General features: G+C 41.4%; 1 protein-coding gene across 5 annotated transcripts; it reads right to left on the bottom strand.

The window, feature by feature from the left end:
• Positions 1-73460: 73460 nt before the first annotated feature.
• MKX (mohawk homeobox) lies at positions 73461-142943 on the bottom strand. Of its 5 annotated transcripts, none has more exons than XM_086714678.1 (7): positions 142661-142915; positions 140192-140458; positions 138245-138404; positions 129011-129164; positions 128251-128586; positions 76109-76142; positions 73461-76003 (listed from the first exon to the last, which is right to left on the bottom strand). In XM_086714678.1, the coding sequence occupies exons 2-7, from the start codon at positions 140377-140379 to the stop codon at positions 75817-75819; spliced, it is 1059 nt and encodes a 352-aa protein (XP_086570804.1). In that variant the 5' UTR covers positions 140380-140458; positions 142661-142915; the 3' UTR covers positions 73461-75816. The 5 variants fall into 5 exon arrangements, with proteins under 5 accessions (XP_086570804.1, XP_086570805.1, XP_086570806.1 ...); XM_086714679.1 differs by lacking the exon at positions 142661-142915 and adding an exon at positions 141438-141585; XM_086714680.1 differs by lacking the exon at positions 142661-142915 and adding an exon at positions 140715-140800.
• Between the last annotated feature and the right edge of the window lie 1236 nt (positions 142944-144179).

Here is a 144179-nt window from a genome sequence, read left to right as displayed (position 1 = left end):
GAAAACGACATTCTGGCGGTGGGGTGTGGACAACACTGTAAAGACCAGGTCTGATGGCACCAGTGGGTCCGGAGTGCCAGTCACGTTGTGGTCTCACCTCCCTGTGGCAGATCATGGAGAAGGTAAGAGTCTATAAATGATGCTGATGGCAAGGAAGCAAGTGGTTCTACTATTTTCTTATTATCTGGTGGCTTCTTCAAAGGATGCAGGCTCCTTAGTACTCAGGGATGTCCCCAATATTCAGGGGCTGAGTTCTCAAGATAGAAAAGTAGACCAGAGAAGAAACAGTCAAATTTACTTGGGGTTTATTTTCATATAAATATATATGAAACTTGGGGTTTTATTTCTCTTTGGGCCAAGAGTAGTGAAGGAAAGAGAAGGAAGAAGGCTATGAATACCCTCCTCAAACAGAAAGTTGAAAACTCACTACAGGGTTTTTTTTTTCTTTTTTTTTTTTAATCATTAAAGTCTTTGGAAATATGGTGGGTTAACACCATTGCAGAGAAACAAAATGAAGTCACAGCCTTGGCAATCACTGCATACTCTTGGAGGCTATTTTGTCACCAGGAAGGTGGTTACAAGAAACCAAACAAATGAAAAACAAACAATAACATCAACACCTGAAAACTATTGTATGCCAACTATACTACAATAACAAACAAACAAATCATAACATCAAGAAGAGAAATAGAGTTGCCAGGAGCTTTTCCTGTGCTGGTTTTGCCCATGAGACCCACATTCCTCCTGTACACTTCAGCTGGTCCATGGGTAACAGCATAAATCTGTTTTTCTTTTTTTTAAATTTTTTTTTCAACGTTTATTTATTTTTTTTTGGGACAGAGAGAGACAGAGCATGAACGGGGGAGGGGCAGAGAGAGAGGGAGACACAGAATCGGAAACAGGCTCCAGGCTCTGAGCCATCAGCCCAGAGCCTGACGCGGGGCTGGAACTCACGGACCGCGAGATCGTGACCTGAGCTGAAGTCGGACGCTTAACCGACTGCGCCACCCAGGCGCCCCATAAATCTGTTTTTCTAAACAAAAGAAAGGTGGTGTTGCTATGTTCATAGCAGATACAAAATATATATATTTTAAAGTTTGTTTATTCATTTTGAGAGACACAGAGACAGTGGGGGGGGGGGGGCGGGGGGCGGAGGGTCAGAGAGAGAGGGAGACAGAGAATCCCAAACAGGCTCCACACTGTCAGCAGGATGGAGCCTAGAGCTTCCCATGAAAATTCAAGTTGGCCATCATCTTGACTTCAGCCTTGTGATAACCGTAGCAGAAAACCCCGTCCAACCATGCTAGACTTCCGGCACAGAGCTCTGAGCTAATGCACGGGTGTTATGTAAGCAGCTAGGTTTGTGGTACTGTGTTACAGAGTGATAGGGAACTCATACACATGGGTGTTTACATTGTTGTAGTTGTACCTTTTACACACGCTATAAATATTGTTTACTCTGATTTCATTATTCGATACGATTTTTTTTCCTGGGTTGTAGAATATTTTTTGAAATTTATTTTTCACTGAGATGTAATTGACAGACAACATTGTGTAAGTCAAGGTGTAAGATGTGTTGACTGGATACATTTATATATTGAAGAGAAAGTCAGCAATGAGTTCTCTTGACTTCAGTGTGCCTTCTAGACAATGCAGATGTGAGGAGTGGGGGGCAGGGGTGGTGGGTAAAAATAAAGACACGCAATATCTTGCAACAATGGCAATATGTCTTAAAGATAAATCGTGGGTTCTGGGCTCTTTTTTATGACAAGTCTTTTAGTAGACTGCATAAAGTTACCAAGCAAAGATTACAACACTGGGCCAAGAATGCAGACTGCTATTTATGGAGGCCCAGAATTTGGGAAATGATTCAGACCTGTTTATTCTATGTAATGATGTTATTGTTGCACTAAATGTAGGGGTTGTAAAGCGATTCTGTATGTTAGTTTAAATGTGTAAATATTTCTGTTATGGCATCCTTATGTACACTGACCAGGAATATTTTATTTTATGGTGTGCTTGAATTAAATCCATTACAATCAAAGAAGGCATTTCAACTTGGAGTGAAGCTGGCATGGCTGCTAGGATCCTGGACCCAGCAGGCATGAAGTTTGTACTTCGTACAAGGAAAGAAGGGCATAAAACCGTGGAGCCTTAAGAAGGCAGCTCTATCGATTCTAAAAAGAAAAACACTTTAACAGGTTTTAACAGATGTGAGAAGGATGGCACCAAAGGAATGAAACGTAACATGAATAATCAGCCACAAGATGGCATTTGAATACTGATGTATTTAAAGTTCCGGGCAGTATCTGGACTTAAATGCATGCCCATCTCAATTTCTTCCCTTCCCTGCGTACTTTCTCTCATACCACCCTGTGATAAGACCATCAAGTTTATGTTCTCTGTAGCCTAACACTCATAAAATATCTTATTTTTTCAGCTTTTTTTTTTTTTAATCTCTAATGAGGGTTAATTTTATGTGTCAATCTCCCTGAGCCATGAGGTGCCTGGGTATTTGGTCAGACATGATTGGGGGTGTCTCTGTGAGGATATTTTTGGATGAGATTAACATTTAAATTGGTAGACTGAGTAAAGAAGATTGTTCTGTATAATGTGGGTGGGCCCAGTCCAATCAGTTGAAGGCCTGAATAAGGTTGAACCTTCCCCAACCTTCTTCCTGACAGCCTTCAAACTGGAACATTGGCTCTTCCTGGTTCTATGGTAGCCTACCAGTCTTCAGACTCAAGCTAGGACATTGGCTTTGCGGAGTTTGGACTTGCTATCTTCCATAATTACGTGAGTCAATTACTTATAATGTCTATCTATCTATCTAATCTAATCTATCTATCTATCTGTCATCTATATCTATCCTACCGGTTCCATTTCTCTGGAGAATCCTGACTACTATACCTCTTAATTTATTGTTGACAAACTCCCCACTATTATAAAAGTTCCATAAAGGCAAGGACTTTGTCTCGTTTGCTATTATATCCCCAGTGGCCAGACTGACACTCAAAAATCATGCAAATAATATTTTCTGAATTAAAGTATCTTGCTGGGGATGCTGTGATGCACTTAGATGTTACAAGGCAGCACCGAAGGGAACAAATATGTCAGCCTGGGAAAACAGCGACTACCCGGGTGAATCGTGGAATGCCTCATGTTGTTGTGAAAAGTAAAACGGAAGAGATTTTTTTAAGAAAGTCAAAACATATTATTACTAGAAGGAGAAGTTTATATAAATTCTGCTAAAAGGCAGGGATAATTTACTTGTGAGTTTTACATATTGTTTGTAGATATTTGGAAATTATATGTTGATAGCACGGGAATCTGTAATCATACGGCTCTGCTGCCCTTGACCATGTCATTCAGCTGAAAGTAAACTACAAAGAAATCAGTGTCATTCATGCTTACAGATCTCAGGGGCCTCTATTAGGAAGAGATGCACGGTATGGAGACAAATCCTGATGGCTGGGGGGGGGGGGAGGGGGGCGGGGGTGGGGCGACTACTAATGTGAGCAGAGGGGCTCTTGCGTCATGTTTGTGACCTGCAGATTCTATTACAAATCACCATGTCTCACTGCCTCATGTTGCTAGGATAAAGCAGGTGGTCCTCCATTGTGAGCAGTCTTAAAAGTTAAAAAAAAAACATCAGGTGAGAAATAGATCGCGCACTTATTTAGTGGGCTGAACAGAATCAGGGTACAATCGGGAGATGCGCTATTTTTCTCTCCCTGGTGCCTTTAGACAAGCTCTTTCTGGTGTCCCTTTCCCTGTTCGCTGCTGGCAACAGGCAGATCGACTTTCGGCGGTGAGAGCTGTCACATTTTCAGATGTTTCAGGTCCAGCGCAGTAGGTAACACAAGACTGCAGCCTCGGCTCCAATTCCAGCTTCTCCTCTCCTTCCTCTTCCCCTGGAAGGTGTGGTTTAGGAATCTGCCACGGGGTCAAGTTAGTTTGCAATCCCTGTGGGACCTTCCTGGGTGTAATCTGAAACTGGCCCCAGTACACGCAAGGCAGGGAAGGCAGGGAGGGACCGGAGACAGAGGGAAGCCACTCCATGTTAATAAGCAAGGGAACTTAGGAGGCTTGTCTTGGGCGGCCGCAAGAGGAGGAGATCTCCACTCTGCCTGCCAGCATCTTAAGTTCATGTAGAGCCCGTAACTGGGTTCGCTCAGGTATCCAGTTCAGACAGCCTCAACACCACGTGTCTGTCTCATCACTGTATCCTTGGAGCAGCTCTGGGAACATTCCAAGGGGACGGGAGGAGCTGGGGAGCCTCTGGTTACCTGGGTCCAGATCCAGCCATTGGCATCACATCTTTTTTTGGGAGGGGGCGTATTACAGAACATTTTATTCTTTTTTTAAACTTATTGAGATATGATTGACATACGATTATTACATTAGTTTTAGGTGTACAACATAATGATTTTTTTTAAAAGTTTATTTATTTTGAGAGAAAGAGAGCGCGTGGGGTAGGGGCAGAAAGAGAGGGAGAGAGAGAATCCCAAGCAGGCTCTGCGTTGTCAGCGAAGAGCCTGACCCGGGCTTGAACCCATGAGATTGTGACCTGAGCCGAACCAAATCAAGAGTCCAACACTTAACCAATGGAGACACCTAGGCACTCCTACAACATAGTGATTTGACATTTGTATACATTGTAAAGTGGTCATAGCAATGTTTGTCACATAACAAAGTTAATACAATGTTACCGACTATATTCCCCAGGGTGTATGTACCTCGTCTTGATGACGTCCTCCAACAGTTCTATGCTTTCATTAATGCTCCACCTTGATCTCCCGCTTCTCTTCCATTAACCATTGTTTTCCTAGGTGGAGGTAGGACAAGGAATGGGAAGAAGGGAAGAGAGGAAAGGGACAGAGTTCTCTTCACATGGAGGGTGCTGTTTGTAGTAACACTGTTCTGCAGTGTCACATTGGCCTCTGCCCTGTGGACCTCCAAACACTGGCTCTTTTTTTTTTTTTTTTTTTCAACGTTTATTTGTTTTTGGGACAGAGAGAGACAGAGCATGAACGGGGGAGGGTCAGAGAGAGAGGGAGACACAGAATCGGAAACAGGCTCCAGGCTCTGAGCCATCAGCCCAGAGCCTGACGCGGGGCTGGAACTCACGGACCGCGAGATCGTGACCTGGCTGAAGTCGGACGCTTAACCGACTGCGCCACCCAGGCGCCCCAGCGCTGGCTCTTTTGGAGGCATATTAGTGGATCCTTCAGAGAAGCCCAGTGTGGACCTCTGCCCCACAATCTCCTGACCCCTCCCACCTTCGCCCTACTTCCTGCTGGCCCGCCATGACAGCTCCCCACCTCTTTCGTCAAGGTCTCTTCATCCTGATTGGGAGCCCCCTTGGTGGTGGGGGTGGCAGGGGGGGGGGTCCTTTGAAGCTCGCTGGTGCCCGGCTGCCTGCCACGGCATCCCTTGGCCCACAGAACTTGTACTTATTTGCCTCCTGGTCCCCAAATGGTGCAAGTGCAGACGGCTGGACTGCTGCCCTCTGCAGCCTCTGGCCTCTAGTGCCACGTAGGCTGTCCAGAACACCTCCTGCCTTCAGAAACTTCCAGCTGGGAAACAGATGCTCCGATCTAGTCTCCGTGCAGCCCCCTTCACCTGATTTGGTGACATCACTGACCGCCAAGCCTAGCAGGGCTGCACTTGGAAGATGGACCCTAAGACGGGGCTCCACCCCCACCCACTTTCCCCTTTGACTAAGCACCAACCATGCCCTACTGAGCTTAGGCTCTGGGCCTCTCACTACCTCATTTGCTTCTAGGCCTGGGGAGATGCCCTAGCAATGGGTTTGCATGATCATCTGATTTTCAAGTAATAGATTTTAATATATTTTTATTTAAAAAATTGTTTTTTAATGTTTATTTATTTTTGAGAGAGACAGAGAGAGAGAGAGAAAGTGTGAGCGGGAAAGGGAGAGAGAGGGAGGCACAGAATCCAAAACAGGCTCCAGGTTTGGAGCTGTCAGCAAAGAGCCCGACATGGGGCTCGAACTCACCAATCACGAGATCATGACCTGAGCTAAAGTTGTTCGCTTAACCAACTCAGCCATCCAGATGCCTCCATTTTTTTGGTTATTAAAAGGAGCCCTCAAATTGTATAGATTTAAGCACCATAAAACGTGGTTACCCCATCTCCTGAGGGAGACTGCTCTGACTCAGAGTGAACTGTCCTCTCTGATGATTCAAGGAAGACCGAAGGTCTTCCCCCATGACCCCCCCCACCCCGCCCCCAGTTTGTCTTATTTTATTATTAAGAAACTGGCTTTCAGGGCTCCAAGTGATTGGGACATGTATTAGGTTAAAATCTGGGAAGAGTGTTTTGCCCTCATCACTCTAGATAACTCCACAGCCGACTGGAACACACATATCTGTCAATCCACCTAGCCTATCAATGCAGGTACTTTAACAAATGAAATGGGAGTATACACACAATTCTGCCAATTTTTTAACATATTACAGACCCTTCCTTGTCTCTTTGTATAAATCCATCTCGTTCTACTTATCATAAGAGTGTATGAAATTATCAGTCCCTACTAGTTGACATTTAGATTATTCTAATTTTTGTATATTACAAGCAGGCTTCTTTTATGTAATTCTACTGTCTAACAGGTCGTAAAAATTTATGCTCATTGAGACTGTATGACGATAGCCATTTTCTTGCACCCTTGATAATACTAGGTGCTGGAAATCTTTTTAGTTTTTTGCCAAATATATAGGCTCCTTCCTTTAGTTTGAAAAAATATATTATAAATGAAATTGAGCATTTTTACCTATGTGCATTCACCTTTTTATTTCTTCTATAGCAAATTTATACTTTATATTCTCCTGTCTTTTAGTTCTGACTCTGGATACCCATTAGGTCATTGTTAATACAAACTGCATAGGATGTTTACAGCTCAAGTCTTTCAGAGTCTATCATGTAGCATTACCTCGTGACAGGTTACTGCACTTAGAATGATGTCATCCATTGACAAGGAACACTTTTCCTATAGGTGAGCAATTTCACAATATCTGTTGGGGCTGAGATTATCTAGTGCAATCAGTATGTGGCCAATGGGCCTGACCCAGACAGCAGATGTCCAGGCTGCAGTGAGGGGAAGGGTTCAAGACTAAGTTCGTTGCTGCATGACCTTGATTCTTACTGGAACCAGAGTCTTCAGGAAAGACTGGGGTGGGATTAGACCTCTTCATGCATTGGTGATTGAAACAGTGTTTATTGCTTTTGAACTGTAAGGAAGTTGAGTTCTGCCTACTTAACAGAGCACTAGGAAGGCTCTAGGTTAAGGTGGCTGCCACACCTAGCTAGGCGGTCTCAGATTGGTTGGCTCCAAATGTCATTTTCCATTCAGGGCGAAGGAAGGAAGTGTGCAGGGGCCAATCCTGAATCTAAGTGGCTGCCCTCAGGCTGAAGAGTCACCCCCATCATGTTAGTTCCAGAGTAGGATTGCCAGACTGGGTGAATACATGTAGAGGGTGCCCAACTGAATTTGAATTTCAGATAAACAAAACTAGTACTGAAGTATATTCTGTGCAATATTTGGGATATACTAAAAAGTATTTGTTGTTCATCTGCAGTTCATATTTCATTGAGTATGCTTAGTCTTATCTGCCTACCCTTTACTAGATTGAGGAGTTACAAATGTCTTTCACACAGCTTTAGGTGCTCATGATCCAAATGGTACAGCGTATTGTATTAAGGAGCAGCCCGTGGTAGAAGAATCATTTTCACAAGGACTCTAGGAGCCCAAACGTCATAATTATCAACAGCAGGTTTGATCTTCCAGCTGAAACACACTTGGGGAATGAAAGAGAATGCGTCCCTGAAAGTTAAATTTCACAGATTCAGTAGAGAAGCCAGTGTAGCACAGCATTGAAAACGCCTGTTCGCAAAAGAAAGCTACGTATGTCCCTGGTCAGAGCCACACTCCCCATCACATCGGGTTGCCAGAAGCACAGGACCCAAAGGAAAACTGAGCAATTAAGATGATTGAATAAGGTGGAGGGGAAACGAGATGTTCTCAAATACAAACTTCATGCCTGGAACTGTATCACTGCAGAAATATTAGTAAGAATATACCATTTTCAAGAAGGCCCCTTCCTGAAGGGGATACAGTTCATACAGGTAGCTTTCTCCCCTGTGTATTAATGCACAGTGCCAAATTCAGCCTCTTGGTGGAAGATTTCTTCCAATGGAGTTTAAATTCCCAGGTTGTGGGCTCTGGACAACTGATGGGGACTAACGTATCCTGATGAATTTAATCAAGATTTTCTCCATTCTCTCCTGCTGACACCAATGAGTTTTTGCTTTGCACTTTGGCAACTGTAAGCACTACGTTCTGAGAACATAATTTTATCTGGGATAATTGCAGATAGGGTCTGCAAATTGACTTGCTTCCTAAATTTGGTAGCGGTAAAGCCAATGGTACAATATTCTCACCTTTCTTTGAACACGTTGGACTTTTTTTTAAAGGCAGCATGTAAAAAAGGCAGCCTTTTTTAAAGGCTAGTTCAACTTCTCTGGTCCAGAATGAATTGCACCTTTCCAGAGATCAGTCTAATCTACCGCTGCTGAATAACACTTACTCCACCCAAGCATCGAGGGACGTCTAGAGATACCGAGCAAAATCAGACATTGCAGGTGAGGAGGAATATTAAACCTAGATTTCTTTGGATTTTTACCTCACCAGGGCAAAAACTTTTGGATATTATATCTTTTGGACTGTAGCTTAAGAATTTTGGATTTTGATCTCTTGAGGATATAATCTTCAAATTTTAATTTCCCAGGAGGAAATTCATAATGGGAGAGCGTTTACATTCAAATGTGAGGCAACTTTATGTTATTGGAATTTTTAAAATTAATTTAAGTAATAAAGGATTTAATATAAACAGTTATCAGGTTATCTCAATATCATGAAGAACCTCTCACAATACGTCTGAATGTAACTGGGTTGGAAAATAGAATAGGGAGTGTTTAGCCTTGATTACAGATTGGCCCAAAGAAAGAAATTAATGTACTTACACCATTCCAGACCATATTAAAGAACACAAAGCCTGCTAGTTAATTTTAGGAAGCTAGCATAATTTTCATATCAAAATCTGAATAAAGATAGCAGATAAAGATATACAGTAGTCCTTCTTTATCCAAGGGACCCTACTTTATAAAGGGGACCCTCCTTTATTCCAAAACCCCCAGTGGATGCCTGAAATTGTGGATAGTACCTAACTTTATAGATACTGTGTTTTTTCCTATAGGTACATAACTGTGATAAAGTTTAATTTATAAATTAGGAACAGTCAGAGAGTAACAACAATAACTAAAAAGAAAAGAGAGCAATTATAACAATGTTCTGTAATAAAAGTTATGTGAATGTGGTCTCTCTCTCCCAAAATATCTTAATTCCACTGTCCTTACCCTTCCATTTGTGATGACGTGAAGTGATAAGCTATCTACATGATGTGGTAAAGTGAGGTGAATAATGTGGGTGTTGTGACGTGGTGTTAAGCTGCTATCAATCTTCTGACAACATGTCAGAAGGAAGGTCATCTGCTTCTGGACCACGGTTGACAACAGGCAAATAAAATTGTGGAAAGTGAAACCATGATGCGGGGGACTATTGTACAGCTGATTCTGGTTATTTGTGGTAGTTTCATCCCATAAAGCTGCCACAAACACCAAATATTGACCCATTGCTCCTAGGGGAAATACACGGGTAGGTTCCTGCAAGCCTCTGGTCATTCCATTCTCATCAACCACTCAGTGCATAACCTTGTTTTATGTGTGTTTCTGTTTAGAGACACCTTGTTTACTATATGTTGTTATTTATTAACATTGAACTCATGGCCAACTTTTGCCTGTAAGTCATGCCTGCTTGACTATAAGTCAATACACCTATTTTCTCCTGAAGACATATCACAGTCTTTTTACACCCAGGCATACTGGACAGTACTTCAACACTATGCTTATGGATCATTTTAAGCATAGCGATTACCAACAAAAAACACAAAAATGTAAAAAACATAGTACTAAATATACTATGAGCAAGACACTTATTTACAGTCTGAAAACTAAAACAAAAAGGCAGAGAATTGCCTTGCTCAACTTCAGCTGGGGGTGACTATGTTTCTGGATGGGAAGACTTAATCATATAGATGTAATCAGAATTCCATTGGGTAGTATTTTTTTAAGATAATTTTTAAAAATGTTTTTAAATGTTTAATTTTGAGAGAGAGAGGGAGAGAGACAGCACAAGCAGAGGAGGGGCAGAGAGAGAGGGAGACACAGAATCTGAAGCAGGCTCCAGGCTCTGAGCTGTCGGCACAGAGTCCAACATGGGGCTCAAACCCACGAACCCCAAGATAATGACCTGAGCCGAAGGCGGATGCTTATCTGACCTATCTGAGCCACCCAGGTGCCCCACAAAAATGCATTTAAAATGGATGAGTTAAAGTTCTTGGTCTTTTCAACTATAGATATTTTTAAAGACAATTTAAGATGTGGGTTTTATAACCCCGGGTGACATGAGACTTTAGGAAACTTGAATTTATAAAGAGTTAACTACCTAAAAATTAAAAATCTCCATGTGTCGCGGGACAAGATTAAGAGAAAAGCTAAAAGACAAACAAGTCTGGGAAAAAACATTAACACATGCCAAAGACAAAGTGTTAATGTAATTCAGCTTCTACAAATTCATGACAAAGGGTGTGAAGAGGCACACTCTCAGGAGAGAAAAGACGCAGGAAGTGACCAGTGAACATATACAGATATGCTCAACCTGAAACACAGAGGTGCAAATAGGAATAACAATAAGATGATTTTATGCCCATAGAGTGGGGGGGCATAGTGGGAGAAACTTGTGCTCCCAAGGAGTGTGGGAAAACAGGCACTTGTATCTACTTCTTGTTAGTATAATTTTTGTACTAAGTATTAAGCACTAACACTTGTTAGTATCATTTTTGAAAATAAGATGGCAATATTTATTAAATGTCCAATGTCCATGCCTGTAAATACTCTTAAACCACCAACAGTATGTGTAGGAATCCATCCTCCAGAAATCAAAACACCATTTTAAAATATATTCACATATATTTATCGATAGCAACTTTGTTTACAACAGAAAAATAAAAAGGAGACATTCTGAGTTTTTACTAATAACGAGTGTAGCCATATCATGGAATAGTCTGCACCTCTGAAAAAGAATGTCATAGACTTTTTCTTTTAGTGTGTGGCTTCTTCCCAAGACTATACCTCTTTTTATTTGAGGGAGAGAGAGAGAGAGAGAGAGAGAGAGAGAGAGAGAGAGAGACAGAGACAGAGAGAATCTTAAGCAGGCTTCATGCTCAGTGTAGAGCCCAACACAGGGCTCGATACCATGACCCTGGGATCATGACCAGAGCTGAAATCAAGAGTCAGATGCTCAACCAAATGAGCCACCCAGGTGCCCTCCCAAGACTATATCTTTAAGACCCTGTGAGATCTTGTTCTAAAGTTCTCTAGAAATTCTCTAGGCTTTGCAGTGCTGGCTGAGCTTCAGGTCAGATAGTGTTACGGAAAAATTGTGTTTGTGATCTTGCATTTAGTAGCAAAACAGGTGTCCCTCTCTGGGGCCACCCACACGATCCTGCTTATGTGCTTAACAGGTTCACAGCTTTCTCCCTTCCCCCCCCCTGAGAGGCAGAGGAAATAGCATCATCCTTCTACCAAACCGTTTTGGGTTTCACGGGCCCGATGTGCATTGCCCCAGACCCTTAGAAATATGACCCCTTGGGTGGAACCACATTAAAAAGTTTTTTTTTTTTTAAATGATTTCAGAAAACTCTGGAGAAGGGGGTAGGTGGGGATAAAAAACACAATATGGGTTTCTCAATAACATCTTGAACTTATAACTCTGTGAAATATTGTCTTTGAGCCATTAATGAAACCCACATTGCACCAGTGGCCTTGATGTTGCACACGGAGGGGGCGGGCCATTGCATTTACTGTCCCTTTGGCTTTGTGCTCCTCATTATGTTCTTGTTCCTTTTTGTACTTGATGATAACTTCTGGAGTATCCATAGCTTATGTGACGTTTCTCTTGGGAAGAACTGGTTTAGAAATTCCAATAATGCTTGACTGTATGTTCTGTGCCTGACATTGCCACCTGCGTAGCTTGAATTACTTTTGGGGGCCCCTGACTCTGGCCTGCTCTCCTCAGTTTGGGTTTCTGAGAATTCCCCCCAGAGTCTAAACCTTTAAAATCAGCCCAGTGGAACAGCAGTCCTACAAATTAGTAGAGGTCCACAGGCCCTGAAGGAAATTGGAAATCATAGAAATTACATTATTTCTAGGCTGGAAGAAACTTTAGAGAGGTGTGCGTGTGCGCGTGTGTGTGTGTGTGTGTTTAAATCCGCCCCCACATACAAACTGAAAGGAAATATGAATTCAGGAAAGGAAGGCTTATTTAAGCTTCAGATAGTTGCTCTAGACCTAGGTGTCTCTCAGCCAGTGCTTCTTGGAGGGTGGTCTATGGGCAAGTGACTCCAAATCACCCAGCAGTTTGTTAAAAATGAAGATTTCACAGAGATTCCAATTTAATAGGTCTGGACTGGGACAAAGAAATCTGGATTTTAAAGTCTTCCCGGCGATTCGTACATTTTCTATGGTATAAGAACCAGTGTGCAAGGCTAATCTACCTACCTGGAAACACTCCCTCTCTCTGTTGATAAGGCTGGCTGGTGGGTGCGTCCAAAATGGTTAGGCAGCTAAGGTTCAGAAATAGAGCTCATAAGCCGCTCAAGACAAGCTCACTGAAAAACAGAGTTGTGCTTTTTGATCATTGAAAGGATGATGACTTCCAGTACTGCTCATATAAATTATAAAATTATATTATAATTATAAATATAATACCGCTAATACAAATTATAAAATTATATTCTAAATTATGACATTATAACTTCTAGCACAGCTGATCAAGGCTGACACTTTGTCTTGTTTCTGTGCTGACATAAGCAAATCAGTGATTCTGGCCACCTGGAGAGTTAGCAGTCCTCCTCTGGCTGAGGCAATTTCATCCTTCATACTTATGTGCTTCCTTCTGCCTGTAGAAGGTGCAAGACGTTGGCACCCGGCAAAGGTGGGAAAGAACAGGCAAGAATGGCTGATGTTCTTTGGGCAGAGCAGTAGACCTTATCTTCTGAATCCAATGCAAAGCTGTGAACCTTCTTCACAGAAACACTCACGTGCACAAGCTTTTGCATAAACTTCTGAAAATACATGGACTCCCTGAACTCAAATTTAAGAGCACCCATAGAGAGAGAGAAAATTATTTCTACTTTAATTGACTCCAAGAACTCACCACAGATGTATTCTAGGGGATCTGGAATTTAAATATCTGATTTTTCAGGGTGCCTGCAATGGCTCAGTTGGTTGAGTGTCTGACTTCGGCTCAAGTCATGATGTCATGGTTCATGGGTTTGAGCCCCGTGTCGGACCCTGTGCTGACAGCTCGGAGCCTGGAGCCTGCTTCGGATTCTGTGTCTCCCTCTCTCTCTGCCCCTCCCCCGCTCATGCTCTCTCTGTGTCTTTCAAAAATAAACATTGAAAAAAATTTTTTTAAATATCTGATTTTTCAAGAAAATTGGTGGAAAGCAGCAAATTTTGTAATATGCTGATATTTGTTGAAACTGGGTGATGGTTGTAGCGGGACTCATTAATACACTTTCTTTTGGGGATGAACATTTCTGCAGTAAAAATGGGAAAAACGTGAATATCGAATTTTCTTCTGTTCATTTAAATTTGGTGTCCCAGTTATCAGGGGGATCTGGAATGCCAGCTGAGGACCAATGAAGTCACACTGATAAAAAAAACAATTCCCGGGGGGTGGGAGGGAGGTGAGGGTGGGAACGGGCATTGAGGAGGGTACCTGCTGGGAGGAGCACTGGGTGTTGTATGGAAACCAATTTGACAATAAATTTCATATTAAAAAAAAACAATTCCCAAATTTTGCAACTGTGAAAAATCCTGTAGTACACACTATAGGCTGTCCTGCTTCGCGTGTAATTTATCATCTGTTCTACTTTCCACGGGGACTCATAACAGTCAGCTCTTGCCACAAACTGCTACATAACCCACCACCCCAGGACGTGGTGGCCTAAAAACAATAAACTTTTATTTGGGATCACACGTCTGCTGGTCAGCTGGGGCGGACTGGCTCTAAACTGCAGGCAGACTGGGGCAGCTCTGATGGTTTCAGCAGTTCAAGCATGATCTAGGTGCTTCTCATTTTCGTGGAAGTGTTGAGCTCCCCAGAGCATGTTCTTCTCGTGATAGAAGCTCAAAAGGGTGCGACTCTGCTCACGTCACGTTGCTAATATCCTGTTGGACAGAGCGAGTTACCTAGAAAAGCCCACAGTCGAGGGGAAGAGAAGAACATTGCACCAGGAGGAGGAATTACAAAGTCACACGGCAGAGGGACTGGATATGGAGGGGTCAATAATCTCTTTACCATAGGGCTAGTCCATTGGTTTTTCTACATCCCACAGAAAGAAAGGTTACTTCCCCTGGGTATCTCAAGTAACCCAGGCCTCTGTTATAGGCTGCTGTCCCTGCAGAGGGGCCCATGGGAAGCTATCTCCCCAATCCAAATTTCCCTTGGCTTTGGCAGAACTGTGTCCAACCCTGGTTCTCAAATCTCCTAAAATTATTATGTCAGTGACTAGATGGTTATACTATATAAAATCCCAAAGGCTGTCAAATTGAATCCAGACATCTAAGGGGTAAATAAGCATACTGATAGGAAGGATATATATATATATATATATATATATATATATATATATATATATGTGTGTGTGTGTGTGTGTGTGTATACACACACACACACACACATATATATATACACACACACACACATCCTATCATATATATAATATATATGTATTATATATATATCCATCCTATCATATATATATATATATGTGTGTGTGTGTGTGTGTGTGTGTGTGTGTGTGTATAAAATCCCTCCAGTCCTTTCAGGAAGCTGTATGAAGTTGGAACCAACCAGCTTATATGTACCAAAAAGCTCGAAAGCTTACCTTTTGCTAACAGGCATTGTGAGACATCCACTCTCCTCTGGTAATGTTGCTTTTCTGTAAGGCCAGAGAGGAAAAGTCCCCAAACTTTAAACCTGAAGTAAAGGTGAATTCTTCTACAATCTGTTCCGGTTAATGACAAGATTTTTAGTCACCAGGAAGCTAAACCCTCCTCAGAGAAAAATAAATCCTCCTCAGAAAAAAAAAAAAAAAAAAAAATTAAAAAAAGAGCAATTTTCCTTAGGGTCCTTGCTGTTCAAGGCTTCCAAACCTGATGAATTCTTATCTTAGAGTAAAGACAGGAAAACATCTGGGCTAATGTGTGGAAACAGCTGGCATTCTCTTCTAAAGGAACATAAGGCTGGGTGTGTCCCATCTCTTTAGGGAAACGCTGTGGTAGGCTGATGATAAAAATGGTCCCAATTCTCCCGCTCCCCCACGATCCACACCCTTTGTAGTGTGACTTAGAAGAATTTCCTCCCACCAAGATGTGGATCCTCTTTCTCCACCTCTCCAATCTGGGCCAACCATGTGATTTTTTTTGGCCAACAGAATGCTCCGGGAGAATACTGTATCATTTATGAATCTAAACCTAATGCGGCTTTGAGTGCTTCTGCTCTCGGTCAGAAGAGTGCCCAGCGGCACATGAGTGAGCCAAGCCCACCTGCTGGAGGGGACAGAGCTCCCAGCTGCCCTGCCAGCTGACCCCAAGAGCCTGGCTGAAATCAGCGGAGCCTGCCCAAGTCAGCAAAATCCACCCAGTGGACCCATAGAACTCGGAGCAAAATGCTTATTATTCTATGCTGTTGTGGTTTCCTGTAATGATTAAGGGATATGGGAGGGGGCTGGGGGAGCTCCATAAGAAAAGAACCTGCAGAACAGAGAGGATCATCTGTGTTTCCTGGTGGGATTAGGTGACAGTGGGGACAAGCCTAAAAAGGAGGACATCAGCAGAAAGGAAATGAATTTGTTAATCATATCATGCCCTTGGACTGGTTATAATTATACACTGCTGGAATAGCAGATTATTTATTCCACGGTCTTTTACAAATTCTCTTATGTAAACAAAACATAACCAGGGGTGCCTGGGTGGCTCAGTCAGTTGAGCTTCTGACTCTTGATTTTGCTTTAGGTCATGATCTCATGAGGTCAAGCCTCCTGTCAGGCTCTGTGCTGACAGTGAGGAGCCTGCTTGGGATTCTCTCTCCCTCTCCCTCTCTCTACCCCTCCCTCCCCACTCTCTCTCAAAATAAATAAATAAACATTAAAAAAAAAGGAAATAAAACTCTAGCAGATGGAAGCTAGTTTGCTGGTTTCAGGAAGGCTGTGTGGGGGAGGGGTGGTGACATGGAGGAGGACTGGCTAAAACCTGAGCCCTAGAGTCCCTGTTCCATCTCCAACAGGTGGGCCCGAAGAGTCCAAGATGGCTCTTCCAACTGAATCTTGGTGCTTGGGAGACTGTTCTTGGATGCCACAACTGAGCATGATCGTGGAATGTTACAAGTACTTTGTGGGCCCCAGCCTCAGCTAAGGTAATGGGATTGGTCTTCTGAAATGATGGAAAGTCCAACAAAAAAATCAGGTATGTTCTTTTCCAAAGAAGAATTCCAAAGGCTAGTCAACTTCTCTAGCTCTTCTCGACGATGGAAGACACATGGGTCTGAAAACTGAGGTTGCAATTCTAGCGAGTCAGGTTTTTTCTGAGTGTCCACAGGGAAGAGGAAGGATGCTACTGGGCGAGCCCACTGATAACGCCCAGGGCTCCAGTCCCGCCAGACCAGTTGGCCACGTGCAAGTGCAGAACAGGGTCCCTGGCTCCTTTCTTCACATGCCACCTTCCATCCCCTCCTGGCCTTCAGGAGAAACCAAAAAAGCCTAACCCTGTGCCCTCCGCTCTCTACTCTCTGCTTGGGCTGCCTAACATTGTCTGGGAACAAGACATTTCTTATATTCTTAAGGTACTTCATGCTTTACATGTGCTTTAATACCTTAACTCCTTTTATCTTAAACATCAAAACGACTTGCTACGAAAGAAAGGTGTTTTCCTACTTTATAGACACGGGAAACTGAGACACAAAAGCTCAGTGGTGGCCCCAGGAGTCTGGTGACTAACCCCCCAGCCCTATTCCTGAATGACCAAAGACAGACAGCTTGTACGTGCGACTTTGACTCAGATCATAAACTTCTTAACATTGCTCTCCCATCAAGAGATTGCGGCGTTGACATCCTCTCAGAGCACCAGAATCCCCCCGGAGTGGCTCTTTTACTTTGCTAATTTGGGGCTTTCGGTTCGGATGCCTTAAAGTGGGTGACAGCAGAAAGAGAGGGGAAGAGTTGATTTTCATGCTGCCGAGTCTAATGACGAGTAATCAGTTCCACAGGTACTGTTTTCATTGACCTTTTTTCCACATGGCGCTCTCAGGAAATTCCATTACTATTGATCCCCTCCAATTTTAATGCTATAATGATGTTGTTTGCATTCACAAGGGAAATGATTATGTACACCCTGAGGTGTGTGAACACATATGTACATATTTATGTACTTATCTCTGTTGCCCTAGCAAAGTTCTCAAGACAGTTAAAATGGTTTGTGGATGCCTTTCCTAACCCCCCACAAGATGTATCAAGCAGCAAACTGTAAGTCAGACTTTCCTTTTGTTTGTTGGTATTTGGTTTTACCGTGCCAAGCATTGTGGATTATACAAAAGAGATGACCATAGAAGAGGTTTGTTCTTCTCTTTTCTACCCCGCCCCCCAACACCACCACAGAAAACCCCTTTTCAATGTAAGAGGTCAAAAGCTTCCTGTGTTATTCTTTGGATTTCTCCCTACACCATTCAAACTTTTGTCTGGGCCAGAAGAAGAGTCGAGGAGGCTCCCTCCTGACTGGCAGCCAGCTTTCAAAGTATCCCCTTTCCAAGCAGAGAAATAAATGCAAGGTGACGCTTGGAGCGTGTGTCCGCCCGCTGCCTTTAGGTTTGTGCTCGCGTGAGCTTGTTTATTTTTGCTCCGTTGCAAAAAGATTTATGACCCCTAATTATGAATTCTGACACTCTTGTGCTACGTGGATGCACTTAGGTTGCTTTCCACTTTCTGATGGCTTTGAAAAGCTTTCCTTTTCAATTCTAAACCCTCAAGGGCAACAAGGGTCCCTTTGGAAAGAGGGTCTGGCCAGTGCCCCTGCCTACAAAGGCTGTGTTTGCATGGCTCGGGCTTAATCAGGGCTCTGGGATCGATGGATGGGTAGGAACCTCGGCCGCTGCTTTATTTACTCTTTCTTGGCCCTTTTCTCTCCTAGAGAATTGAAGTGAATGTACAAAAAATGTGTTTCTCAACAAAAGCCGGCAAGCAGAGTGTCAGCCCGGAAATAACCTTTTCAAGACGTTTCAGAAAAACAACCACACTTCATTATTTGAAGGTTTTATTCGAAAAAGATAACAGTTGATGGCTGATTTGGCTGGGGCGGTGGTGCTGGCGAGTGCCAAACTGCATCGATTTTGCAAAACAGCCAAACTGACATGAACTTCACGGTCAAGTCCTCCAAACTGACGTAGGATGGCGTGGGAGGACCCTTTGGTTTCTTCTGCTAATGCACAGCTCATGACATTTCTTCAAAACAAACAAGAAGAGAGGTCAGTCTGATAGGTGGAGGAGTAGTTATGAAACTTGGAATCAGCCCAGACCCTAAGTGTCCTGCAGGAAGTACAGGGGTTCGCCTCGGAGAGAGGGGTTTCATGAAGAGCTTGAACACCGTCTGAAAATCCGGGCATATTCTGGAACCTGGATTCTTAGCTCTTCCTTTTCTGCCTCCCTCCCTGAGGCCCAGACTCCATCTACTATTTCTCCGGTGTGTGGACCTGACTCTTGGGGTGTGGGGTGGTGGTGGCAGTGATGGTGGTGATGGACCTAGAACCTCACCTCTCACAGTGGAGACTGGGCTCCCAAGGGGATGGGCGCAGTGAGTCAGGTCACCCAAGACCTCCTGAAGGGCTGGACTTTTTTCCTGATTTTCCAGAAAATTGTGAGGGAAAAGCCAAATAACTTAGTTGATAAAGTATTTTAAAGTTATCATTTCTAAACTTGAAAACAAACCCAGGTATACGATGGAATGGTAAATTTAATCGACATACCCCTTGACAGTCTTAGCCTCCAATGAAGACGCTGCTTTCCCATGAGTCTCCTTCACTCACCCCTTGGAATTAGAGTACTTTGGGGGTAACTTTGAGAAGAAATGGTCTATAACACTTACTATGGCTGCTCTCTCTACCCTGCTAGGTGAACAGGGTTGAAATAAATTTCCTTGCTGAAGAAAATAACTAACTTTTGTTGATAAATTCAGCCTTGCCAGAAGGGAGCATATCATGCAACCCCAATGAAAGAAGCCACCTTCTTCCTCCTCCTTCTCTCCTCACATTTTCTGTCCTAAGTTACCATAAAGCCACACTGGGGATACTTTCAAATGCCTGGGCCCGTGTCATTAAGTCTGGGCTCCAGGCTTCCTCAAGAATCGCTCTGACCACCAGGATTACTTTCTTCTTCTTCCTCTTCTTCTTCTTCCTCTTCCTCTTCTTCTTCCTCTTCCTCTTCTTCCTCCTCCTCCTCCTCTTCTTCTTCTTCCTCTTCTTCCTTTTCTTCTTCTTCTTCTTCTTCTTCTTCTTCTTCTTCTTCTTCCTCTTCTTCCTTTTCTTCTTCTTCTTCTTCTTCTTCTTCTTCCTCTTCTTCCTTTTCTTCTTCTTCTTCTTCTTCCTTTTCTTCTTCTTCTTCTTCTTCTTCTATCTTCTTATTTTTTAATGTTTATTTATTTTTGAGAGAGAGAGAGCTCGATCAAGGAAGGGGCAGAGAGAGAGGGAGACACAGAATCCAAAGCCGGCTCCAGGTTCTGAGATGTCAGCACAGGGTCTGACGCGGGGCTTGAACCCACGAATCATGAGATAATGAGCCCAAGTTGGAGGCTTGACCAAATGAGTCACCCAGGTGCCCCTGACCACCAGGATTTCTGCCCAACTTGCTCCTAAGATCCCCCCATATGAAGCAGTCGCCACGAAGAGCTGTTTTGAAGACCCTCTACTAGCCACAGCAGGGAGCTTGCTGCTGTGATTTTTCCATCCGAGGACTAGGATGTCCCTTGTTTTCATTACACAGTTCCATAAAACTCTGTATGCCAGGGTCAGTGATTTTTTTCCAAGTGCCAGTGAAATCAAGCCAATGTCTTGCTCTCCAGTGATTTCCCATGAGCTCAGAACAAAACGCAAACTCCTCCTGCCTGTCTCCTCAGACCCTACCATGCTCCCCATCATGGTGGTTTTCTTTCTCTTCCTTGATGTGCCCAGCTTACTGTTATCTGAGGGAGCAGGCGCTGTGTGAAGTGTTGTATCACCGAGATCTTTGCATAACTTGCCACTTTCTATCACTTCTGTCTCTGCTCAAACATCACCCCTCTGAAGCTTCTCGGTCAACTAACTCCATCAACTGGCCTCCCCCCTCCCCCCCACCAGGTCTGCGTTCAGAAACATAGCACCTTCCTTTCTTCACGGAATTTACCAGTATCTGAAACTGTGTTTTATCCACTGAATTGGTTACTTCTACACTGGTTACTTCTATCCCTTCTCTGTCCCCAGCCCCCAGCCCTGAATTTCAGCACTGTGAGAACAGAGGAGCCTTTTTCTCTCCCCACACTACACAGTATCCCCAGTGCCTGGCACAGATCCTGTTACATAGAAGAAGCGCAGTGATCATTTGTTGAATGAATGAATGAATGAATGAAAGTGTCAGACACTGTGCTGGTGGCTGTGGATCAGCAGTGAGTGAGACCTGACCCCCCACCCCCATGTGGTTTGCAGGCCAGTGGAGGAGACAGGAAATTGAATGGTCACCCCACACGCTGTCCTGCAGTAAATGCTGTGAGGGGAAAATGTCGGGGTGGAGGACAGGCTTGAACGGGACACTGGTCTAATGGAGGGATCCAGGGGGCTTCCCTGGGGAAGTGATATAATCTGAAGCATGAGAAGATCTTTCCACTTGATCATTTGGTGCTAATTTGGTAATTAGCCTGGCTCTAAGAAGATAACAGAGTGGAAGGGAGTGAGTGGCTCCCCGGAGTAGCCTCTCCAAGCCCAGTGGACTTTAGTTCACAGGTCTTTTTACACCTGAATCCACCGACCCGTCCCTTGTCTTTTCTTCTTTCTCTTTCTCTCCTTTTTGTTTTTTGAAAAGTATTAAACTCTCCTCATGAAAGACACTGATTTTTTTTTCAAACTGTATTTGCTTCCCCTTAACCTCCCCCCGCCCCCCCAGTTGTTTATGTTTCCAACACAGGTGCTTTAAAAATGTCTTTTCTTACGCATTTTGATCTTTTCTGCTTGTCAGTCACGGTCTCCTGCGTGTGTGATTGGAGTGGAGCTGTTCCACCTCCTTCCCAAGTCGGCTCAGCACCGCGCGTCCCTGTCACACACTAGCAGCCTCCGGAGTGCTGGAGCCACTGGCTTTTCAGAAGGATAACAAACTGGAACCCAGCCAGACTCTGCCAGGCACCTTTTTGTTTCTCCTTAAATTCTGTGTGCGCTTCAAAGGAAATGTCTTCTGCAGGTTTCCCCTTTTAGATCAGCTCCTGCAAATGGTGGTTGTTAGAGCTATCTGAAGCTCAGCCAAGTTTCTCTGCACCTTTCTACCTTCCCCCGGGGCAGGCAGACCAGGAGCCTAGAGATTTAGGAGATAAGAGGTGTCAAAACAAACAAACAAACCAAAGGGCTGCAAGAGGTTTCACGTGCTCAAACCTGGGAAAATGAGCCGTCCCTTCTCCATTCTCTGGGCTACTGCCGGTGAATCTTCCTTTCAGCTGTCTCAACCTCAAAGTGAGGGAAGCACTGAGGTGACCCAGTCCTGCCCTCTGTGCATTGATGACCTACATGTGTAGGTCAAGGAAAGGACTTCATGTCCTCAGTCAGAGAGGTTTCAGTTACGGCCAGTAAGAAAATGCTACTTCCCCAGGCCAGTAGTTCAAGTTCCAGCTGCTAGACTGATGCATCCGTTCCTGGTTAGCCCACTGCACCCTCCAGGTGGGTGGAGCCCTGCAGCCTGCATCTGTGGAAGGTTCTGGGTGCCATGCACCAGATGGTCCCAGGCTCTTGGGACACCGAGTTCCCCATGTGCCTCTTAAACACAAAGAAAAAATGTCCCTTTTAGAGGTTTTCTGGGGATGCATGCTGGGCGCTTACCCCTCCACAGCAGCAATGGAAGGATGATGATTGTTTAAAGCTTTTGAACTTTGAACAATTAATTGAATGTAAAGTGGACGTTTACAATGATCTGAGAAACACACATTTTCAGGTAAAAGGGTCAGATCTTTGTAGGCAGCGATTATTACAAACAACAAAAAAAAATCCCGCTTTATGGGTAAAGGTGTTTGGAAATCAAGGAGTGAAGATATGCTGGAATGAAAACTTTTCCTGAGATATTCTTGTGAAGAAAGATTGGTCTCGCTTTAGGTGGAAGTTGAGATGGAAAGAAAAACACATCCAGGGAAACAAAAAGCTTACAACAGGGTTTTGGAAATGAGGTCTTTTTAGACAGATGGATGTCGTTTTGGAACTGTTTTTTTGCAAATTGTTTTTTAACTCTCTGACCTGAAATCGTGCTTGGAATTTTGCAGAGCGAGGAATCCTTTGTGGTGTTGGTTTTATCACGTCCTGTTAAGAATTTAGTATCTATTTTATCAAGAGATCTATTTGATCTAAGAAGATCAGAAGATTTTCTTTCTCTTCCAGTTTCTTCAGATTGAGAGAACAAGAATTCAGTCTAAACGAAAGAAAACTATGATGTTCATCCCTCAGGGAAGAGCGGCCTTCTTTAACGATGCTGGTGGCTTCTCCCGCTTGGGGAAAAGGGCGCATTAGGCCGCTTTGCTTTTCTGGAGGACCTACATCAGTATCTGTTTTTGCTAACCGATAGAAATCTGAAGAGGGTTTTTGCTTTTATGGAAAAAGATGAAAAGCCCAAATGGCTTTCAGTGTTTGTTTGACGGTGAGCCATTACAGAGGCAGCAGCGGCCCCACTGATTTCCCTCCCTGGAACCTCTCTGTGCGTCTCAGCACCAAGCCACGTCTGCGAGCATGCGTGCTTTACCTCGATTTATTCGGTATATCTGTTAGCAAGATGTGTCCTGAGGTATTAGGAAAACCTAAGAGAACTTATTTTTTGGATCTTGGACAAAAACTCGTCCATGTAAATTCCTGGTAATTGCTTCTTCACTCTACGCCATTTCAACTCATGAAGCATTTCCTAGGAACTCTCTGTCTTCATGGGGTGGGGGAAACCTGTGATCTCAAGAACCAGAGCACGGGTAAATAGGAGGAAGAGGAAGAGGTTCTTGAAACCCCTGGTTCAAGATGAAGTTATATTCACAGCACCAGGAATAAGTCCTTCATTCTTTGCTTCAGAAAATTTCACAGGTATTTCTGAAGTTCAGTTCCCGTATTTAACGGATTTAAAAAAGTGTGCTGGAGTTCTCCCACATGCTAGATTCTTCCATACATGTTTTTTCTTAGATGGACCCAGTGTGTTTTAGCTTTTGCTTGTTAAAGTTATTTACATGGCCTAAGGTCAAATGGTGTTGTTTCACGTCTTGCTTGATGGAAACGTCACTGGACTCCATTGTTTTTATAGGAAAAGATCAGTTTCAATGAGGTGGTAGAGAACTTCACTTCTAATGTATCTGTTTAGCAATACATTCACCAGGCATTCAAATCTTCTGGAGAAGACCTAAAACAATGAGGTCGGTATCTGGAGTTTCAGTGTGGTGGTTCCTGATCTGAGCGGGGCTGGTTCACACGTTGTCGTGCTCACATACCAGCAAGGGAGAAGGTCAAGCGTAACATTCTTTCCAACAGAGGCAATGGAGCGGTGGCTCTGCTTGCTCGAGAATTATGTAAGAAATTGAGATGTCTGGAGGTCATCGATGGTAACCGGAGGAGAAAATTGAACTGAACAGGCTGCTTCCACTTAGCGAGGCTCCTCTAGGAGATTATTTACAAGTCTCAGAGTCCAGCTCTGGTAGAGCTCAGTTTCACAGAGTCAGAGAAAAGCTGTAAAATAAGCTTGAATCAGCCCATCCAACATTTGAAAAGGGCAAGGGACGGGGGAGGGGGTAAAGGAACAAAGGGGGAGGGAAGAAAGAGGCCTCATTCCAAAATCCTCTTAATTTATTCCTTCCCTCTTGTCTTTGTCTCCTTGGCTCTCATCTCTTTCACCACCAAGTCTGCAAGTAGAGCAAAGGGGGGTGAATAGCCAAAATGGTAGCCATCTCTGCTGTTCTGGTAGCAAAGCCTCTGGACTTAGGCGGCCATTTTCCCTTGGATCATGGATGTCCAAAGTCACATTCTATTAGCTCAGCAGCACATGCAAAATAATAACCATAAACCCAGAAATGTGCTGTGGAATTTTCTCCAGCTCTCTTAACGAGCTTTGCAAAGCTCCTCTGTCAAGGAGAGTGGGGAATGTGTAATTTCAAACACATTTTTAATAGTTTCTCTTGGCTCTCTCCGAAGAAGAGGGAGGCATGCTGACGCGGCTGTAGGAGAGGCAGCAACTTTACAAGAGTAATGTTAAACAAATCACCCAGGTGCTAGTAGCACTTGGAAAGCGTGGGGAGCTGCCTGGGAAGCTGGGGCTCATCAGGCGGAGAACAGCACTGGAATTTGATGTGTGGCTCTAGAAGTCAAACCATTACGGCATATGGCAGGTACAGATGAAGACAGGCACCTTCAAGCTCTCTGTCCAAATCCTTCTCAGGTGCTTCCACTTTCCAAAGTCCATTTTCTTTCCTCTTACCCCCAAGCAAGATTTTGTAAAACAGAGGAAAGGGGTAGAAGGAGTGGAAAATGGGAGCAGGTGCCAGACCACCAAGGAGAATCAGCTAGGATGCCCAGAGCTCTTGGTCCTTGGCTCTAGCAGCAGATAACTTCATGGTGTAACTCAATGTCTTAGACACGTTGCTGAGAATTGAGAACTCCTAGAGATGGGGTGAAGGAAGTATTGGACTCTTGGGCTTCTCTTACTCTAGAGCCACCCCCCCCGACCCCGCCACCGAAAATGTATCAGAAAGATGTGAAGAACTGACAAAAAACCATCATGCCGAGGATAAAAGCAGTCGTAGGAAGAATTCCACGACCTCCTGCCGGTCTCCATTTTCCCAGCAATATTTACACCTGACCATAGTTTCCTAACTGAAAACCAGAACTCGTGGTAAGATAGCAGGTCAGAATATTTGAAATCAAGATGATTTTGAAAAATCTGTGACTATGGTTATATGGTTATGTAAATTTCATTCAATGAAGCTACTGAAGTCATTATGGTTTTCAAAATTTTAGGAAACGCTAACTTGAAAAAAACCTTTCCTATTTTTTATCCAATAATCGGTAATGGCAAAGTTACTTCCTCATGATCAATTTCAATGTGCGTCTGTTTTTAAGGGAGAGAGGGAATAGAGATTTATTGAATCAGGGGGCTAAAAAAGATGCTGGGGTCATCTATTCCAAACCCCTCGTTTTACAGACTGAGGCTCAAGGAGATGACAAAATCAGTGGCTGAGAAACCCAGGGCCCCTGTTTCCAACCTCGGTGTTATTTCTACCACCTCCTGCAGCCCATTGTGCGTCTACTTTATCGGAGCCAGTTCTGCCTCAAGGGGTTGTGCTCCCGGCCATCCATCCTCCCCCGTTTCTGTCTGCAGTGGAAGACAGTGAGCTTTGTCCTTGACTCCCAGACCTTTAGCAGCATCGTGGCTCACGTGGGATCCCCAGGAAGGAAGAAGCTGAGTGGGGTCTGGCGTTCTGACAAGTAGGCTAATCGTGGTGAGTGGCTGGTAGGAGCTGCGAGGAAGACACGAGCTCTCTGCAGCACCGTTTTCCCCCCAGCCCTGAGTTTACCCTCCCTGTCTCTAGGTCATCCATTTCTTCCCTGACAAAAACATCTGGTTGTTTCCAAACTGAAATTTTTATGCATTTCAGCTCATGTAGGAATGTCGAAAAGCTGTTCTGAAAAACATAGCTCCTCCCTGTGCCAAACCAGTTGGGCTGGAATGAACAACTGTTGTTATAAATCTCTACTCTGCCTCTTCAACGGCCCCAGAAGGTACAAAATAGAATGTTTCATGAGACCGGCCAGACGGATTGAGTAAGACCTGCCCAGAGGAGCCCTGTGCCTAAAGAGTATGGAAATACCCCTTCCTCCCCACTCCTCTCCTCCGCCCTCTGACTCGCTCTTTCAGACAATTTCTGGTACCACTGGCAAGATGACAGCATGTCTCTGTGTTCACAACAAATTCTTTTGTGTCAAGTGGAAAAAGATTTTATGACACGGCACAGCAACTGCTTGTTCTATGAGTGATTCACAAAGAAAACTCAGCGACCTAATGATGTGTGTCCTCGCCAAGACCCAGACAGGGAAAGGGAAAGAAAAAAAAAAAAAAAAAAGTGGCCCAGAATCAAAAGGCTGAGAGGGACTTTGGAAGTCATTGAGGATGCTCGGCCACCTTTCCGCTTAGAAGTTCCCACTGTGGACTGTGGGATTGCCTCACTGGCTGCCTGTTATTTTGAACCCACTCCAGAGGTATCCTTGTCCATGGGGTGAAACACCTGCGTGTGAATTCCACGCACAAAATCTCCAGTCCCCTGGGGCCTTGTTCTCCTGAATTACTCACTGTTTCCTAGCGGTGTGCATTCTCATCAAGTTGGTCTGTTGCAGCTCTTGGTGTTCGATATAATTAAGTGCTAGAAATAAAGGCTCCTTGACTTCTTCCTGCAAAACGTCTGTCTGCCGATGACTTTGACCAGGTCTTGCCCCCACGGGGAGCTCGCTACTGCAACAAGACAGCCCATGCCGTTGTTAAATGGCTGTCATTGCTAGGAAATGCTTCCTTCTCTTGCTGAACAAGTCTGTCCCCCTGTCACTCGGACTGCCTTCTGCAACACCTCCTCCTTCTTTTTGACAAACGGCCCTATCAGTATTTGAAGAGAGCACTCACATTTCCCCAGCTTTCTTTTCCAAGCAACACATCCTCTATTTTTTTCAGCCACTTCTCATGTTCTTCAGAACTCTACCCATTCAGTCTTCCACCTCTCCTCACCTTCTAGTTATTCTTAATCCCTCTGATCTCTTTCCTATGAATTCATGCCAGCCTGAGTCTCCTCCATTCTGTTCTTCAGTGATTTCGTTTTGGAGACTAAGTGTAAGACTTTACCCTTTTCTTCTTTTTTCTTTTTTTCTGTGTTAAGGGTTCATGCCGCCAGTTTCAGCCAAAATTTGAGCCTGTTGACGGCGTGTTGAATCCCGAGTCTGTCGTCTACGGCACTGGCGCTCTCTTGATTTGTTTTCACTTGCAACATTGATACTGTCTTTCTTCCTAAAAGTCACTGAGGAGGGGCACCTGGGTGGCGCAGTCGGTTAAGCATCGGACTTCGGCTCAGGTCATGATTTCGCGGTCTGTGAGTTCGAGCCCCGTGTCGGGCTCTGTGCTGACAGCTCAGAGCCTGGAGCCTGTTTCAGATTCTGTGTCTCCCTCTCTCTGTCCCTCCCCCATTCGTGCTCTGTCTCTCTCTCTGTCTCAAAAATAAATAAACGTTAAAAAATTTTTTTTTCTAAAAGTCACTGAGGAAGAAGTTAAAGTTCAGACACAACTCTCTAGATGTTAGCAGGCCATGACTCATTCTTCAGATTCAATTGTTCACCGATCTCAAATGCAGCCGATCTTGTTCACATCCAGCCTGTATTTCACCCTATTTTCTACACAAATCTGAATGGGTGTTTTTCATCACGTGTTTTGCTGAAATCGTTGCATAACGTGTCCACCGCGGCTTCTTCCTCTGTCAGCCTGGAGATGCTGTCAAAAACGGAACTAAATGGAGTAGAGGGACCTATATTATTGGCAGTGTGGCGGCAGCTTTCTAAACACCTTTCTCCTGAACCTGTTTGGTTAGCTAGCTTTGCTGCTGGTATCCTCCTTGATTTCCCTGGGGGGAGACCCTTTTCTTCTGCATTCAGAGCACCAAGATGCCTTCTGTGGACCGTCCAAGCATTTATCCGCCCCATCCCCTAAACCCACGCCAGGCTGCCTTCCAAGGTCACGTCTGCATTCCAGTGGCAGCCCTCTGTGCCTCATCCAAAAAGAGTGAAAGGAAAATTTGCGGCGACCCCAGTGACTGGTGTGACCACAGCTGGAGTCTGCTGGTTCTGTAAAGCCAGACTTCTCATCACAATCTCCTTCTTTGTGCATCTGGCAACTCTCCCCAGGCAACCAGACCTGTCCCCCCAACAAGGCCGACAGGCACTCCTGTCACACAGCGGGGATCTTTGAGGAGGCTCAGGCCTTGCCTCTTTTAACCAGTATCGAAAATGGCCTCAAGGGATTTTTTTTCCTTGGAGGTTCTTTCCTATATCATGCTAAGCCAAGTTAGGCCAGGTGGGGTTTTAAAAACCTCCACCTCTTGTGTTTTTGTTTTTCCTTATTTCTTGACTCGACACCCTTCATCCTTAGCAGCAAGCAGAGGGCTCATATTCATTCATTCATTCATTCATTCATTCATCAAAGAGTTGTTAAGCACCTACTGTGTGTCAGTCTGAATCCCTGGGGATTCAGTGGGGAGCCACGCCCACAGAACCTTGGTGGCAGGGAGCTGCCAGTCTAACTTAGGAAGCCAGGTTTTAAATGAAAAAACAACAGTGTGAGATGAGGGTTATGGGAAGAATATGGGGCACATCTCAGTCTAGAGGTCAGGGCAAAGGTATGTGTGGGAGATTACCTGAGCGCACCTGAAAACCTAAGAGAAGACAGGGGTCCCTGGGAACCCTGCCGGGAGTTAGGTTCCCCCCAGACACCTTCGAATTCCCCCAAAGTTGAGGGTCCTGTCTATATTGTGGGAAAGGTATCTAATCGGATCTTCTTTCATAGCCCATCTCAATTTAAACTCTGGGGCTTTCGAAGCCTCTGTTTATCCACAGAATATTTTTTTTTTATTGTTTATTTTTGTGAGGGGGGGGGGGCAAATGGGGAGGGGCAGAGAGAGAGAGAGAGAGAGAGAGAGAGAATCCCAAGCAGGCTCCAGGTCTGATGTCAGCACAGAGAACGACGTGGGGCTTGAACCTATGAACCATGAGATCATGACCTGAGCCAAAGTCGGATACTTAACCGACTGAGCCACCCAGGCGCGCCCGGTAAGTGTGTTTTTGACAACTGTCAGCAAGACTCTGTCTAGGGCTCAGCAAGGTCACTGGAGGGTCCTTGCTGACCCTGTTTTCTGGGGGTCAACACAGGCGGACCTTGGCGCCTACTGAGTCTGCGCAGGAAGGCGAAAAGCAGTATCACGAGAAGCGTTTTCTCAGCCTCGTGTGTCTCGGGAAGGGGTGACTCCACTGGTGAGGGCCGGCCTCCGCCTCAGTCCCGTGCTCCTGCGGGACAAGCTGCTCCACAGCCCCTTCCTTCGCCTTCCCGCCAGGTGTCTCCTGCTTCCCACCGTCCCGGGCCGCGCCAGGGCTCGCTCCTTCCAGAAGCACCTGGACCGGGAGGCTTTGAGCGGAGACCCGGCCCCTGGCCGCCGCGGCAAACGTGGAAAATTGCCCCGTTGCCTTCTCCCTGCACATTTGACAAGAATTAAAGCTTCCCCCCAGGGGACCCAATTTCACATCTTGAAACCAAACTGTTTTTCCTTCTTCGAGTCTCTCTCCTCTCGGCCGCGGATTGAAAAGGAGCAGTTGCCTCTGCGAGCCTGCGGCCTGCGCTGCGGGTGCGGCGGGAGACGGCGCCCGCCCGGGGGCGCCCGGTTTAAATTAGGCCGCCGCGGCCGGCCGTTCGCGCTCACGGCTCTGAACGTGTTTCAGGGCTGTCACTACTCATATCCTACCGGGGCAAAACCTTGTTTTTCCCTGGAAAAATAATAAAATGCGGAGCCGGTGCCTTTTAAAATGGCTTCTGTTTCACAATTCGAGTTTTCTGTCAGGAAATGATTAGCCATTAGGCCTTTTAAGGTGGAGGAAGGGGGAGGTGAGGCGGGGTGGGGGGAGGGGGGATGCAGAGAAGGAGGAATTTCGGGGGGGTCTGCTCCGTCGTCTGCCCTGAGTCAGCCTGGCTTGGGCCGAACTGGGTGGGCAGGCCCTCGGCCTGTTCCTCAAAGTCTGACGGCATGGAATAATCCAGGCATGGCGGGGCCCACGCTCATGACCAAGCAGCGGCTATTCTATCACTCTTCTGTCTGTGGTGGGGTCACTTATGCAGCTCTGGGCAGGGCCCCATTCACAACGGACAGGGTCCAGCATAGCTGGACGGAATATACATCTGTAATGAAGCCAGGCAGCCACTGGATGTCAGCAGCCGGTGTCATTTCAGGACCACGGGGATGGGCCAGTGAAAAATCCCAGGCGGCCCTCTACAGGCCAGCCGCCAGGAAAACAAAAGTGGAGATGGTACGGGGCTGGGGAGAGGGGAGCGCGGGCAGACTGGGGAGGGAGCACAGCCATCAGTGTGCACGCCTGGGCGGCGAGTATTGCAAATTGAACGCTAACGCACACCTACGTAGGGCATCGTGGAGCGCGTTGGTGAACATCCCCCAAAGGGCGGAGAGCTCAAATACACATTTGGAATTTTCATTGGAAACACATGCACAATTAAACAAAAATGAAAGCGTATCTTAGAAAAAGTGAACTTGCACCTAGGCAATTAGCAAGCTGGTTCGTTTTGATTTGCTCCGTTGTGGGGCTCAAATCACCAACTCTTGATGCTGTGGCAGAAGTGGAAGTCTAGAAGGTTTTCAGATACGTTTAGTCCTATAGAAGCCTTTCCAGATTCAGGCTATGGCTGGAGGGCAGGATGGAGGCTGGGCTTTTTATATTTAACACCTGTGATTCCCAAGTTATTCAGTTTGGAAAAGGGCTTTAGAGAGAAAGTATTCATCATATTTTTAAGCTTTTATTAATGCACAGAGAAGTGTGTCTCCTCAGCTCGGTGAGTTTTCTCAAACCAAACACATCTGTGTGGTCAGCATCTAGCTCACAGGAAAGAGCACCAGCAGCCCCCCAGGAGCCCCACTCAGCTCCCTTCCTGGCACTGCTGTTTCCCCCTTGGTCATTATAGCTTAAATGACACTTTCCTTGTCAGCCACCAAGGTGATGATCGTTTATCTTGTGCCTAAACTTGAGGGCAGAGCAAGCCCAGGTCACAGGCATGCTGTGTACCCCAGAGCCCTCCACAGGCTCCCCTGGCTGTGCCTCTACTTCCCTCACACTTTCCGGTATTACCCAGAGTCTGGCTCAAATATCGCCTCCCTAAAAACTCTCCAGATTTCTACCGCCTGGATTGCAAGTGGCCCTTGGAGTCTGTAAACTCCGTCATCTTATCTTACATATTGTCTTAGTCTGTTGGGGTTTCTGCATGGACACCTGGCTTGTAAACAACAGAAATTTATTTCTCACAGTTCTGGAGGCTGAGAGGTCTGGGATCAACGTGCCAACAGATCTGGTGTCTGGTGAGGACCTGACTCCTGGCTCATAGATGGTTGTCTTCTCCCTGTTTCCTGAAATGGTGGAAGGAATGAACGAGGTCTCTATTACAAGGGTACCAATCCCATTCATAGGACCTGTTAGGTCCCACTCTCATGACCCAATCACCTCCCAAAGGCCCCATCTCCAAATACCATTCACCTTGGGGGTTAGAATTTTAATATATGAATTTTGGGAGGATTCAAACATTCAGTCCTATCCCAAACATATTGAGAGCCAACTATTACCAGGCTGTCTGCTCTTGAGAAGCTTAGGGACCTGTGGGGGGAGAAAAACAAGTAAACAACAGGGTGTGGTCACTGCTAAGGCCATAGTCTGCACAGGGGGAGGAAGAGAACCCAAAAAGGGAACATGCAGTTTGGTCTTAAGAGGTCAAGAAAGGCTTCCTAGAAGAAGGGAAGCCTAAACAGGGACCCGGAGGACCAACTCAGAGCCATCCAGGTAAAGGGGAAATGGAGTTCAAAGTAAGGAGAATGGTAAGGAGAATGGAGTTCAAAGCACTGACAACAGCATGTAAAAAAATGGGAGAAAGGTGAGAGGTGAGGTGGCAGAGATTGGCTGGGATCAGCTCATGAAAGTCCTCTATGCTCTGGGTGACCTGATGTCCCAGTTTGCCCTCGTATAGTCTCTACTCACTTCTCTTGTCCCAGCATAAAAGCCACCCCTGCCTCTCCTTCACTTTCAGTAGTGATTGGTTTGGCCCACGAAGTGATATGGTCGCACTTTCAAGCCATACCAAAGAATTTGAATTCGATCCTGGGGACCCAAGGAGCTGGTGAAGGCCTTTGAGGAAGAGAGACACACGATCACATTTGCAGTTTAAAGACACTACTTTGGTGGCAATAGAAGAATGTTTTGAGGAAACGAATACTGGAGGGAAGAGGTGTTTCGGATTATTGCTTAAATCCAAGGTAGAGATGATGGTGGCCAGGGTGAAGAGATTGAAAGTGATGGTGGATGAATCCAAGATATATGAGAAATATGGAGAAGGAGGAGTCACAAAGTCTCTGTCATTTGGCTTACTCTGTGTTCATTAGTCATTTATATGCTGCCTTCTGAGATTTAAAACTGGATTCTGCTGGCAGCCTAGTGCTCGGGTTCCAGGAACACAGAACCCTTGGAAGAGCTGGAAGAAGAGAATGACCAGCCCAGCGTGGTGTTTTCCCTCTCTGGAATGCAGAGCTTTCTTGTGCTGAGCCGGTCCCAGCAGTGGCCTGGGTTGAAGCCAAGGTCAGGGCTGGGGCAGGGCGGTGCTGGTTTGGGGTGCCACAGACAGCGTGGTAGCGATGGGCTTCTCTGCTAAGACTTCACCCTTTGACTGGGAGGCGGGTTCACATCCTGAAAGTTTGAGGAATGTTACAGGCTTGTGAATTACATTTTAAAAAATATTTTATCAACACCTCTAATGTAGAACCAACTCCAGTCAATGCCACATGTGTTTTCCATGTGTGTTGTGACTGTAGGAAGTAACCAAACAACTCTGTATTGAACTTGTCAGAATATAATCAAAAATTCCGCTAATTACTTCAGCATGAAGCCTACCGAGCGCTCTCCCTTAATCATCAGAAGCAGGTCCTATTAGCGAGCACCGTGGCTCAATAACACCACTTTATTGTGTTTCTTGGACAACTGCAAAAGCTTATCTTTCACTGCAAGGTTTTCTCATTTTTGGAACCTTCGTCCCCATAACAGTCATCATTACTAACTACATCAAGAGAGCAGTTCTGGGAAAAGTACTGTGCAAAGAAATTCCTGAAATGGGAATGGACATTCATGTTGAAGTGGTGGTTTTTGCCAGAAAGTTAAACTCTAGCAAATGAATTGATTTTTCTAGGCGGCTGGCTTCGTTGCCCGAGCGAACGCAGCAAACAAAAATCTGCTGTGTGTACATGCTAGTTAGCACGTTTGTTTTATCTCTGAGAAGCCAGTAATAACGACAGAACAAAGTTAAAGCAGTTTTGAGGCCAGGAAGAAGAATTAAGAGGTTTGTAACATTTACAAAGAAAAACATGACTTCTCTTTAATCTTTCTTGTCTTTCATTTTGGCTCCCTTTAAGCATCTGCACAGTCTGAGGCTAGAAAGAAAGAAAGAGAGAGAGAGGGAGAGAGGGAGAGAGAGAGAGGAGGAAGAGAAGCAAGTGAAAGCAGGGAAAATAAATAGCAAGTTCCCGAATAGACAGAATGCATAAGTATTTATATGGATAGGAGAGCCTTACTGCAGCGTCTGTAAATGTTTATATTTTGTTTTTAAATGAAATATGGGAAGCCCCATTTACTATTCAGAAATCCAAATTTATAAAACAGATTTTTTGGTTATTGTTGTTAGCGGGAAGAGGAGGTGGAAATGGGCTGGAATAGGAGTTTGTTCACAAGGCATAAAAATTCTTTACTTTGCAAAATGATTCACTGAAAGCTTCCTTTAAATAACAACTCTGCTGGTGCATTTAATTTACCAAAAAAAATCAATTTTAAACAGAACTTTAGGAATAAAGTCTGTGTTATGCGGTGGAAATGTAGTAGGCATTTAAAAATAAAAACAGACTGGAGGGAATATTAAAATAAATTTGCATTCTTTGAATAAACTCTTACTAGGCAAGTATCAGGATGTGGCCTAAGCAAGAGCCTGATGAGAGGGTCAAGTGTGTGTGTGTGTGGGGGGGTGGGGTGCGGGTAAGAGAAGGTTGAGGGAGTAAATTAGGATTAGGTAGGATTAGGTGAGGGAAGTTGGATTTATATTTAAAAACTGGACACAGAATCATTTAAAGAATGAGTTTTCATAGGAGACCTTGCTTCAGTAACAGTAACTGAATGGATTTCTAGTTCAAGAGGCAGAGAAGCTCCCCTGCATTTAAGCATGCAGGTGATTTCCCCTCCCTGCCCAATTTCCAATTGAAGAAAGCAAATAAATACATAACTGAGAAATCTGCATCAGTGTTTACCTGGTTTCTATCAAAGCAGGAAAGACAGGAAAGAGCACTGAGGTGACGGGCGACAGACTCTAATATTTCTGGGCTGCTACTCCTGGGAAGATTGATAGAGGTGACTTGAAAGGCCATATACAGGGGCGCCTGGGTGAGTCAGTGGGTTAAGGGTCTGACTTCAGCTCAGGTCATGATTTCGCGGTTCATGAGTTCAAGCCCTGTGTTGGGCTCTGTGCTGACAGCTGGGAGCCTGGATCCTGCTTCAGATTCTGTGTCTCCCTCGCACTGCCCCTCCCCTGCCCACGATCTGTCTCTCTGTATCTCAAAAATAAACATTTAAAAAAATAATAAAGGGGCGCCTGGGTGGCGCAGTCGGTTAAGCGTCCGACTTCAGCCAGGTCACGATCTCGCGGTCCGGGAGTTCGAGCCCCGCGTCAGGCTCTGGGCTGATGGCTCAGAGCCTGGAGCCTGTTTCCGATTCTGTGTCTCCCTCTCTCTCTGCCCCTCCCCCGTTCATGCTCTGTCTCTCTCTGTCCCCCAAAAAATAAATAAAAAAACGTTGAAAAATTAAAAAAAAAATAATAAAAAAAAGAAAGGCCACATACCTAATGTAAAAAAAGTAATTAATATTAGTAATTTGGGTCTAAAAGCTTACATTATTTCAACAGTAAATGTGGAGCGGAGCTGGGGGATATAGAGTTAATAGGCTGTTTCGAATCTTGTTTTACAAGAAGGACAACAAAAAGATATGATTTCTTGCCTGTTTGTGATCAATTTTGGGGTTCAAATATTATTGAAAGGCAACCTCCTGTAAAAACAACAACATAGGAATATAGAGAGATAAAAAAAATTATAGCTTAAGTCATGCCAAAAAGAAAAGAGAAGTCCTCGTATCGGTCTTTTCAATATAGAGAGACAATTTGGGGGAAAGACGGAAACTTAAAATCACACGCAAATAAGCATAGCATCCAGAAAAGTTATACCCCTTTTCTAGCATGCTATGTTAATGAGTTTTGGGGATCTGCAAAGGCAGGTAGACTTGCATAGGGGCGAAGAGCTTACCTGTTACCTATGCAGAAGTAAAGGTCCCGTGAAGAAGTCAACCTTACATGGTGGGACAATAGTCACCTGTGGAGAAAGGTGGCTGGTAAGAAATCTCTAATGTCAGGATGATCAAAGAATTTTTAAGAAGAGGTTTGCCCCATCTGATATTTTGTTTCTTAGGCTGCTGTAATTCACATTCCCTTCACCACCTTGAGTGTTCAGTAAAAGCTTCACAGAAGGTTTGGAAGTGATTAAAAGCTTGTCTGAGGTTTGGAGTGACCAGAACATTGAGGGGGATTAAAGGCAGACGGGTGAGAGAACGCATCTGGGCCAGAATGAAACTGTGGGTATCCCAGAGCCACGGCAAGTGCTGCAAAAAATATTGAGGGTGGAAGACACAAACGATCTGAGCAAAATTCACCATGAGAATTTAAGTTCCTAGAAATTTGCCTCATTGAATGTGGAAGAGTGGGTCAATCGTTTTGTTTTTAAAAATCAAAGAGACATGTGACAGCTGGGGTACACAATGTCTATATTATTAGAATTAAAAAGATACATCTATGAAAAAGTAAAATGAACAACACCCACAAAGCATTAAATAAGATATACGAGGTTGGATCAAGTAAAGCAGTTGCTACATTAACTTAACTTGCTCTTAAATGACAAATACTCAGAGACTTTGCTTCGTGGCAGGATGCAGTAGGTCCCAGTTCCCTGATGTTCTCCCTGTAAAATCTAGACAAATTTAGAAATTTTCCAAAATTATATGTTTAAAGACACAGCAGAGTTGTGGAAACAAAGAGAACTAGATGGGTAGGAATTCTGGCAATTACCGGCTAATCTCTTTGCTGAGCACACTTGCCAATTTGGTTAAAATATGAAGCTGACTGTGTGCTGTTTACAAGAGACTCACCTTAAACAAAATACTGTTTGTATGAGACTCTATTTATAAGGGCACAGGAAGATGGAAAAGTAGGAAGAAAAAAGATATGCCATACAAACACTAACCAAAACCTAGCAGATATAGCTGCATCACTGGCAAACAACAGGATTTCAGACAAGAAGTGTTAATAGGGACGGAGGGATTTCCATAAGACACAAGAGCCAATTCATCAGGGAGGCACAAAAATTTTAATTTTGTATATACCTACTGGTTATAAAAGCTATAAAGCAAATGTTGATAGACCTAAAAGTGGTAACTGATAATCCACAATTTTAGTTGGAGATCTTAATACACTGTGCTCAGTAAGTGATCATAGTTGATAGTAATAAGCAGAGAAAAAAATTAACAGAAACATGGAAGATCTGAATGTAACTGACACATACAGAATATCACACCCAGCAACCACAGAACACACATTCTTTTCAAGGTTACATGGAACATTTACCAAAATAGACCATATGCTGGATCATATAGTAAGTCTCAAAAAATTTCAAAGGACTAAGGATACACAGAGAATGTTTGTGACCACAGCAGACTTAAACTTGAAAAGAGTAATGGAAAGATAAGAAAATCTCCAACTTTGAATAACACATGTATCAAAAAAGAAATCACCCTAGTAGTTATGAGATATTTTGAAATCAATAATAATAAAAATGTGGCATACCAAAACTTGTGGAATGCCATTTCTGACCAAAGAAAAATGGATAGTTCAAATAAACATAGGGGGCGCCTGGGTGGCTCAGTCGGTTAAGCGTCCAACTTTGGCTCAGGTCACGATCTCGCGGTCTGCGAGTTCGAGCCCCGCGTTGGGGGGCTGTGCTGACAGCTCAGAGTCTGGAGCCTGCTTCAGATTCTGTGTCTCCCTCTCTCTCTCTCTGCCCCTTCCCCGCTCATGCGCGCACGCGGGCGCGCTCTCTCTGTCAAAAATAAACATTAAAAAAAAGAAAAGAAAATGATGGTCAAATGAAAGTTGACATCCTCAGTTGTGAGAACTCAGCTTCCTCTTTCTTCGTTTGGGTCTCAGACAACTACAGCCAGCGTGAACTCACAGAAAATTAATTGATTCCTTTCTTAGAAAACCTCAGAGCCCCAATGAAAAGACTACCCTAATCCTTTCTTGCAAGAACTCTGTGTTTTTAAAGCCCAAAGAATGGGCTTTCAACAGGATCCCAGTGAGACAGTCAGCTGGTGTCCAGGCTCTTGGTTCTCAACATTCTGCACATCACCTGGAGAGCTTATAACCAATATCCCAAACTGTCCCAGAGGCTCCACCTAATCTGGGCTTCCTATTGCATTTGGAGAAGGATTTAAGACAATTTAATTTGAATGGTAAAAAATACAGAGTGCAATTGACATCTGGATTATACCTATATGAAGAAAATAGCAAAAAGAGACGAATATCTTAAAAAAATTGCAACGATGTTAAGTGCACCCTAATTTAATAAATAAATCATAACATAGGTTTTAACAAAATCAGTCCAATGGTTCTAAATTTTATTCAGAATAATATAAAAGACAAAAAGTTTGAAAGGATAAGGACTTAAAAAGTAAGTAGATTTATTATATAAGATATAAAAATTAATCATAAATTTATAGGAAGTGGTATTTTACATTAGTAGGGAAAGAATAGATTGTACAATGAATTGTGTTGCTAACCACTGGAAGAGGGAAAGAGGCATGATTTGATATCTTTTCCAAAGGCTACTTAATGAAAATTTGTGAGAACGAGGGGCATCCCATGTCAAAGTTGGTAACCTTGAGTGTTCCCAGTTTCCCTATTGGTAAAGAAAACATGATTGCAATGGTTGCCTGCTAAGATCCCTCTCAGCTCAAATCCAAACTAAGATGGTTCTGCATTTGTTTGTCTTTTTCAAAGCTCAATTGAGCGGTGGCATTTGGTAAATCAAAATAGAAAGACAAAAGTTAAAATAAACTTGTCTGGCTTTCTCTCTTGAAAGAAGAGGAAAGATGTCTGAGATGGCCCATTCTGGCCTCGGGGGCCTGAGGGACTCCTGGAGCTTTTTGACATGCACTGTTTGTTTTCAATGGGAAATTACTCAAAATGTAATAAGGAAATATTTTGCTGAGTAAATAGATTCGTTTACATCTTGTGGCATGGACGGTTAAAAAGAATCCTGGCCTTTTAGCTCACTTGGCTGAAATCCCTCATCCAAGAGAGGGATTTCTCTTTTCACTAGTACTTCTGTCTTTCCAAGGGGTTCTTCCTCCTCCTTCTTTTGAAATCAGATATTTTAAGAAATTCGAAATCCAGAGAGGGAAAATAGACTTTATTCTACTGCAATGGGGAAGAAAATTATTAATGTTTTGTGGCCACAGCCTTTCCTGGACCTCCTGTGCCTCTCTCAAGAGAATTCTGGCTTTGTCAGCTCGGAGCCTAGGTTTAGGATGTGGAGGGAGGCAGTGGCTCAGACAGACACACAACTGGACAAGGGAGGACAGGGGGGTTGATGCTGGAAAGGGCAAGATTATTCATGAAAAAGAAAGCAGAGATGAATGGGAGGAGGAAGATGAGGAGTAGTGCGACTGGGCCACAGAGAGACCTGGGACTGGGAGCTGAGAGGGAGGGAGACCAGATCTGGGCTCAGCTGCCATCTTGGGGGTGAGTACTGGCAGTGGGCAGCCTTGGAGACAGGACTCCGCGTGACCGGCTGCACTGAGCGTGTAGCTTTCTCCACGTTTCTTGGCAATTTTTTCTGTAAGTGCAAGTTGGAACTGATTTCATTTATATTTTTCAGCAGAGTGTGGTTCTTTGAATCAAAACGTATGTGCCGAAGCCGGGCCAAGTGGGTTCCAGTTATATTTGGGTTACACCACAAAAGCCAAAGGTTGGATCACTCTTGGCCCTTGTCACTCACTTTTCTCTTGGCCTTGCCCCATCTTTTTGCCTCATATAAGGGTTCTCCTGTTCCTTGCTCATGGGCCTTCTCTCTGCAGGCTGCCCTTTCCCAATTCCTTTAATCCCCGTATAGGTAAAAATGTATCAAGAAAAAAAAAATCAATCTCAAATACTACCTGTGTCACCTCATCTTTGTCCTCATTTGCAGACTCTGAAGAAAATTTCTAATATATTCCTTTTCTTAAATGTATCTGTTTTAAGACAGAGAGAATGAACAGGGGAGGGGCAGAGAGAGAGAGAGAGAGAGAGAGGGAGACAAAGAATCCCAAACAGGCTCTGCACTATCAATGTGGAGCCCGATGAGGGACTTGAACTCATGAACTGTGAGATCAGGACCTGAGGCAAAATGAAGAGCCAGATGCTTAACTGACTGAGTCACCCAGGCGCCACTCTGGAAAAAACTGTTTGGAAATGATTACTTGTTTTAAAATGACTGCAGGATGTTCCCTACCAACTGGCTATCTACACACATAATGGTATTATTTTTGAATTACAAAACCCAGGTCTCCAGGGGCGCCTGGGCGGCTCAGTTGGTTGAGTGTCCGACTTTGGCTCAGGTCGTGATCTCACGGTTCATGGGTTTGAGCCCCGCATCAGGCTCTGTGCTGACAGCTCAGAGCCTGGAACCTGCTTTGATTCTGTGTCTCCCTCTCTCTCTGCCCCTCCCCCATTCACACCGTCTCTCTCTTTCTCTCTCAAAAATAAATAAAAACATTAAAAAAACAAAACAAAACCCAAGTCTCTAGTGGAAATGTACAATGCTGGGTCCTTGCTTCCTCACATACCCTCCTGCTTCCAAACACACAAGCACTCACTGAAAGGCAGTTGCCAACACCTACATGTTATATGCATGCTTCCATTCAATGAATAGTTATCAAATGCCTGTGTGCCAGGCACTCTCCAAGTGTGAGGATATGGCAAGACAAAAAGACAGAACAAAACAGATAAAAAAAAATCTGCTTTCATGTGTTTACAATCTGGGGGATATATATTAGATAGATAGTGGTGAGCATTAAGAGATAAAACTGAAGGGAGGATAAGGCTAGAAGCTATCAGGATAGATGGAGACAGTTGAAGTTTTTGTTGAGGTGGCCAGTGAGTTCTCACAGAGGAGGTGATGTTTAAGTAAAGACCTGAAGGACGTAAGAAGGAGAGAATTTCAGTAGAAGGAACAGCTAGAGGAAGGCTGTGAGGAAGGTGCCTGCCAGAGTGTTTGCAGAAGACTGAGTGACTGGGGGAGGGGAGGCAGGGGAGCCACACAAGATGATTTCCGAGAAGTTGTGGGGGCGTAGGGGAGATCACAGGGGGCCTTGCAGGTCATAGTGAGGACTCAGGCTTTTACTTTATGTGAGATGGGAACCCACTGGAGGAATTTGAGAAGAGAAGGGACAGGATGTGACAAATTGTAACAGGGTCATTTTGGCTTCTGTTTTGAGCAAAGAGTGAAGCTGAGGAGAGAAGCAAGGAGGCCAGCTATGGAGCTTCTGCAGTGATTAGATGAAAAAGGTTGGAGGCTGGCCCCAGGGTAATAACACTAGAAGGGAGGAAGACTAGATTCCATTATATTTTAAGGAAAAGCTGATGAGATTTGCTGGCCATTTAGATACAGGATGTATGGGAACTAGAAGATTCAAAAGTGATTCTAGACGTTCGGTAGGATAGAGTTCCTATTCACCGAGAAAGAGGAAAACTGGATGGAGCCGACCTGGATGGGAACATCAAGAACTTGATTTTGGGCATGTTAAGTTTAAGATATCTAGAAGACATCCAAATGGGGGTACCAGGTAGGTAGCTGTACCGATAAGTTCAGGACAATGGCTGAGACTGTAGATGTAGATCAGGGAGCTGCCATTACATGGTTGTTATTTAAAGACACAAGACAGTTTATGATCAACAGGAGAGCGTCTATAGATGGACAAGAGAAGATACCCAAGGACGGAGAACTGGAGTACATCAATGTTTAAAAGTCAGGGAGTGAGGGAGAACCAGAAAAGGAGACTTAAAAGGTGTGGCCAGAAATGGGTTGTCCTGGAAGCACAGGGAAGAAAGCATTTCAGGAAGGACTACATGATCAGATGTCAAATGCCGCTGATGGGTCCAAGAAACTGAGGATGAGATTTGACCACTGGATGTAGCAAAGTGGAGTTTATCAGTGGCATGGACAAAAGCAATTTCAGTGGAGTGGTATGGGTGAAAATCTTGCTAAAGTGCTGCACACAAAGAGGGAAATTAATAGAAAGAGGGAAGAATTGCTGGAGCAATGTCCTTTAATACTGAAGGGAAGGCAATATCGAATATACAAGTAAATGGGTTGGCTTCAGTTTGGTGTATGGATCCTAACTGGAGAGAATCTGGAGACTATGGGAACAAAAGAGGATTTGTGGATGGATGTGGTGATTGGAACTAGTGGAAGACCCCCCCTTCTTTTAACTTATTTTATTTATTCTTTTTATTTATTTTGAGAGAGGGAGAGAGAGAGCAGACACACAGGGGAGAGGCAGAGACAGAGAAGGGAGAGAGAATCCCAAACAGGTTCTGAGCTGTCAGCGCAGAGCCCAATGCAGGGCTTGAACCCACAAGTCATGAGTCGAACTTATGAACTGTGAGATCATGACCTGAGCTAAAATCAAGAGTAGGATGCTTAACTGATTGAGCCACCAAGGCACTCCTAGTGGGAGACTTTTGATTACTGTCTTTCTTTTTTTTTTTTTAAGATGAAATAAGAAGATTATAAGCTGGGAGGGAAGGTGGAGAAAGAAGCATGAAATGGTGTTCTAGGTTTTCTGAGATAGTAGGAGAGTGAACAGACTGAAAAAAAAATCTGTTTAACCAACAAATAGCATGAAACATCCATTAGAAGTTAGTGATCACGAATTAAAACAAGACCAGTGAATGTGGTCTTAAAACAAGACCAGTGAAATCTACCCCCAGACAGCTGTTCCAAATAGAGTTGGATTTAACCACAGTTGGGATTTTGTCATGGGAATACCCTGAAGCAAGACAAAAGCCAAGGCACTGTGGGTATATATGAGGGTGTGAGTGAAATTTTAGTTGACTAAAGAGCAAAATGAGAACATGAAGGAGGTAAGGGACGGTGGAAAGGTGGTAGGATTAATAAATCGAAAGTTCTACTAAGGACTTGCTGGTGTTGGGGTAACAGAAAGAAGGAACTGGAAGGAGAGGAGATATTGGATAGAGGACAAGAGCTTTGAACTCGAGAAAGAGGATTTGAAATTTCTGTTAATGTCAGGGTAAAACATGTGACCAAAGGAGTGAGTGACCGAGATAGGATGGTGACAAGACCACTGGAGAGGAGGTGCTGAAGGAACTGGTTTGCCAGGGTTTTGGAATGATCCTGGGAAGGGCTGAGGGTTAGGGGACAATGAGGGGTAGGAAGACATGGAATCTGAAGATAAGGGATGCACAGAGTTGTGGATAGTGGTGTGCTGGAAATCTCTAGCAATTGGCTCTCTAAATATATGTATATTGTTTATTATAGACTTTTACTGATATAAAGGATACGTAGTAGCATACAGTTAATAAATAGTAATAAAATATAAATACCTATGACAATATAAACAATAATCTTCATTCTAAATAACATACACCTGTCACTTCACTGCACCCTTTTTATCTTGCAAAATCTACTATAGTTATTTTTTATTGTGGTAAAATATACATAACACAAAACTTACCATTTTAGTCATTTTTAAGTATGCAGTTCAGTGGCATTAGCACATTCACGTTGTGCAACCATCACCACCATCTATCTCTAGAACTTTTCATTATCCTATACTGAAACTCTGTATCCATTGAATAATAACTCCTTATTCTCTCCTCCCTCTAGCCCCTGGGACATTGTTCTACTCTCAGTATCTATGAATTTGACTCTTTTAGATCCTCATATTAGTGGACTCATACACTAACGAGTGTACCCTTTTGTGTCTTTCTTTTTTCACTTAGCATAATGTGTCCAAGTTTCATCCATTTTGTAGCATTTGTCAGAATCCTATTCCCTCTGTAAGGCTGAAAAATGTTCCACTGTATGTATATATTGTGTTTTGTTTATTTACCCCTCAATAGACACTTCAGTTGTTTCATCTTTTGGCTATTGTGAATAATGCTGCTATGAATAAGGGTGTAAAAACATCTCCTTGAGTCCCTGCATATAATTCTTTTGGGTATATACACAGAAATGGATTTGTTGGAACATATGGTGATTCTGTGTTTACTTTTTTGAGGAACCCTCCTAGCATTCACTATGCTAACTGCACCATTTTACATCCCCACCGGCAGTGCACAAAGGTTCCAGTTTCCCTAAATCCTCACTAACACTGTTTTATTTATCTATTTTTTGGTAATAGACAACATAATGGGTATGAAATGGCATCTCATGGATTTGATTTGTATCTCCCTAATGATTAGTGATGTTGAGAACCTTTTCATGTGCTTATAGGACATCTTGTATATGTTCTTTGGGGGAATGCCTATTCAATTCCTTTGTTTAGTTTTAAATTGCATTTTGGTTTTGTTTTGTTTTGTTGTAGGAGATCTTGATATATTCTGGTTACTAATCCTTTTCAGATATATGATTTGCAAATATTTTCTCCCATTCTGTGGATTCCTTTTTTTTTTTTTCTCTGTAGATGTGTCTTTTGATTCACAAAAGCTTTGAATTTTGATGAAGTTCTATTTGTCTATTTTTTCATTCATTGCCTGTGCTTTTGGTGTCATACCCAATAAATAATTGCCAGATCCAATGTTCTGAAACTTTCCCTTATGTTTTCTTCTTAGAGTTTTATAGTTTTAGCTGTCATATTTAGGCCTTTGATTCATCTTGAGTTAATTTTTATATATGGTGTTAGGTTAAGGGATCAACTTCATTCATTTGCATTTGGATATCCAGTTTGTTTGTTTGTTTGTTTGTTTGTTTGTTTTCAGCACATTTGTTGAAAATTTTCTCATTAACTGGTCTTGGCCCCCTTATTGAAAATCATTTGATCATGTATTCAAGGGGTCATTTCTGGGCTTCTTATTCTGTTCTATTGGTCTGTATGACTGTCTTTATACCAGTACCACACTCTTTTAATTACTGTAGCTTTGCAATAAGTTCTGAAGACAAGAAGTATGAGTCCTCCAGTTTGATCTTTTTCAGATTGTTTTGGCTATTCATGGTCCCTTGAGAATTTTAAAATGGATTTTTCTATTTCTGCAAAGATGACATTAGAATTTTGGCAGGGATTGTCTTGAATCTATAGGTTACTTTGAACCATATTGATATCTTGACAACATTAAATCTTCTATCCATGAACATGGGATGTCTTTCCATTTATTGATGTCCTCTTTAATATCTTTCAGCAATGTTTTGTAGTTTTCAGTGTATAAGTCTTTCAGATCCTTGGTTAAATTAACTCATAAGTATTTTGCTCCTTTTGATGCTATAGTAAATAGAATTGTTTTCTTAATTTCTTTTTTGGATTGTTGATTGTTAGTGTTTAGAAATGCAACTGATTTTGTGTGTTGGTTTTGTATCCTGATGGATTTCTTATGGAATCTTTATGGTTTTTACATACATGATAATTTTATTTATTCCTTTCCAATTTGAATGCCTCCCCCTTCCCTTGTTGCCTAATTGCTCTAGCTAGAGGTTCCAATACTAAGTTGGATAGAAGTGCCAAGAGCAAAAATCCTTGTCCTTATCTTAGAGGAAAAGACTTTAATCTTTCACAAGTCACCATAATGTTAGCTGTGGATTTTTCATATATGACCTTTATTATTATTTTTTTTTAATTTTTTTTTCAACATTTTTATTTATTTTTGGGACAGAGAGAGACAGAGCATGAATGGGGGAGGGGCAGAGAGAGAGGGAGACACAGAGTCGGAAACAGGCTCCAGGCTCTGAGCCATCAGCCCAGAGCCTGACGCGGGGCTCGAACTCACGGACCGCGAGATCATGACCTGGCTGAAGTCAGACGCTCAACCGACTGCGCCATCCAGGCGCCCCGTCCTTTATTATGTTGAAGTAGTTTCCTTCCATTTCTAGTTTGTTGAGTGTTTTTATCATTGAAAGGTTGAATTTTTTCAAATATTTTTCTGCATCAATGGAGATGATCATGTGGATTTTTTCTTTCATTCTGTTAAAGTGCTGTTTTACATTGATTAATTTTTGTATGTTTAACATCCTTATACCCCAGGAATAAATCCTGTTTGGTCATGCTGTATAATACTTTTAATATGTTACTGCATTTGGTTGATAGTACTTTTTTGAGGATTTTTGCATCAATATTTATCAGGGATATAGGTCTGTAGTTTGTCTGTTTTCTGTGTAGTGTCTTTGGCTATAGTATCAGAATAATGCTGGCCTCGTAGAATGAATTAGGAAGTGTTTTCTCCTCTTCAACTTTTTAGGAAGGACTTGAGAAAAACTGGTGTTAGTTCTTCTTTAAATGTTTGGTATAATTCACTAATGAAGACATCTGGTGCAGGGAATTTTTGATTATTGATTCTAATTCCATACTATTCAGATTTTCTCTTTCTCATGAGTTAGTTTTGATAGGTTTTATGTTTCTAAGAACTTGTCATTTCATCTAGGTTATCCAGCTTGTTGATATACAATTGCTTATAGTACCCTCTTGTAATCCTTCTAATCCATAGAATCAGCAGTAATGTCCTTGCTTTCGCTTTGGATTTTAGTAATTTCAGGCTTATCTCTCTTTTCTTAGTTGTCTAGTTCAAGTTTGGTGAATTTTGTTGATCTCTAATAATTTTTTTTTGTTTTGTTCATTTTCTTTATTTTTCTTTTCTAGTCTCTATCTTATTTATCTTGACTCTGAGCTCTAATTTTTCCTACCTTCCATTACCTTTAGGTTTAGTTTTTTCTTCTTTTCTAGTTGCTTAAATTGCAAAGTTAGGTTGTTGATTTGAGATCTCTCTTCTTTATTGATGTATGTGGTTACAGCTATATATTTTCCTCTTAGCACTGCTTTCACAGCATCCAATAAATCTTTGATGTGTTGTGCTTTTGTTTTTATTCATTTCTAAATATTTCTAAATTTCCCTGGTGATTTCTTCTTTGATTCATTGGTTGTGTGAGTATGTTGTTTAATTTCCACTATTTGTGACTTTTCCAGTTTTATTTTTGTTATTGATTTTCAACTAGATCTTGTTGTAGTTGGAGGAGATAACTTCATATATCTATATTTCTAAATCTACAAGGCTTGTTTTGTGGACTGACATATGGTCTATTTTGAGGAATGTCCCATATGCATTCTGTAGTTGTTGGATGAATTATAAAGCATATATCTATTAGGTTTAGTTGGTTTATTGTGCTGTTTTTGTCCTCAATTTCCTTACTTCTATCTGGTTGTTTTATTCACTATTGAGATTGGTATATTGAAATATCCAACTGTTATTGTAGAATTATTTCTCTCTTCAATTCTGTTGATTTTTGCTTCATATATTTTGAAGATCTGTTATTAGGTGCACAAGTGTTTATAATTGTTATATCTTCTTATACTGAGTTTTTTATTAGTATATAATTTCCTTCTTTGTCTTTTGTGAAGTGGTAAACTTTAATTTCTTTTTCTTTAAAGTTTACTTATTTTGAGAGAGAGAGAGAGAGAGAGAGCAAGCAGGGCAGGGGCAGAGAGAGGGAGAGAGAATCCCAAGAAGGCCCTGCTCTGTTAGCTCAGAGCCCAATGAGGGGCTCAAACTCACAGACTGTGATTATGACCTGACCTGAGATCAAGAGTCAGATGCTTAACTGACTGAACCACCCAGGAGCCCCTAAAATTCATTTCTATTTTGTCTGCCATTAGTATAGCCATCCAGCTTTCTTTTAGTTACTATTTGCATGAAATATCTTTTTACATCTTTTCACTTTTAATCTATGTTTCTGGATCTAAAGTGAGACTGTTGTAAAGAGCATATATTTAGAGTATATATAGTTAGATTATATATAAAAATATATAATCTAACTATATGTTCTTTCCAGGAGTCTCACTATTTATATATGTGTGTGTGTGTATTATATATATATATATGTATATATATATACATATATATATATATATATAGTTGTGGTTAGAGGAGATAACTTCATATATCTATCTTTCTAAATCTGCAAGGCTTGATTTGTGGACAAACACGCACACTCACACCCATATATATATATATATATATATATATATATATGATCTATCTATCTATATCATATGTATATCTATATGATATATATCTATATCATATATATATATATATATATATATATATATATATATATATAAAACCCATTCTTCTGGTGTCTATTTTTTGATTGGACAGACTAGTCCATTTACATTTAAAGTAATTACTGATGGGACTTATTTCTGCCATTTTGTCATTTGTTTTCTCTATGCCTTACAGCTTTTTTGTTTGTTTCTTCTTTTAAAAATTTTTTAAAAAATATTTATTTATTTTTTTTTAGAGAGAGAGACAGAGTGTGAGTGGGTAAGGGACAGAGAGAGAAGCAAACACAGAATCTGAAGCAGGCTTGAACTCGAGAACCATGAGGTCATGACCTGAGCCAAAGTCGGATGCTCAACGAAGTTGGATGCCGAAGTCAGGCACCCAGGTGCCCCTTTTTAATTTTTTATTTCCTTCATTAGTGTTTCCTTTTGTAGTGAGTTGATTTTTTTTTGTAGCGAAATGCTTAAATTTATTTCTCATTTTCTTTAGTGTATAGTCTATGGCTATTCATGCTATTTTCTTCAAAGCCCTTACCATAGGCTTTACATTTAACATCATAAAGTTATAACATTCTAAGTTGACATTATACCAGCTTAATTTTAATAGCATATAAAAATTCTGTTCCAGTATAGCTCTGTCCCAACCCCATCAACTTACTGATGTCACAGATTACATCTTTATACATTGTGAGTCCAAAAACTTAGAGTAATATTTTTTTAATAAATTAGTCTTTTTAACCATGTGGAAACTGAAAAGTGGTGTCACAAACCAAAATTATAATAAAACTAATTTTTTTTTTTCAACCTTTATTTATTTTTGGGACAGAGAGAGTCAGAGCATGAACGGGGGAGGGGCAGAGAGAGAGGGAGACACAGAATCGGAAACAGGCTCCAGGCTCTGAGCCATCAGCCCAGAGCCTGATGCGGGGCTCGAACTCCCGGACCGCGAGATCGTGACCTGGCTGAAGTCGGACGCTTAACCGACTGCGCCACCCAGGCGCCCCGTAAAACTAATTTTTTAATTGTCCATATATTTCCCTTTACTGAAGATATTTATTTCTTCATATAATTTATAGATACTGTCCAGCATCCTTTTATTTCAACATGAAGGATTCCCTTTTACACTTCTTATAAGGCAGATCCAGTGGTAATGAATTCCTTTATCTTTCTTTATCTAGAAATTTCTTAATTTATCCCTCATGTTTTTTTTAAAGTTTATTTATTTTGAGAGAGAGAGGGGGGGGCACAAATTGGGGAGGGACAGAGAGAGGGGGGAGAGAGAGAGAATCCTAAGCAGGCTCTGCACTGTCAGTGCATAGCCTGACATGGGGCTTGAACTCACAAACTGTGAGATTATGACCTGAGCCATGATCAAGAGTCAGATGCTTAACCAACTGAACCACCCAGGTGCCCCTATCCCTCATATTTGGAAGGACAGTTTTGCTACATAAAAGTCAAAAGTTTGAAAAGTTTTTTCTTTCAGCACTTTGAATATATCATCCCACTGTCTTCTGGCTCCAAAGTTTCTGATAAGAAATCTGCTAATCTTATTGAGACAATGTATGTGACAAGTCATTTCTCTCTTGAATATTCAAGGTTCTCTTTGTGTTTGTCTTTTGACAGTTTGATTATAATGTATTTCTGGGGGAGGTCTTTTTAAGATTATAGGACTTGTAATTTGCAAGCTTCTTGGCTTTGCAGATTCATATCTTACATCATATTGAGGAAGTTTTTGGCCATTACTTTTTCAAATAATCTCTCTGCCCTTTTATCTCTTCATCTTCTAAGACTCCCACAATACATGTGTTGGTTGGCTTGATGCCCAGGTTCCTTGGGCTCTATTCACTTTTCTTCGATCTTTTTTCTTTGTGCTTCTCAGAGTTAATATTTCAGTTGTCTATCTTTATATTCACTGAGCTTTCTTCTGTCTGCCTAATCTGCTTTTGAATACTTCTAGTAAATTTTTCATTTTAATTATGTAATTTTCAACTCCAAAAATTATTTTGTTTTCTATCCCTCTCTTGATAACATCTATTTTATTTTGTTCATACATTATTTTCTTGAATTTGCCAATATGTTACTTTACCCCATTAGAATCTTTAAAATAGTTATTTTAAAATCTTTGTCTAGTAAGTCTGCCATCTGATCTTCCTCATAGATGTTTTCTGTTGATTTATTTTTTCCTTTGAATTTTTTTTAATGTTTATTTATTTTTGAAAGAGAGATAGAGCATGAGCGGGGGAGGAGCAGAGAGAGAGGGAGACACAGAATCTGAAATGGGCTCCAGGCTTTGAGCTGTCAGCACAGAGCCCGGCACAGGGCTCAAACTCACAAACCATGAGATCATGACCTGAACCGAAGTTGGATGCTTAACTGAGTGAGCCACCCAGGTGCCCCAATATATTTTCTCCTTTGAATGGGACATATTTTTCTGCTTTTTTTTTTTTAAATTTTTTTTCAACGTTTTTTATTTTTATTTTTGAGACAGAGAGAGACGGAGCATGAACGGGGGAGGGGCAGAGAGAGAGGGAGACACAGAATCGGAAATAGGCTCCAGGCTCCGAGCCATCAACCCAGAGCCTGACGCGGGGCTCGAACTCACGGACCGCGAGATCGTGACCTGGCTGAAGTCGGACGCTTAACCAACTGCGCCACCCAGGCGCCCCTTTTTCTGCTTTTTAAAAAACATCTTGTGATTTTTTTGTTTGTTTGTTTAAAACTGGACATTTGAATATTATGTTAAGTCTGGAAATCAGATGCTTCCCTATCACCAGGGTTTGATATTAAAAAAATATTATAGGGTTTCTCTCTGCTGGGAAGAAATCTAATATATAAATTTAAGATCTTTTTAGATTTTTAGATTTTTTTCTGAGCCTATGTCTTTTCTTGAGCATATTGGTGACTGTATAAATTGCTGCACATGTTTGGTTGCTTTTGAATGTCCTAGTCCTAAATATCTGGCTCCCAAACGTAAAAAAAAGGGAAAAATAAAGGGGGGGTTAAAAATAAGCTTGGTTTCTTTAAATTCCTAAGAAGTCACTTCAGCCAGTGGATGGGGCTTCCAACAGTGGTGGCCCACCTCTGTGTCTGCACCTCTACAATAAAGCAGCAATCAGTGATCAGAACACAGATTCCAAATATGTGAGGGACAAGGTCCTTTTTGGCTTCCTTGGTTCCCACAAGTTGCTTCAGGAATGTTGGCATGGATGCCTGCCATAGGGTTAGGAGCTGGGGACTGGAAAGGCACTACTATGCTAAATGCTGATATTGACTGAATTTACCCTCAATTTACAGGCCAAGCTTTCCCCTGGAAGCTGCAAACTTTTAAATAGACTGAAGAGTTCTTTTTTTTTTTTTTTAATTTTTTTTTTCAACGTTTATTTATTTTTGGGACAGAGAGAGACAGAGCATGAATGGGGGAGGGGCAGAGAGAGAGGGAGACACAGAATCAGAAACAGGCTCCAGGCTCTGAGCCATCAGCCCAGAGCCCGACGCGGGGCTCGAACTCACGGACCACGAGATCGTGACCTGGCTGAAGTCGGACGCTTAACCGACTGCGCCACCCAGGCGCCCCTAGACTGAAGAGTTCTAAAATATGTACATCAGACAGATCCTAACAATACAGTTGCCATGTCGGTGGAGAGATGGATTTTTGGAGCTATGCACTCTGTTGTCTTCCCTGACGTCATTCCTCCACTAGCAAGTTTTATACCCGCATCATGAAATCAGGCTGGAAATAATACTTGATTACTGTATGATTTAGCAAATAAATCACCCACATCATTAGTGTTGGTTGATATTTTTGTTTATTTTGCTTAAGACGAAAGTGAAGCAAACTAGAAGTATGCCAGAACTTCACTTGTTTGGTAATGATGTGAAAGATTTCTTTGTTGACTTGGATAATAGTTTCCGAACACTGAGAACATATTTACTCAATTTTTTGTACTATTCATAATGTAACACTAAGAGACACAACACTCTTAATTTTAATGTTTAAGAATCTGCATTCTTAACATTTCCTTCTCATTTTCCTAAATCTAGACCAGATCAGAAAACTATTTCTGTAAAGAACCACATAGTAAATATTTCTGCCTTGCAAACCATACTCTCTCTGGTGCGATGACTTAACTTTGACAATAGAGCACAAATTAGTGATAGACAATACATAAACACGGCTATGTTCCAATACAGCTTATTTATAGATGCTAACATTTGGGTTTTTTGTAGTTTTCACAAGTCATGCAATATTATTCTCTTTGTGAAATGAATGAACTAAGCATTCCTGACCACTCTTCTAATTGCACAACCTGCCCCAACTCCTCACATTCTTCCATAAACCCTCTGTTCATAGTTTTTCATACCACTCAGCACGAGCTAAAACCATTTTGTTCATTTACATGTTTTCTCGTTTACTCTCTTTCTCTCCACTTTAGAATGGGAGCTTGATGAGAACAGAGAGACCTTATGATTTAGCTTCTTGTCTCTAGCACCTATAACCGTGCCTGCCATCTGGTAAGAGCTTATGTTGATTTTTTTTAAAAGAAAGAATGGAATTCAAGAGTAAATCCATATTCACCTTACCATCACTTTCACTCTGGTATGTATTTTTATGCAACAGGGCCAAAGAATATTTCACATTACAAATGATCTGGAGAATTCCCGCTCCATTTTGCTCCTAGAAAAGCTGCAAAGAGCCATGCCCTGAGAGCACGCTCGCGTCTGCAGGAGGTCCTATAGCTCCTTATAGAACGAAAGCACTGTTTCAGCCAGGGCAGCTATATAAGGCAACGCTCTGTTGGAAGTTGGTTGAAAAATATTTGTGAGAAATGTTTTCCTTAGTGTTCACAGCTTAATGGAAAGTTGTTATTTTAAAGGTGCTGCACGAAGCCAGTCGTGTTCCTCGAACTGGTTCTCTATGAAACAGCTCTAAATGAGTTTCAGGCTCTCTGGGGACTTTTTTGATAGAGACCAAATTTCACAGTTCCTGACTTGGCTGTGTTTGCTCAGGGAGACAGTCTTGTTTGTCCTGCTCAGTAATTGTGAGGCGGAGCTTCCTGAGAAACCAGCCAGTTTCACCAAGGCCTTGGGTGCGGGCGCGTGGCTGATGCTCCTGGCCTCCTCTCAATGTGTTTTAAATCTGTCTTCTAACTCAAGGTGGATCTGCTGACCTGTAAAACTTGGAATAGGTGTCACTGCAAGATGCATGCTAATAAAAATTATCATCTTTAAAACTGACCCGTGTCCCTGTCGTGATCATGGAAACAACATCTGCAATCATATCCAAATAGAGCATTTTCAGTATTCTTTGCCACTTTTATCATAGGTTTCAGAGTTTATAAGGCAACAGAACCTTGTTAGTTGGAATGTCAGTATTACCTAGATCAGCAAAAATTCTTACAATTTGTATGTATAACTGCACTCCAGAACCATATAGTTTAAGCAGATTTTCCACAAGTGTCTCAAACTCATCAAGTTAAAAAAGAAAAAGAAAAGAAAAGAAAAGGAAAGGAAAGAAAAGAAAAGAAAAGAAAAAAGAAAGAAAAGAAAGGAAAAGAAGAAAGAAAAGAAAGAAAAGAAAAGAAAAGAAAAGAAAAGAAAAGAAAAGAAAAGAAAAGAAAAGAAAAGAAAAACCAAACTTTCCCTCATAATACCGCTGACCTGACCTGGTTCCCATGAAATGTATGCTACCTCTGTCTTTCTTTTATTCTTCCAGTCACCCAGCTACTACTCTCCCGGACCCTCTGCCCTCATTTAGGACTGAGCGCTTTCATTTCTCTGGAAGCATCCATCAGAAGGCTCCCCACGTGCTCTGTGCTCTACTCTCCCCACTTCCCCTGCCACAAAGCCTGCCCCACACCCACCATTCTTCCACTTCCAGGCCTCAGGAACTTTGCCCTGTCCATTTTGTGTCTTTAGAGCTTCATGGAGTCCCTGGTTGTGATGATCTTGCAGAAAGTAAACAGAGAGGATCTCAAACTCCACGAATATCCTCTGAGTCCAAGGGCAAGGAGAAGTGGCCAGAGAAGGGCATCCCTGGTTACAGTACCTTTGGCCAGCATGAAGAAGGTTTGGTCCCCAGACTTAGACAAAGGCAACCATAGCAAGGGCATGGGAACCCAGAGAGCAGCACTGGGGGAAGAGGCCACGATAAGGGTCTTCTGTCAAAATATTACCTTTTAGGAGCTGGGTCAAGGGAAAGTGTGTGCCTCTGGGAGGCCCGCCAGGCCGTGGTCAGTGGTAGGCATTAGAAGGTTTCTCAAGCAGCAGCAGCAGGCAGAAGGCCAAGCAAAGAGATTGGCTGAGCTGGGAGGCCGTGGGGGCCACCATGGCGTGCAGGGGCCAGCTGTGTCTTTGAGCAGAGGTTGTTCTGGGAGAGGCAGACCCAGGAGGAAGCTCAGATACCGGGAAGCCGGAGAGCAGGACCCTGGCAGAGCAGCTTTGCCGGAAGCAGACTGGAGTTCCACTGCCAGGAGAGTCCCAAACCCTGTCCTCAGCCCCCAGTTAGTGGATCCCACCAGCTTAAGAATGTAAGGGGGCTTTGGAGCAGAATCCTTTTGGCATAAATACTAGGCCTGCATGGAACCCTCCTTGTTCAAAAACGAGTGGAAAGGAAACAAAAGCAGCCAACAATGTGGAGGTCATTTTTTCCTGCTTGTTCTTAGACTCCCTGCCTCTGGAGACCGCTCTGTATCAAAGGCCTTCTTGCTCTCTGGAGGCACCAGCCAGAGACCAGAGGGAGGGAGAAAAGTAGAAACCAGGATGTTCTGTCTTTGCTTGGAAGGCCGCTCCGCAGTGGCCCCCAGAGCTCCAGCTCCCACCGGACGGCTCCTCCTTTGTCTATGTGGTCCCAGCCCCCTGTGCAGCTAGGGCCAGGTAGCCTGGCTCCTGGCTTCCCCCAGCTCCTCTGCTCTCATCTCCTCCCTCAACCCTGCAGCTAGCTCCCTTTATATAACTTCCCAGTTTAAAATACCCCGGGTGTTTATGCTTTCCTGATCGAACCCTGACTCATACAGGATTAGGAAGAAATTCTCCAACACAAGAAGGAAAACATAGCCCTCAAAAGGCTATGGGAACGTAATTTTATAAAAGATCTGTTGCAGAAAAAGGAAGTCATATTTAGGCAGCATCTGCTAAGGACTCAATCAAATTTAAGAAAACATGGACTTTATGAAATGGGACTGAAATCAGTCATCAAGCGAAGATTCTCTTGAAAAGCTAAATGGGGTATGGAAGGAATGCTATGAAATACAAGATGAAATAAAATATCTGAATTGCTATCCTGGAATACCAAGTTAGTAACATGGAAGACAAGCTTAAAAAAAAACCTCACAAAAGAGACAAGGAGGAAAACATATTCTGAGAGAAGAAAATAGTTATAGAGGCCATCTTTCTAAACTTAGTAAAGAGTTTTATATTTTGGTTAATGCAAGATAGAACATTTATTATAAAGCCAAGGGACCTTTGGCTAAATTTCCCCTCTTCCTGTTTTTCAAATTTAAACTTTAGTTAACATATAGTGTGTTGGTTTTAGGAGTAGAATTCAGTGATTCATCACTTACGTACAACACCCAGTGCTCATCACAGCAAGTGCCCTCCTTAGTAAGAATCACCAATCTAGTCCATCTCCCACCCATCTCCCTCCGTCAACCCATAATTTGTTCTCTATCGTTAAGAGTCTCTTGCGGTTTCCTTCTCTTCTCTTCCCTGCCTCCCATATATCCATCTGTTTTATTTCTTAAATTCCACTTATGAAATCATATGGTATTCGTCTTTCTCTGATTGACTTATTTCATCTAGCATAATACATTCTAGTTCTCTCCATGTCATTGCAAATGGCAAGATTTCATTCTTTTTTATTGCCGAGTAATATTCCATATATATATATATATATATATATATATATATATATATATGGTGGAATATCTTCTTTATCCATTCATCGGTTGATGGACATTTGGGTTCTCTCCGTAGTTTGGCTATTGTTGATAATTCTGCTATAAACATCAGATGCATGTACCCCTTTGAATCTGTATGTTTGTATCCTTTGGGTAAATACCTAATAGTGCAATTGCTGGATCACAGGGTAGTTCTATTTTTAGTTTCTTGAGGAACCTCCATACGGGTTTCTAGAGTGGCTATACCAGTTTGCATTCCCACCAGCAGTGTAAGAATGTTTCCCTCTCTCCGTATCCTCACCAAACCCTGTTGTTTCTTGTGTTGTTAATTTTAGCCATCCTGACAGGTGTGAGGTGGTATCTCATCATGATATTGATTTGTTATTCCCTGATGATGAGTGATGTTGAGCATCTTTTTCATCTTTCCATGTGTTGGTTAGCCATCTGGAAGTCTTCTTTCGAAAAGTGTCTATTCATGTCTTTTGACCATTTCTTAACTGGGTTATTTGCTTCTTGGGTGTTGAGTTTAATAAGTTCTTGATAGATTCTGCATACTTGCCCTTTGTCAGATATGTCACTTGCAAATATTTTCTCCCATTCTGGAAGCTGCTTTTTAGTTTTGTTGATTGTTTCCTTTGCTGTGCAGAAAATTTTATCTTATTAAGGTCCCAATAGTTCATGTTTCTTTTGTTTCCCTCGCCTTCAGCAATGTGTCTAGTAAGAAATTGCTCTGGCTGATGTCAAACAGATTGCTGTCTGTGTTCTCCTCTAGGATTTTGATGGGTCCCTGTCTCACATTTAGGTCTTTCATCCATTTTGAATTTGTTTTTGGATATGGTGTAAGAAAGTGGTCCAGTTTTGGTGCATCTGGATGGTTCAGTCGGTTAAATGTCTGACTTTGGCTCGGGTCATGATCTTATGGTTCGTGAGTTTGAGCCCCATATTGGGCTCGCTGTTGTCAGTGTGGAGCCTGCTTTGCATCCTTTGTCCCCCTCTCTCTCTGCCTATCCCTGCTCATGCTCTCTCTCAAAAATAAATACACATAAAAAAAAGAAAAGAGAGTGGTCCAGTTTCATTCTTCTGCATGTTGCCATCCAGTTTTCCCAACACTGTTTATTGAAAAGACTGTCTTTTTTCCATTGGATATCCTTTCCTGCTTTTTCAAAGATTAGTTGATCATATAGTTGTTGATTGGCTAAATTTTTTAAAAGTTAGATTTTGAGCAAGATATAAATGTGTGTCATATGGAACGCCTGGGTGGCTCAGTCGCTTAAGCATCCGACTTCGGCTCAGGTCATGATCTCACAGTCCGTGAGTTCAAGCCCCGCGTCAGGGTCTGTGCTGACAGCTCAGAGCCTGGAGCCTATTTCAGATTGTGTTATCTCCCTCTCTCTCTGACCCTCCCCCGTTCATGCTCTGTCTCTCTCTGTCTCAAAAATAAATAAAAATGTTAAAAAATTTTAAATGTGTGTCATAGTTTGTATCAGGAATTCTAAAAACCAGTTGTGAATCAGATTCACCTGAGAACTGTTAACAAACAAAAAATTCATGAACCCTAGCCTCAGACGGTTTTTGAGTAGGTCTGGGACAGAGCATGAGACTCTGTAATTCAAAAAATGATCTCAGCTCATTTTGACACAGCTGGCTCTGACCAGGGTTTTAAAACTATGGGTTAGGGGCGCCTGGGTGGCGCAGTCGGTTAAGCGTCCGACTTCAGCCAGGTCACGATCTCGCGGTCCGTGAGTTCGAGCCCCGCGTCAGGCTCTGGGCTGATGGCTCGGAGCCTGGAGCCTGTTTCCGATTCTGTGTCTCCCTCTCTCTCTGCCCCTCCCCCGTTCATGCTCTGTCTCTCTCTGTCCCAAAAATAAATAAAAAACGTTGAAAAAAAAAAAAGTTTAAAACTATGGGTTTGAACAAAAAGTTAAATTACTGCACCATCTGGTGGCAGGATACCCTAACTGCAGATTCTGTGTGTTGGTGGGGGTGGTTCCTGTCTGGAATAGGTCCTGATTTCTCTTTCTTCTTTCTTTCTTTCTTTCTTTCTTTCTTTCTTTCTTCTTTCTCTTTTTAAAGTTTATTTATTTACTTAATTTTAGTAACCTCTACATCCAGTGTGGGACTCAAACCCATGACACCGAGATCAAGAGTCCCGTGATCTTCCGACCGAGCCAGTCAGATGTGCTGGACCTGATTTCTTTTAACTGAGTTAATGCTATTGAACAAAAATTAGGCTCAGGTCATGATATCGCAGTGTGTGAGTTTGAGCCCCACGTGGGGCTCGCATTGGGCTCACCACTGTCAGCACAGAGCTTGCTTCAGATCCTGTCTCCCTCTCTCTCTGCCCCTCCGCTGCTGGCTTGCTTGGTCTCTCTCAAAAATAAACACTTAAAAAAATTATCTCAATAGATGTGAAATAAACATGTATTAACGTTCAATATTCATTCATGATATTGGCTGCAAATGTTTGGGGAAGGAAGAAGGAGATCATTAAGTGAGCTGGGCATGAAAAGACAAAAGAAGTACCAACGTCCATAATGAATTAAGGCCCAAATACCCTTCCGTTAGTTTTCAAGCGGGACGCTCTTTTTTGAGAGAGGTCCTAAGCCTCTCCCTGCCATAGACACTCTGCTGTCAGGGTCATGCTGGCCTCTGGGACTGGTTGAATCCTTAAGGCACTCAGGCCTAAAAAATGGCAGAGGCCAAAAATTGACTCCCTGAGAAAAATTCTTCAATCATGGATAAGGATAACCAAAGGGAAATAAAAATGTACAAAATACTGAAAATGAAGGGAGTTTACCTTGTGCGGTAGTGTGCAGCCCAAGTCACAGCCACTTGTGGGACACCTGAGTATCAAATCCAGCCTTGTTTTGAGACTTTCTTTTCTGGGTGTCAATTCAAAAATGCCATATTTAACAACCACCATTCAGGAGTGTTTTCCCCCTCCCCCCGCAGATGTTAGACCCTGTGATGTTCCGACCAAGAAAAGCTGAACCCTATTTCACACCTACCTAGGTCCGTGCTCTTGGTTCCAATTTCCTTTTTTTGAAGCTCAGCTTCTTTCCCAAAAAAGCTGGCCCAAGAATCACTCCATCTTTCCAGTGAGACTCCACCTACCAACGAGGGTGCAATCCAGCCCTTGTGGATTCAACAGTAAAACCATATTAAAACACAACACGACCATGTCATTTTCATTCTACAAGACACCCAAATACGGTAAAGAGTTGTTTACAGAAAGAAGTGTTCACATTGGGGCTGTTGGTGTATGTGTGCATGCGTGTGTGTGTGTGTGTGTGTGTGTGTGTTAAGTTTGTTTTTAGTATCAGAATGCTGACTTCAACTCAGAAATGAATTGCTAAGTAGCTATATAAAGACGAAAAAGGAGACAGAAAAGGAAAATAATTAATTAAAAAGGAGTCAGAAAGTAAAACCAAAGGGTGGGGCTCGGTTAAAAAAACCGTGTGCTTGCATAGGCTATTTCTGAGGACAATGGTGAAGGAGAGAGTGAAATGTAATTCCAGATACTTTATTGCAGCTACACTTTGAGCTAAGAGGGCAGCACAGGAAGCCGTCAGCTCCGTTCTGGTTTAACGTGATCAGGAGCCTTCCCTCTGGGATGAGATGCTAAATCCACTGGCTCCTTTCTGAAAGGTCTTAATGAGCCAGCTCAAAGTTGAGGCTGTTTCTCCATTGGTCAATGGCAAAAGTATGGAAAATTCCAGACAGTAGATAAACAAAAATCTTCGAATGTATTTGGCTTTGGGGGTGCATGATATATGATGGTAGAGTTTTCAGTAGCAGATTTCCTTCCTAATGATGTTTTTCTTCGGCTAATAAGGCAGTCCCCCTCTCTGTGCCTGCACATTTGTGGCTGCACCAGCTCACCCTGCCTCAGAAGCTCTGCCACTCTGGTTTTCGCCACTGTCACCTGCGCATGTGCAAGTCCTTCTGATGACTCTTAACAAATGTAAGCAGATAAATGTAGTTAAGCTCTACTTATTGTAGAAGCTGGAACCTGGCATTGTCTGTGGTGACTGGGTAAAATAACTTAAATATTTGGTATACATATTGGTATGCTCTCTCTCTCTCTCTCTTTTGTGTCTATGTGACAAATACGATTTCCTGAGAAATCTGAACATAAGCTTTATAGGAACCAGCATTGACTCTAACTGGGAGTCATTGGGTAGAGACTCCAACGACATGAGAGCAAAGTCACTAAATGTCAATTCACTTCATGACCAATTTCCTCAATTAATGAGGATTTCTCCCCAAGTTTGGTGTTGCTTTGACTTGGCCACAGGTCTCTGACCCTGCCCGTTTCTGTCCTTGTCATCTGTGTATGCAAGTGGCCAGCTTTCCGATAACTACACAAGATGCTGACTGTCTTCTACTCCAACAGATTTTGCCCCTGACCTGGTATTCGTGTTTTCAGCAGTATCTGCCCCTGCCTCTATAGCGTTTTAGAGAGAGGAGGATCCTTCCTGAAACAGGGCCCTCTCTGTTTTTGCTGATTTGACCACTGCTTCTGCAGCCCCACCCTTGCCAGGTGCCTGTACCTGCTGCCTGCCTCTGGCAGTGAGACCGCAGCAAACTGGTCGCCTGGTGTGAGGGATTTAGGGCCTGGGCAGAGGTCACACTGGCCACCAGCCCACTTGGTGATTTGGAACACCGGCTCCGTGATTTGCCTGCTTCGTGGCCCCACCGCCTGCCAAGGCTGTGGCTCTTCATGGCCACGGTTGGGGAGGGGCTGCAGAGGGACAGGAGCCTGGTGATGGTACCTGCCCAGGTCTCCACGCCCCCCAGGGAACTGGGCAAGTGCTTTTGTTAAATCTCAGCGGTGTCCAAGGGAATTGCCTCAGTGTCCATGGCAGGGGGACTACTCAAGGGGGTGTCACAGCCTGCCTGCGAAGCGAGGCAGGGGGACTCAGGGTGGGACTCTTTGGGGAGGGGAAGCGTGGGAGACAGAGGTCAAGGTGGCACCTCCAGGAGGACGGCCCAGGAATGGAGAAATGGTGGAGCCGGGTGGAGAGAGATCCACCTGCACATAGTCAAAGGGCCTCTCGTTCTGAGTGAGGACAGAGGATCCAGGGGCAGGATGGTAATGATGTACATTTACTCAGGTTCTCTCGGAAAAGGTAAATGTGAGGGGTGCCTGGGCGGCTCAGTCGGTTAAACATCCAACTTTTGGTTTAGGCTCAGGTCATGATCTCCCAAACTGAGATCGAGCCCCCGCATCCAGCTCTGCACTGGCAGCGTGGAGCCTGCTTGGGATCCTCTCTCTGCCCCTCCCCTACTCTCTGTGTCTCTCGCTCTCAAAAATAAATAATTAAATCTTAAAAAAAAGAGAGAGAAAAAAAGAAAAGGTAAATGTAGAGGAAGTAAAAGTCCTGAAATTACTTTCTGATGTCTTATTACTTTTTTACTTTTTACTTCTTATTTTTTTTAACTTTTTTTTTGAAAGAGAGAGGGTGCAAGTGTGTGAGGGGGCAGAGAGAGAGGGAGAGAGAGAGAAGTGGGGTTCACCTGGAGCGGGGCTCAAGCTTGCACACCATGAGATTATGACGGTATATATAATGTATGTATTATATATATATAATATATATATTACCGAAAAACACAGAAATACCATTTTTAAGTGTACAATTAAGTGGCATTAATTACACCCATAATGTTGAACAACCATCACCACTATCTATTTCCGGCATTTCCTTACTTCCAACAAGAAACTCTGTACCCATTAAGCAGTAACTGTGCATTGCCTCTTCCTTGGCTCCTGGTGACCTTTATTCTACTTTCTGTCTCTGTGAATTCATCTCTTCTAGATACCTCAGTTAGGTGGAATCATAAAATATCTTTCCTCTAGTGTTTGGCTTCTGTTACTTAGCATAATGTCTTCAAGGTTCATCTATGTTGTACATGTGTCAAAATTTCTTTCGGTTTTATGGCTGAATAATATTCGATGTCTCTTTTTTGACCACTGGATTTCTCCCACTTCGCAAAAACACAGAGTACTCCATGGCATACACGAAGCCGTGCACATCATTGAAGGCTTTGTCTTAAAAAAAGACACCAGGGCTGGTGGCGAAGCGGCCCCTGGCAGTTCAGGCCGTTGAAGAAAAGAGTTGCTGCCTTAATAAATCCACTCTTTCTTTCCACGGACATCTCCTCCCCATCAAGAACTGACCACATTTGACCTTTCTGAGTTGGGCAAACTTGGAAGAATGACCCGGCAAGGAGTTAAATATATGGAGAAAGATGATTCAGAGTCCATTTTAATCTTTGCCTACACCTTAAAGGAAAAGAAATGTTCCTAATTTGTGGTTATTTACAGCACTGTAAATCAAGCAAATGCCATGAAGTGCCAATAAAAATTTTTAAAAATCAGCCTTAAATAGCTAAACTCTCAACAGCAGCTCATAAAGTGAGGCTTGGCAGTTGTTAGGTAGTTATGGTTAAATTGACAGTCCTTTGGGGAGTTAAGATATCCAAGAAGCAGAGGTAGTTCAGACTATAGTGATAAATGGTTGGGCTTGTTGGTTGAAGAGATTTTATAGCACACATTTAAGCTTCACCGCCTGTGAGAAGGTGAACAGGAAAAAGAGGTTATCACTTCTTCATAGCCGCTCCATTCATTATCGACCTCAGGGGGTCTTGCGGCACCTGAGAAAAGGCAAGGCGGAGGCTATTTAAAGGCGGAAATCATTTCTAGGTAATGTGATATTGTCAGGCAGAGAGAGATAGGGAGGGAGGGAGTTAGAGAGTTGTGCAAATCTAGTAAAGATCCAAAAAGAGAACGTTAAAAAAAAAAAAAAAGAAATATCAGAAAAGGAATTTTTAAGACCACAATAAAGAAAAATAACAAAAATGTAATTTCCTCTGAGACTTTCTGACAGAAGATGGTAGGGCACAGTTATACTGACTCCACTCCCTATGCTAGAAGCTCCCCAAATAACAAGAAGAAAAGCAAAACAAAAGAGGGCACGGTTCCATAGTTGATGAAACTTGGCTTGGGCTCAACCACAGAGTACGATGAATATCTGTTGTATGCCGTGACATTTTCACCAGATGAGTCCTACCTCTCAGGCAGGGGAGTGCTCTGAAAGCAAGTGGAACAAAATGCTAAAATAGCCAACTAACTATCCCTTACTTAGAAAGACAAGGACTTGGGTCATGAGGAGACACAGGAAAAAGTGTAAATCCTGATGGGCTTTTCGTTTCTTAACCTAGAGCTAGAGGGAAGGGGGCTGCCAGACTTATTTTCCCCTATCCAGAAATGGACGAGAAGTGAGACAGGCCTGAACAAAAGACAGAAAACATGACCTGGCTTCCAGTCGCTTACCTGAGTCAGTTGAACAAAGAAGTCAACGGTGAGAGCTGCCATATTTCACTATGAGCTTTCTCAAGTCCTGCCTGGGACACCTGCTCCTCCTGGAGAGAGGAGTTATGCCCTCATACAGAGCAGATTGCCTGAGAAATATGAACCCAATGTTGTTTTGAAGCACATACCTGGACTGAAGTTGCCAGGGACACTTTGCCCTCCCTGGTCCCACAACCATTTTTTAAAGTTTATTTATTTACTGGGGGGGGGGGTCAGAGAGAGAGGGAGAGGGAGAGAATCCCCAACAGGCTCCACCCTGTCAGCGTAGAGCCCAACATGGGGCTCGAACTCACGAACCTTGAGATCATGACCTGAGCTGAAACCAAGAGTTGAAGGCTTAACTGAGCCGCCCAGGTGCCCTGGTCTCACACCATTTTTGAGCAAAGAGTAGTAGTAGGTATAAGGACAAAAGGTGGGACCTGAATGTTACTCTCAAAAAGGACAAAATCAAACAGAACAAGCAAAAAGCAAGTGCAGAACCTATATGAAAAGAAAATTTCCAGAAAAAGAATAACATTTATGACAAATATTACTCTATGTACTCTACCCAGAAACTAAAAAGGAAATACATTTTGAAAAGCAATCTCAAAGAGGATATAAATGATACAATTATCACAGAGGAGAGAATAATAAGGGCATGAAAAGTGAGCCTCCTAAGGGCAAGAAAGAAATACAAGATAATTTAAAAAACAAAACAGGGGTGCCTGGGTGGCTCAGTCGGTTGAGCATCCGACTTCGGCTCAGGTCATGATCTCACGGTTTGTGAGTTCGAGTCCCGCGACAAGTTCTGTGCTGACAGCTTGGAACCTGGAGCCTGCTTTGGATTCTGTGTCTCCCTCTCTGCCCCTCCCTCCCTCGCACTCTGTCTCTCTCTACCTCTCTCAAAAATAAATAAACATTAAAAAATTGAAAACAACAACAACAACAACACCCATAGAGATGTGAAAACAGAAAAGGGAAAACTCAATACCACTAAACTTAAGATGAAAGACTGAAATAGGAGATTTAACTAGAATTTGACTCGACTCTGTTAGTATGCATGACTGATACCCAACACCTAGTAGAGTGTCTGGTGCAGTGTAGGTACATATCATTGAATAAATGAATCAGGAAAATGGCAATTTCGAAGAAGGGAACAGAAAAGGGAGCTGAAGAAATAATTTAGATACAAGAATTTTTTTTCCTGAAATACATTAGATTTCAGTCTGTAGACCCAGAAGACCCAGAACGCTGTAGAATGCTTCAGACGGTTAAGTTGCTGAACTTTTAAGTGTAAACAAAGAGTTGTATGGGCATTCAGGCAAAAACAAAACAAAACAAAAGACAAAAACAAAAACAAGTAATGTATTGGCGAGAATATAGATAATGTAGGGCTGGCCTCAGAGTTTCCCACCACACCATCTCATTAGTCAGTTAGTAGTGGAGCAGTGACAAGAGTTCCAAGTGGGAAAGTAAGACCCAGACTCATACACTTTTCTAGATTGTTATGAATGTATAAGGGAACAAAGGACGGCTTCCACCTGAGGGAATACAACATTCATGAGCCCGTCTTGGAAAAAGAAAACTATAAAAAACAAAATCCATCCAATCACATGATAAATGAGAATAGAGAACTCAGGAAAGGGAAGCAGTGTATAAAAGGACTCATAGTGAGCGTTAAACCCATTTCTGTAACAGTGGGACCTATGATTTCAGAGGATAAGTAGCACAAATGCCAACAATGTAAAATTAACAAGAAAAGTGTTTAAATGGCCTGTGAGAATGCAAAGAAGTATGAGTTTTAGTGACTTCATCCTTCATATTGAGGATTCAGCAGATAGCATTTAAAGTGTGTAGCTCTAGGGGCGCCTGGGTGGCGCAGTCGGTTAAGCGTCCGACTTCAGCCAGGTCACGATCTCGCGGTCCATGAGTTGGAGCCCCGCGTCGGGCTCTGGGCTGATGGCTCAGAGCCTGGAGCCTGTTTCCGATTCTGTGTCTCCTTCTCTCTCTCTGCCCCTCGCCCGTTCATGCTCTGTCTCTCTCTGTCCCAAAAGTAAATAAACGTTGAAAAAAAAAATTAAAAAAAAAAAAAAAGTGTGTAGCTCTAGAAACAGAGAAGGGGAAGATGGCGTACACGTGTGCTTCTCAGCTGCCCTTTCCCCCGCTGCTGGTTCCTACTCAATGCCTGAAGAAGCTGCTCTTACGTTGTCAGGCAGAACCTACGGAGTTAAGAGGAAAGAGAGAGAGGGAGAGGGAGGGAGATTGCAAGGAGAAGAGGGAGAGAAAACCAAGGAAGAGTAGGAAGGGGAGGAGAGAAGGAAGTGGGGGAGGGAGGTGATTTGTTTCCTTTTGTCCAGACCAGAACCTAGAGAAGAGCCCCAAGGTGAGTATGGAGCTCCAAGTTCTTAAAGAAAGTCTACCTTGTGAAAATGGAGAGCTCTCTGAGAAGGCAGCTTAGGCAGGGTGAGGCCCTGACCTTCAAAGCACTCTGGGATTGCTAAGCAATTAGCCAGGGTCTTCTTTTTTGTGGTTCTGCAGTCTGGTGAGCAGAAGGGATGACCGTAGGTGCCTTAACAGGGCATTACAGCTTGTCAGGTGGTCCATCTCCTGATCACAAGGGCTGAAAGTGTCTGTCCCATCCCCATAACCCATAAGTTGTCCACTGCCTAAGATGAACTTGGGTTCACGTCGAAGAAAGTCTTGAGCAGGCAATGAAAATGGGGGATTGAGCGGCCAGAGAAAGAATAACAAACACCGTCAATGAAACAGGCAGTTTCTACTGAAACGATGGCTGGGGGAGAACTATTACAACTGGATAACAAACAAATAGACAAACAAATGCATTTTGGTGGGTTCAAACCCCACACTGGGCTCTGTACTGACGGCATGAAGCCTGATTCTGTCTTCCTCTCTTTCTGCTCCTCCCCCTGCTCACACATCCATCTCAAAATAAATAAACATCTCAAAAAAAAAAGGATAGGATGTATTAATAATTTGTGGTATATTCATATAATGATATAATAATATATAGCAATAAAAAAAAATGAATCGGGGCGCCTGCGTGGTTCAGTTGGTTAAGTGTCTTGATTTTGGCTCAGGTCCGTGAGTTCCAGCCCTGCCTCTGGCTCCACACTGATAAAATGGAGCCTGCTTAGGATTCTCTCTCTCCCTCTCTCTCTGCCTCTCCTCCGCTCATGTGCTCACTTTCTCTCTCTCTCTTTCAAAATAAATAAACTTTATTTATTTATTTATTTATTTATTTATTTATTTATTTAATTTTTTAAATTTTATTTATTTTTGAGAGAGACAGACAGAGCGAGCATGAGCAGGGGAGGGGCAGAGAGAGAAGGAGACAAAGAATCTAAAGCAAACTCCAGGCTCCAGCTGTCAGCACAGAGCCTAACTCAGGGCTCAAACTCACCAACCCCAAATCATGACTAGAGCCAAAGTTGGATGCTTAACAGACTGAACCACCCAGGCACTCCTAAACTATTTTAAAAAGAAGAATGAATTGTTGCTATATGCAACAAGAGGGATGAATCTCACAAATCCAATACCTAGCAAAAGAAGACAGAAAAAAGGGTATAACTCTATGACTCCATTTATTTAAATTTCAAAAATAGGCAGAAGTCAGACAAATGTTTACCTTTAGGGGGGAGCTTCTGGAATATTTCTAATGATTTTTACCTTCATTTGTGTTTGGTTATACAATTATATTCCCTTTGTAGAAGTTTGTTGAATTGTACATCTATGATTTGTGAAGTTTTCTACAATTTAATTAAAATGTTTAGAAAAAATCAACATGCGTTTATAATAAAATCTTTCAGTAAATCAAGAATGAAAGAATATTGTTAAAATATAAAAAAAACTAACACTACAAACCAAGATCTTTTATTACATATCATATTTAAATACTACCAGTGAGCCCATTAATGTCAGGAAAAATACAAGGAAGCTCACTATCACTTATATCATTAAAAAATTGTTCTGGTGGAAAAAATGTTCTGGGAATGTTAGTCAACCCTGCAGGTAAGAGAAATAGAGTATAAATATCAGAAAGGGGTCAATAAATTTCATTATTTGGGAATAATATGATTGTATACCTGGAAATCCAAATGATACATCTGAAAAATGAATTTAAAGACTAGGTGAGATGGCTAGCTAAAAAAACCCTCAATATTTAAATATCAATAGTTTGCCTATAGACAAATGATAATTAAGATCACAAAAAATGGAAAAATCACATTCACAATGTAATACAAAAATAAATATCAATGAATAAAAATTAAGATACATGAAGAAAAATGAAACTGTTGAGGATCAAATGAAAGAAGAAAATGAGACAATAAAACTCAATATTGCAAAGTGTCAATTGCCCTATATATTCATGCAATCCATAAATACCCACACAATTCTGGGAAGAGTGGGGATTTGATAAAATAATTTATCATGTTTATCTTTAAAAGTTAAGATGAGGAGGGGCACCTACGTGGCTCAGTAGGTTCAGTGTCAAACTCTTGATTTCGGCTCAGGTCATGATCTCACAGTTTGTGAGACTGAGCCCCACATCAGGCTCTGTGCTAACAGCATGGAGCCTGCTTGGGATTCTCTCTTTCCTTCTCTCTCCGCCTCTCCACTAGTCATGCGCTCCCTCCCTCTCTCTCTCTCTCTCTCTCAAAATAATAAATAAACTTAAAATTAAAAAAGTTAAGATGAAGAAAAACCAGGAAAATTATGAGAAGGGATAATAAAAATGAACTCTATACTCACTACTATAATAAGAAACTGAATAGAGAGTTCAAAAGCATCTATTTAGTGGATTATGTAGCAAGTTGTTTTGAGACACCAGCTAGGTTTTCTTTTGTGGGATGGGGGCAGGGGTATTTGGTGAAGAACCAGATACCTAGTTCACTTTTTAAAATGTAAAACGTTTTTATTTAGACTTTATCTTTTTAAAGCAGTTTTAAGTTCACAGCAAAATTGAGGGGAAAGGTACAGAGATTTGCCATATGCACCATGTCCCTACACATACATATCTTCTTTCATGTTCAACGTCCTCCACCGGAGTAGTACATTTGTTAAATTGATGAACCTACATTGACACATCATTACACTGAAAGCCCATAGTTTACATTACAGTTCACTCTTGGTGTTGTGCATTCTATGGGTTGTACAAATGTGTAATGACACGTGTCCATCATTATGGTATCACACAGAGTGTATTAAATGCTCTAAAACTCTTCTGTGCACTGCCTACTCACCCCTCCCCATACCCACCTCCTGAAAACCACTGATCTTTTCTCCATCTCCTTAGTTTTGCCTATTCTAGAATACTATATTGCTGGAATCATACAGTATGTACCCTATTTCACATATTACTAAGTGAAAGTTTGGCTACTTTCCTCTGTGTCTTTTCATGGCTTGATAGCTCCTTGCTTTTTAGCACTGAATCATTCTACTGTCTGGTTATACCACAGGTTATTTATTCATTCATCTTCTGAAGAACATTTTTGGTTGCTTCCAAGTTTGGGCAATTATGAATAAAGCTTCATCTTTGTGTGTAAGTTTTTGTGTGGACATAAGTTTCCAACTCTTTTCGGTAACTAACAAGGAGTGTGATTACTGGTTCATACGGTATGCCTAGTTGTATAAGAAACTTTCCAACTGTCTTCCAAAGTGGCTATATCATTTATGCTAGCAATGAATGAGGACTTCTTGCTGTTCCCTACTCTTGCCAGCATTTAGTGTGGTCGGCGTTCTGGACTTTGGCCATTCTAATAGGTATATAGTTGTATCCATTGCTGTTTTAATTTCAACTTCCTGATGACATATGATGAGCATCTTTTCCCATGTTTACTTGCCATGTGGGTATCTTTGATGAGTTGTCAGAAAAGGTCCTTGGCCCATTTAAAAACTAATCAGGCTTTCTTATTGTTAAGTTTTAGGAGTTCATTGTATACTTTGGATAAAAATCATATTTATCAGTCATAGTTATCAAATGTGTCTTTTGCAATTTTTTTTTTTAGTCTGTAGCTTGTCTGCTCATTCTCTTGGCATTGTCTTTCAGAAGATTTTAATTTTAATGAAGTACAGTTCACTTATTGTTTCGTTTATTGTGCCTTTGGTGTTGTATCTAAAATGTCATCGTCAGCCCTAAGGTCAGCTAGATTTTCTCTTATGTTATCTTCTAAGACTTTTATAGTTTTGCATTTTACATTTAGGTCTACATTTTGAATTAGTTTTTGTGAAAGATGTAAAGTCTGTGCCTAAGTTTATTATTTTTTGCATATGGGTATCCAATTGTTCCAGCACCATTTTCTAAATTTTATCTTTTCTTTCAAAAATTCTTCTTGAAATTTACCATTTTATCTTCTTCATTTTATTGCCTTTGCTACTTTGTTAAATATAAGTTGTATATAGTTGTGTGGGCCCATTTCTGGGTTCTGTATTCTGTTTCATCATTTAATTTGTACATTTTTTCACCCATACCATGCTGCCTTGATTACTGTTTAAGTAATCTAATTAAGTAAGTGATTTAATTTAAGTAAGCTAATTACTATTAGCTTTATAGTAGATCTTAAAGTCTGGTAATGTCAGTCCTCCACCTTTGCTGTTCTTCAATGTTATATTGGCTATTCTGGGTCTTTTGCCTCTCCATATAAACTTTAGAGTCATTTTGTTGATATCCACAATATAACTTGCTGGGATTTTGAGTGGGATTACACTGAATCTATAGCTCAAGCTGGGAAGAACTGACATCTCAGCAGTATTGAGTCTTTCCATCTATGAACATGGACTATCTCTCCATTTATTTAGTTCTTATTTAATTTCATTAATCAGTTTTGTCATTTTCTTCATATGGTTCTTGTACATTATTTTGTTAGGCTTATAAATAAATATTTGATTTTGAGAGGGGTGCCTAGATCATTTTTTTTTATGCCAAAATAAATTGCCAATGGATATAAGGTTTAAACATACAAAAGTAAACCATAATACTAACAGCAGAAAAGATGGATGAATTTTTGTATGATCTTGGCACTAAGTGTGAGGTACTATGATTGCAAGTGCTTTATATGTAATAGCTAATTTAATCCTCACAACTCTACTAAGTAATCATTTTTATGGTCCGTATGTTACAGATAAGGAAACAGAGGCTAGATAGGTTAAGTGTCTTGTCCAAGATTATAGAACTAGTAAGCAGAAGAGATAAGATTTGAATATCAGAAGTCTAGCTCCAGAGTTTGTGTTTGGAATACTACACTGCTTCTCTGGTAACCAAATATATGCAGTGCCCTCCTACACATCCTATGTATATGCACAGATGATATTTAAGTTTCTGAATTTAAAAACATTACGCAAAGTAAAAAATATTTATAAAGAGCAATCTTGGAAAATATACACTATATATTATAGACAAGGTACTGAATTTTTAAATATGCAAATAATGTACAAAGCACTAACAAACGGATGACAAAAAGGAAGGAAAAAGAAGCCAACAAAAATAGAAAGACATGAATAAGCTGTTCATTGAAAACAAATACCAATGGCCAATAAGCTTATATGTGCCATTCATCTTGAAAAAGTACCAGTTAAAACAATGATAAAATATCACTTTTGTCTACCACACTGTCAAGTATTGAAAAGTTTAATAAAAATCAAGGTTTTGAACAAGTTGAGGAAAAACAGACACATCCTACTGTCAAAAGTGTAAACTGATAGAAGTTTGACATGGTGATTTGGCAGCATCCATGAAAAAAATTAACGTAACTATCATTTGACCCATTAATTACACTTCTAAGTATTTATTCCATAGACGGAATGAGTGGCTGAAGATACATATGCACCAGAATGTTTGCTGCATCAGTATTTATAACAGTGGTGTTGAAGTATAGTCTATATGATGATGACAATTCACCAGGTGTTGGTATTAGTCTGCGAGGAGATAAGGGATCGGAATACACATCAACTAAGAGTACTGTGAGTTCACGTGACATTTTTTTTCATAGAAGTTTTTCTTGCAGTATGTTGGTTTATATTAGGGCAAGCTCCTTTGCTCAGTGTGAAATAGCACTTTGAATAGCACTAGTTTATAATAACTAAAAAATGGAAATAACCCAAAAGTCCACCCAGGAGGTATTTGCTAAGCAAATTATATTAGATACAAAATAAAATTCTACATATTCATTTAAAATAATGAACTCTACACACACACACACACACACACACACACACACACTCACGATGGAATGGAAAAAAATATTGCAGAACAATATGAATATAGTAAGAAGTGCAAGATGAAAAAGTACAAGTTTGTGTATGCATTGAGTTTCCGAAAATACACACAAGACATTGTTAACCATGGTTATCTTTGGGGTGTGGGATTGGGGTCATGGGGAGATAGGGTACGGGGTTTTTTATCTTATGCCCTTCTACACTGCTTACATGTTTCTACAACTAGCATAAGTTACATTTGTACTTTTTCAAAACATGATTTCAAATTTTAAATTTTATTTAAAAGTTGTGAATATAAGTCAGAATGAGACTCACTGCAGATCAAATTTCCAGAAACTGGCTTTGGGCTGCAGTTTGTTTCAGAAGACTTACTGAGGCAACCTTTGCATGAATTTCCACGGAGTCATCTGTGTAAAGATGTAAAAAGCACATCAGCTTGTTTGTCCAAACTCAGAAATTGGTTTTTCTCACCTTAAAAAAAAAGAGTTTATTATGGGCAATGCATACACTTCTCAAACCAAATTTTTAGTCCGTTTCTAAGATGTGTCTGAATAGTCAGGATTCTGTCCCCGCAGTGTGACAATCGCTCACCTTATTCGGACCATAATTGTTATAAAGAAGTATAGGATCAGAAGACTGTTCAGGAAGGCCCAAAGATGGCAGACCACAGTATGAATTGGACAAAATCTGGGGGTCCTACATGCTTCATGGACGCCACAGTTTATATTGCCAAAACGTACGGGATATTAGGCCTTTCTGAGTCATCTGGAACACATTAATAATCATTACCAGTTGTACAGTACATGCAGTTTGCAAAGTGCTTTTATATCCACTGTCTTACTTAATCCTCACAACAGATCTTTGGAGTAGGTAAATTTCATAGATCAAATTTTATAGATGCAAACACTGGGTATACAAGGCTTATTGCTTATTCCCCAAAGTCACTAAGCAGCCAAGAGGCAAAGCCAGGTTATGCCAGTCCAAGTTCTTACCACCACCCCACACTGCTTTCCAAGGCATGGCCGACCTAAGCTGCCCCAGACAGAAGAGTCTGGGAGGCTTGCTTATTCTCTGTGTTTATTTGCATGATGTTATGCTGTTGAGCTGGAGGAGTTTAAAAGCAGACCATGGCTGTTGCCACTGTTTGTTAAACACTGCTACTTGGAGCAAGCAGAGAACACAGACCGCAGCTTGAGTTCTTAGTCATCTTGAAGAAGATCAGGCAGGATGAATACAGGGAAAAGCAATTCTAGTTGATATGGATGAAGGAAGCTCTCGCACATGCTGTTTTCTATTGGTATGTCTGTTCTTTCTTACCTTTGTTCTACTTTGTGCTTTTCTCCATGAGGTTCAAAGTAATGATAATAAAACGATCTTTCTTGAAGGTGTTCCCAACTCTGATCCCAACTGTTAGTACTTCAAATGTTTATTTATATTTTTCAGGGAAAGAGTGCATGTACATGTTGGGGGACGGGCAAAGGAAGAAGGAGAGACAGAGAGTCCCAAGAAGGCTCCATGTTCTCAGCACAGAGCCTCATGTGGGGCTTGATCTCACGAACCATGAGATCATGACCTGAGCCGAAGCCAAGAGTGGGATGCTTAGCCAATTGAATCACCCAGGAACCCCAACTATTATTACCTCACAGCAGTCTTTCGTGTCAGATAGCTTTCCTTTCCCAAGGCTCTTCATTAAACTATCCTTTTCTCATATTCCATGTGTATTTCTACTTGCACTCAAAACTTATATAGAGGAATTATAATTATATGATAACACTTTCCATTTATTAAGCACCTTTTAATACCAGGCACTGTGGTAGGCACTTTATATATCCTATATGATGATCTCTAAACCTTGTATCAAATCAAGGTATGACTCATTCTTCTCACTTTGCAGATGAAGAAACCCAAGCCCAGAAGTGACTGAATCTGGATCTTATAGTAGTGAGTGGGAAGAGCTGAGATTCAAACATAGATCTGTCTAGCTTCAAAGTCAAGATTGTCTCCAGTACATACATAGCACGTGGTAATAATGCTTATTGTCATAGCTACTGAAAGAAGGTATTTAGTGAAAATGTTCATTTTGAAGTTATGTATTTTAACAGCATCATACTCTCTTCTCCTCGGCTCTTAAAAGGTGGGTTGGTGGTCTAAGGTGATGAAAGTCAAACCTAATACAAATGCAGTACTCCCATATCATATCCCTTACCAACCTAAAGAGAGTTACAACATATAATGGACCCTTCTGTTCTTTCTCCACCTGGTCAACTCTCAAAGGAAAACAAAATTCATATGATCATTGAGGTCTAGAAATTAACTTTTATTTTCAATCTGTCAAGAACTCCTGGCAGTTATTAATTTTATTAAAATGATTACATATGGCAAAACAAAGAATAGAGGTAATTCTATTTCTCTACAACATAAATTATGAGTTAGATTCTTAGCTGCTGGCTCAGCATTGTTCAGGATTCTTTTAAAGGATTTGGGAGGGGAGACTTTAATTTCCAGAAAATGTTAAAGCAGCAAGAGAAAAAATAAATTAAAAGTAATTGCAAATGGAGATATTGCCAAGGATGTCCTAATTATAAAATCTTCTTGATGTGTTTATAGGCCAGATTCCAAGCTTTGGTATTAAAAAAAAAAATCATGTGAAAGCTCTCCTATATTGGCTTGTCATCCATATTTTATATCATAGAGCAAATCTGCTGATTCTTTTTAAAAAGATGGCAAAAGTGAATTATGACTAATTCAAACAAAAAACAACCAGCATCCATTCATCTAACTGAAATATGTCAAAACAAAATCAATTTTATTAAAATATTTAATACCAGAATAACTTATAATAGTATGAAAAAGAGTGAAGTACTTGTCCTTAGTTTTCTCTGACATGATCACATTTTGACAAATTAATTTATAAAGATTCCAAAGTTTTTATCATGGATCCGTAACTACTTAAGGATGTAAACCAAAAGAACTCATACTTCATCCGATCATACAGTCATAACTTAACATATCTTGCTTTGCACTTACTGTTACTGCAAACAGCAATTTAGAAAACAAAGTAAAAATATATATATACAAAATATTTTTATATCAAATTATCTTCATTACACTAAATAAACCCAATCCCCAAATGCTATGTTACATGAAAAAGTGTCCTACAATTTATATCAAGAATGATATTGTCCATGTATCAACTAGAGCAGCCTTTGGTTTTAAAAGCGTTTTGCAAAATAAGGAAAAATATCACCACACGGCTGCACTATTGGCTCTCATTCACACTCACAAAAATGCTTTCCAGTTAAAAAAAAATTACAAAATAGATTACATACCCAGAAAAAACATCCCACCATAAAAGAGTCAAATCCTTTTTTACTTCTCTGTAGCACATATACTCTGTTATATTTGGCATCTCTGGTGTTTATTCAAGTTTCAAGTCTCCCCAAGCTGATTAGAATATTATTGTTTGATTGAAACCTATATTCTTCTTTCTTGATATTGATTATTCTCACTCAGTGATAGTCTAATTTAGAAACAAAATGTTCTTTCTTTTAATGCATGATTTCACTTAATTTTTACTTAAATGTCCTACTTGGCAAATTCAAAGACTGTCAATGTTTTGTTTTCCATATGTTTTAAATTTAAAAATCAATTTTATGTCTGTATAAGTATATTCACATAGAGATACATTTCTTTCATTGTCTTGTTCTCGTTGCAATATAAATTGTCCATCAGCAATTATAATTTGAAATGAACCAAATAAAAGGTTTTCAGCCATTCCATATGAAAAAGTTTCCATCACAAAAAGCACTGACCTCTAATGCAAACAGGATTATGTGTTAAAACTAAACTACAGGTTTAGTTCTGCACGGGAAAATTCTGAGTAACTTACGTAATAAAATTTTAAAACACTTATGCAAAACTTAAGAAAGAGAAAATCCAAATTACTTCTAAAGGGCATTGTGGTGTTTCCCAGCAGTGCTTGGAAAAAGTTTTCCAGATCACAATGGATTCACTGGGATTCTTCTTAAATAAACATATTATGTGATTGCCGCTCCTTTCATTTTGGACCTTTGTAGCGTGTCAGATAGGCAGGCAAGATACATGCATGAAATTCTCACTGTCACTCTGAAAAGCATGCTGAACAATTTTTAAATACTGCAGCAGTTTTTTGTTTTTTAAAGGAACATCTCATTTGGGCTGTGTAGATTTCCAAGTTTTAACATGTGAATTACTGAAAACATTTTGAGGGCTTTCAGCAGTTCTGGTTTCTGTCCTGAAATGGTTAGGCCCATCTGGAAGGACACACATGGACTAACAAGCATTGTGGCGTTGTCATTTGAGGCACAGCAGCTCTGCTGTGCCCACGTTGTTGCTTATTTTGGGGGGAAGCAAGGCACTTACTGTAATGGCAATGCAGACACTTTATGCATAGTTTGAGTAACATAAAATAAGTTACTACTTTTGATTAAAGTGAGGTTTTTATAATTTATATGTCTCTTATAGAAGCAACTAAATGATATATTTAGGATAATTAAAAACAAGAAGAGGTTTGAAAGGGAGTCATTTTCACTTTTGCTTCGGCTCTTAAGATGAGGGTTGATGGGAAAACACTGACACGAAGAGCAGCCGTAGGTCTGAAAAGTGACAAACCCTTAAAATGGCTGAACCAGTGGCACTTTGACCGTCTTTACTTCTGCTATATGTGATGACTTCTGGATGATGCAGCTGGTTGTTCCCTGCAGTGTGTCTTTGCCCTGTGCAAGATTGGTTAAGGCCATCGCTGCATTAATCTCCTTCCAGTATGTATCGTCCTTGCTTGGTCCCTTCCTATTGGCTGCACTGGATTTAAGCAAAAAAGAAAGAAAATGATCCAACTCATTGCAGCATACACAGAAAATGCCATCAGCGAAACGCATAAATGGCAAATAAAAACATATTTCTCACCTGTCGCCCTTATTGGATCCATTTTCCAGAGCGTCTGTAAAGACAAGCAAAAATTCAATTACTTTTCTTTTTTTCTTTCTTTTTTAACCTTAGGAGCTGCGTCATTAATTTACCGGCATAGAGATTCATCAGGAAATCTGGTTGAAATTAATTATTTTTTTTTTACAAAGAAAAAGCAGTTTAAATTAAGATACAAAAGAAATCTCTTTGCAAAGAAGCAAGATGAGAACAGGTAATAAAGAATTAAAAATAGCTTTCATAAGTAAACAAGAATCTGATGTTAATGTATGCTGAAAAATTGGGCCTTTTCATGAGGAGGAAGACAGCACAGGGACAGGAACACTAGCTCTTCCTGGGCCAGGTTCTGGTCTCACTCCCTCACTCACCTGCTGTCTACCTTTGGATAGACTATGATGCCCCCACAGTCTGGGATGCAGTTTCCTCAACTATAAAATAAGGGAGTTCCTAGAAGATCTTTAGAGTGCCTCTGTGATTTCATGGGACTCAAACCTTCATCTCAGAAAAAGGACTGGCAAATAGTTCCCTCTGACTAGCTAGCCAGAGTGACAGATTCAACACTGGCAGCAGCACTGGACTTCTGGCATGTTAGAGTAAGCAGACATCAGTCTTCAAGCTGCAAAGGAAACCCTCTTACTGTAGGAAATGAGCATTATTAGGGTGTGAGCTTTGCTTATGCACTCTCTCTATTGGTGTAGATTCCCTCCCTCTCTCAGGCACTAATGTCTACCAATGCAAACATCGTTATCAAGAAGGACGAAATGGCCTCTTGATCTTGATTAAATCTCCCTACGTAGCTCTCAGGCTAAAAGACTATGGTATTGGGAACACAAAAAATAGACATGCTGGAGGGAAAGATGTTCAGAAGGTAAAGAGGGTCCGCTAGCATGGCATGGGAAGTGGGGACAAAAGAGTAGAATTGAAACTCCCCATCAGCCTATGAGTCTCCAAAACTAGGTTAAGTCTCCACCACCACCATCATCATCAACAACAATAGCTACAGAATGAGGCACTTTGCCCCACACAGGAAACATGAAAAACACAATGTGTGCTCAAGGCCTTCTTCTGTTTCTATGGCCTTTGGAAAGCTGTCTTTTGCTGCCTGCAGTCCTCTCCCCTTTGTTTTACCTCCCCCAGCTCAAAGGGTATTTTTTTTTTTCTCTGCAATGCTCAAGGCTAGTTGGGTCAGACAGCATAATTTCCAGATTTGGGCTCTAAGAGAGTCATGGGACTTGAGAATAAGAGCATCAACATAATCATAATACAGTGTGACCAGGATAAAATTCTCCAAGGAAGATATGGTCAAGAGAAAATGATTAAATGTCCATGGAGATGAGGCAGCTGAACTCCTATGTCCTTAAGGAAGGAAAAAGAATTGGGAAAGGCTGTTAGTGCATCCTGAGTCAGGCCTCAGGTCGCTGTGAGCTCTTTTGCATAACCCTTGCTAGAGACCCAGGAAGTTAAAAAAGAAAGAAGGCAAGTAAACAAAACAAAAACATAAATGACAAGGTTGTTATGAAGAATAAATGAGATGTTATGTGTCTGGCCCCAAACAGAACAACAAACATTAGTCTCTTTCTTTGATCTTTCACTTATCCTTTGGGGAAATAGCTGGGTCTGTGAGCAGATGGATGGTCACCATCTGGATCTTCTGGTCCCTACTAGGTTGCCCTGGATGGTTAGCTATATTTCTGCTGCTTTTGATATTTTGAATTATAAAATTACTTATGTAATTGGAGGCAAAGAATGACAAGTTTTAATTCATGGAACTCCAATAATCTTAGTTTACAGGTCACTTTCTATGTGCTAGGCACTATTCTAAACACTTTGTGTCTTAGCTTATTTAGTATTAGTGACTTTCTATGTGCACAGTATGTCTCTGTTATGTCCACTAAGTTATTCTTTGTTTCATACCATTATCTGTAAATCTTTACTCAGGAATGACAGAGACAAGGCACTACTAAAACAGAGAACAAGTCAAGGCCTTTGTTTAGGAGGAGGGAAGCCAGCAACATTGGATATTTTACAGAGGAAAAAAAAAAGATCTAGGCCTTTGCTCAATTTTGCCCACAAATTGCAACAATTCTGTTGCCAAAGTGAAGCAATAGGTTATGGAGATATTTATTCAATGGAAAGACTTGGCAAAAGCAGAATAAGTTCCATGAAGCTTAAATAACATTAGGGAAATAACAAAACATAATTTAGAAAAGACCATGTAACTGATGCTCTGGCTTACAAACAAAGCAGTCTCACAGATTCAAAGGGGACCAGAGTCAGATTCCCTACCTGAATGGTCAACCCGAGAGTGATTGCTGCATAGATGACAAGAAGGAAGCCTGGGGCTATCAAATATGTAATGGGTTACAGAACCCAGAAATGCCCTAAATGAGTGGAGGAGCCTGCACGTGAAAGGGGAACATGTAATTCACTGTTAAGGTCCATGGAGAGCTTGCATTTAAGACGAAGAGTGAACTTGTATGTCCTGCAGCCCCATTTATGGCTGGATACTGCTGGCGCTCCCTGGGGCTGCCTCCCTGAACTCATTCCACTGAGAAACAAGTTTACTACAGCCAACTGTGAAATTATAAAACTCTGCTTACTCTTGGGGTGTATGTGTTTTACAGTTTGGTGCCTATGAAAATACCTTTGAAGTGTAAAACATAGATTCCAATGCCTGTTTGGGTATTCTTAATTAGTTTCACAAATTTCAACAATATGCTCGCCTGTATTCAAAAGAACGCATCCTGTATTTTATTTCTCAGGCAGATGGGTATGTTTAATGTCATTAGGTATGGATTTAGGTTTTTTCCCATCAACAGTAGAAAAGTCTTCATTAAAAAGTAATGAACAGAAGAAAACATTTTGCTTCTCTATCAATAGCAATGCTAAAACAGTGTGTAACAAAACTCAATGTCAAACATTTCAAACCAACAAGGAAGAGGTGACCACTACTTTTTTTTTTTTTTTTGGTGGGGGAGGAGTCTCTGTGTCTAGGGTGCTTTTGGTTTAAACATAAATTGGTATTAGGAGGACATGCTTTTCCTGTTGGTGTTATTGGTGAGTTGCCTGCTGTCACTAGGATATTATGCATCCAAGAGCCACCTCCTTCAGAGCTGGGTGTTCTAGTTCCCAGAAGAACCAGCAACAGGAAGATAGCAAACAGGGGTCCTTTTACTCTGAAACATTTGTGCTTTTGTAGGAAAGCAAAGGACAATCAAGATCTGGTAGTTTGGGGAGACTGTTTTTCTATTCCTCATGTGGAGATGAAATCTGGGGAGATACCCCAGCTATTTTAGAGAACTGATATCATTTGAGGGGAACTCAGAAAATTTACAATCCACTCGTTATATTCAATAACTGTATTGAACGTGAAGATGTTCTCTTCTTATGCTGGCTCTTATCTGATTCAAGTATTTTGTGTCTTTTCAGCCAATAGTTAAGAGCAGTGGGTCTACTGACCCATCACCAGGGCTCAGGGGGCTCATGCCGCTTCTGTCACTACAGACAGGTGGTCTCACAGGCTCGCCTCCAGAAGTGGCATCGAGGAACAATCTGACAGGAGAGGGAAGGATTCTGTAATACTGCTGAAAAGAGAGAAATCTGAAGTCTGAGCCAGAGCAGACGTTTCACTGCTGTTAATTAACATGCGCAGACTTAGGGTCTGACTGCCCCACATTCAGCTCAGCTGTATCTCTCACTCTGCAAGTAGCTTGGCTCGGCCTCTCCAAAGTCTGGGCTAAAACGCCTTTTTAGATTGTAAGGTTCCAAAAATCAGCTACGCTGTCAATTACCATAAAAGCAACTGGTTGGCAGGAACAACTTATTGAACCAGCCAAAAGAGCGTGTTTTAAGACCAAAAAAGAAAAGGAAAGAAAAAAAGAGGTGCGTAGTTAGGAAAATCTTGGATGCCGTAAAACCCAAACCATGTTAAAACTTAAAGTGGGGCTATCCTCAGTTTGGACATGTGTTTCCTTATAAAGTTACGTAGAGAAACAATTATATTGAAAACCACTTCTATTGCAATTCGAGATGTGTAAGCACTGAGCTCTGTGGGCAAAGTGTCCACTCAATTTTGATAAGTGCAATTTAGAAACGTATTAGTTCTGATATATATTCCTGAAGTAAAGAGTTATAGTCATAAAAAGAGACAAAAATATGGCCAAATCTGTTTCTCTGAGATTTTTTTTCCAAATGTAATCAATAAGCCCTAAAGTTAGGAATGTTTCAAAAATTCTGCAAATGTGAAGTAGTAACTCACACCACTAAAATGTAAATAAAGAATATAAGGATTAAAAAAAATAAATAATCTAAAAATCATGCTTTATGTATTTCCCTAACTTAAAATGGAGACAGTCAGAGCTCCAGATGCTTGACAACTGTGTTCTTTCACACTGTGTCCGTTTTGGGGCTATTACTGAGAACAGCAGGTGTGGACAGCCAGGGTTTGATGTGTTTCTGATCTTGGACGTCCTGAGAGCCCCCGGGACGCCAGATCAGTTTCTGGAGTGATTTACATACTTGGAACAACTGAAGTAAAGAACGCAACCCTGGCGAACTGGGCAGACGGAAGACCTCTCTGAAGATTACAAACTACCGATGGCTCAAAATCTGCAGGACCTTACACCAAATGGACGGCGCGATCCTCGGGGCTCCCTGCTCCCACTTCCCATGGTCTCTCTCTCTACTTCCCCCACATACTACTAGATCCAGGCAGGGCCACACACACACCTACAGATTGGTTCCACTGTGACTCTATGCTTCTTTGCTTTTAAAATTAGCATTGATGGGGAGCCTGGATGGATCGGTCGGTTGAGCATCCGACTTCAGCTCAGGTCATGATCTCGCAGTTGGTGAGTCCCAGCCCCGCGTCGGGCTCTGTGCTGTCACCTGGGAGCCTGGAGCCTGCTTCGGATTCTGTGTGTGTCTCTCTCTCTGCCCCTCCCTTGCTTACACACTCTCTCTCTCAAAAATAAAACATTAAAATTTTTTAAAATTAGCATATGCTGTTTTTCTCTAATAAGAAAGGAACACAGGTTCACTGCAGAAAATCTGGGGGAAAATATACAAGAGAGAAAAAAAGGAAATTTAGGGATAATGAATATAATATTTGTATATATGGCTTTCCAAGCAAGTTTATATACGTTTTTAAAAATGGGGTCATTCCGTACATGTTTGCTTTTTTTCACTGAACTTCTACTTTTGTCTTACACTTTGTTAATAAATAAGGTAATAATCTGCCATTTGGCTTTCCCTGATGTGGCAATGGTTTTTGTCTGTGAAATAGAAACAGATTGAAAGAATTCAAAATCCAGCTTCATCCAGTTTAAACTTGAATATTGACAGACCCCGATGTTACATGAAAGGGTTATCTTTAAAATAAAGTAAACAATTACTAACATTGATTGAATGCTTATTCAGATGCCAGGCACTATGCCAGGAGCTCTAAACCGTTATCTGCTGAAATGCTTACAATAACTTTGTGGAAGAACATCATGGCCCTTATTTACAAATGACACTGTAGCTTAGAGGGGTCCAGAAACTTACAAAGGACTCAGTTTGGCTGTGGGGGTGGTGAGTCTCAGCTCTACATCAGTTGACTCTGAAAGTCATGGTTTTTTTTTTTTTTAACTCTTGCATTCAATTATTTGAGTGCTCTCTGCTGATAAAGCCACCTTCAAAGACCACGGCAAGGTTTAATGCACTGTTTACATGGAAAGCCTGTGGAATGACAACCTATTAAAAATCTATTGGAGCGCCTGGGTGGCTCAGTCAGTTAGACTTCTGACTCTTGACTTCAGCTCAGGTCATGATCTCATGGTCTGTGAACTCGAGCCCCACATTGGGCCCTGTGCTGGCAGTGTGGAGCCTGCTTGGGATTCTCTCTCTCCCTTTCTCTCTGTCCCTCTCCCACTTGTTCTCTCTCTTTCTCTCTCTCTCTCTCTCTCTCTCTCTCTCAAAATAAGTAAAAATAAGCTTTAAAAAATCTATTAAGCACATTTTCTGTTCTTTTTGTTAGTATTTTAGACCACAGAGGTGCAAAAAGAGACTTTTATTTCTGCCTATAATGTCATCTGTAATATAAAAAAAATCTGCCCAAATCACAGAGTAGGGACTCTAAGCTCTCTTGAGCTCTTCCCCATGCTTTAATTAGAGTGACATTTTAATAGATGTGATAGCCTTATAACCACTCTTCTCTTGCCCAGAGTGAATTACTGCTAAATAACTCCTGGACAGCTGTGGCTGCATCACTTTTAGAGGAAATTTCTGTGGTTAGCCATTCTTTGGGGGTAGTTGGAGCTTCTGAATGAGTAATGATAAATCATTCTAAGTGATGTCTGCCCCAATAGGAAGGAAAGAAAAAATACCCAACAACCTGTAACACTTATCTTTTGATGACTGAACTGCTTCTTCCAGTTCTACCACAACCAAAAGTGAGTTCTACTTGAACACTTCAGCATGACAGGACAAGATTGTAACTGAACTTGGGGAGGTACCACGGACATTGCTCATTGAGTTTTGAGAGCCTTGAGGTGGGGGAGTTTTGAAAGCTTTCTGAATAGTGAGAATTATAAAATGAAACCCACCCCATCTTCATGGGTAGAGTTAGTATTTTTTTTCCCCTTTTGCAATATGCTAGCTAAATTATTCATCCTGAGGCCTTAAAGAATGAGTGGCTTCCCAAATCATTCCAGAGTTTGAAGAAAAATCTTTTCCAAAAATTAAGCCAGTGTTTCCTCCAGCCATGACTTCTACCATCTGGCCCAAGATTCTTTTCCTTCCTGCTACCTCTCATGCGGGCTGGCCCCTCACTATGGCTAATGATGCCCAGATGTCCTGGATCCACAGGATCCCCACCTTCAGCTGCCTCTCTGTCAATGCATCATCTCCTCTAACTCCTGCCAGGAAATAAAAATTGGAGACCACACCCTCTCTTCTGAACCAATCACGAAGAGCTCCCTGGTCAGGGTGTAGGTAAGTTGATATCTCAAAGCTTTCAGGATAAGATTATATTTCCATTAACAACAACAGAACATCTTTATTGTTTCCGTAGTACCCATGTCTGCGTGTAAACCTGTAAAAGTGTTGCTTGGCTCCTTATTGGTCAGGGAGTAGTAGCCTTGAGGGCGTTCCTTAGCTCCCTTTCTTACTGTGAAACAGGTATTCTGACCTCATTAGTCTAGGCTGGAGGACTAAAGGTGTAGGAAGTGGGATTTGTAACTTGAAAGTAACTTTTCAGTAAGCAGAATACCACCCAGTTATAATGTCTCAACTTCACTTTTAATCTTTTTCACTAAATATATTAAATATCCTTGATGCTAAGTTATTCTGCATATTCCTATCTGCTAAGATTGCTCCTCTGTGATCTCAAAGACTCCACCTTCCCAAAGTCTAAAACATTCAGTCTGAAACTTCACTTTGAAGATTAGAATGCAGTCTATGGGGAGGAAATTGTTGGTGAATGACCAGAAAGGGGGTCTGGAAATGTTAAATATTCTCATTTCTATTCTTAGCTCATCGCTATTAACTACGAGGGTGGTCTGGTGTGAGGCATGGAGGCAGCTCAGGGCAGTGGTTGGAGCCCAGACCCTGGAACTAGAAGCAGGAGTTGGATCCCTGCTCTAACACTTACTATCTGTGTGACAGCTGGCCAGCTCCTTGACTTCTCTGTGCTTCAACTTTGTCACCTATACAATGGGGCTAATAGTACTAGCCTCATAAGCTTCTTATGAGGACCATATGAGTGAACATTTTCTGAAAGAGAAGGGAACCTGAGTATATATACCAAGCACTATATAAACCCTTGTAAAATAATAATAATAAAAAAATTAACCTCCTTTCTCACTTTTTTACATCTAAGATATGGGTTTGTATGTAGTCACTAGGAAAATTAGTATGGTTCAGAGATTTAATAAGAAAACCATTATGTAGGGGCGCCTGGGTGGCTCACTTGGTTGAGTGTCTGACTCTTGATATTGGCTGAGGTCATTATCTCACGGTTCATGGGATCAAGCCCCACGTCACGCTCTTTGCTGACAGCATGCAGCCTGCTTGGGACTTTTCTTCTCCCTCTCTGCCCCTATACCCCACCCCACCCACCCCCACCCCCTGTACACATGCTATCTCTCTCAAAATAAATAAATAAATTAAAAAAAAAAAAAAAGAAAACCATTATGGAAGAACAAAATACTTTAACTCTGGGCAAAGCCCATAGCTCAGATTCGTGGATTAAGTGTGCAGAATCTATCATCTTCAAGGACAAAATGGCTTTTCTGATGTAGTTTTGTGCCAAACTAACACAACATGCCAAGATAAAGAATCCTGGAGCCACAAGAAAGAATAGCTACAAACTTTAAGTGTCTAATGGATTCTGTTACTTCATTTTCTCAAGGGGTATACTGGAGATGTTACCCAAAATGTTTCATCCATGAAAGCTAGGTTTCCAGCCAAAGTCTCAGAAAGTGACTTCCTAACAATGCATGAATAACTTCTGTGTGTGCCTGTGTGTTGCAAGGAGCATTAATTGTTTATAAAATCACTCCTTTTACATGCAAGTTGGGCTACTAGTTCTGAAAACTGAATGGACTTACCAATTCTTAGCTAAATCTTAATTTTGGTCCAAAGTTGATATCGATACTCATTCTCTAAATTCTACAATAGCACAAGAACTCTTTCTTCTGAGATCAGTTTTATAGCTGCCACACTGTAGTTCTAGAAGGTTGACTTGTTTAATGAATATATAACTGCATAGTATTAGGTTATGAAGTATTAATGTGTGTTTCTTCGGCAAGAAGAAATGGAAAATATGCATTTGTAATAATCTAGAAACTGGCTGGAGAGTGTGGCTCCATCTATGTATTTTTAAGCTCTTCAGTATCTCTGAAAAACCATCAGAAAGGATTTTTCCTTTGATATATGAACCGTAGTGTATCTTTGAATTGGCTCACATTTTTGCCATGCTTTTCAAATTCCTCAAATTACCATCTCCAGAAATGGCACTGGAGACCAGGAGACCTTGCTGTTAAACCTGTCTGACTGCATTAACACCAGAAATGACACAGTAAAAGAGATGACGTTCACAAACTTCTTGGATCTTTCCGAGGAGTAGCAAATGACAGCTTCTCTACTCACAGTTCATCTGCTGTATTTATTAATAGAAAAGAAACATATTTTAGACATAAGATGAACAGTATTACCAGCCCTTCTACTTTTCAAATACATTTCAATGTTCTTAATATACTTAAAATGTTAAAACTGTACTTGGCATGTCAGCGTTCTATGTTCACACATTTCTACATTTAAAGGTTCTGCGATTTTCTGCTTTTCATTTCAGAAACAGTCACTTAAAGTCTCAAGTGGGGTGGGGAGGGCTTTGAAATGAAGATTGGGAATATTTTTGCCAATGATATTGAAGGACATGAGAATTTAAAAAAGGAAGTAGATGTAGGGTGCATCGATGACTCGGTTGGTTAAGCATTGGACTTGCGCTCAGGTCATGATCTCGTGGTTTGTGAGTTCAAGCCCCGTGTCAGGCTCTGTGCTGACAGCTCAGAGCCTGGAGCCTGCTTCGGATTCTGTGTCTCCCTCTCTCTCTCTGCCCCTCCCCTGCTCATGCTCATGCTCTGTCTCTCTCTCTCTCTCTCTCTCTCTCTCAAAAATAAATAAACATTTAAAAAATTTAAAAAAATGGAAGTAGGCATAAGGGGGAGGTAAAATTCCTTCCTATGCTTTGGCTGTGGTTGGAGTTCTCAGAGTATTTATTCCCAGTCTAGAGGTCTTCTGATGATCCGTTTTGACCAAGAGCATACCAAATACCCCGTGCCCCCCACTTTAAATCTTGCCAGAGGTATCCACTCTAGATTTTGTTCAGGAATCTACATCCCAGAGCATATAGTAAATTCCAGTGGAATACAGATCCCAATCCACTATTATCACCTAAATTTAGAATTATAAGAGATTTCTAGGAAAAAAAGTGGGGGATAAATTGCTGAATATTAATAAGTTGATTTGTTTGGGGGGCGGGAAACAAATACATTTTATGGATCAAAACCCACCTTTTTGTACAATAATTTGTTGAAGCACAGGATGTGTCCTAGGACTATAGGAAAATAGCCGACTCATGAGGTATGTGACCTTGTGTAAATTATTTATGCACACTGCATCCAAGTGTCTTCGTCTATAGCATGGGGATAATAGTAACACCTACTTCCCCCTGGGGTTGCTGTGAGGACTAAATGAGGTAGTGAGTGTTAAACTCTTGGAACGGTGCCTGACCCGAAGGAAAGTCTATGGCATCACGATTCCTGAAGTGAAGAAGAGACACTTGTTAGTCATTCTTCACCAGTCACAGGGCTATGTCGAATTCCATGGAGAGGCTAAGCCCCATAAGGGGCTTCCACCACCACGTCCTAACCTCTAACGCATATTCTCGAGATGGTGTAGAGCGTTGGAATACACAAGGGAACTTCTCCAAAGGGCAGGCTCCTGGATCCCACGTCTGAGATGATGATTCTGTAGGTCACAGGGATGCCAAGGCACGTGCCTTTGAACGAACTCTGCAGGTGTTCTGATGCAGATGGGAAGAGGGCTGCCACTGGAGAAAACTGCCCTGGAGCATTAGGAGTGGCTAATTCCCAGCCACTGGAATTCCTGGGTTTTCACTCAAGTGTAGCAGCATGAGGCAGAATTTCTTTGGTAGTTTTCAAAAATCATTATGGATTCTTGGTGTTCCAACAAGGCTCAAATAACAAGGCTGTATTCAACAAACCAAGTTCTTGATTCTACCTTCATGTGAACAGGAAATATAACACTTTTGTTGGAAAATATTGTTCAGAAATGGGCACTCCAGCTTCAGAGATACTTTTTTACTATTTTTTGCTCAAAAATAAATATAATAACACTAAAAATGACTCTTTAAAGATTTTTTATTCTTTTATTTTAAAGTAACCTCTACATTCAATGTGGGGCTCAAACTCACTAACCCAAGATCAAGAGTCACATGCTCCACTGACTGAGCCAGCCAGGTGCCCCCCAAAATGCCTTTTTTGGGGGGGATAAAACTTCACTTTACTTGCATTGCTTTCCCAGTTATTATAATTTTTAAATTTTTTAATGTTTATTTTTCAGGGAGACAGAGACAGAGTGTGAGCAGGGGAGGGGCAGAGAGAGGCACACACACACAGAAATTGAAGCAAGCTCCAGGCTCTGAGCTGTCAGCACAGAGCCTGATGTGGCGCTTGAACTCTGTGAACCATGAGATCATGACCTGAGTGGAAGTCCGACGCTTAATCCACTGAGCCACGCAGGCGGCCCCCCAGTTATTATAATTTTTAATATGCTATGACATATAATTAAGGGACAGTAATTACAAATACAAACTTGAGAATAAAGAAACCCAAGATTTTCACTGTAATATATTACAGAATACTTCAGAAAAATCAAATCATCCTCTTCTAATTGGAACAGCGATGGTAACAATATACTGTTATAAGATCTGTGTTTTCTGTTTTGAAAATAAACATGCTGGCAAAGCTCTATATTGCTGTGATGGTGGGGTCTTTTATTTTTGTAACTCTTTTATTTTTTTGTCTTTCCTTTGGGAAAATAGGGTGACAGTTAGTAATCCGCATAGGGTCATCAAAAACTAATTATTCAACCTAACATAGAATTTTTTATTTCTAGGGTAGGATAATAAGCTTTTTTAAACTAAAGTAAACTTAGTTTCTGCTGCCTTTAGTAGAATATTTTATTCAGGCCTGCCTCAAAAAGAAAAGAGCATTGTTTTATTATACATCAACATAGTGATGAGGTTCTACAAACAGCTTTTGGCTATTTTTAATGTTATTTTTACAGCAACACTGAGACATAGCTAGAGCTATATGATCTCTACACAGGAACACGAATAAGGGGTACAGAACCACCATGGAATAAGGATTAGGGGTACAGAACCACCATACACCAAGGCCAAAATCACTAAAATGGAATGCAGTGGTTATGATGTTGAATACAGTTCCGAAGAAGGATTGAGAGGGTCCTCTCCTAGATTTTCTTTTGAACAATGGCAGAATGCCAGGGCATCTGTGACCAAAGGACTGAAGAGAACCAGAGTGCTAATGGTGGTTGCCTCAAAGCCACCTAATGGTCCATGAGCAGGCTGAGAACTCAGAATGACTCTTGGCTGGGTGTCTGCGGAAGGGTGAGCTGAGAATGTTCTTTCCCCAGAGTATGCAGACTTATTCCGTGTTGAGGTCACTACTGCCAAGGGCCTACCAAAATTAGACATAGCAAGTCTTAAATGACAAATTTCCACCATAGCCTTAAGAAATGTAGTATTCAGGGGCACCTGGGTGGCTCAGTCAGTTGAGCATCCGACTTCGGCTCAGGTCATGATCTCACAGGTCGTGGGTTCAAGCCCCACATAGGGCTCTGTGCTGACATCTCGGAGCCTGGAGCCTGCTTCGGATTCTGTGCCTCCCTCTCTCCCTGCCCCTAACCCACTCGCATTCTGTCTCTGTTTGTCTCAAAAATAAATAAACATTAAAAAAATTTTTTTTAAAAGAAAAAGAAATGTAGTATTCAGGAGGGGTACTTCTATGAGCATTACAAGTATTAAAAAAAAGAAACGTAGCATTCAGGAGGGGTACTTCTATGAGCATTACAAGTATTAAAAATTACAAGTATTAAAAATATAGTACTTAAGCATGGAAACAAATCATAAAGAGAAAAGCAATCACCCTTAAGATCATACATAAAAAACCCCAAAAACCAGAGCTCAATGACTACCAGGAAAGGAGAACAAGTACAAAATACAAAAAAGTTCTCGCGAAGCCATTTCATAACAATTTAAATACAAAAGAATGGCATGCTTTCATGATTTAAATATATTTAAATACAAGCAGCTACCATGCATATTGTCTTATAAATATCATGTGCTATTATAAGTCAGGCACCTTTAAAAATAAAAAAGTAAAGATTTATTTTAGTCATTAAAAATTATTGATTTAGAGAAAGGAACGATGAACCTAATGCTTTTTCCAGATTAAAAGTAATCCTCTGCTATTCTTTATATTTTCTACCCCTTCCCATATTCTTTGGACTTTAGAGACGTATGTAGTATTTTAACAAATAATACAAACCAATTTTTTAAAGTTTATTCATTTAGTTTGAGAGAGAGAGAGAGAGAGAGAGAGAGAGAGAGACAGTGCATGTGAGTGGGGGAGGGTCAGAAAGAGAGGGAGAAAGAGAATCCCAAGTAGGCTCTGTGGGGGGCTCAATCCCATAAACCGTGAGATCATGACCTGAGACAAAATAAAGAGTTGTATGCTCAACCAACTGAGCCACCCAGGTCCTCCTAAACCAATTTTAAACAAAAGAGAGATAGAAGGGAAAGGCAGAAAGTTGTGCAAAGAATAAAAGAAAGCAAAAGTTACATTTCCAGAACAAACTAGACCCACTTACCCATTCTTTTGTTTCTGGTGATAGAATACACGAAAACATTCTTAAAAATAATTTAAAAATGAAATTATTCAATTATAAATTTTGTCCAGACACCCAGAAATAGATGGTGAATAAGAAATGAGAAAAAGATAGTCATTATTGCTTTGAATCAAAGTATTGTATAAAAGAGCCTGGCTCTCATACATAAGAGTAAACAAACTACATATTTTCATCATGAAAGCACACAAAAAAATTGCCCTTTTCTTTGGGGTGGGGGGAGACTAATAAGAGCCAGAAAAATCATACATTCCTTGTAAGATTCCCAAACTCTTGTAGGTATGTGGCCTTCTCCCCTCCCTAATAGGATTTGGTAGTTCTAGTCACTTTTCCACGCCCAGGAGGTGGAAGCAAGAGGGGATGGTATTCAAGGGCAGACTAGTTTTGCACAAGAAACCAAGAACTGTGAAGTCCCCTGACCCTAGAAAAGTACCACAGCACCACTGTTCATGACATCTTCTGTTATTTCAGATGCACACCCAGTTAATTCCCTGCTCGAGTGCACCACTCTCTATTATGCATACAGGTTGCACATGGGTCCAAAGCCAAGGTTGCTGAAGGCGTCTACTGAGCATTGGAGGAGAAACCATCCTTCCTAGGCCACCCACAATGGGAGCTGAACAAAAGTTACAAAACACACATGAAGAAGTGAGCCATTGTTTCAGGCCTCAGGGCAGCACTTAGTTACACAGACCTCAGTGTCAGATGAGAACAGGAGGTGAGAAGATGGAGTTGGCCAGTAAGGCATTTTAGAAAAAGTATTTCTCTTATTTTCCAAATTTGAAGTAGCTGTATATAGTTTCCAGTTGATTTTCAGCCTACTTTAGGAGGTTTATAAAAGCCGTTCTATAAGATAGATAGTTTATTAGACAACATAATACATTGATTCTCACTTGGACAAGAAGATGACCACGAATACTCTCAAAGTGAAAGAAACAAGAAATTTGAGTTGACTTATAGGAGCTCATAGGAGAAGAAAGAGTAAAGAAATGAAAGATGAGCAGTGATGAAGAGCCCTAGGTAAAAATGCATTTAATTATTCACATGAATAATCATTATAGTAATAAAAATAATTGGCAGGGCTAGAAAAAGCAGAAAGTGGTCCCAGAAATAGAAAAAAGATGATTTTTATACTGAAGAAAAGAGGAAGTAATGGGAGTTGCATGGGGGCAAGTGTCGAAAGCATCTACCAAGAGGTTGCTTTAGAACTGAGAAACTTAACAGAAACCCATGGGGGAGGGGAAGGAAAAAAAAAAGAGGTTAGGGTGGGAGAGAGCCAAAGTATAAGAGACTTAAAAACCGAGAACAGACTGAGGGTTGATGGTGGGAGGGAGCGGAGGGTGGGTGATGGGTATTGAAGAGGGCATCTTTTGGGATGAGCACTGGGTGTTGTATGGAAACAAATTTGACAATAAATTTCATATATTAAAAAAAAAAGAAATGGGAGTCAGAGTTTATGATTAATTGAAGAATTTTTCAAATTGGATCCCATGTTAACTTTAGCAGTCTTGGAGGCACACAGAAAGAGAATAACCAATTAGTTATTCAATTCCTTCAGCTGCTTTAATGGGATTCGTGCCTTTGTTTCAGTTTATCATGAATTAAGTACACCTGTTCCCTGCTAATCAGTGCAAACTGTGAAGGATGCAATCACTTAACCACACTTGATTCCCCCCAAAGTAAGATACACTGTTGTGTATAGATTTGGAAGCAGATAGGTTGGGATCTGAATCCCGGTTATGCTGCATGTTAGCATGTGGTGTGGGGCAAGTTACTTCATCTCTCTGAGCCTCTTTTTTCTCATCTGCAAGATAGATACAAAAAATACTGAACAATGAGGAGTACTGTAGAAATTAGAAATAATCACTGTAAGACACAAGGCACCCAGTAATACTCAATACACGGCAGCTACAATTATTCCGCAATTGGAAATACGTTCTTTCTAATGGTAGCAATCTTTGATGAATGTTGGATTTACCTTGAAGGGGAGCAGATAACAAGTAACATAACAAGTTGAAATAGTTTCTGTATTTGAATCATCTAAGCTAGGTCAAGGACAGCCATGTTATGTCTACGATGCTCTGGTGTGCGGAATTCTCAAAGCAGCAAGACTGCATATTATGAAGGCTTCAGTTTTGCAATGGCTTAGAGAATATCACTTCATTTGCTCTAGTAGCCATAATATGCAAAACATGAGCACGGAATCTTCGGTGAAAGTGAGAATGAGCGTACCAAGGCAAATTCCAGGATTATGTCAGCAACTGCTCTTCTGCTGCTCATTTTGGGGTAGGCCCATGTAACAGCCATTGGACCAGTGGTTTTCATGTGTTACCACACAATCATATAGCTATGTTGCAGTGTTTACTCTTAATTGCTTGGAGAAAGTTTTAAATGTGAAGGCCCTTACTCAAGATAGAATATAGCACTTGAATTTGGGGAAACAGCTTTGGAAATTCCCAATTCTTACAAGCTACTTCTCTTATATTTGTTATTAAGAATTTTCTATGAAGATCTGACTAACTTATATACCTGTCCTTTTCACAAGGAATAAAATAACTACTTAAATAATATTTAAAAGATGTTAATTGCATCACTGCTTTATCCTAAACAACTGTATTTGATATCCTTAAATTCTTGATTGATTGGAGAAAGAATATATAATTTCAAATACTCATGATATGTTACAAAGAGACTGATAATTATTAAAAGTTCTTCCCACTGCATGTCAGAATAGGAAGAACACTTGATTTCTTCTAGATTTTTTTTGTCATTTTGGATGGCTGGCATTTGATAGAGAATGTATAACCGCATTACAGTGAATCTGAACTGTAGAAAACCAAATTATCTTATCTTATCTTGTGTCAAATGGAAAATTATACTTTGTACATATCATTTTATTTCCCTATATCCCCCCTGCCTTTTTGGGGGCATAGTTAAGGGCTAGGTTAAGTTAACACAATTCAGGTGTTGATAATATTTTATTGAGCATTTTGCAAGTCATAAATGTGCAATTTATCTCATTTCCTTTGTGCGCATATATCATCTACCCGATTTTATAATGTGGAAATTGAGACTCAGAAAAAATGACAGGTCCAAGGCCAAATTGTTAGTAAACAATAGGGTTAGTACTAGAAGCCAAATCTTTTAATGTTCAGTGCAACAGAATTTGCTCTTCTCCAAGTTGTCTTTATTTACATTATTTACTTATTCATGAGTCCACGGTTCATGCAGCAAATATTTACTGAATGTATCTTATATGCCAGGCACTGTTGCAGGCCTTAGAAATACAGACCACAAATGGATTTCATCCCTAAGCAACTCATACTTTGAAAAATAAATGACAACAGCTCCTGATGGGAAGTGCTGTGGAAGCAAGGAAGGGAGGAAGCCAAGGTTGGTGGGGGCGGGGGTGGGTCGTGAAAGGAGAAGATACCCTTGGGCAGCAGGTAGAAGCCTCCATTCATGCCAGCACGCCCAACCAATGTTATCATCATTTGAGTGCCAAGTCCTGGAAAAGATGGGAAAGCACAGGCCTGGGGTACAGATGAGCAGGAGTTACTCAGGGGAAGAACATGGGGAAAAGCCTTCCAAGGAAAGGGAACGGCTGGCTGTGTGAAAGCACAATGTCATGATGTTGTATGGCTCCTTTGGGAAACTCTTTTTGGCGTAGTTGAAACGAATGAGGCATGAGACAGGGCAGTAGGGAAATAAACCAAGAGAGATTAGCAGAGGCCAGGCACTGAGGGGTTTATGGGTTTGTGTACCAAGATAAAGAATGTGAACTCTACCCTGAAAGGTATGGGAAGTGAGCAAAGGATATTTAGCAGTGGAATGATGAGATCTGGGTCTTAGAAAGCCCTCTCTTGCCCTAGTGGAAGACCCGATTGGAGGAGCCAGGCAGGATCATGGCAGGGACCTGCAGCAGAAGTGAGGAGTCCTTGAATTAAGGAGGTAGCAGTGGGGGTGGCAAGCCAAGATTTGAGACATAAGGGGGCAGACGTGTTGAATGACTAGGTGGGTGCAGGGATGGGAAGCAGGAGTCTGAGATGTCCCTTAAATTTTTGTCTGGGATGACTGGGTGGACAGTGATGACATTCTCTGAGTCAGGGAAGAAAGGCAGAAAAACAAATTTCCCTTTGGAGGAGGCAGGCCATAATATGTCCGATTCTGACATGTTGAGAGTATGAGATGCTTTGACAACCTTCAGGTGTGGATGTTGATGTATTCATAGAGATGTATGATGCCACCCTTAACGTAAAAGAGAAAACTGTGTTTCTGGATAATTTTTAGGAATTTTTTGATATTTTCAACTGAAAGCATTTATTTTACCATGGAAATTCATCAACATATAGGAAAAGTAGGTATACAAATAAGTAAGGGTGGGTCTTACAGGAATCTAAATACAGAAGCACATAGATCTAAATATTTTTCCATGTGCTCTGTTAATATTATTCAAATATATGATTTTAAAAAGTGTGTAAAATACCAATCTTGAAAAGTGAATTATTTAAAAATCTTTATTAGTCCCACACCCATAAGACATACTGCATTTACTCTGAGAAGGAAATGTACACCCGAAGGGGGAAGGGGAAAAAATAGTTTCCTTGAGTGAAGGAACGGGAAGAGCCGATCTGTCTGGCCGCTAGCCAAGTGAGAGAATATTGAAAAAGCTAGATGTTTCAAGATAAATCTCCACTAATCCATCTTTTACCAAAGTTATCACTTAAAGTCCACCTTTTGACATGAAATATTTAATAGGAACTTATTTTAGTCACAAAGCACCCTTTAAAAGAATATAATATTGGACCCCGTACTAGGCTAAAAGAAGAAGGTATTAGGTGACTGAAAAGAAACTTGCATTTTAAAAAAAGGGGTGGGGAGGGGTGCCTGGGTGGCTCAGTTAAGCATCCTACTTCGGCTCAGGTCATGATCTCAGGGCCTGTGAGTTCAAGCCCCACATCAGGCTCTTTGCTGACAGCTCAGAGCCTGGAGCCTGCTTCAGATTCTGTGTCTCCCTCTCTCTCTGCCCCTCCACTGCTCGTGTGCTATCTCTCTCTCTCTCTCTCTCTCTCTCTCTCTCTCTGTCAGAAATAAATAAAAACATTTAAAAAGTTTTTTAAAAAAAGGGATGGAGAGAAGGGACTTGTGGAAAGCCAAAAGTTCATGAGAGTTTCTATTGAAAACTGAAAGGTTAATGACAACACAAAAGTTTCTTTGCTGTTGAGGACAGACGCTTCTTATAGAATGGATAAATCAATAAAGTTCATTTTCTAGTGGCATCTGGAACCACAATCTCAATCTGTTGAAATGGCACAAAGACAAAGAACAAAGCACGAATAAACACAAAAAGGTTGTCTTTTAGCAAGAAGCTCCGTTTAAATGGCTTCCACTCTGGCAGCTTATATTCAGCTCCCTGATGGGGACCAAGTCCCTCAGGAGGGTGGCTTTTTGTTGGGTGCGTCCATGATGTTCATTCGTCTTGCATAGAAAAATTAGAACATAACAAGCTTCTAATCATCACTTGTTAATTCAAAACAAAAAGAATTCTTTTTTTTCCATTGAAAGCAGATTGTAGTAAAAAAGCAGCATTCTCCAAGGTCATATGCTGTTGGCAAAGCTCAAAAAAAACCTTGTAGTCCAACTTGCTTATGTTCAGCTGTGTTTACTTAGACTTAACATGACAAAGTCTGCCTCTGATTATACTATTATACTGTGCAGTCATCTGCCCACAGATAAATAGATATTACACAAACTTTTGGAGAGAATGACATTTGGCCTCCATAATTTTGGAATAATTTACTAGGTACCTTCAACTGAAAACACCAAAACGATCCACAATATGTTTTTGGGAATGAAACATAAATATTTCATTTTACAAAGGGAGCCGTCTCCCTGACCTTTATGGATTTTAGGTGATTTACTAACAAAGTATGGTACTGGTTTGGAAGGTGTGGGGTAGCTCTGCAACAGGCACTTTGAGGCAACATTTATTTCAGTCTTTTCAATAACCATCAAGATTTCAAGGAATTTCTGTAAACACACTGTCACTTAAAGAAAATAACTTTCCATCAACTTTTGCAACAATTCTCCAGAACAGAACATGCATATAAAAATAAGAGTTAACTAAATTATTTCCAGAGACTGCATCTTGGAGTCATGTTTATACTATCGGTAGAAAGCAAAAGCTCAATGTTTTACCACCATAGCTTACACTAAACGCACAATTTTGCTTTTGGAGTAATGTAAACCATTTCCACAGCATACAGTCTGTTCCCGATTACCTAAGAATTGATGCTGGCCCATCATATTTACTTTGCTTGCTGTTGTATTTACGTAACAAAAGGTGTACATACTTTCCTCTCCAAACTAAGACCATTTCCGAGGTGGGAGTACTTATTATATTCCCCGGCTATCAGTCAGTAAACCAATCAATCAACAGATCTTTAGCGCACTTTGCTAACAGCTGGTAATACCGTAGTGAACCAGAAGGAGACGGTTCTGCCTTCTGAAATTTACCTAATGAGAAAAATGATAAATGGAACACATGCTGTCACTTTCTGGGTCGCCCAGTTTAATTTATATAATTATGAAGGGTTTTCCTCCACTGAAATGGATATATTCTCAACCCTGACTCTCGTTTTGTTATTGAATTAACTTAGGGCTGGAGCCCTTCATTCGGAATTGTGGTCTGTCAAGGGAGCCCCAGGTGCTGTGTTGTGCCAGGCCCTCTACCAGCTTAGGCCATGTCTGTGAAAGGATTAGGTTTGGACTGATTCATTTAATGCCTTCTATTTTGGCTTTTATTCCAATTTACTAAATTTGCTTTGATAAGCGCTCCGTAAAGGGAACTTACGTAAAGGAGGGCACTGCCACTGTTTTAGCAACTGCCGCTTACACTTAATAAGCAGAGATCTCCAAAAGCCTTCCCCTCCAAAGAACCGAATCGACCCACGTACCTTACGGCACATTCCCCCATTGTCTTCTTTTACGGAGTTTGAGATTCACAAAAGATGATCTCGTGTGTGTGTGTATGTATGTGTATATATGGAATATCTTTCTAAATGTGCATGCCTTTAAGGTCAGCAAACAAATCCATAACATGTGCTGGAAACTACTGTCCTCCTCATACCAGTCTCTGCAAGAGAATACATTTAAGCCTCATTAGCTTTCAATATAAAACTGCACCCACAAACATTCTAGAAAGGGCAGATTTCTCAGATTCGACGCGTAGTCAGAGAACTGAATCCAGGAAAATGAGGGAGTACGAAATTCTCTTCTGAAGCCCAGCCACATGACAAAGCCACTGATGAAACAGCAAGCCCGGTGAGAAGGCTGCTGCTGCTCAAAAGAAATGACTTTCACAGCCTGACATGTAGGTCCTGTGAGAGCTGCCTCAAAGAGGAAGGTAAGTGGTGTCAGAAAACATGGGGGACATGCGGATGACCGCACAGTTTACTTTCCAAGCATGGGGGCCGGGGTGGGGCAGGTGATATATTAAAGTAATGAAAACCCTTTAAGTTCCAAGCCAATACTCAATCACTTGCTGGGTGATTTCTTACAGAGGAAAAGTAAATTTGCAAATCTTGTTAGATTGGACCGAGACATAACCAAGTACTTGCACAAAAACTAGGACAGGGGGCGCCTGGGTGGCGCAGTCGGTTGGGCGTCCGACTTCAGCCAGGTCACGATCTCGCGCTCCGTGGGTTCGAGCCCCGCGTCAGGCTCTGGGCTGACGGCTCAGAGCCTGGAGCCTGTTTCCGATTCTGTGTCTCCCTCTCTCTCTGCCCCTCCCCCGTTCATGCTCTGTCTGTCTCTGTCCCAAAAATAAATAAAACTTTAAAAAAAAAAAAAAAAAAAAAAAAAAAAAAAAAAAAAACTAGGACAGAAGCTCATTTTTAAAAGGAATACTAACATCCTATATGCACAAATTATTTTCCATTCAGTCCCGGCTACCGGGCGGCAGTGTTAGGTCTAAGAAAGGAACAGCAGCCATCGGTATCTCCAGACAAGCAGTTCACTCTCTAAAACACAGAATTTAATACAAAAGAAAATGTTAGTTAGCAGATCACTGATGGGTATTAGTTTGCAGAAGACATGTAATTGAATCAAACTTATATGGCTCTCAATGTTAACCAAAGTTGGAAGGAAAAAAAAAAAAAAGGAAAGCTTTCACAACCAAAAATCTTGAAAAATTTCCTCTATTTTCTGGTTTCATTTTTCCCAGAACTGAAACACCACAAAATAACACCACCTCAGTGCACTCACTTCCAGCTCAGTCAGGAAGTGCTGAGGTACATAAACATTTTTTATTTCACTTTTTTACAAGAAGGTGACCAACATTTTCTTAGCCTTCCAAAAAGCTTCAGGTTTGGAATACATTTTGGTTAAATGTCAGCAAAGGAATTTGCTCATCGTTCAAAAAGCACTTTTTCTTTCCAACCTTGGAATATACGTAGCAACCGTGTTGTGAATGGAATGACAAAAAGGCTCTGAGCCACAAAAGGGAAATCCAGTTTTACAATTCCGAAAAGAGTTGTGTGGGGAAGCATTCTGTACAGGAGGAAACAGGAATAACAGGGGACATTCATAAAGCACAGCTTGTCGAGTGCTTTCACAATCATTATCAATAGCTCTGGGAGGCAGGAAATTTTCTTTCCCTCATTTTACAGATATGGAAATAAATCAGGGAAGCTAGATGATTTATCTAATGTTTCTCTGTTAGTGGTAGAGAAAAAAATATCTGAACCCAGATCTTCAAGGTCTAAAGCCATAACTGGAAGGCATGGATTGAAAACCAAACACCAGCATCATGCATAATGGGAAAAAACGAGAAGTGTTGCCACAAAGGTCAGAAGCAAGATAAGAATGTACACCTTCATCACTATTATTTAACACTGTGCTTGGGGGTGTAAGTCAATGCAATAAGCCAGGGAAACAAACTCACGGCAAAAAGTTCAGAAGGGAGTTAAAACCATCACTGTTTGCATGTGATGCAATTGTATTACTAGAAAACAAGGAAGTCAAGTGAAAAACTCCCCAAAGTAATAAGTAAATTTAAGGTGGTACCAGAGTATAATGTTAACAATTGGAAATTAATGGCATTCTCACATAAAAAAAACAACTAGTTAGAAAGATGCGATGGAAGAAAGGACTCGACTTACGGCAAAACATAAAAACAATAAAATACCTAAGAATAAATGTAAAAAGAAATATTCGAGACCTATTTAGAACATTTTAGAGCCCTACTAATGGCCGCAAAAGAAGACACGGACAGATATACCACATGTTTGGATAAGATGATTCTACATCCTAAAAATATCAATTTTCTGTAATTAATTTGTAAATGTGACACAATTCCAACACAAATAACAAAAGGTTTTTTTGTAGTAGACAAGTTGATCTTAAAGTTAATATGAAAAAATAATCAAGCAACAATATCTAGACAAACTGAAAAAAGAAGAATGAAAGTAAGCACTGCCAGATATTAAACATATTCTAAAGCCTCACTAATTAAAACAGTGTGAGACTGGAACATGAGTAAAAAGAGAATTCAGTAGAGAATAACAGAAAGATAAGATAGGCCCAGTTTAAAATGTGGTATTTCCAACCAGGGAGGAAGGAAAAAGATACATTGATCAATAAATGGCATTAGGATAACTGAGTAGCTACATGGAAAAAAAGTTGAATATTTTTTTTCACGTCATGTGATACCATATCTCAAACTAAGATGCATTCCAAATAGAGAAAAGACTAAAGGTAACAATTGAGACCATGGAAATATTAGAAGAAAACTTGTGATACTCCCTTCAAAGTTGTTAAGTGAGAAAGTTCTATTGCTTAAAATCTAGAAGTCATACAGAGAAAAAGTATGAAATGTAATTACATTTTTTAAAGGTGAATGCTTGGGGAAAAATCAAAAGGAAAATAAACACATATATATTTAACCGGGACAAAATATGTGTTACTCACAAGTTATCTCCCTACTCCATAAAGTGTTCTTCAAATTAATAAAATATTATCCACAAGAGAATCCCATATCAAAAAAAATATGAATAGATACACACACAGGAAAAATGAAATTTTGTGACTGGCTTATTTCATTTAAAATAATGTCTTTAAGGTTCATCCATTTTATATCATATGTCAGAACTTCCTTCCTTCTTAAAGCTCGAATTGTGTAAACACCACATTTGTTTATCCATTCATGTGTCAGCAGACACTGGAGTTGCTTCTACTTTTTGGCTATTGTGAACAATGATATTATGAATGTGGGTGGACAAGTATCTGCTCGAGTCCCTGTTTTCAGTCCTTTTAGATATGTACCCAGAAGGAGAATTGCTGGATCATGTGGTAATTCTATTTTTGCTTTTTATGAAGAATTAGCATACTGTTTTCTATAGGGGCTGCCCTGTTTTGTATTCCCACCGGTGGTGTACAAGGGTCCCAATTTTTTCACATCCTCACCGATAGTTGTTAATTTTTTTTAAATGCTTATTTATTTTTGAGTGAGAGAGAGAGAGAACACAAGCAGACAGGGGCAGAAAGAGAGAGGGAGACACAGAATCTGAAGCAGCCTCCAGGCTCTGAGCTGTCAGCACAGAGCCCGATGTGGGGCTTGAACTCATGGACTACAAGATCATGACATGAGCCAAGTCGGACGCTCAACCGACTGAGCCACCCAGGCATCCCCAATTTTTTTTTTTTTTTTGATAGTAGCTATCCGAATGGGTATGAAGTGGTACCCCATTGTGGTTTTGATTTGCATTTCTCTAATGTTGAGCGTCTTTTCATGATTTGCCATTTGTATATCTTCTTTGGAAAAATGTCTATTCAAGTCCTTTGCCCATGTTTTAATCGGGTTGTATTTTGTTGCTGAGTTGAACAGTCTAACTTTTATATAAAATAGGGAAAATAATAACTTATATTCATATTTTCTTTTAAATATATAAGGAATCTCTGCAAGGGCACATTAAAAGTCAAATATTTAAGGGGCGCCTGGGTGGCGCAGTCGGTTAAGCGTCCGACTTCAGCCAGGTCACGATCTCGCGGTCCGTGGGTTCGAGCCCCGCGTCGGGCTCTGGGCTGATGGCTCAGAGCCTGGAGCCTGTTTCCGATTCTGTGTCTCCCTCTCTCTCTCTGCCCCTCTCCCGTTCATGCTCTGTCTCTCTCTGTCCCAAAAATAAATAAACGTTGAAAAAAAAAAAAAAAGTCAAATATTTAAAAAATGTACTTAGATGACATCCCTCTGTTACATATTTATAGCGTCCTGTATTTCTTTGTAGTATTTGGCACACCTCTTTGTTCAATGCTTGTTTCCCACAATATGCTGTCTGTCATGTTCATTGTTTTAGCTCCACGTAGCAGGAAGGATTCTTACTGATTCTTTGTTAACAGACTCACTAACTGATGAAGAGAGTCATTTATCACGTTAGAACATATTATGTTATGAGGATGCTAAACTGTCAGATTACAAACAGTAGTAGTCATGTTGGAAAGCAGAAGGAAGGGCCTGAGGGAATTAAGCAGTAAGCTCAGGGCTGCGTTATGATTTTTGTGTGCTCTAGGTACCTTTGTCTTGGCATACTCTTTCCTACATAAAAAAATGTTAAAGTTATATATATGTGTGTATGTGTGTGTGTAATGCTTATTTGTTTTTGAGAGAGAGACAGAGTGTGAGGAGGGGAGGAGCAGAGAGAGAGGGAGACACAGAATCCAAAGCAGGCTCCAGGCTCCGAGCTGTCAGCATGGAGCCCCATGTGGGGCTCAAACTCACAAACCACAAGATCATGACCTGAGCCGAAGTAGGACGCTTGACCGATTGAGCCACCCAGGCACCCATGTTAAAGTTATATTTTATGACTACATCAACATATTGATGTATGTAAGCCACGTTTCCTATATATGCATTACTATTATGTTCATTTTTCTTTTGATTTTAAAAGAAATTAAAATGGAAGTATTTCCATGGGTCCTAGGCTTTGTGCTACTGTGGGAAGTTGGCTCTCAGAGAAGTAACCAAGGAAAAAGTAGTGGATGTGAAGTATTTTTCTTTTTTTTTTTTTTTAATTTTTTTTTTCAACGTTTATTTATTTTTGGGACAGGGAGAGACAGAGCATGAACGGGGGAGGGGCAGAGAGAGAGGGAGACAGAGAATCGGAAACAGGCTCCAGGCTCTGAGCCATCAGCCCAGAGCCTGACGCGGGGCTCGAACTCACGGACCGCAAGATCGTGACCTGGCTGAAGTCAGACGCTTAACCGACTGCGCCACCCAGGTGCCCCTGTGAAGTATTTTTCTTAAAGGAAGCAGGCTTATGATACCAAAGACTTGGTCCTGGGGGATGAGAGGAAACATAAGTATGCATGAGCCCAGCATGCACAAAGACAGGTAAAAGAAACACAAATTCAACAATATTGGGGCTCATCTTCCCTGCTCCCGCACGACTGTTCCTTGGCCCTCTCAGACAATCACTTGCCACAGTAGTTGGCATCCACCAGCAACAAATATGGGCGAATCTTGCAAAACTAACTTAGTAAGTTTTGAATTTCAAAGACAATGAAAAATAAAATAGAACTTTCTTCCCACCCTACTCTCTAAAATGTTCCTTTAGTTAAATCACTTGAAATTTCAAGGGAAATTTATTTTAAAAACAACTCTGCTTTTCTAAATGGAAGCTTATAGTCTATAAAAAAATTCTATTTGAAAGCATAGTGACTCATGTTGTACATGTGCAGATGAAGTTAAAGTGGCCTGTGCGTGATTCCATCAGAAATGAGCAGCAATAAAACCAAGGTCAACTCTGCACCCTTAAAAAGATGGAAAAGTGGATAATACTACCTTCTGTAAATTTTCTAAATAATTTTCTCCTACAGTCCATGAAGAGGGAAACTATTACCTCTCTTCACTGATTTAAAGAATTTTTTTTAAGAAATTCTTCCAACCCGAGAATATTAAAGTATTTAACACCTAGTGTGACATGAACAGCAGCCACTTAGAAGAGATGTTGGCTGTACAGAAAGGGGCCACTGGTACACACTGTCGGGTGTTTTATGCTTTGTTGTAGAAAAAACTTGGCTTCCAACCTCACGTGTTCTTCCCTCCGGTTTAGTTCACTGACCATCACAAAGTCTTTAAAAAATTTTTTTTTTATTTTGAGAGAGACAGAGAGAAAGAGAGAGAGACAGAGTGGGGCAAGGGCAGAGAGAGAGACAGACAGGGGGAGAGAGAATCCCAAGCAAGCTCCGTGCTGACAGCATGGCTCCGTCTCACCAACTGTGAGATCATGACGGAGCCGAAATCGAGAGTCCGATGCTTAACCGACTGAGCCACCCAGGCTCCCCACAAGGCCTTTGATCTTTTGCCTGAATCTATACAGAACCTATATTTTTCTTGTGAACCATTCATGTATGCAGCCATTCATTCATCTATGCATTTTCTTTATACCTTAACACACACACAAAATCAACTACAGATCAGTTTTGTTGGGTGCTAGGGATGAATGAGACAGAACCTGTATTTTAAGGAAGTCAAAATGTAAGAAGGGCAACAAACTCGTTCTTTCCTTCACACTGATTTCTGGCAGTTCTGGTGACAAGAACAAAGGTGAGCTACAGATGTGGCTCCCTACCATATGCATGAACGGCCATGAAGATAGCAGGGTTTCTTTAAGAGTAGAATTCTGTGCTCGTCCGGAGTGGGACTGAAGGTGTACCAACCAGTTTTCAGCCAAACAGAACTCTGACTTCCTTATCTTTGATGTCTCTTCCTTGACAATCACAGGTTGTAATGAGAAGCTCTTTCCCTAACTTGCTGCCTACAGCCACCACAAAGGCACTGCTGTCCAAAAGAATCACAGTGTGAGCCACACACGCAAACTACATAAGCAATTTTCAGTTTTCTAGTAGCCACACTTAAAAAAAGTAAAAGGTAAAAGATAAAAATTATTTTAATAAAATATTTTTTATCTCAATATAGTCCCAGATATTATCATTTCAACATCCGATCAATATAAAAAGCAATGATATATTTTCCATGCTTTTTCCCCCCATACATTTAAACACATTTCAATTTGGATTAGTCACATTTTAAGTGCTCAGTACCCTCATGTGACTAGAGGCTGCTATATTGGACAGCACAGTTCTAAGTGACTCCAGATAGAGAGTGGACACATGAACCACTCTATGAGTCATTCCTTAACTCTCACAGTGATATAGTGAATTCCAAGGAATCTTCAAAAGTACAGAAAATGTGCATAGTTTCCTACAGCATTCCTGTGAAAGCAGAGATTCCTAGAATTGTCCCACAACGAAAAAGCTGAAGATAAGACAGGGCTTGACTATGGCCATATATTTTGCTTTCTATTTTTAATCCCTGGTTTAAAGAAACCTCTTATTCCAGATTCACTGCTAACTGGTCAACGATGACCATTTCCGCTTTTTACCAGCTTATCTTCAGTTTCTGCATTAGTACGAGAAGGAAAGATTCCTTGATGTTGTTGACTCGGTGCACATTTCAATACGCTCTTTTCCCCTTCACAGTCCCTTCTTATCTTATTTATGGAACTCTGGGAGAAGACTGAACAAGGCTTATAAAAGGCTTATACGTAAGCCCCGTACTACTCAATAAATAAAGAATATCAGTTTAAAGACACACCCGCACTACTCAAGATGGAATCCACAAATTCCTTCAAGAGCCTATTCAGGCCTAACTTGTCAATAATTCCTGGTATTTAAAAATTCTCTGATCCTTTGGCATGCAGAATGTGGCCTGGAAATAAGAGCCATTCTTCAGTTCTTTTTTAAAATTTTTTTTTTCAACGTTTATTTTTTTGGGGACAGAGAGAGACATAGCATGAACGGGAGAGGGGCAGAGAGAGAGGGAGACACAGAATCGGAAACAGGCTCCAGGCTCTGAGCCATCGGCCCAGAGCCCGACGCGGGGCTCGAACTCACGGACCGCGAGATCGTGACCTGGCTGAAGTCGGACGCTTAACCGACTGCGCCACCCAGGGGCCCCTTCAGTTCTATTCTGATTTTCCCTTCTTCCTTCAGCCCTTTCCTTTCTCAATCCAAGTAACTTTTCAAGTGTTCTTTTCCCCACATCACTATGGAGTGTTTTTTGGAGGTTTCTTCTCTAGATTTTCTTTCCTATTATACATTTCCTCTGCCTTTCTATTTCTGATACCTTTATTTTTTATACCTGGCATGTAATCATATTTATACTTTCTATCTTTGCTCTAGATTATTCTCTCTCAAAATCAGATTCCCTAGCTCTGTGTAAAGATAGAGTTATCTGATGCATAGTCAATATTAAGACAGTCCTTTCTTCCCAGGAAAGAAGTTTACATATAGTTTACCTCAAATACCCAAATTTAAAAGATCAATGGTTAAAACAAAGACGTGAATGAAGTGACTTTTGACTCTGGCTGAGTCTTTTTATGACAGCAGAAAGAATTTGAAGAAAATAGTCTAATTGTGATGAGCTGGTTAGAGAAGGCAAAATGTGTCTGAACTTGCTCCTTTATTTTAACATCCCCCCCAGCCTTCCTCTGGTTGATCGGTCAGAGAGTAAGCTAAGGATCAGGGAATCACAGAAGCTACTCCAGTGCTTGTGGGAAACATGCACAGGGCCTGATTTCCAGTTTGAAGATTTCTACCTCATCAACACAAGGTTATAATGACATTTCTGGTCTACCCCTAAGTCCATACCTCTGCCAGTTTCTCAACAAAAATGTTCACTAGTGATATTTCTAAGTCCCATCGTGGGACTGAACGGGATGTTTCCTTCAGAAATACGATACACTGTAGCCCAATCCTATCCCTGCTTTCAAGTAAGATGAAAATCTTTTTGTCCTGCTCAATCACAGGTAAGAACAAGACTATACATGCTAGATAACCTTGGAAATGGAAATAGAATGAAAGCAGCAATGCTTTAAAATCACAGACCATCAACAACAAGGGAAAACCTATCACTGGGGGAAAGAATGTATCTCTTAGAATAACACAGTTTCAAATTGGGATCAAATGGAAGAAATTATCTAATCTACTCCTTTCTTAAAATACTATCCAGGGGCTCAGTTAGTTAAGCGACTGACTTTGGCTCAGGTCATGATCTTGCAGTTTGTGATTTTGAGCCCCACATCGGGCTCTGCTGACAGCTCAGAGCCTGGAGCCTGCTTCAGATTCTGTGTCTCTCCCTCTCTCTCTCTACCCCTCCCCTGCTTATGCTCTATGTCTCTCTGTCTCTCAATAATAAATAAATGTTAAAGAAAAAAATTTTTAAATCACTATCCATTTTTTCACACCATTTTCTATTCCTATATTATGTTCTTGAGTTTTCCTCATCATATATGTATCATTTTCTTAAAGAACATCTCATGAACCAAAGTGTTTTCTGTTGGATTCATTGATTTGTTTTCTTCTTTTCCCCAGAAGCTTCAATACCACCCTCAGTTTCCCGACTGGCCAGGGGGATGGAATGGGCAAGTCCATTACAGAGATGACCTCCACACCAGCTGTCCTGACCTGGATCCAACCCCACGGAGGTCGTGAGAGCACCCTGTGCCTAATCATCAACTCTGCTCCAAAGAGGAACTCTGAGAAAGTTCTAAACTCACACAGCCCCAAGGAGACTAGAAACTCCAGAACTATCTTCAACTGGGGTTCCAAACCTAGGGGTAATAATGGTTGGGTTTTAAGGAATCCTTGAGACTCCGAAAATTATACAGACTTAGAGCTGAAGAAGAGAAGCTCCCATTTAATATCACAAATACCTTATAAGGAAAGGGAAGGGAAGGAGCCCCAAGGCCCCTTAGGTTTGCTTAGCAAAACCAGGTTTGCATGCTCAAACCTGGTGGGTGGGTTTGAGCATGCAAAGGTAGGCCTGAAACAGAGTTTGGGAGCTGAAGCTGGAGACAGCTGGATTACACTTACACTGAGTGAAAAGAACTTGGAGCGTTTGAGGCAACTGGGGACCTAGGGGGTAGCAGGAAAGTGGGGGGAAGGAGGAAGCGTGAAACTAGTGAGATGCTGTTAGGCTGTGGACCACACAACAGGAAGGGAAGACTCCCATGTGGGCTGTCTAAAGGACACTTAAGAACAAGGAAAAGTAGTGCTCCGTATGTGACTGCTGCGATATAAGTCCCTCCTCCGTTCCCTCCACATGGTGCATACGGTCTGCTACATGCACGCGTCTCCTGAGAGTGGAAGGCCTTGCTGGCACTTGAGGAAGGGAGTACATCTCATATCTGAATCAGTGTGATGCACAACAGGGACTGCATATGTGGGATGGCAAAGTAACCCATAAACTGAACATAGTTTGGAAAGCACATGGCGACAGATGCTTTGAAGACAGAACCCTCAGGCATAGTCAGAAATCCTCAGAAGGGCTCAATCTTACATAGCACGAATAAAGTGTGTCCAAGAGAATCCTCCTGAGATCTAAAGAATCAGAGAAAGCTCTTCTGCCACGTGGGTCACACTACAGTGTAGGGTGGGGAGAGTGGATGTGAGTTCCACTGGAGAAGGATCCAAAGCTTTTTATCCAGTTTTCAAAGCAGCCCGTGTACAAAAGGGGGAACAGCTCCAAATAAGTTAAGAGTCACTGCTTTGGAGAGTTCTACTCCATAAATGATTTTTTATTTTGAGTGCACTTCACCAGGATGGAAAACACCGTAAAGTCAAGTGGAAAGAGCCTGAAAGAGTTGCTGAGAGACTCAACTTCTCTTTCTGGCTCTGCCATTAAGTAGCTATGTATCAGTGGGTCACTCCCTCCCACTCCGCGAGAAAGCAGGAGTAATTATCCTTATTTTTACCACGCAGAGTTGTAGTGGCGATCAAACGAAATAACAGATGTTCATGTGCTTTCTAAAGTACATAGAGCAACACAATATATTATTAGCTCTAATCTGGCATTAGAGTTGCTAACCTAATACCAGAATAGTAAGTACAAAAATGACCTTAGTAAAAATATTTTTACAATTCAATCATGGATACGATCCCCTTTTCTTGCCATAATAAACAATGGGATTCTGCTTTAAAGGATATTTTTATCGTGCATCCAGCTTGTGGAGTCTCACTGGGTTCTAGCTTCACTTGACAACTTCTATTTTGTGACTCTTCTGACCTACTGCCTTGCTCCTCTGCAGGCGAGCACGTCAAACTTGTGCACAGGAAAAAGAGGTTTTGCTTGCTCCATCTACGCATGGCAACGGGGCATGACATTTGATCTCAACACAGGGATTAAGTCATTCACAAGCAGAGCCCAAAGGGAGGAACAGCTCCAGAAAAACAACCAGCCTTGCTGGTACTACAACGTCCAGAAATTCACAGTCGCTTCTGCTACAGTTATAATTTGTAGTCTGTCTGGCCCTGAGAAATCCAACTGCAGTCTCTGTGGTTTAAATAAAATGTATCTACAGCAGCTTGGAGCCATGTTTTAAAATGTTCCATGTTATTTTAGTTCAAGGACAAGCTTTTAAAATTAAAAGAAAACTTTGGCTTTAATTATAGATTACAAGTGAGGGTTTTATTTTTTCTTTTTTATAAAGGAATGCTATTGAGTCCAACTTTTGGGGAAAGCATTTAAAACAAAAAAATTAATTCTTCCCCTGAAGTAACAATCTTCATTAATACAGGAAGATCAAACACCGAGAACATACACTCACATGTAAAGACAGCATTTTTTGTGGTTTGAAAACTAGGATAGTCACAGTGTATGTACTCAGTATGATATTTTCCAGTAACTTCAGTTACATTTCACAACCAGGATGCAATATTTTAATAGGCATTACTGCTGACACAGTGACAGACCTAATAAAAGGCAGTTGATATTGTTGTTTAACCTTAAATGTAAGAAAGAACCAATATCTCACAATATAAACTTAAGAAGCAGAAGCTGAGTTACATTGTTCATATAACACAAGGATTCAGTGCAGGCGTCTGAAAATACCAAGTGTCTACACTATCCTCAAAACTTGGTTTAATTTAAATCTAATGTTTGTGAAATGTATCTATTCTGCAATTCAAGGCACAATTTTTCTGTGGATTTATATGGAGTGGCTTCAAGTAGAAGCCACTAGCAGGGGCTGTAAGGGAAACCCTAGATGTCTACCCCAGGCTCCAGGCAAGCGCCGGCTCCTTTCCTGCCTCAGCATTCTGGGGCCACTCAGGATGTTACAGGAAGGGCTCTGACTGTAGCCCTGCTCATTTTCTCAACATATTTGTGTCCACTTCCAAAGGAACAGGTCCCTGTAATAAAGGGCCCATATCACCCCTGCCCTGTGTGATTGCTGGGGAAGGAAGATAATTCCTTCTCCACATGTTTGGACTCCACAGCTCTCAGGGAGGTTGCTTCAGGCAGATGCTTGCTTCCCTCTGGCCACTGTTATGTCCCTGGATTCCTTCTCCTCTCTATAGAGATGCTCTGTGCTTCTTCCTGGGAGTCTATGGCCTGAGTGCCATTGCCTCTCCTACAGAGAAAGCTCTGTCCTCATGACATCATCTCCAGCCTTAAATGCCCGACGGGGACCCTGAAAGAAAGAGGCTGCGGTACGATAAAGGAAGTGATGACATAAATTCTGGACTGAAGGTTGTAGCCAAAGATGAAGGAGCCACAAGGCTGACACTAATCTTCTGGAATGGGGACACGATTAGGATGGCCCAGAGAAGCCAAGGAGTCTCCTTTGAAACTCTCGCACACATTCAATCGCTTAGAGATTTACAAGTTCTGCTTTCAAAATACCATGTGGGAAATGGGGGATGATAACGGTACCTATTTCACGGGGATCTTATGAGGATTAAGTAAGAAAATGCATGTCAAGTACTTAGCACAGTGCCTAGCACTTGATAAGTGCTCAGTGATTACCAGCTATTATTACTATCATTGTTATGCCCCAAACTATTTAGACCATGCTGTTTGCATCTCATGGTGGGGGATTCCCCACAGCATAAGGACATAGGCTCCTTTGGAGGTAACAAAAGGGAGCCAGGAAGTAGAAGGTGGCTTAGAAAAGGAGGCAGGAGGATCTCCCAAGGATAAACTACAATCTTTGTAACTTTCCCTAGGTATGTGAAAAAATAAAGGGCGGTTGTGCAGAGCAAGGTTTTAGAGTCAAACAGATCTGATCTCAGATCCTGGCTCTGCAACATCACAGCTTATGTGGGCAAATTCTGCTAAGTCTGTTCTCTCAAACCAAGGATAGTACAACATAGATCATAGAACTACTGTGGGGGCTGAATAAGATAGCACATGAGGGTAAAGCACAACACAAACACATTGTAAGTGTTCAATAAATGGCAGCTGCTGTTACTATGTGTAGTCGACATTCATCATCCCACTGGTAACCATCTAGGCATCTACCTTAGAAATACATTGTCAGGGGGCACCTGGGTGGCTCAGTCGGTTAAAGCATCTGACTTGGGCTCAGGTCATGATCTCGTGGTTTGTGAGTTTGAGCCCCATGTTGGGCACTGTACTGACAGCTCAGAGCCTGGAGCCTGCTTTGGATTCTGTCTCCCTCTCTCTCTGCCCCCCCCTCTCAAAAATAAATGAACATTAAAAAAAAAAAAAAAAGAAATACACTGTCAGTTGTCTGATGGTTGCCAGAATGTTAAAACGTCGGCCTCATGTTATGAGATAAAAGCATTGTTAAGGAAAGCAAGACTAACCAAATGTATAAAGGGAATACATATGTGTGATTTTTGTGCTCATATGTAACTAATTATGTAAATCTCAACTAATTTATTTAGACAAGATTTGATTACCCATTTTAAAGACCGTCCATACCGAAAGCATTTAAAGCAGTATATTTTTCATACGTGATAATCAAAAGATCACACTAATGATAATGCTTGTTGTCTAAACTTTCGAGGTTGAATGGGCAAAATCTTATCTAAATGCCCATAACTGAGTGATCTCTGCTGGGATAGGCAGAATTTTGCCCCCATGAGTTTCCTTCCAGGATCACATCTGTGAATATGTTACACTACATGTTAAAAGCGGTGCTGCAGATACAATTAGGATGATCGATCAGTTGACCTTAGAATATGGAGATTATCCTGGATTATCTGGGTGGACTCAGTTAAATCACATGTGTCCTTTAACTCAGAGTGTCTCCTGTGGGGGCGCAGGGCAGAGAGATTCAAGTGTGAGAAGGAACCTATGTGCTGTTGCTGGTTAGAAAATGCAGGGGACCAGACAGAGGAATGGGGCAGCCTCTAGAAGCCAAGAGTCAAAGAAGTGGGGACCTCAGTCCTACAACTACAGGGAAATGAATTATGCCAAACCTTAAGTAAGCTTGTGAGTGAGCTCCTGTCCAGTACCCCCAGCTAAGAGCCCAGTGTGACTGGCACCTTGATGTCAGCCTAATGAGACTCTGAGCAGAGAATCCAGTCATGAATGCCACACTTCTGACCTACAAAACTTGGAGATAATTAATGGTGTTAAGTTGCTGTTTGTGGTAATTTTTATTTTTAATTTTAGAGACAGAGAGGGTGCATGAACGGGGAGATGGGCAGGGGGAGAGAAGAGAGAGAGACAGACAGAGACAGAGAATCCCGAGCAGGCTCCATGCCCAGCACAGACCCCAACACGGAGCTAGATCCCACGACCCTGGGATCATGACCTGAGCCAAAATCAAGAATCAGATGCTCAACCGACTGAACCCATCCAGGTGCCCCTGTTTGTGGTTGTACCAAGAGAAAACCAACACCTAGGCATAAGAACTGTTCTTTGCTTTATAACCACAGCTATCCCTTTTGAATCTGTCATGGTTAATTAATTTAAAAATATTCATTTCCTGACTGTGACAAAAAGCTGTCTATTCCTAGTAATGTACATGCCATGATCTCAAGCTGGCCTTCTGGCATTTCTCTTACCCTTCTTAGTTTCAAGGCCTTCAATCCATATTTTCTTAGAATAAGTGCTTGGATATACTGCTGCCCGTTAGCATATTCGACAGAGACTGTACAGGATCATTGGAAAAGAAAGCCCTTCAAATCTCTATCTTCCAGGAAAAGCCTTCTTGTGAGGGAGGCAGTGCCTGCAACGTCTGGCTAAGAATCGTGTCTTATGTGTACCGCTTACTCTCTCTGTCCAACACAGGATATTGACCAGTGATGGTAGGTAAAGCCCTCGACCTCATCAGTATGATTCGAGTGCTTCAAAGCCTATACCAAAGCATTTGCTATCTAATTCGGGGAAGGACCCACCCAGTGTTACAGAGACAGCCTAACACAATGACAATTAAGTTACCATAAGCAAAAGACTCTGAAAATGTTAGGTGTTCCAATAAAAGAGGGTGCTGCTCTAGGAAAGATACTGGGAACAGTGGTCTATTTTATATTAATTACTGTATAAATAGTACAGTTTCCACATGTTGACAGCTGGACAATCAAGTATATCCCTGAGGGAAGAAAGAAAACTCATAGAAAAGTATTCTGTGGTCAGTCCATCACTGCCCAGAGACATGGAAATGTGGCGAAATATTCAGTCAGCTTAGCCACAGTTGAACAAACTGAGGAAGAATCTGGATAGCAGAGCCCTGAACAAAGACCATGCCCTTTACTGTTTAAAAAAAAAAAAAAGAAAAAGTAGAGAGAAAGAGGAGAGAGTGAGGGAAGAAGGAAAGGAAGGAAGGAAGGAAGGAAGGAAGGAAGGAAGAAGGAAGGAAGGAAGGAAGAAAAAAGGTATTAGAGAAAGTTGAGATATTTTGATATTTTCAAAATAAATAAGATGCAAATTTTAATATGCAATTCATTAATATGATATTTTTGAAATATAACCCTTTCCCTCTCACAGTATATTTTGATGTATAACTTTAATCAGCTACATTTATCGCACTAGCTAAAAATTATTAAAGCAATCCAAGTACAAAAGGGTAAAAGAAACCAATCTGAAGCATATGATTTTTTAATGCTCCATTAATTGATAATTTTGCTTGAAGGAAAGATTGGCAAAAAGAAATGGAATTCTTTAGCTCCTTGTTTTTACTTAAAAATTCCCAACAGTATTCACTCAAACAAAGGACTTAAGTTCTCCACTGGAAGGATAAAAAGAAAAGTTAGTTCTAGCATATCCTGCCACATGCTTAACTACAGGGTAAAGCAGTATCTATTCAGATTCTAATCACATCCTAGAAGTGTAGTATTTATTAGGTTGAAGACTGCCAAGTACTACTATATCATAATTACAGACATTTTTTAATTTAAATTATATTTAGATCTTTAATTCAAGCACTGTAGTTTGGAAAGTGTTACCCATCAAAATGTGTCATGTTTACGTACATGAAACCTAGCAAGAATTTTCCAGGAGTTCCCATGTTCCATTTTGTATATAATTACTCTTTATTCATTACTCCTTTGATATTCAGAATCTATGCATAATTCTGAATGTGTGCAAACTCCCACTAAAAACTATCAGCAACAAACATCTTTTATAATGAAATCACTTACTAACAGTCTGTATTACAGAGTTCCCTTTAAGATGGTGCACTCAATAAGCTTTATTTACTTTTCTCTCAAAATCCCATTAAAACTACAGAATGTAAATTTAAAAACAGATAAATGCCAAGCAGTGCTCGAAAACAATAAAGGGCACCGTCGTCAAATCAGAAAAGTTGAAAAATTCATGAAAGATGAAATGGCATTAAACTGATGAGGAAATCTAAACAGAGAACCACAACTCAAAACAAGTGGAGATCAAGACCGTGGCAAAGTGTTAGCTGCTTTTCCCAACAGGGAAGGTACTGCAATTCAGCAGTTCACAGAGAATAAAAGTGGGCCACAGGAAGAATCATGAAGGTCACCAGTTAAAGCACAGACATCAGGGGGCACCTGGGTGGCTCAGTTGGTTAAGCGTCCGACTTCGGCTGAGGTCATGATCTCACAGTTTGTGAGTTCGAGCCCCGCGTTGGGCTCTGTGCTGACAGCTCGGAGCCTGGAGCTTGTTTCAGATTCTGTGTCCCCCCCTCTCTCTGCCCCTCCCCTGCTCACGTTCTGTCTCTGTCTCTCTCTCTCAAAAATAAATAGACATCTTAAAAAAATTAAAAAAAAAAGAAGTAGAGAGTAGAAAATCAGGTAACCCCTAATCTCTATAGGGGTTGTGACTGCTATGAAAAAGGAATAAGATGTTCTTGGAAAATAAAAACATGATACCAAAATTAAAAGAAAGACTGCAGCAGAAAGGTTGATCAGTAGAATGGATGGGGCAAAGCTGAAGACCAAGCAAGAGATCTGGAAGGTGAAGACGAGGCAGCTGTAAATGACGTGGAAGGGAAAGATGAGAAAAGGTGTAAGAGGAAGAATAGAGAACCAAGGGATCCCAGACCAAGATGATTTCACAGGTGAACTCGCTCCAATCTTCAAGGCATGCAGCAGAAAAGCTAATCCTTACTTTGTTTAAACTTTTCCAGAGCAGAAAAAAGATGAAGAACTTTCTAGCTCATTCCACAAGACTGGCATACCTGGAATATCAAAATTGTGCAAGGAGAGCATTAGAAAAAAAGAAAACTATAGACAAAGCTCACTTGAGAATTTTGATATAAAATGGCTAAATAGTTAATGAATCAAATCCAGAAATATATTAAAATAATGATACATTGTGATGGAACAGAATTTTTCCCAAGGATTTAAGGAAATGTAAACACTAGGAAATTTACTCAATATAAGTAGGTTAAAAGGGACAGTCAAATGGTATTAAAAATTGTGGGATTAGTGTCTGATAATTACAATAACCTATTTGTTATGAGTGTGTTTTGGGAGTGGGGAGAATCTCTTATTAAATAATCTAGGAATGAGAAGAGGATCCTTACCTTGATAAAGTGATTATATCAGAAATTTTCTGCAAACATTATACTCAATGGTAAAATATAAGAATAGAAAAATATGAGAAATATAAGAATATAAGAAATGTAATATTCATATATATACATATAAGAAAAATATAAGAAAAACTCCCTTTAAAGCCTGCCATCACTACAACATTGTTTTGGAAAATTTGGTCAATGGAATGTAACTGCTGAAGGGAAGGAGGAAGGGAAGCAGAGAAAAGAGGAAAATAAATATATAAAACTGTTACTATCTGACAGTTATATGCTTGTGTGTACTCTGACAATATTATATCAATATTGTATATCAATTACATATTATATCAATATTATATAAGGAAAATGTACAAAATCCAACAGATTTCCTACATATCCATGATAACTATTATAATATGTAATAGATAAGAACTCATCCAGAATGGAAACAATAAGAATAACAAAATAAAACATCTAATAATTAAAAATTTTTTTTTTTTAACATTTATTCATTATTGAGACACAGAGAGAGAGACAGAGCACGAGCATGGGAGGGGCAGAGAGAGGGGGAGACACAGAATCTGAGGCAGGCTCCAGGCTCTGAGCTGTCAGCACAGAGCCCGACGCGGGGCTCGAACCCGCGAGCAGTGAGATCATGACCTGAGCCGAAGTCAGACGCCTAACCGACTAAGCCACCCAGGTGCCCCAAAACATCTAATAATTTAATGAGAAATATGCAAACTCTATGTAAAGAAAACTATAAAAATTTATTGAATGTCCTGAAAAATAATCAGAATAAGTGGAAAAATATACTATGTTCCTGAGTGGAAAGACTTGGTATAGTAAGGATAAAAATATTCCCCAAATTAATACATAAATTCAATGTAATCCCAAATGAATTTCCAATGAAATTTTTAAAATGGAACTTGTCAATCTTATTCCAAAGTTCAACTGGAAAGGCAAATTCAAGAGACTTGATGAGAATATTTTGAAAAAATTGCAGGCGGACATACCTTGCCATATGTCAAAATGCACAATAAGGCTACAGTCATGAAAACAGTGTGCTACTGATGTAGAGTGTTTTAAAAAGTTTGGCGGAATACATTAGAGTCTAGAAATAGACACATATAAAGGAAGGTAGAGTATACTAACGGTAGCATTTCTTTTCTTTTTTTTTTTAATGTTTATTTTTTCAGAGAGAGAGAGAGAGAGAGAGAGAGAAAGAACGAGCAGGGGAGGGGCAGAGACAGAGAGAGACAACACTGACAACAGCAGAGTCCGACGCAGGGCTTGAACTCAACCAACGGTGAGATTACGACCTGAACCTAAGTTGTAAGTTTAACCGACTGAGCCACCCAGGCGTCCCTAAAGGTAGCATTTCAAGTCAGTAAGGAAATGTGGAAGTGCTCAATAAATTGTATTGGAACAGATCGTGTTGGGGAAGAACCAGAAGCCAGATCTTTACTTCACATAACTTACAAAAAATTGTAGGTAGATTATAATTATACAAGTGTACAATTAAAATAATAAAAGTAGTAGAAGAAAATGTAAAAGCGAACTTTTATAATCTTGGGACAGGTATTCCTAAAAGTGACACAAGACATAAAGAACACACTGCCATATTTAATCATAAGCCCTTTCCCCTCTTGGCCTCCTTACCCACGCAGGGCCCAATACCCTCCTTGGGCAAGGTCCTTTACCTGCCACCATGGGGGCTTACTAGAGCCATGCCCCCTGAAGCTCCTTTGAAATGTTTCCTTACCCACGCAGGGCCCAATACCCTCCTTGGGGCAAGGTCCTTTACCTGCCACCATGGGGGCTTACTATAGCCATGCCCCCTGAAGCCCCTTTGAAATGTTTCTGAGCTTGGAGACCAAGTCCTGGTTCTAATAGTGACAAAATGGTATGCATTTAACTACGACTTTCTGTCAACCGTGGGCTTCCTTTTCTCCCTATGCATTTCATAGAATCCCTGATTATCAAAGGCAGAAGGCAATGACGCGTCCTCATTTGACAGCTGAAGGAAGGAAGACCCCGGTGAATAAAGAGACTTGCCTTGGAACACATCCCCAGTTGCTCGCAGTTCTGGCTAAATACAGTGCTCCCAGTTTCTAAGGCAAATCTGCTCTCTCCACATTATAACTTCCTGTGGCCTAATCTATAAGTGGGTAATCTCAGGTCAGGTAAGGAGGCTGACTACAGAGAAAATCTAGACCCAGCAAAGTCATTTTCCAAACCACATACGAAACAGTAGGGATTTAACTATAGCCAAGATACAGATTAAACTTGTATTGTTTCAACAGAGTCTCTACTCAGACCTTTACACTGTCATTTTAATAAAGCACCTAAGAGACAGTATGTGGTCAAACAGAACATAGATAGGTCATTTGTCTTTATTGTTCTTCTCTGAGCTTCCTACTAGCATTTCACTGAGTGTGTATGTTAGAGGGTAGGGATTAGGAATGGTATTTGGGGGTTGGTAATATGTCATGAAATCATAAAGTTGAGCTTTTTTATATTTTCCTAATGAGAGGAAAGTTATTGTAACTATAAACTAAATTTTACTGCTTCAATCATAGTAACCATGAAATAGTCCTCAAACACCTTTCAAGATAGTTGAAAATTACTATTCCAGATGATTTATGTTTATACTTTTTAAAGCACAATTTTAAGGAAAAAATATAAATAAATAAATCTGAAGGAAAAAAGTACACAGGTTAGATAAACCAGAGGCCCCATGGGTTATGAGTAAATCTGAACTGGTGCCATATTTCTGAAAAGGACTAAAGTAAAGGAACCCAGGAGACACAGTAAAAACTAAGACACGACCAATTGCACTACTGACAAGGTTGTGAAAAAACTCCTTGATCCAGCTGGATAGATTTAGCAGCTCAGAAAGAATTAAAGGAGGGAGGGAGCGAGAAGGAGGGAGAGAGGGAGAGGGAGGGAGGGGGAGAGAGAGAGAGAGAGAGAGAGAGAGAGAGAGAGAGACAGAGACAGAGAACAAACACCAAGACAAAAAATGCAGTCAAGACAAGGATAAAAGAAAATGCAAAACAATGGCTCTCCACCTCAGTTGCAAACTAGAGAAGGCTATGTGGGTTCTCAAGTAGCCACAATATTGCAACCATCTTGCTTGGAGTTAGCCTGAGACATCACACCAAAGGCACGTGGCACCAAGCAGCTTCTGGCCAGGGATTTTACATTTAGAAATGTAAGACCCAGTAGCATTTAAGGAATTCTCCCTCCTGCCAGATAGCCATCCTCTTGCCCCGAAGCCATGTGACAAATGATCCTGAATACCACGTTGCCTTTTATGCATCTGTTGTCTAAATCAGTGTAGAAACTGGAAGGAGAGACTCTGAATTCTGGCCCTTAGCAAAAGGGTACATTTTAGTGTCATAATGACAGTTTTGGCAGAATGGGGCATTCTTACTTGAAATGTCTCTGCCATACTGAGAGCTTTGTCCACCATAACGTGAGTCTGGCTCAGTCAAAGGGACTATCAGTTCTAAATTTTAAATGCATGAGCAACTATGTAAAAATTTAAAGAGCAAACTGTTTCTTGGACATCCCATTTCATGAATGTCTCTGATCACCTTTCAGCACTTGCAAAGTTTTCGTTTTCATTTGTGCTGTTTTCCAGTTTAATGTTATATCACCCAAATATTCCTCTCAAAGTCACCGTTTAAAGTTTTTTGTTCTCTTTATCGCTTGATCAAAGGTAAAATGGTTTTTGCGTACTCTGTGTGTGTGTGTGTGTGTGTGTGTGTGTGTGTGTGTGTGTGTAATGGCATCACAAAGGGAACACATTCTTTCTTTCAGAGATATCCATCTTGGTCACTGTATCAAAGAGACTCCAAAGCACTGAAGTAAGTGGGCAAGAGGCTGTTTTTAACCCTATCTGTAGTTCAGGGATTGTGGGAGACACAACACGCACTTGAGAGCATCCTCACATGCCATCACCAAGGGGCTGCCCGAATCTGTGACATGGCGAAGTCTAAACTTCAGTTTTACCTCTTCTAGGTACATCTGGATGTGTCTGACCTGAAGAAATGCTAAAGGTGAATCAGACTCTGCAGTCCCTCAGTGCGTCTTGCACCACTGTCTTACTTGCCTGAGAAAAACAGTTCCTGGCTCCTTCTCTGACTGGGAGGAACTAACATCATTGGAAGTGGACGACTGATGTTGCTGCTCAAACCTGACACTAATCTATCTTCCCCAAACCACGTTCCATTGGGTTGTTGTTATCACCCGAGCTTTTATCTGACCACTACCAGGTAAGGAAGGACTCAACGCCTCCAGTGTGCACCAAAGGGAGAGGGAAGATATCAGTGGTCATTTTCAAAAGCCGCTTTGTCTTCCTAACTACATTCAATTCAGTTATTACCACTATGACCATACATATGTGCAGAGAGAGATGCACACTTGCGGTATTAGCTTTTAGGCATTTTCTGCAAATCATTCATATTTCCCTTAGTAAGCAAAGGAGGATCCCCAGGTAATGATGTCTATTACAACCCGTAGTCTAAAAACGTGTGTAAAGACCTTTTTACTGCAGCTGTTACAATAGAGAAATGAATTTTAAATGCACACACAGCTGGCCTAAGTTCTCGAAACTTCAACACTAATCCTTAAGTATTTACTTTTATTTAAAAGTAAAAGTAAAAGATCTCATGGTTCGTGAGTTCAAGCCCTGCGTCAGGCTCTGTGCTGACAGCTCAGAGCCTGGAGCCTGCTTCAGATTCTGTGTCTCCCTGTCTCTGCCCCTTCCCCACTCATGTTCTGTCTCTCTCTGTCTCTCAAGGGTGAATAAACGTCTAAATAAATAAATAAATAAATAAATAAATAAAAGTAAATGTCAATTAAGTAGCTGAAATTGCCCAAAGCAATCAGACTAATTGTACCAAGGGTCTGGATCATATCTCCAAGCAATCAAGCAACTCATGTCCAAAAAAACTAACAATTTCAATGCTCAGTATAGAGCCTATAGCAATTTCCAAATCTGCAAATTCAAGAATTGAACTAGAGGATCCTTTCAAGTTCGCTGTTGGATTTATAAAAATCGTTGACTATTTCTTCAGTACAATGAATATGAGAGAAATTGGGTAACAAAGTTGTGAAAGAAGAAAGGGAGAAAAGAGGCATTATGCATTAAACATGCTGTCTTGCATCTAAACTGAAAACGAAGAGAAAATTCAAATTTTGTAAAAGAACTATCTCATTTGTGAGGGAACAAAGTTGTTACTTTTTTGCTTCCCCCAAACTCATAATTATAAATGATATAATTTCTAACAGAAAACAAGAGCAGAAGCTTCCAAAATTTAAAAGTACCAAAATTTTGGCCTGGAAGAAAACACATATTTATTCTGAGTAAAAATTCTGTTACATCAACAAGACACATTTTGACATAGAAAAATACCTGTTTAATTTTAGAAACAAAGTAGGGAGGCAGAAGGGAAAAACTAACTACAGCTAACCAAAAAAGAAAGAAAGAAAAGAAACCACTTCCATATTCATTAAATAGAATGTCTTGTTATTTTCACAGGCAGTAAAAACTTTTTGACATCCCATTTAGTCTCAGACTGGAGAGGTGTCAATGGATCTTATTTGACCTCTTCAGTGTGTAAAGAGTTTACAAACCTAACCAAATTTAGAATTAGTGGGAGTTACACACTTATGTTCCTTATACATAAGAGAAGAAAAAAAGGCCCTTTTATGCCAGCTTGGAGTTGGGCTTGAATTTTTATGACTTATTTAGAAGCCCTAGGGAATGAAAAAAGTCTCTGAGTGGAAATACTGACACAGGCTTAAATATAGTGACATGGACAAGCACGTCTATGAAACAGCACCAGGATGTGACTGACCACTCCAGCACGTCTGAAATGCAGGCAACATCATACAATCAATTACAATGGACTCAGTTCCGGTAGAAATGTAATGGCAAGTTAGAGAATCAAAATTTCAGGTTGGTAAACTTGTTTTTAACAGGAAAATATGCAAAATGTATGGGATGTTTACTCTGATACGCGGAGGAAAGAGAAAATGTAAAATTTCTGCATAGACTCTCTCCAATTGTATTACAGGATTAAAAACAGTCACTCTTAAAAAAAAAAAGTCCAAGCTGTCATGTCAATCCTGAGAGCCAATGTGGCTCAAGAGTTTAAATCAGTGGATCTGAATCTGTGCTTTCTTTCTCAGATCTTACATGGTTTTGTGCTAGACAGAGACAGACAACAAATATTTGTTTTTGTTTGCCTATTTGCTATATTTTTAATTCTTTGGTGGGTTTTTTAAAACTAGCTAAACTTTTCCATTTATCATCCTTTCATTTTCCTGAAAGTCACTTTTTTTTTACTTGAAAATTGGTTTAGTTTCATTTTATAGTTTCTTAGTTATTATTTTGAATCCCTTCAACACCTCAGAGTTTCCAGCTACATTTTTTTTACTATTTTCCTCTGGTTTTAAATTTTTCACATTTGTCTTTTTTTTTTTTTAAGCCATTCAAACGTATTCAAGATCATTTTCTTTCTTTTGTCATGTTCACAGATACAGATCAACATATATATGTGCACATTAAAATGTCTTTCATGGTTTAAGAAGCAAAAAAGACCACATCATTAAAACACTAACTCGTTTAAGTAACGGTTATGGGCAAATAATGTGAAAGACGCTGTACTAAGTGCTAAGGGGACTATAAAATGAATAAAACGCCACTTTAGGGCCTCAAAGAGCTTTTAATACACATAAGGCAGTGAGTATCAGCACAGAAGAAGAGACAATGTCGCTACATTTCAGAAAAACAGTGTTTCTAACATTCACACAAATGTGATATCACTGTTGCTATCATTCTTAGGTAACACATGGAAGAAACACAATGTAAAAGGGTAGAAAACATTGGGTTCAAAAACAGTCCTTAAAAATTTTCTAAACTAACCTGCCATATACTTTCAATTTGTTTGTAAGCCATGTTGTTTTCTGGGGCTGTAGGTCTAAGTATTTACACTTAGGTTTTTCCAGCCTCTCACATGATACCAAGTAACAAAGCAAATGAAAAGCTACCCCTTAAGGAGCCAGCAAACTGCTCATGCCAATATTTGTTCTCTTTTTCTATTTTCGTTTGCCATTAATCTCTCAGTTTCGAACAGGAGATGGAACACTTAGGCAATTTCATTTCAATTTTGCAAGTGAATCTATAATGAACATTTAATTTAAAAAATCAAGCTACTTTAAAAATATTCCATATGAATGTTTTGCCATCATCACTGACATATACTTAAAAATCTATGGTGTTCTGAATATCATGCTTAAGTTTTGATATTTCTATAATAACCCTACGCCTACCCAAAAATCACTTCTGTAGATCTCACTTAAACCACCCCTGCTTTGGAGTGAGTAATTAGGAAGAATTCTTTTCAACAGGCTATCAGAAAGAAATCGTTCTTTATTCAAAGCTGTTAGGGGCAAGTTTGGAACTGTGGTTAACCCAACATTACTGATTTAAAAGGATGGAATATCATATAAAAAGCAATAGGAGGAGGTAGTTTAGAGGAGAGAGGATATTGAAGCACACTTCACACGCTGTGTTTAATGTTATAAGCTTAGGAGAGCAGAAAATTCTGTATTTTTAAAACCAGTACTTAAGTTTCTATCTGGAAATTTCACCTATGTGGAATACCTCATTCCCAGATGGTGTCAGATAGGTGAGGTATTATTGTAGTAAGGATACAAGACAAGAAGTTGGATAACCTTTCAAGTAGCCTTTAAATGTCACTAACTGGGATGGTGATAGAGGGTTTTTTATTCTCTGCCAGAGTACATCAGCAGTCATTTGCCTGCCAGGAAAGAACGTCTGGAATAATCCAAAAGGGCAAAGCTTAGTTCTTTCACCAAAAACAAGGACGTGACAGGCACAAAAAGGGAAATGAAACAGGATAAAAGCATCCAAAGCAGACTTACTGTTCAACAAAATCCCACAGAGAAACTAGCATGTACACAGAGACACACATACCATCTTAACAATCGGTTCTTGACAAAGCCTTCTCTTGACTACTACGATGCTTTCTTTAAGCCACTCACAGACACAAAACCCAAAATTGATGAAACATATAAATTAGGAGTGAGTATTCCCTGTTCAAAAAGATCTGCCAAGACAGCTCTTTAAATCTTTCTTCTGCTTCTTTTAACGAGGGTTTCTTGGATGAGCAGCCTAGCACAAAACACAGGGCTTCAGTGAGCCTAGAACAGGGCCTGTGTAGAGTGGCTCTTAATGAACATTTTTGTGTGTGGAATGAATGCATGAAAGAGCACCTCTTATATGAGTGGACTGTATCTCAGAAATGTACCTGTGAAGTCGGCTGTTTAGAACGGAAGAGAGCATAACTCCAAAGAAGCCATGCTATACATAAATTAAGGTTAAATCCGGGCTAATCCGATGGTTTTCTGAACTCATTAGCATACCTGGGTTATACTACTGATAATGCCAGCTTCAATTCTGAAGTACATGCATATGCAGGAAGAGAGAGAGAAAAAGGAACATTTCTCCTCTTGGTGCGCATCATTAGCTGAGAAAAAAAAAATGTTTGGAAATGGCATTTAGCCTCTGGCATCCATTCACACTTTCTACCTCCTACTTCTTTCCTTAGTGACCAAAATCCCTGGTTCTTTTTGCTCCAACTGTGGCAGGCCATCCAAAGGGACTCTATCTTCCAGAGAATTCCGTGCACCAAATAAGTGACTTCTTTTTTCTCTCAATCAAAAATCTCCATTTCTTCAGGGATATTCACCTTAGTCAAGTGGAAGGGAAGCTAATCTGGTTAATTCACACTAACATAGAAAAGAGTTCTATGTTCCTATGTATGTTTTTGCTGCACCAGATGTGTCTAATTAAGAGGGATTTTAGACAGTTTAACAAGATGAAGTTTAAGCATTCAGCCTGTGGGAGCTGGTTAAATTTATGAATTATATACTTGCAGAGCAGTGGGGCTCAGAGAATAACCATTCGAATGTACTAGCCATTTATAAGTTGTGAGCTGCAAAAAGAAAGAACATAACAGGGACTTGTCCTCAAGCCGAGCAAAAGAAGTGCGGGGAAGTCCACACATTTTATTTCAAGACTTGCCTGATTTTCCCCTCGTCAGTACACTTCTTAGAAACCTCCCTGCTCTCCTTCAGCAAAGAAGGAAATTTAATAGACTTTTAAGGGTAAATCAGACTCGAACGCAAGTCAGGAAAGGCTCCAATGAGAACTTACTCTGTAGGTGGGACAGATGGCAGATGCTCCTTCACGGATGGTCGCATCTGGAGAATATCAGTACTGATTCAATAGGAGTGGAGGTGGATATTAAAGACACCTCAGAGGGCAGACCCATCGAAGGGTTAGAGGCCTTGAGGTCAGTTTGTAATGGGAATTCACTCCATCAAATACCTGAAAATTGTCATCCATTAACCTAACATGATGATAAGTATTATAATTTAATGCAGACAACTTAATTCAACAGACAACACTGAGTAACTAAATCTTCTTGAGTAGTATTTTTTTTTTTAGAAGCAATAGCCTTAATAATTCTAATCAATTCTAACGGTATAATTTCTGCTCTCAGAAATGTTTTTTTTAGCCAATATGTGTTGAAAGTCTATTACACCCCATGAAAATAAAAATCTTTCTTTTTCTACACGATGGGGAGACTTAAGATTACAGAGAAATATTTAATGTCTACATAAAATCAACAGAAACATGTTTGTATCTACGTTGATGTTGTCAGTCAGGTGGAGAGAAAGCTAATCTGATTAATTCACACTAACTTAGAAAAGAGTTCTATTCACCTACATGTTTCAATTAGGATTACTTTATAATCTAGTGGGCTTAACTCTCCTAGAATTTAACAAGAATTGAAGTGAAAATAGAATTCAGCGATGCATTATCCTTCCACATACGAACTCTTTCATTTGGCCTTTTGGTTCCATATCATTAATGAAATGCATCATAAGATAGCAAAAATGTGTGGAAAAATGAATAAAATTTTTTAGCATAGATAAACTAAGAAATTGTGTTTAAAGGTGATCTAGTCTTGAAAAACAATTTGAAAGTTGAAATCTTTGCACTACTGTAAAACTGGGGTGGGGGAGGGGAGTGGTGTTTAATAGCAGATTTAGAGGGTTTCTGTTTAGGTGAAGAAAGAAAGATATAACCAGAAGGAATTCAAGAAATTCAGAATAAGCCTGTATGCTAGCGAAAACCATAGTAGTTGCTCAGAAAGTATTTATTGAAATCCCCTGTTCTATTTATGCATGAGTGGCATCAGCCAGATACAATTGCAGCAACGTTGTCATTCGCTTCCCCCAGAAGACAGCCATTTATTGTTCCGGGCTGAGATTTAGCAGACCAGTCTTAGACCACCAGTCCTTCTCAATTCTCTATCCACAAAACCAAAAAATGTATTCTGTTCTTTTAAAAGTTTATACACATGCATGGAAAACCAGAAGTTTACATGTCTAGGCTGCTTTCTTATTGCTTGCAAAACTAAAAAATAGGCTTTTATTTAAAAATAGAACTTGGCAAATGAATAGGCCATTGAAGACTTTAATAAAAATAAATGGCCAAGATATTTCACTTTGAGAAGCATCCACTATACAGGCATGCTAATCACTCTTTGGTTTTCTATTTTATTTTCTTTGAAAAGAGCATGCATTTTCTTTTTTTAAATAATTGTTTTAATATTTATTTTTGAGAGAGAGAGAGAGAGAGAGAGAGAGAGAGAACAAGCAGGGGAGGGGCAGAGAGATTGAGAGACAGAATCTAAAGCAGGCTCCAGGCTCCGAGCTATCAGCCCAGAGCCCTATGAGGGGCTCTAACTTACAAACTGTGAGATCATGACCTGAGCCGAAGTTGGACCCTTACGCATTTTCATAAGACGCATCACACTGGGTAAATTTCAAATTTGTTTTTACTGGGCAACATAAAGAAATGTGTAAGAAATTTACAAAAGTAACAGACCTTCAATTATTCCATCTAATCAAAATTAATTTTCATTGTTTCCAAAAAATCTTCCTTGTTTTTGTCCATACATATTTGTAATGTCACAATTGCATTCAATGTTTCCACAATTTTAAATTGTTTTTCACTTAACCTTATGTTATCAATATTCCTCATGTTGCTTTATAGTCAGTATCAGTATCATAAATAAAAAGGTTGATTTTTATGCTATTTTAATCTGGCTTTGGATTAGGATAACGTTTACATTTTTAAAAACTGACATACTTCCCATATTTTTACATGCTTGAGAAAAATGCAGAAAGCATGAGAATTAATTACTTCTTCAAAGTTTGGGGAAAAATCCACTGAATATCAAATCATGTGTTTTGGAAATGGAGTTTTACTAAAAACCTTGATTTTTCCTGCATCAGTGGTCATTTACAACTTTTCTCATTATAATTTTATAATTTAATTTGTGTGGATAATACCAATTCATCTGCACATTTGCATATGGCATACTGTCAAACAACTGTGCATAATACACCATAATTTAAAAATATATTTTTAAAAAAAAATTTTTTTTTTCAACGTTTTTATTTATTTTTGGGACAGAGAGAGACAGAGCATGAACGGGGGAGGGGCAGAGAGAGAGGGAGACACAGAATCGGAAACAGGCTCCAGGCTCTGAGCCATCAGCCCAGAGCCTGACGCGGGGCTCGAACTCACGGACCGCGAGATCGTGACCTGGCTGAAGTCGGACGCTTAACCGACTGCGCCACCCAGGCGCCCCTAAAAATATTTTTAATAACTATATATTGATTGCTATAGCTCTTTTTTCACTTCCAACTTTATTCCGTACCAATTTTTGCTTTTTTCTTTTAGTATTTCTTTCAGAGTGAACTAGATAAATATCTAGTTTTCAGCTTTCCATTCTAACTTTTTTTTGTTTTATTTTTATTCTTTTCATTTATCTGTACTTGAATGACTTGATTTCCTATCCTTTCTTATCTCTTCAAATAAAATTCAACAAAGCTTTAAATCATCTCCAAGTTCTGTCCGCTCTGCTCACACTACATATACGTAGTTTTAAATTTTTAAAATTATTAGCGAAGTAGTCTTTTATTGCATCTTTTACTTCTTCCTAGACCCAATCATTATTTACAAGACTCATTTTATATCTCTGAGCATTTAGAGTTGTTTTCACTGTTGGCCCTGGAACCGCAAACAAACAATGTGGCTAATTTAAGTCTTTAAAAATGTGTTGAGGGGGCACCCGGGTGGCTCAATCAGTTAAATGTTCGACTTTGGCTCAGGTCATGATCTCATGATTCATGGGTTCAAGCCTTGCATCAGGCTCTGTGCTGACAGCTTGGAGCCTGGAGCCTGCTTCAGATTCTGTATCTCCCTCTCTCTCTGCCCCTCCCCCGCTCATGCTTTCCTTCTCCCTCAAAAAATAAAAAAAAACATTAAAAAATTTTTAAGTAAAAAAAAAAATGTGTTGAGATTTCCTCTGAATCCTCATAGATAACACATCTTACTTGAAAAGAAGACCTCTGGTTAAATAATCTAAAAGGTATATTAAATAGACCAAATTTAAATTCCTTTATAAAGCCCTACTATTCACATAACAAGGTCTTTACAAGGGTCACCTGCAGCAAAGTTTGTGCAGTATTTAGCAGAGGGCCTAGCATGTCATAACTACTCAATAAATGATTGGAGGTAGTAGATATAATAATAACAGTCATCAGGGTCTGGTAGTAGTTATGTTTTCCTACCTCTTATTCAGGCTCAGCTGTATTACTGATCTGGAGAAGAGTAACTAGCTATGCGTTTCTGGTCTGGGTTTTCTTATTAATGATCTAACATGGCTGGACTAGATGCTTCCTGAGGTTATTTCCAGCTCTAACATTTCTAAGTCTCATTTGAAGGCATTTCCAGGACCTGGACTCTTATCTATACCAGATGTAGGTCACACATATCCTTTGCTCTGAAGCAAGTTGCTCAAACACTTTTTTTTTTTTTTTAATTTTTTTTTTTCAACGTTTATTTATTTTTTGGGACAGAGAGAGACAGAGCATGAATGGGGGAGAGGCAGAGAGAGAGGGAGACACAGAATCAGAAACAGGCTCCAGGCTCTGAGCCATCAGCCCAGAGCCTGACGCGGGGCTCGAACTCACGGACCGTGAGATCGTGACCTGGCTGAAGTCGGACGCTTAACCGACTGCACCACCCAGGCGCCCCGCTCAAACACTTTTTATGAGCAAAACTCTCTGGAAACTGAAGTCAAGACAGAAATTTTTACCAAACTCACTACTCCACCAGAAAGATGTGGACAGGCAGAAATCAATCATTTTTGGAATAAAAGTAAAAATTTCAAAGCTATTTATCAGCTCTACTTGTGCTTTCCAGGAATAAAAGTAAAATTTCCAAAGCAATTTAAGCCAAACCTACACTTTTCCTTCACAAGAGTCTTGGCACCCATGCTAATTTGTGTTCATTTTCCATCACTATTAGCAATCATCTTAAGAGAAAAGATGAAATACAAAGTATTTGCATGGCTGGTTATAATTCAGGGCATTCCTCCTCCAAGAATGTGTACCATTGAGATTAAAAATTACTATGAAGAATGAAAATTCTCATATTCATCATTAAGAGTGAAAATCCCCAGTAGACCATTATCCACTAAGAAGCACATCTGGTAATTAGAAACAAAACAAAGCTTTCAAATTAAATTATGGGCTATATGTGAATAATCTTGTGCAAAAGCAATAAAAATTATGCCTTTATACCTGATGAAATAAACCCCTTGCTGCAGTTTTAGTGCTGTTTTAAACAAGGTGTCATGAAAAGCACGGACTTACCTGTACGATAGACAAAGTTGCCTTCGGTTTCCGATGATGAAGGAGACACCAATTCTTCCTCAAATTCGTTGGAGCTAAAAGATCCTGAATGGTTTCTTTGCCTTGTCTTTCCCATCATGGCAGCATTTGTGGCCATGACGTGTCTCAAAGAGTCGTTAAGGTAACGATTCAATAAGCTGCTCTTGTATTTTGGGGGTGATACGTAGTCCTCACTGGCCCGTGACTCTGGCCTCACTCCAGCTTTTATGACTGAGCTCTCACTTTTAATCACAGGATGGTGAACTGGATTATTATAGCCCCCTTCATTTATGTGGTTTCTTGGAGGATTTTCTCCATCTAAGGGAGAAAAATATCACTAGGTAATACATATACTTTTCTCCCAGCCACCCAACTGTTACAGTTAATCACTGAATATATACATAAAGAAAGAATATTTATTTAAAGTGTATAAAATTGTCATTGATATTCAAGATTAATTTTTAGGCACAGGAAGCAGGAATCTACGTAATCTCTCCCTATGGTATTTTAATTTTAATGAATTTCAGAGAAAATGTTATTCTGATACACGATAAATCTATAAACAAGAGGAAGCAGCCATAATTCTGTTGGTCATTTATAGTATTGTAAAAGTGAAGTTACTTCATGCAATAAAAAAGAACCATTATGGCACCATTATGTTTTGTGGAGTCAACCTTAAAAAGAGCAATTGGGGTGAACTTCCTGGTAATGGAGGCAAAGCAAAATAAAAATATTAACAAACCTTCGGAACACGAATCATCGCTGCTTACACTAAGCCGCTCAGCATTTCCTTGAACGTATTTGTTGTACAACTTTATTCTTAAAGCCCAGCTTAAATCTGGCTGTCGAACAGTATTCTTAAGCCGACGTCTTGCATTAGCAAACCAATTTGACACCTAAAAAAGTTTTATTTTTCAATTAACAAAACATAAAATACGACCCATCACATAATTACTTTCCCACAAAGGACCAAAGCCTTTCTCAGTATATCTGATCATTAAGTATTCTCTGAATGTAATAGTATTAGACATTCATCCCATTCATTCATTCAACAAACATGCTGAGCACTTACTATAGAGACTGAGTGCATACTGTATTCTGGGAATAAACAAACAACAACAACAACAAAAACCAAAAAAACAGGCCTTGCAATCAAATGTTCAGTATAGTAAGAGGGGTAGGAGAGTGTACAAATAACTTGAAAAATTTTTTTTGATGTTTATTTATTTTTGAGAAAGAGAGAGAGACAGAGCATGAGCAGGGGAGGGCAGAGAGAGAGTGGGAGACACAGAATCGGAAGCAGGTTCCAGGCTCTGAGTTGTCAACACAGAGCCCAATGCATGGCTCGAACTCATGAGCTGTGAGATCATGTCCTGAACTGAAGTCAGCCGCTCAACCAACTAAGCCACCCAGGTGCCCCTAAATAACTTTAATATAGGAAAGAATGTGATGAATGGCTTAAAAGGAAGAAATATAATGATACAGGAATCCAAAGGAAGGAGGAGTTACTTTCATATATGATTCAAGACATCATGAGGAGTTAAGTGAAGAGTTGAAGGAATATATCATGTATAATGGATAGGGAAGTGTGTTTCCAATAAAGAGGACCTAGGAACAAATATAAGTCAAATTCCAGAAATATTGTGGTGGGTAAGGAAGACAGAAAAGTTAAAGATGACCTTGAGTCATCCCTGTGTAATCAAGAGAAGGACAGTGCCATTTTGAGAAAGAAAGTAGAACTGTTTAAGGATGAAATGATGTGCTTGGTTTGGGGAATGATTAGTTTGAGGTACTAGAAAAGCATACTGGTGAGATGGGCAGAAAGAAAACAAAAATGATATCTGAGACTTAAGGGAGAGGAAGATCAGACACGGGTCAAATGCACAGAAGAGACAGCAGGCAGTTTTGAGTAGGCAGAAAGGTGGTTGAAGACCAAACCCTGGACACCTCTAGAGATCCAAGGGCAGGAATATAAAAGAGGAGCTAGGAAAACAATCAAATAGAGCAATGAGACAAGTAGAGGAAGAAAAAACGCCAACTAATACCCAGCTTTAAGTTGAAAGTCAAGTGCTTCTAAAGCAAATAGGTGAAGACAAAGAAACAAACACTGTAAAACAAAGGAAAGGTATTTCCATGTTTGTAAAAGATGCTGTTGGATTTCCAGAGGTTAAGATGGTACTTGAGATTTCCTTCAAAATATCAGGCTATCATCAGGGAAAAGATATATAAGTAAATAACCAGAAAGGCCAATACTGACTTTTAAAAGAATGAAATGTGGAAAGAGAATTACATCTTTCTGCCAATTTATTCTAGAACATGAGTCCACATTACTATAATAGTTTGTGTGGCAATGCTTGCATTGGAAGTTTCTTTTTTATTTTTTTAGATTTATAATATAAATATACAGTTCTACACATTGCCGAAGACCTAATTATTGAATGAGCCTATAGTGAATCCTCCTTTTTTAAAAAACAAAACCATGACTTTTTCCTCTTTATCTCCAGGGGTTTTTAAAGCATAGTAGCTTTCCCCAATTTACACACACATACACATACATGCACACATGTATACAAAACATATCATATATAATATATACATTCAATATTAATTACTTTCTTTGTGTTTTAAGTAACAACTTTCCTCTTAAATTTATGTGCATTGATGTGATAACTCACGTGGCTTTTCAGAAGTCTTAGTCTTTATCAACCCCTCTTTCCTATTAAGTTGTGCTATTATAGCTATGATTTCATCTGGCTTCAAATTCTCAGTCTTTTCCAACCTCTGTAGACAGACAACTTCTGGGACTATTCATTCAACAAATATATATTGAGTAGCTCTTGTGCTCTAGCCATGGTGGTCAGTGCTAGGAATGTTTACTGTTAAGATAAATTTCGTCCCCTGCACACATGGAAGGATTAGCAGAGAACTACATATTAACTGTGATATATGGGTGAACATTCACTATGGAAGCACGAAATGCCTGGTGCACATCATGGCCGATGTATTCACCCATGTCCTTATTAGTAATAACTGGGAATTTTAGAACATTATTTTCCTGAACTTCCATATCTTCCATTCTATGAACTTGAATGAATCTTCACCACCACCATCAAATTCAAGTGTTGATGTGCCATTATGATTTAAATGCTTACCTTCTTCAAATCCTCATTAGTGTCCTGTTGTCCTATAACTGTGGTGTAAATGGAAAGAGACTTGGTTTCCTGTTTTGAATTTGCCAAATACATGTGTGGATTTGGGAAGTCACTCAACTTTTCTGAACTTCAAACCCTTCATGGATAAAATGCATTAGATGGTTCCTAACATCCTGGCCAACCCTGAAAACTAAGATCTGTGAATATAGTCTACACTCTCCTACAGAAGTGTTAATTCATTCCGTTTACAGTCGGTACTAACCTATCTTGAGCTCTTGACCACCACCCTTTCAGGCAATCAGACGTGTGTTTATGTCCTTCTCTGCCCCCTTGACATGCAGAGGACAAACCGCAACTTCTCCTATGCCTATGTAACTTATATTTATTGGAATTCAGCACCAAAACTTTATTACTTTCTTTACTAAACATCATATAATTCAGACTAACTTTAAATCTTAACTAACCTTAAATCTTAGTACAACCATCTCATAGTACAGTATAAAATACAATTCTTATGCAAGTCTTCACATTTTTATTAAAATGCAATGGCCTTCTAATTTCAAAAACATTAACACACTATAATTCTAACATACAAAAATGGGGACCTTTATTTTTTATTTTAATTTTTAAAAAATGTTTATTTATTTTTGAGAGAGAGAGAGAAAGATAGAGTGTGAGTAGGGGAGGGGCAGAGAGAGAGAGAAAGAGAGAGAGAGACAGAATCTGAAGCAGGCTCTAGGCTCTGAGCTGTCAGCACAGAGCCTGATGCAGGGCTTGAACTCATGAACTGTGAGATCATGACCCTAGCAGAAGTCGGAAGATCAAATGACTGCACCACCCAGGTGCCCCAAAATGGGGACCTTTAAATGTCATGGTGGGATTACATTTTCATATACAGGGATCATAGCCTTTTTTTGTGCTCTATATACTCAGCTCTTACCATAATATATTAATTACATATGAGAAGATTTCCCAGAAAGGTTTGCTGATACCTAACATGGGCTGTCTCTGACCTGATTTCATAACTTTGACTGGCAAAAAAAAAAAAGCTAATATATTTACTCTGCCAGTATTTTATTGACAGAAATTTACAGTACAATTAAGGACGGGATATAGTCCAAGGTGCTTAATATCTGCTTGCATTAAGTCATGCAAACAGCAAACAAACAGTTGGTTAAGAAATTTGCATAAATGCTGTTTTGCAATTTTTTTTCCTGATGAATTAATGTAAATTCCATCTGTTTCACAGAAGGTAAAAATACCAGTTCAGATTTTCTACCTTCAACTTACTATGGATTCCTTGCAAATCTCATTAACTTCTATTTTACATGAAATAGGCCTCCATGGTAACATGGATAGGTTCTGCAACAGCATTTTGATATCAAACTCAGAGCTTTAAAAACACTGTATTTTATAGTGAAAGCTTGGAGAACCAAATATCTAGAAGTTGGAAGGGAAAACTAAGTAGTTTTCATCCCTACTCTAACAGAGGTGTTTACATTGATCGTATTGACAGAGCAATCATTGTAGTAAGCCCAAAGGGATAAGATGGCATCTGTCCACCTTTGAACATATAGAATTAACAAACTTATTCTGAGTTACTCAACGGAAATGTTGAAAGCCTCATTTCCACACCATGTAGTGTAACACTTGGAATAATGTAGAAAGAGCAATCTGAGATTCTGTTGAATATTTAACAGTTGCCATAATCCTTGCAGTTGATAACTACATATATATCTCAACAGAAGCACTCAGCTAGCAAAAAAGGCTCTATGTCAACAGAAGGGGCAAAATCTTAGAAAGAAGCAATTTTAACCAATGGCACATGGACATTATCATAGGAATGTGAAACTTCTATAAGAAGAGGAAGCATTAACATTCAGTCATTAAATGGAATCTCAAACTAACTCCACATGCATTTCACTCTGTATTGTGATCATGAAAGAAGGCTTCCCAAGAAGACATTTCACTCTTATAAATTTATACTTTATACTTTATACACATTTATACTCTTATAAATAAGTAAATAAACAAACAAACAAACAAACAAATAAATAAATAAATAAATATGTGTATGTATATATACACACATATATATGTATATATATACACATATTTAAAAATATATACACATGAACAATGGGAAACTTTGAAATCAAATATAGCCCCCATCTGCCCTTCTCTGAAAAACTTCTTCCAAGGCAATTATTCTGTAGTAAGCTCTATATCCTATGATAATACAAAACACCAACTGCATACCATTTTGTGTTATTCCACAATAAAGCTGTTTACATTTAGGCACTACAGAGTGTATTTTTTTTTTTTAATTTTTTTTCAACGTTTTTTATTTATTTTTGGGACAGAGAGAGACAGAGCATGAACGGGGGAGGGGCAGAGAGAGAGGGAGACACAGAATCGGAAACAGGCTCCAGGCTCCGAGCCATCAGCCCAGAGCCTGACGCGGGGCTCGAACTCACGGACCGCAAGATCGTGACCTGGCTGAAGTCGGACGCTTAACCGACTGCGCCGCCCAGGCGCCCCTGAATATCTTTTTTTTTTTTAATTTTTTTCAGAGTGTATTTTTTATAATGTTGAAACAGTGGGCAGCCATAGAAATTAAGCACAATGGAATATTTTGGTTGATTAAAGTACACACACACACATACACACACACACACACACACACACACGTCATTACCTGTCAATTTTATGAAAATGTTTATATCTCGTTAGGAAGATGCCAGATTAACAATAAATAGCTCTTTCTGCTTCGTTTTTCAGGGCTATATAAAATGTAGCCATGGATTAACGTCCTTAGAACTTCTATCTGTCAGAAAAGTACCTTTTGTGGTCCTGAAGATATTTCTTCCACTAAAGTTTCAGTTTCTTGCTTCTAGGTCTAGTGGAGACTGCTGACCAGGTTTTATGCCCTTCCTTATCAATTTAAGAGCAACAAAACAAGGCAAAACTACATTTCATGAGAAGTTTAACAATTTGACACACAGCCAAAAGGAAAATGTTAAGTGTAAAAGACATTCTTGAAATAGGATACTCTTGTAATTAAGGAATAAAAGTTATGTTAGCCACTTATTAACATCAGTCATGAGAAACAGATAGGAGGTACTGCAATAAACAACGAAAAGGAGTTTGGAACCAGAAATAAGGGGAACGCTCCATATTTGTCCACCGACACAAAAATACGACATATTTCCAGATATACTGAAAATAATAAAATGAGTTATATTCTTGCTGGTCTATAAACCTTCATATAGCATTAAAGATAATGTGTGTTCAATGGAATGTATTTTAAAACTAGAATATCTTTGTCAGATTTCAAGACATTAACCAAGTTTCAGAATGGTGTTTTGGAAAACCACATGGTGATTATAATGGTATTCCCCAATTAGACCTCTTCACTCTACAAACATGTACGAACAGTTTATGGAAAGTACAGTGCTGGGGTGATATGGGGGTATTGAAAGACATGAAAAAGACATGATTGCTCTACTCAAGAAGCCTGACTCCACAGGAGAAATTTATTCACTGGGGTCTAATTTGCAGGGATCAAAAGCTTTATTCAGCTCACAGGTTTATATTTTTTCCTCCAGAAGTGTAAAGTATTTACATAATTTATTTGGTTTACCATAGAGTCAGAATTTGCTTGGATGCTTAATGTATGTTTGACTTTCACAAACTGTTCCACATATATCAACATAAGTACAGTTGACTCTTGAACAACACAAGTTTGAACTGCATGGGACCACTTACACAGTTTTTTCAACAAAATACAATACTGTAAATGTATTTTCTCTTCCTTACAATTTTCTTAATAACATTTTCATTTCTCTAGCTTACTTTATTGTAAGAATACACTACAGAATACGTATAACATACAAAATATGTGTTGATCGACTATTCATGTTATTGGTAAGGCTTACAGTCAACAGTAGGCTACTAGTAGTTAAGTTTTTGGGGAGTCAAAAATATGTGGATTTTTTACTTGTGGGGAGGGTTGGCACCCTAACACTTGTGTTGTTCAAGGGTCAGGTGTAGATAGATATATATATATGTGTGTGTGTGTGTGTGTATATATATATATATATATATATATATTTACATATATATATGTATATTTTTATGTAGATATCCTATTATGCCTAATTGAAAATAACTAGACCCAAATTGGATTACTACATTTAACATCCCTTCGCTATTCTATACATTTTGATTTTTTCCATTTATCACTACACAGTTCCAGAAACCAACTTCATTTCCTATAAAAATTTGGAAATCGTTAGGCAGGGATGACTTATTATTATAAACAATTATCTTTGCTCCATTTAAAAATTAAATAATTTAGTGCATTTTTATTTTCTGAGATTTAGTGTAAGAGAAAGAAAATGTAATGACAAGTTTTCACTACATGAATGAAAACTTCACGTTAATTAGAAGACTGTAACAGGGTTACCAAGATCTTTAATACAAAAAGAATGATTATTTGTGTTCAAACTATCATTAGAGGTAGAAAATGATTTGATTCTGTATTAAAATTACAACTATGTGGACTGCATCTCAACAAAGCCACTGTACACAAAAATTTAAACGTCTCTGCTAATGACAATATTAGTTTTCATAATTAAAAAATGTTCTAGTGTGGGGGCAGCTGGGTGGCTCAGTCGGTTAAGCCTCAGACTCTTGATTTTGGCTCAGATCATGGTCTTCCCTTTCATGGGTTTGAGGCCTACGTCGGGCTCTTACCTCACTGTGAGGATTCCCACTATTTGGGATTCTCTCTCTCTCAAATAAATAAATAAACTTAAAAATTAAAAAAAAAATGTCCTGGGGTGCGGTGGCTCAGTCAGTTAAGTGTCTGATCTTGATTTCAGCTCAGGTCTTAAACTCCTGGTCGTGAGATCGAGCCCTGAGATAGGCTCCATGCTAAGCATGGAGCCTGCTTAAGATTCTCTCTCTCTCTCTCTCTCTCTCTCTCTCTCTCTCTCTCTCTCTCAATCTCTGTCTCTGTCTCTCTCCCCTCTATGCCTCACCCACTCATGCTCTCCCTTCTCTTTCTCTCTCAAAAAAAAAAATGCTCTAGCTATGTCATATTTTTTTTTGCTTTCTGTATGAAAGAATGCAAGCATTAAATATGGAACTGTATGATAAACCAAATTAATCTAATGCTTTATTGCTGACATCATTGTGAAACATTCAAATAGCTCTATAAAGTGGTGTATTTTCAAAATAAATAGCATACCTGTTTAAACTGAAATTTGAACATATGCATTTATTTTCACAAGTCAAGTTTTTCTGACTGGAATCACTGAAAATTCATAGTTTTATGTTAAGCAGATATTAAGCCAAGAACACTAAATAAATTTTCCCCTCCAGTGCTGCAGCAAATCACTATTAATACTATTGCCTGTTAACATGAAGCAAAACAGATGTTTTCCCCTACAATTGTATTCTGAATATAAGCAGACAAATGCATATTATAGTTTTAATAAGCTTGAATACAAGTCAACTTTCATGCTTTGTCAAACTTTCCAGCAATTCCTAAAATGACAATTTTAAATACTCTGGAAAGCAAGTTTTATTTTATCTAGTAGTTAAATATTGTCTTTATTTGGGGTCTCCCTCACTATAAATTTAATGAAATAACCAAAACTTCACAGATGCAGTCATGTAGTACTACTATAATATATGAAACTTCTTAGCTCATTTAGCTCCTCCTATTTCTGAATAAATTTGCTCTGTTTGCATGCATAAAAGTTCATGCCACCAAATTTATTAAAGAAGACTGTGGTGTGTTGGAAAAAGCATTTGATCTGGAATTACATTATTTCCAGGCCCACCTCTACCCCTTACTAACATTTAACTTCCACAGTGCCTTGGTCACATCATCTGTAAAATTCTGATAACTGCTCTTCCTCGCCATGTTTCTCCATGTTTCTGTGAATATCAAATAAGACTCTGTAGGGAAAAATTTAGTCAAATGTTGTTGGTTGGAGTGTTGTTGGTTGGAGAAGAAACAAACTTGTACCCTTTCTCTACTCTTGACAAAGTAAACCAACTACTTGAAATTGGTCTCTTCCTAACCACAGTGGGAAGATTCCAGAAGCAAAATTTGTGGCTTCTATCTAACACTTGGGATGTCTCATATTAAAAAAAAAAAAAAATTCAAAGCCCACTTCTTGCCCTTCCACTCCATCTCCTAGCTCTGTCAGTAAAGGCAATTTTTAAAGTTATCCTGTACTTGACCTTTCATATGGGGCCCTAATGTGGAATGCCTTTCTGCATGGCTCTCAAAGCATCATCCAGGGCCAGCAGCTTCGGCATCATCCAGAGAACTTGTTAGAAATGCAAATCATCCACCCCACCCCAAACCTACTACTGAATCAAAAACTCTGGTGTGGGGCCCAGCAATGTGAGTTTGAGCAAGTCCTCTGAGGGATTCCAACGCACACTCAGGTTTGAAAATCACTGCAGATAGTCCCATCTGTAGCCATCTAGGTGCCGCACACCGGTCCAGATTCCCAGGCACCTTCTCATAACTCGCAGCTGACTTTTCACCGCCCTCCCTAACAAAACACCGAGCAGTCCCGCCTGAACGGGGCATTCGCACTGAATTGGTAGCTAAGCTTGAGAGGAAACCCAGAAACTTCCTACAACACAACTCTGCTCCCGTGCCAAGCCCTCAGCATCCTCGGAGGCAGGAGCCTGAGCACCTGGACGGCCTCCGGGGGCCCGATCCCTGCGCGGCGGGAGGCGCGCCACGTGCAGATCCGCGCAAAGTCGACGCGCGCCCGCGCCTCGGCCGCGGTTACCTGCACTAGCGTCATCTGCGAGCCCAGCGCCAGGAGGATCTTCTCGGTCTTGGTGGGGTACGGGTTGTCACGGTGCTTGTAAAGCCACTGCTTGAGGGGCCGCGCCATGTCCTGCAGAGCCTGCCGCTTGTGCCTCACCTTCCCGCCATTCTGCCTGGCCCTGGACACCGGGAGAGGAAGCCCGGGTGAGCTGCGCCGCCCGGCTGCAGCGCCCCCCACCCTCGGGGTCCCCCGCGTCTGGACACCTTCGCGCCCGCGGCCACGCGCCCACCGGGAACGGCTGCCGACCCCGCGTCCCGCACCCCGGGGCATCCGGCTGGGAGGTAGGTGCCCGCCAGGCGCCTCCAGGCTGAGGCGAGGCCGGGGCGGGAGCCACAGGGCTTCTGGGCGCGAAAATCCTTCCCTGGGCACCTCTCTTTGAAATGGCCTGGCCGTCGCAGGGGGTCAGGTGGCAGTGAGGGATACTAAGTTTATCTTGGAAGAGGGGATATCTTGAAGCCAGCACCCAGGGGTTAGAGGTTTAGGTGACGAAGGCTAAGTCATCTGACTGGCGACCCCTCGCCCCCCTGCACCGCGCCCTTGAGAGGCTGTGGCCTCGCGGGTTGGGTCAGGCTGCTGCCAGCTCTCGAACGTTCTTTTGGGGAACTCACGCCTGGCTTCCAGGCGCTCGGGGCTTCCAGTCGCCCGCGGTCAAAGTAAAGGTTGCCCGCTGGACGTCGGGAATAAAGCAAGGAATGACGGCCGTCCCCCTCCCCCCGCCCAGCTTCTCTTCTCGCTCTCTACTTCCTTTGGTCCTCTGGAAACAGGGGGAACTTTCCAAGCAAGTTGTTTGTAGAGGATAGAGGCAGAACCTAAAAAACACTCTAGGGGCCTTTTCCCGACTTAAGGTAGGGTTAAAAAGCATGGAGCACTCCGTCTCATTGGGTAAAGTTAAAGAAAAAGAAAAAAAAAAAAAAAAGAAAGAAAGAAAACCCTGAGGAAAAGCACATTCAAAGGAGGAAGAGGCCGGAGCAGCCCGGAACCGGGTGCCGGGCGCTGCGCTCCCCCGCGACTCCGGGAGGTGTCGCCGCGCGGCCGCTCGCGCGGCCGGCTAGTCAGGGAGGCTCGCGCGCCTGCGCCTTAGCCTCCAGGACTTTCGCCTCTTTAAACACTTTGAAATGCAACTCCATCCGAAAGGACTGGTAGTAACATTTTGACGAAACCTAATCTCTATTTTACTAACCAACAACGCCGCAGAACAAGCAGCTGATGCAATCTCTCAGGTGGAGACGCCCAGGACGGCTCCCCCTCCCCCCGCGGGGCGCTTCGGAAGCAGCCGCGACGCCTCCGCAGCAGGCGCTGCGGGCCCACCCGCGAGCTCTACGCTCCCCGGCAGCCCCTCACCCGGCTAAACCGAAACTCGGTCCGGCAGGCCCGCGGCCTCCCTCTCCGGGCTCGCAGCGGGCCCCGCCGAGCCGCGCGCGCGTCCCGGGCGTCCTGCGGAGAGCCGACCTTGCCAACACCTTGGCCGAAGCACCTCGAGCTTCGAGGCCGTGGCGAGGCCCTGTCGTGACACGAGAGGGGAAGCCCACGGGGCTGGCCTGACCTGGGAAGCCCCGATTGCTTGCCCCTGCCCTGTTCCTGGGCGTCCCGCTCAGTCCTTTCTGCCTCGCTCTCATCCGCTCTTCTGCACCCGCGGTCCACAGAGGGGCAGGGAGCCCCCTACCCTGAGGTCCAGGTATGGGAGGATTGAGGCACCGTTTCCAACAAGCCTTTTGAGCTATCTTGATGAACCGATTCCCCTATATTTTGAGAAACTAATGCCTTAAAAGGACAATCCGCGAGACCAGGGGCGGAGACCTGCTCTCCCGGGAGCTCCGGGCCCCTGACCCCCGGGCTGCGGCTGCGGCTGCCACTCCCACCCCTCCAGGCTGCAGGCGGGCAGGGGTCCCGGCAGGGTGCGCATACCCAGTCCTGCGGTGCCTCAGGCCGAGGTTGTCCTTGAGGGGCGGGCCGTCCGGAATGCCCACCTCGGGGCGGGCGTGGGGACTGTCTAGGACGCCACCATAGGGCCGGCTGCCCCTTTCCCGTTCGGGAGCACCGCGGTCCTCAAAAAGCACGGCGCCGCTGAGCTTGTTGAAGACGATGGTGTTCATGGTGCCGGCAGGCAGAGGCGCGCCGCGCGGCCGCTGCGCCTTGAGGCCTGGCCGCCGGGAGCTCCGCAGGGCTCGGGTTCTAGGAGAAGATGCATCACGTTACTCGCTCAGTGCTCACCTCCCTACGCGTCCCGAGCCCCGGACTCCGCGGAGGCTCTGGCCTGGGGAGCCGAGAGGAGGAGCGGCGGCGCCACACCTGGACAAGGGAACCCTTGCCTCTCCCCACCTGGCAACACCGCTCCTCCCTTCGCACCAATCCCCCGCACGCTCCAGGTCTCTACCCTCTTCCTAGTCCCGGCGATCGTTCCAAGGAACCTCAACCAGGGATAATTTACCCGCGTAGGCAAAGGGAAGTAATTCCTAAAGGAGTTCTTTTCTCGGTTTTAATCTGGAAGAAGTGCACTCGGGTTAGCAGAGCGGAATAGGCGCGGCGGAGTGGCGGGGGGGGGGGGGGGGGCGGCGTTCTTCAGCCACAACGGAAGTCTAAAGCATCTCGGAGCTCTCACTCGGGTTGGAAGGAGGGGTTGGAAGGAAGGGAAATTTTTGGGTAATATGAACAACTGCATCTGCAAGCCCCGGTTAATGAGTCCCAGGCCACACCGGGATTCCCGGGATTTTCATGTTTTCTAGATCCTGGATGGTTTGGCTGAAACCCCGAAATTCTTATTCCGGCTGAGGTCCCTGGGGGGTGGAGGTAAGGGCAGGGAAAGTGAGCTGACTTCTAAGCTACAAAGTTAAGTGGCACCAGGGACAAATGTACCACATAGTCTCCCTCCCCCCAAGTCTTCCTACCACCCCCCTGCCCGCTGCAGGACGCGCAAGGTCCCGGCTGGTCAAAGGCGCCGGAGTCCCGGGCCTCCCAGAACCCGCTGTCAGTGCTGTCCTCTTACGCAGCGTGGGTGTGAGCCTCGAACTCGAAGCCCTGACTCACCCGCCCCTTTCTGGGGTCTCGGGGAACCATTTCAGAGGTTGCATAGATGTTAGGAGCGGAAGGAGGCGTCGCGGTCCGCGCACCACCAAGCCTGCGGCTGCCGTCATTGAAAAAGCTTTCAGCTCACCTCCCAGGTCGCGGCGGCCGGGAGCCTCCTGCCGAAGAGCGCAGGCCTCAGGTTCAAGTCTGCGCCGCCGCTTAGCAGTGGCGTTATCGCCCCCATCACCCCGCCCTCGCGCTTCGGGGTAGCTTCTGTTTCTTCCCAGTAGCCTGGGCACAACTGCCAGAGCCCCCTCACCCCGCCCCGCCGCAGCGGGGGCTGCTACCCCTAACACACACACATATCATCAGCCATGCCGAGCTCCCACACTTGCCAACGCCCCCTGCCCCGCCCTCCAGCCATCACAGGAGCGGCCACGCGCGACATTTAGGGCCGTGACCACAGAGGCTAAGCGACGGCTACCGTCAGTGTTCGTGGAGAGGTGAAGTCAGACTTCTGCTGGCTGCCCCGTGTACCACAAGGCTGAGTCCTCCCACGCAGACAGGTACGTGTCTGGAGTGTGCACGCAGCCTCCGCGAAAAGTGTCAAAGCAAATTTCCGTGCTCGCAGCCTCTGTTCTAAGGTCAGGACTAGCCTTTTTTTTTTTTTTTTTTTTTTTTTAAATCGGTGCGCTTAGTGCTTTGCGTTCACGCTGCGCTGTAAAACACGCCCTTTTCCAGTCCCACAGTGTTTCCCCACCACAGTCCTGTCCTCCTATATTCAACGGCTAGTTTTTCCTAGCGACTCCGCTGCGAGGTTTGCCCTACCGGACCCTTCCGCGCTGTCCCAAGCCCACAGAGACATCGCAACCACAGACACCCGGCGCGGTCCGGGTCTGCAGGCAGCAAGCGAGGTGGCCGGGGGCTGCGAAGGTCCGAGAACTGGGTCCTGACTCGAGGGGTTGCGGGGTGGGGGAGGGCATGTGAAGCGCGGTACCTGGACCTCACCCGGCGCCCCACCACGGTCCTCAGCACCTCTTCTCCGCTCCAGTGCTCCCCACTTACCCTCACCCTGACTCACTCCAAACTGTTGCTTGGGGAGCTCCTACCCCGCGGAACTACCCCGCCCAACGCCCGCGAGCAATTTTAAAGCCAAGGAGGGGCAATCAGGTGGGCGCCCAGGCGCCTCGCAGACCCTCTGGCCAGCCTTGGTCACCACCCGGGCGCGTGCCCACTGGACCTCGGAGGGAAGTGGGGGAAGGGCGGGGACAGCGGAGGCTCCCGGGGCAGAGGGAAGGAGTAGCTCCGGGGCCGGAGCGAGCCTCCCGTCCCGAGGCCCTGAGCTGGGACGCCGGGACCCGCGGGCTGTACCTGTGGCGGTGGGGCCGGCGGCCGGCGGCAGGGCGGCTGGCTCTCCCGCGTCGAGGCTAGGCTCACTCCCATCCCCGCCTCATGTTCTCCGCGCGGGCTCCAGCGCGCTCACCGCCGCCACCGCCGTCGTCTCGGCTTTATTTACTCAGACGGGCGCGCGCGGCCCGGGAACAGGAATACCGAGGCCTTCTCATGTTTCTTGACTGCCGGGCCCAGCCGGCGAACATCCTGCAGGCGCGGTATCCACGTTCCCGGGCCGGCGAGAGGAAGCCTCAGCACCCTCCCGGCAGCGGGCACTGCAGTTAACCCTCGCAGAGGAGCCGCCGCTTCAGGCGCCGCCGGGGAGTCCCCGGCCCGCCGCGTCTTCCCCAGCGGGGCCCCGCTCTCAGATCCGCCGGCCCCGCAGGCGCTGAGCAAAAGGGGCTATTTCCTTCGCACTTAGGGGAGAAATCGGAGAAGCCGCAAGTAGCGCCGGGCTTGGGCTCTGGAAGCCGAGATGCTGCGGTGCAAATCCCGCGTGTTAGCTGGCCCGAGAGCTGGAAATTTAGCCACGCGTGGCTAGGCGGGAGAGAGCTTTACGACGCGCCCTTAATTTTCTTCGCGATTAGCTGGAGTACAGTTAGAGCACGGGTTTGTGTCTACAACGCGTGAGCGTATTGCAGAAGGTGCTTGGCGCCCCGGGAGCTCCTTTTCTGCTGTCACTGGGCTTCTGAGGTCCGCGCTGTTTCAAAGCCAGACACACATTCACCGTCCGAGGCCAGGGCTGGAGAGGCTGCGCTCGCCACGGGACGTAGGGGTGGAGGGAGGCAAGGCCGGGGCGAGCGAGCCCAGGTGCCCAACCCACTGTGACCCAGGTATGGAAGAGAAGGCGAGCCCAGGGCCAGGCATCTGCATGGAGGAAGGGGGATGGCACTTGGGAGAATCCCGAGCTGGGACACAGTGCAAAGGGAGAGAATGCCTCTCAGATTCCTTTATTGATGATGGTTCCCTTCCCACCATCACCCCAAATAAGAGAGTAACAAAAGCTGTGGTTTAGGTGCAACTGGAAGCTTGGAGTTTCTGGCAGCCTTGAAGATCCCCAAGGCGCCGAGCACGAAGCCGTCCGCCTTCTCGCCGCCGGCCTTGAGGCAGCAGCGACACCTTCATCTTTTTATAAGAGCGAAAGTAGATTTTTCCAAACCTGAAAGTTATGGCATCATTTGTTCTTTTCTCCTTCAAGGTGGCTGGCCAGCTCTGGGGCAGTGGCCCACCTAAGCATCTTCCATTTATGTGGCCTGGAAGTGGTTAAAATATATGTTAAAGCTATTATTGCCAAGACTAATCACACCTTCGAATTTTCCTCTATGTTATCTCCCAAACTATGCGACGGCAAACGGGCGGTGGCACAATCTAAAGCATAGAAGGACGAACTTTTAAGTTTTTGCGCATTAGGTAGATAAATATTATCATTTGATCACATTTTCCAATGTCCGTGTTTTCTTTTATTGTATCATTTGCGGTTGGGCATTCTCATTTCGTC

The sequence above is a fragment of the Puma concolor genome, chromosome B4 (assembly GCF_028749965.1).
Source record: "Puma concolor isolate L17-30 chromosome B4, mPumCon1.1.hap2, whole genome shotgun sequence".
NCBI classification, from domain to species: Eukaryota; Metazoa; Chordata; class Mammalia; order Carnivora; family Felidae; genus Puma; species Puma concolor.
Note: the sequence above shows the minus strand (reverse complement) of the source record. Positions and strands in the feature narration are given on the sequence as shown.

What these genes read in the sequence shown, in the direction of transcription:
- MKX (XM_086714678.1), bottom strand. Translation starts at nt 140,379, where the DNA reads ATGAACACCATCGTCTTCAACAAGCTCAGCGGCGCCGTGCTTTTTGAG. An exon ending in CTGAGGCACCGCAGGACTGG is followed by an intron (nt 138,405 to 140,191) that starts GTATGCGCACCC and finishes CCCGGTGTCCAG; the next exon opens with GGCCAGGCAGAATGGCGGGA. An exon ending in CGCAGATGACGCTAGTGCAG is followed by an intron (nt 129,165 to 138,244) that starts GTAACCGCGGCC and finishes AAACTTTTTTAG; the next exon opens with GTGTCAAATTGGTTTGCTAA.